The 121,896-nt window shown below is 45.2% G+C and overlaps 1 protein-coding gene across 2 annotated transcripts; it reads right to left on the bottom strand.

The window, feature by feature from the left end:
• Positions 1–6,191: 6,191 nt before the first annotated feature.
• Kiaa0232 (KIAA0232 ortholog) lies at positions 6,192–71,745 on the bottom strand. Of its 2 annotated transcripts, XM_038324299.2 has the most exons (9): positions 71,594–71,745; positions 46,410–46,906; positions 35,769–35,903; positions 25,406–25,472; positions 24,422–24,503; positions 19,120–22,408; positions 13,869–13,977; positions 10,253–10,350; positions 6,192–8,513 (listed from the first exon to the last, which is right to left on the bottom strand). In XM_038324299.2, exons 2-9 carry the CDS (start codon positions 46,638–46,640, stop codon positions 8,334–8,336), a joined length of 4,191 nt encoding a protein of 1,396 aa, XP_038180227.1. In that variant the 5' UTR covers positions 46,641–46,906; positions 71,594–71,745; the 3' UTR covers positions 6,192–8,333. The 2 variants fall into 2 exon arrangements, with proteins under 2 accessions (XP_038180227.1, XP_038180234.1); XM_038324306.1 differs by lacking the exon at positions 10,253–10,350 and having other exon boundaries at positions 8,347–8,513.
• Between the last annotated feature and the right edge of the window lie 50,151 nt (positions 71,746–121,896).

Raw genomic sequence — 121,896 nt, 5'->3', positions numbered from 1 at the left:
TAAAAATACTTTATTATTTTTAACTATGTGTATATGTGTGGATTTGCGCATGTGAGTGCAGGTGCCCCCAGGAAGCCAGAGGGCCAGATATCCGAGAGCTGAAGTTTCAGATGATTGTGAGCCACCTGATACGGGAGTTGGGAACTGAACTTGGGTCCTCTGGAAGAAATAGCAAGGACTCTTGATCACTGAGATCTTTCTCTGGCCCTAGTAATTTTTTTTTTATTTTTAATACTCTGTTTTGCTAAGTTGTCCAAGCAGGTTTGCTCATGGGATCCTCTTGCTATTCTGCTTTCAGCTGCCTCCCTCCCTCCCTCTCTTCCTCTCCTTCTCTCTCTGGAGACAGGGTAGCATCAGTTACTTTTCTGTTGCTCTTATAAACACCAGGACCAGAAGTAATGTAAGGACAAGTTCAGCTTATGGTTCTAGGAATCCATAATAGCAGGGGGTTGGGGTAGGAGTGGGGAGACACAGCAGTAGGCAGCTGGAACAAAAAGCTGAGAGACTGCATCTCAACCACTCAAGAAGCAAACAGAGCAGAGTGGAGGTATAGAGAGGCTATAAACTCTTAAAACTAATCCCTCAGGACCTGTGAAACCAGCAGCTGCCCAGGACACAGCATACAGGACACTTGCCTGGTGGACTGGGTGGCTAAGTCCTGTGGGCTTGAATGTGGGGTATATATTCTCTCCATGAATCCCTTCATATCCCCCATGAATGAGGATACAACAGTTACCCCCCCCCCCCCACACACACACCACTGCTGCCTTCACAGGTCCTGAGGAATTGGCTAGTGCACAACAGAGAATCTGCTAGAACTTTTGTAGGCATTTCCTTCCTCCCCCACCTGAGCTAAGATTCCCTACTCAACACTGAAGGACTGTGAGGGAATGCAAAAGCACTTCATGAGCTGGTCACTCCTACTCGTTTCTTGTTTCTTTCCCTCACTGCAACCAGAAACATCCAGGACTCCAAGACTGAATTCTGAGAAATTCCAGACCTCAGGGAACCACATCAATAAGGCAGTGATGAGTGCTGCCAGCAGGTAAAAGCTGCAGGAGTGAGGTGGGAGTCACGGAGATCAACTCCAGAGTGTGCCCACTGCACCATCCCCATCTCATTGGCACCCCTGCTCTTCCCAGCGGTTGGCACTCTACTCGCTATCCTGCTGAGGAAAACTTGGGGAGAGTGAACATGACCAGACCTGACATATCAGGGTGCCATGAGGTCTGAGTGCATAGCAGCTGGTGGCTATCATTGATTTACAGCTTGTTGTAGAATCTCATGGTGGTTTGGCATCAGTAACCACAGGGAACAAGATCCCAAGCCCAGTCACAGAGTGTCATGAGACCCTTACCAAGAGGGCCTGCCTACTCACTCCACAGTCGTGTCTCCTCTACTAGCCTTTCAGACTGGGGTTGTGGCAGGATCCAGATTCTCTCAACATCATCTCAGAGGGAGGATGCTCATTTACCATGCAGCCAGTCAGCACTGTCCTTTTTGCATTTTCTTAGCAAACAGGAATAATCCTGGGTTGCTGTCCTTGAGTTCACAGCCTGTGTTCATTGCACAAGACAAGGCTCTCTGAGCCCTTAAGGGCGACCTACACCCCAGTTCCTTGCCAGCAACGGTGGAATGCTTTCCAGCTTGGAGTTTTCTGGTGTGGGGATATAGCCCCGTGCTTGAGACTCTAGTAAGCCACCTCAGATCCCCAGTCTCAGAACTTGGGGAACAATGGAAGGCTCCAAGTTGTATATGCTTTGTGTAGCTGGCTAAGTGGGGCACTGGTGAGAACATGGGGTACAGGAAAGGGACATTGCTGGCCCCTGGGATGAAGGAGTGTAAGAAGGGCAAGGAGTGCTTGGGATCCTGTAGACCCTGCCAAGGTAAGGGGAAGCTTCTGTTGCAAGTGGAGGGGGTGGGGGCTAATAGGGCAGGGCTTTCCCATCACGCCATTCCTGGTGACATCACAGCAGAAGAATGGCTGGAGCACCCCTATGACATTGGCTCCTGGTCTTTGGCTTGTCCTGAAGATCAATAGCCTTGGTGGCTTTGGTAAGTGCCTCTCAACTAACCTTCAAGACACTCTGGAAGGGGACATTGTCTCCATGTGTCAAAGGGTCTGTGGGGATATAAGGCCTTTTCCATCCCTGGGGCTCAAAGTGGTACCTGGACCATGGTACAGGTACCAGGCTGTGCCATTCACTCTCCACAGTGGCATGGTGTTCTGAGCTCCACATCCTGGCTCTGCTGTGCATACTTGCTTCCTGTTACCTCGACCCCCCCACCCAGTCACCACTCAGGGACAACCAGAGGAGCCACTATGTATGGCCTGTCATCATTGCTACATGACTTCTGTAGGGCCTGACCCCTCAGCTTTGTGGGCTCTGTAGAGACTGAGGGCATAGCTCTTCAGGTGGTTTGAAGTTATAGACCTCGAAGTACCCTGGAAAGATTGTTACCAGATTGTTACAAGGCAGTGCAGGTGTCTGTGAGTCCCTTCTGCTGCCCACTCATGTGACAATTTGCCCTCCACAGTTCTGTTATGAGCAGTTTCCCCTCAAAGAACCAGCAGCCCATAGGAAGTTGGTACAGCTCTCTGATGCAGCACTATCTTGGTAATCTTTGTGATTTGCTGTGCAGTGTGAATGGACTGGTTTAAGCCTGATGAGACTACTAGACCTGTAGATACAACACTGGGCTCACACAAACATGCAGCTTGGGGTGACTGAACCAGACTCTTGGGGACAACATCCCTGCAAATAGGCAGGTACACTTATGGGAATCAGAAAAGGAATGCCTGCAGAAACTGGCCAATCCCCTCACACACTGATAAACTGGAATGAAGCAGCTTTGGCTTGTCAAATGTACAGGCACTATAGAGTCCAGCTTTGAACTGACCAGGTACGAGACCTTGAGTAAGCACCTAGTAGCCTCATCATGCCTTAGTCTTCTTGGCTACATGATGTGCTTATGCCTGGAACACTGATTCCCACACTAGCTGGTGCAAATGGTGCCACTTGAAGCAGTTGGTGACCATCAGCCTGACCACGAGGCAACTACTCTGAAACTGCTCAAGTGCATGAAGTGCCAGGCAGTGCTGAGCCAGCAGGGCTTTCTGGTCTTGGTGCTTTCAGCAGTGCCAACCTGGGCAGGCATATGATGAGCAACTTTCAAGGGCTGGGCCTTACTTTCTGTTCCCAGACTCCTGAACAGAAGCAGGTTGCAGGGAGCTGTAACTGGCAACTTACCACGTGGCTAGAACCCACCAGGTAATGCTTAGTGTCAGAGACAACAGCATTGGTGGCCACATGCTCTCTGAACACTGGGCCAGAATGGCCACACCCCCGAGGACAGGTGCAGGTGAAGGCTGGTTAACTGCTGCTCAGCACTGTCCCTGCTCTTGCAGGTGGTGCCATTTGTGAAGTACTTTGCCTGCCAGCCTATAAAGAACCCACAAAAAAGCAGAGAAGGTGGTCAGCACAGTCAGTGGACACATCTATGCTGAGGGCAAGTCAACAGGGAAAGGGGCTTAGCCATGTCGCAGAGTGTGCCTGCTGGACACCCAGAAGGATATCATGCCTAGTCACCGTCCCCACCACCACCACCACACACACCTGAGGCATGCTGAGGAAGACACAGTTGCCATGACTCAGGACAGTTTAGTAGAGACCCTTCCCATCCAAGCCCAGGAAGAGCTGCATGGTTCAGTGCCCGAAGTCTGCCACAAAGGGCTCACTATAAAGCCAGGGGCTTTATAAAATCGTGGCAAGGTGGCTGAGGAGGAGTTGGGAAACCATGAAGCCTCTACTCAGAGGTAAAGGCAGGTCTAAGAAGTTCAAGATCAGTGTAGGCTACAGGAGACTCTGTCAAAGATCAAAGAAACAAAAAGGAACCTTCTATATCAGTCAGTCAGGAGCCTGTTCAATCTTCAGTGGGTCACGCTGCGAAGTTTCAGTTCTGACTACAGATACACAGGGATTCCCAAGTTGCAGGGCAGGCTAGGCAGTCTGTAGCATTACTGTTCTCACATGGGCACACAGACCTGTAGATAGGTGTCTACAGGCACATGCATAACCTGTGAGGTTTCCTTCATACTTCGTCAAACAGACAATGACTTTTTGTTTACTGTTATTGTATATACATGTATTTGTATATTTGCCAATGGCCATGTCAGAGGAGCAGTGGGTGGTAACTGACTTCAGGGAGGTCAGCCTACCAGGAAGCAAAGCTCTGATAGATGAATTTCAGATAGGCAAGGTCCCAAGGGCTTCGGCCCCAGGATGTCCCTTGCTGTTCCAGTGCCTTTACGTGTTTGCCACTGCCATTTTTCTCTGGTATCTGGCATAGTTGAATGGGCACGGGGAGATCCCTACTGCCTTTAATGTAGTGTGATTATCTCAATGGAAAGATCCCATTCTACTGGGCATTTTTATCTGTGCATTATCATAAAGATGATTTCCTCCTAAGCTATATTGTTTAACTGATGCAATGATTTTTTATAATAGTAGTTTTAGTTTAAGTAGGATTTTGATGGTTAGAGGTCTTTAACAAATATAGTAAGGGATTATGATAGAGGTTAGCTTAGTGGGAAAACTAATAGGTAAAAGCAAGATGTAGTGTTGCCCCCACCCCTGATGAAGTAGGGGCCACAGGGGATAGAAAATTAGAACAAAGAAATGTCACACAGCTAGTTTCTCTTGAGAAACCATATAGTCTGTGGCTTAAGATAATGATTAAGGAAAACAACTGAGTGCCAGAAGCCCAGCTAGTTCAAATTCTTTTAATCTTAATGTTGGGAGATGTGTTCACGGGTTTTGGTGTGCATCATAACTAAAACAAAGCTTTAAATAATGACTTAAGGTTAGGTTAAGATGTTTTTGTTAATAGTTTTGAGGTGAAAACCCTTGAGGAACAAACTGAAGTTTAGAAAGTCACATAGTTTTGAGATTTGTTGAGTTCATGGAAAAAGAACAATGACAGCCTGGCTACTGCTTGCTGACATACCTTTCTTGCTAGGATGGGTTGATGATCAAGGGTGATGAATTATTTGTACCCATTTCTTCCCTCAGCTTCCTGATATAAAAAACTGCTGATAAATGGGTATGCACTCTGAGGATTTAAAGTAGAGCTGTGTTTCACATATAAAAGTTTAGGTTTGTGATTCTTTTAAGATTCCTTATAAGATTACCTTTGGAGATAAGTAATAAAGTAACTGATCCTTCCTTTGTAACTGCAAAATGAACCCTGCCAGTAAAAGAACTGGCTGAGGAAAATTATTTGCTTGCTCACACTCTGTTAATCTATAACAAGTTGCTTTGATATAAATATATGTGGGTTCTTGGGATAATTTTTCATCTATAGTATGTAGAATTTTCAAATATGTAAGGGAAATTTTTTTTACCTGTATTCATAATAATCATTCACTTGAAAAGTAGAATGCAACCATATAACCATATTGTAATTTTTATATTGCTTGAATGATTTTGTTGGGATATATAAGCTGTAAAGGAAAAATAAAGGAGAACAGAGACAAAAGATGATAGAAAGGTCCTAAGAGTATGTGTGTTTTGCCCTTTTTTGCCAGTCTCAGAGAGTTAAGTTTCACTCCATCAGAGAGAAAGGTCAAATTGAGTAATTACTCTGCCAGCTCCATGGCTCTCCTTCAATCCCTGAGTTGCTAGAGGCTGGTCGTCACGGTAGTGGTATGTATTATTGTGTATATATACATACATACATACATATATATATACATACATGGATGACCGCAGTGCACAGCACACATTCAGAAGAGAGAAGACAACTTTGTAGGGCTGTCCTTTCTTTCCACCTTTCTGTGGATTCTGACATTGTACAGTAAGCACCTTTTCCTACTGAGCCATCCTGCTGACTTCTGTGTACGATGAACACCATTCACATTAACATGTGAAGACAATTTTTTCCTCCCAGAATAAAACACAATGGAGAATATTTGCCTAACAGGGAGGGACAGGGTCACCCCCAATTGTTGGGGATGTGGGTCAGCTGGGTGCCCAGCAGGCCCCAACACTTTCTTCCCCAGCTCTGGGGAGTTGCTCTGAGAGAATAACTGCCCTCAGGAGGATGGGTTCTGGCTTTCTCTTGTTCTTCTCAGTTAAGAAGAGGCTACTTCTTCACTTAAAAAACTGACTATGATAAATAAAAACAACAAACATTTTTGAAATTTTTATTTGGTGTTAACTCCACAAGAAAACAAAACAAAACAAAACAAAAAATCAGTTACTCTGGTGTACGTGAAATCAGAACAATACAACCACGGAAAAAAATCTCAGCCCAGGAATGGAGCTGATACTTCAGTGCTACGAATATGCAACGCGCTTCATACCACAGTGCGTTTCAGCGTTTGCCAACTTTTTTTAATGCTTTTTTGTGATCATCCATTCACGAAACTAAAACCACACTTCAATTCTGTGCCAAAGCCTCTGAGCTTCAGCCACTTAACTACAAAAAGAAACCAAATACAGAATCTATTCATCCCTTTGCCTTTGATGACCCACGGCACCCCCTGTGGCGGCGGGGGGGGGGGGCCTCTCCTCACAGCTGAGGAGCTAGGCATCTTTGCCACCTGGAGCCCTTTCCAGATGAACACTAGCAGTCCAGGTCATTCAAGATCATGGTTGAGTATGAAATCCATTTGGTCATAGCAACAATTTCTAGGGTAATTGTGACTGCATTGATTTTAGGAATTTACAACTTTCAATCCTTTTTGCTTTTGATGATAGGTTATATTTCAGTGCAGATGTTAAATCAAATTTTAGGAAGCTCCAGAAGAAAAAAAATACATAAAACTTATCTGATGTCTGTAAATAAATAAGAGCAACATGAAACCTTCCACATGCACACACGCGCACACACAAGCCACTGTAAAGTGTCAGAAGATGTGCTGTATGAAAACAAATCCTAAAGTGGTAAGATGCCCCCTCCAGCAAGCCAGGCTTCCCATGGTGAGGACGCACAGAACTGCGGTAACTGCACAGCCTCCATGATATTTTCTGTGTTCCTGAGAAACAGGCAACAAACTCAAGTACTTCCAAAAAGGCCTCAGAGGCAGCCACCCATGTACCCAGTGCTGCCCACCACTTACTGGTGAGGGCAGCTTGGCTACTTCAGACCTCTTGGCTACTTCATGTCACAGACACGGTGTTTTTAAAAACAAGTTGGTTAAAAGAGAAAAATAATTTTAGATGTTCAGGTTTTGCACAACTGGCCCTCCTGGTGCGTGTGGCAGTGCTGCAAGAGAGAGCTCGAAGAGGTGATGAGCACACTTAGATGCATCTGTGTGAGGCATGCCTCCTGCCTGCTTCATCGAGTCATATGAGGCAATGATCAGAACAGCAATCACACAGGAATGTGGGAAATTCCTCTACCCACCCCAGCCCACCGCAAGCAGAACTTGCCCAGAACATTCTCTCAAACACAAAATGAGATACAAGCTATACTACATCACAGCCACAAGAGCAGCTAGCTGTAGCAGCCAAAGATTTCTTAGGGGTGATAAGGTGGCCTCACTGTCTGTCAAATGTTTTTAAGTTCATTTGGAGACTTCAGTTCAATGTCGTCACCAGAACATAATTTGCAGGTAAGGTCCTAACTAAGTGCTGGAGAGGCAGCTCAGATAACCCCGCTGCATCCACTATGGATGCACGACAGTAGCAGAACTTACCCTATCCACCCCATGCCTCAAATCCTTGGCTTCTTCAGCTAGCAAGAAAGTCACAAGCCACAGTATCTTCCATGGTACTTTAGGGGAATCCTAAGAGAGAGCACAGTATTCTGTAAGTCTCTAAAGCACACCCTTGTTTTCCTACAGCAATGTCCATGAGATCTTCCGAATGAGCCTGCAGATGAGTCACCATGCTTCCCTCCTCCTTCAGCAAGGCCCTGACCCACTGCAGGGGAGGACTGATCTCCTGGCTCAGAGGACAGAGCTGGAGTCTCTGGACGGTGGCAGTTGTTGCCACAGTGCTGACAAGGTGATGGCGACACTGCCGCCAGAGGGAGGCCTGCAGCTGCGATGCAGAAGCGGGACGCGCTAGGACAAGCACATGCACACCCATTCCTCACTGGACAGCACAGTCTAGTCTACTTCAGAGAGCAAGAACTTAACAGCTTGGAAACAAATCTTCAACAGGACAGCCGTCCCCAACGCTAAAATAAGCAAGAAGAGAAAGGTAATCACTGATGCAGATCAGTTGATCGAAGAAGAAACCTAAGTTGCTGCTTTAGACTAACAGGCCTCACAGAAGGCAATTTCCCATCACAGCGTTTTCAATGACTGGTACTACTCTGCAGGGTCAGAGATGTGTTCGGGAGAAGAGCTCCTCTGTGCTGGGGCCCACCCATTCTCCACCGGCTTCGGAGCCTGTGTCACCCGTGTCAGAGCTGGTGCTGGAACACATCTTCCTGTGGAGGCCATTTGGTTTTGCCTCAGAATCTCTCTCTCCTGTGCATCTTGCTTCATAAACAGAAGACACCTACAATTCAAAAACAATTTTCAATACACCAAAAATTAGACACACACACACACACACACACACACACACACACCCCTTCTGCCCCAAGGGCTGATTCTATTCACAGACAGATAAATTAGCAATCACTGATGTGTCCTATGGAGAGCAAAAAGATGTGAAGTCACAGTGTTTTAGAGGAAACCTCTTCTCCCTTGTCCCTGAAGGGTCCAACTCTAATTCTGCATGTCTAGTTACATTAGTGTAGGGCATAGGGACTCCTTAACAAGTCTTTTGAGTACCTGGTTCAGAATAGCCCATGAAGTTTCACATAGGCTGATATAGTCATGCCCATGGGGCTCACAGTTCCAGTAGACAAGCAAACCAAAGGACACAACTTCAGATTGTAGACATGAGGATAAGTGGTAAGGGGCACTCTGGACAGGAACAGAGTGCTCCAGAAGGTGGCACTCCTGAGCAGAGGCTGGCGCTCTGCACTGAAGTTTTAGCACTACCTAGCATGATGTAGAGGATCTTTGTTGTGTTCACAGGAAGGCTGGCATCTGGGGACCCTAGGATACTAGATGGCAATGGTAGTCCTTTCACCAGTTACAGCAACTAGCAATACCTCCCAGCCCATCACAACATTCACCACCAGCACCACCCCATCCCAGTCCCTGCATTTGAGCCAGAGGCAGAAGCACAGAAAAGCCACGTGAGAGCAAAGCACACAAGGCTTCCAGGCATGGAGGAGTCTGGATTTCTTCCAACTGCATAGGTTAGGAGCATGGGTCCTACAGCCAGACTGCTGAGGCAGGTAGCCCATGTCTGTGTCACATCTCCAGATGCCTCCATTTTCTACTCTGCAAACGGCTATGTCAGTAATACTTAGTGCACAGGGGAGGTGTGAGGTCACTGTCCTGCTCAACGAAGATGATTATCAAGGACAAGCAGAAGTAAGAACAAGAAAGGCTGTGGCTGCCTTGAGGAATGGCAACGGTCTGGACCATGTGGAAAGGATGATGGGAAGGAGGGAGGTAGGTGGAAGGTGGAGGTAAGGTGCATTAACAGGCTGGGAGAAACTGCGTGTGGAGGTGAGAGGGAGAGACAGGTGGTGGGTAACCATTTCGAGGGTGGAAGGCTATGGAGAGGCCTTGCACGTGGGCTGGGAAACATTAACTACAACCTGATAGGTCAGCAGGATTAACACCACATAGTACTTTGGAGAATTCCTACAGAGCTTGAGCTAACACTGACAACTCTGAGGAGAAAATAAGTTTCCTTCAATTCATTGGTCAACCTGCTTTAACAGTGGAAGGCCTGAGACTGAGCTAAAAGTAGGTCAAGATCTTGAATGTGTCTTCATGGTGCTCACAGGCTTGTGAGGAGACAGAAGGGTCTAGGATGGTGGGGCTCCACCAGAGAGTGCAGAAGAACACAGGGAGGGCAGAGTCTGTCCTACACAGGTTGGAAAAGCACACTGGAAGGAGGAACATGCTGCCCCAGATTGAACAAGGAGCAACAGGCTTAACAGCATTAAAGCCCCCCTGTACTAGTGGCATAGGCAGAGCTGAAGGGACATCAGGGGCTCTTCATGAAGGTCTGGCAAATGGTCAGGGGTGGGGAGTGGCATTAAGCAGACCCAAAGGAAGGGCCAAGAGGACAAAGGCAACACCCATGGTTCTGGGGAATGTGGGCCACGGTGGGTCACAGGGCTCCCAAGTTTGTGACTAGAGTGGTAGGGAAGAGGACAGTCCACTTACCCTATTAAAATCTAACAGACGCTCTTCATGACTGGGTGTCTCTTTAGCATCTGGATACTCTTCTATACCATTCTCTCCCTTGGCATTTGTATAACATTCTTAATCATTGTGAATGGAGAAGGGAAAAGAGGGAAAGGGGGAAATTCAATTAAGACAGTTTTGAAACACATGCCCCTGTCTCATCTCACAGAAAAGCTCAGCCTCCCGCCCTCTGGAGGATTAGGCTGTCGCTGAAAGCACAGCCAGCCAGGAGTACACAAGAAAACACGATGCCAACTGAAAACTTCTAGTCACATGTGTGTACTGAATAATAATAAAAACCATACAGCATAAGCATATTCTATTGTAAAACGTTCTCCCAACAATTCAACAAATATATACACAGACCTATGGTCCTGGGAGCACGGGAAAAGACTAGTGAGGCCTGCACTCACAAGAGTGAGTGTCAAGAGGAGGGAGATGGACGATGGACCACAGAAATGTGATGGAACAAGAGTAGAGGTTCCAGACAGGGGTAGCCCAATGAGAAAGCAAAGCAGGTAAACAGCTGGCCTGTTATAACTCAACACCATGCCCACCACAGTCGGTAACACTTGTGCCCTGGGGAAAGGAGCCTCATGGTCCAGTTGGCCAAGGCCCACAGGATGCAAAGGCAATAAAGAATAAGTTAGAGGAACCCAATCCACCAGCAGATCCAACTGTGCTTCACCCATGCTGCATACAGCTACCTGGGGAACCTGGAGAAACCTAGGTCCTTCTGAGAAGCTCCAGGTGATTCCTGAGCACAGTCCCTGCACTGAACCTAGTTTTAGTCTAACTTAGCCTCTTGCCCACCAACCCCATCAAGAAGTAACTGTGATGGAGTCACAGCGAAGGATGAAGACTCCAACCAGGCTGGTTTGAACCTGGCTCTGACAAGAGCTAGGGAATGCTGATCCCTTAGTATCCCTGCTTGCTAGGGTTACACCACAGGTATCAATGGGATGTTATGGCTACTGTGTGCCCAGTGCCACAGAGTACAAGCCCAGCCTTAATGAGGGTTACACTTCTGGGCACCAAGTATAAACTTCACTTGCCATGTGGGTATTCTCTATAACCTACCAGTTCTGGGCATTACTTGAATCACCCTGGCTTTGAGTGACAAAAGTCATAGTTGGATGCCACGTTCTGTTCTTTATTTGTGACATGACTCTCAAAGTCCCATACCCCACCTTTATAAAACAGAAGAAACACCATCCTCTTAAAGGAGGTGCTAGAGGAGAAGTGGACAGGTACACCAGCATCTCTGATAGTCCCTAACTCATTACCCGGGTTCTGGGAAGCCGAGAGGCCGCTGCATTTTGATGGGGGGGGGGTTCTCATTTCATCCCATTCATTCTACATATATACACACTCCAGGACCAGAAGAAAGACTGTGGCAAGAAAGGTGGCTCTTTTCCAGATCAGGAATGCTACTGGATAGAAGGATGTCCATCTCCATACCTTCAGGCAGAAGGTTGGCAAAGAACCATACTGAACTCATTCCACGTTTCTTGTAATGCTTATAGTGACAGCTACTCTTTGTTGTGTAATCATTGTGTGTGGCTTACAGTTATAGGCCCTCTGCCTGCTAAAGAGGCATCTTTATTCCTCACAACCATCCCAATAGGGATGGCTTCCTTTTACAAATACAGACAAGAGAGCACAAAAAGGGCCAGCAGCTTGTACAGAGGCATTAGGCTTCATCTCAGCCTTGCTTCCCCAACCTGGGCCCTCATCACAGTATGTGCTGCTCCCCAAAGGGCTCATTCCACACAACCTGGATAATACATACCAATACCAACTGAGTCTCCAAAGCACAGATTAGCTGCGGTGTGAGTACTGGAGAATGCTACCGATCCCTGTGAAGTCTCTGCGCCTGAGTGGCCTTCCTGTATCACCCCATCTTCTGCCAGGCCAGCAGACAGTGCTACTGCCCCTCCAGCCCCAGCTGCTATGCTGTGTACCCTGCCTCCAGCCCCACTCAGAAGACACTTGCCCAGGACAAGCAGTGTTTCTACACACCCCAGAGACGCACTCTGCTCAGAGAGACACAAATACACAGAAGTACCTAGCACACAGGATCTCAGCAGAACATACTCTGTCTCCTCATCAGTCTCAACAAGGGGGTAGTCTTTCTCCCCTGGGATGCTCAGAGTTCTAGTTAGCCAGTGTCCAGAACAGAACATGTTGATTACTATCATGTTTCTGGCCTAGAACCTTCAGGAATGCCTGGTCCTTTGAAGGGGTGAGTAGCCAGTTGTCTTCTTGCATAACCTCCATGTTGGGCTACAGACCCTTGGCATTTGAACAGAAAGAATGCTTCATACTGTCACTGCAAGGGAGCATCACAGGAACCAAAACTCACAGCTGTCATTCAGAAGATTGGCCACCATTCTTTCTCTACAGAGCTTCTTTATGTACCATTTTACATGCACGTACAAAAGCATTACCTACAGCCATTCACTGGCACCAGCCAACAGACTGATTCAGAGCTGAGCTGGAACTGGGTTCCTACTAATGAACAGAATGAACCAAGTGAGGAAGTATGAACTCAGTGTGTTTAAAATCATGCCTAAAGGAAGTAGCTTCTTTGCTACATTGTGATATTCCTCTTCCTCTCCTAGCTCCTTGCTGGGAGGGGCTTCTGAAGCACAGTTCTGGGGATTTCTGACCTGTACTGTGAGCAGCACCTGCATCTTAAAGTTGCCTAGCTTGCAGACTGGTCACTCAGACTGGATGTATACTCCTGGGACCCTCGCATGTTCCTTGGTAAACTAGAACTGTCCTCACCACCCTTCTCTCTGGAGCATTGGTTCTCAACCTTCCTAATGATGTGACCTTTAGTAGAGTTCCTCATGTTGTGGTGATCTGAACCATAAAATTATTTATTCTGTGCTACTTCTTAACTGTAATTTTGCTACTGTTATGAACTGTACTGTAAATAACCTATTCAACCCCAATGGGCTCACAACCGACAGGTTGAGAACCACTGCTCTAGAGTCTCCCCTAACTCCTTCTTGCTGTTCATGCCTCAGTCTCAGGGCAGGTGCAACCACTAAAAATCTCTCCATCCTATTCCCATTACCTAACTCCCCAGCTACAATTTTATCTGTGTTGATGCTACAAGTCTTCCAGCACACATCCGCCCTCAATACCCTGCCAACTGAAGTTCTTTCCATGGCCACCCCTCAATGCACAGCAAGCTTGAGGCAGCAGCCAGGCTCCCACACCTGTAAGTTCCTTCCAAACTAGTTGAGCCCAATGGGACCCTGTTCTTTCAACCTGACTGACACTCTGAAGACTTCTTTGCACAAAGATTGCCTGAGAACTTCCTTCTCTATGGTCATGATGGTCATGGTGGCCACATGAAGCTCATCAAAGGTCTGAACCATTTATGCTTCTAATGAACTTCCAAACCCCTTTTTCACCAGACTGGGGCTAGGTATAAGAGCAGGGTCCAATTTGCATTCATCTCTGTGTCCTTAGGGTGTAACAAAGTGCTGGCCACAGGAACTTTTTTGGTGTTTCCTAGAAAAATCTGCTGCTCTTGGTAAATTAGAAATTTGAACACACTAATGACACACAGTCTCCTTACCTTCACACTCTGACGAGGGAAAAAGGGGAGAGTACAAGGCTTTTTCCCACCAGCTCTGCTTTTCTTGATTTCTTGTTACTTCTTGCACATCAGTGTTCAGTACAGGAAACTGTTTAGATGAAGCCAAACACAGAGCATGTTTACAAATCTCCAGGACAGACAGAAAAAAACCTTAAGCATTACTGTAGGACTACCTAGCAATTTTAGGTTGGTGAGTTAAAAAAAATTCTTTTTTAAGTTTGTTGTTGTTTAAGACAAAGGGAAAAGCCCAATATATTGCTCAATATAAATAAAAGAAGCATTCTTTTAAAAAAAGTACTTCAAATCCAAGCAGAACAAAAATCTTGACAACTCTTACAAGACTACTGAAGTTTAGCAGGTGACAGTGGCCTGAGCCTGAGGTGCTGTGGAGAGAAGGGTCTATCCTTCCCAAGTGGAATGTTTGAGGCCTCTCAGACCCTGCCCTCCCTGGAAAGTGAGAACTGGCTACCAGCAGCTGTCACTGGTGACCAGCAAATCCTTGGAGTGGTCATAAACTTCAGAGGCCACTTTTGTATATACATGTATCCTGGAATGGTCCCTTCTTCATTAGGCCTGAGAGGCCTGTCACCAGCTCCCCAGAGAAAAGCCTGGGCTCTCCATCTTTGTACATTCCCAAGTACCTATGCTGTGCTCTCATCAGAATGCCTGTGAACTGTGTACAATTTCTTGATAGCATGTGTTCAAGTTCAGGTGTTTCGTTGTGCTACGAACTGTATATTATTTATGGGTCTAAAATTGCTTTATCCAGTAAGTTTCTTAAAATTACACAATGAAATGGGAAATACATTTTATCATCTTATTTTCATTTAATATAACTTTTCAGAAATAGTTCTAAATTAGGAACTGAGGAAAACTGTACCATCTGCCCAGAGTAGTCAATTAACCCTCCTTATTCCCCTGGTAGTCTATTCTAACAATACAATTGAGTACTGCTGAAAGGCATGACAAGGCTGAGCTAAATGCAAATAAAGCCAGCAGTGTATAAGAGCTGCAGTAAAAGTGATGCCAGCACCTGATACCAATTTGCAGCATATGAAGGCATTCTATATTCTGGGAGATTACTTGATGCTGTTTAGGGCAGCAAAAGAGAGTAGCCAGAATTATCTCCATCATCCCATGGCACTACTGAAGGGAGAAGAGGCAACAGGTTGCTATCTGAGTTCCTATCTGCGAGGTTAATTATCTTCTAATCCTCTTGTAAAAATGGAAGAGACACAGGGTTAGTCAAGGACAAGCATGGTGAGGCAAACAGGTTTCACAGGTCAAGGTACCACCCAGGAACTGGGGTTCACACCAAGATGTGGTCAGACGTGAGAGCATCAGAAGCCTAAGGACAAGACTGTTTTCTTGGTCATCTCTGCACCTCTAGGCAGAGCACTCTGTCTACAGACTACAAAACCTAGCTCCCATGCTTAATCTGATTTCAGAGCACATCAAGTCCTCTCTTCACACCCAGCTGTGGCTCTTGCCAGTGTCTGTCATTATTTGAGGAATCTTTTCTGAATCCTCTATTTGGGTGCCAATTCCTATGGCCAAGACTCACTGTCTTCTCTTTTATGCTGCAGCAGCCATCCACATTCAACAAGCATGCATCATTTCATGACACCTTGCCACTCAGTTATTCCCAACTTTTGGGGAGCACAGAAACTTGTGGGGAGCACTACCACAATTTGCTCATATGAGGCCTGTTTAATGTTTTAATTCAATGAATGCAAAAGAATACAGAGAGGGAGAGGCAGGAGGAGGATCACAAACTCAAGGTATCTCTTAATTACACTGAAAAAGTTCAAGACCAGCCTTGGCTGGGAAGCAACTGAAGAACAGAAGAAAGTGGAAAAGGGCAGAACGGAGCAGTTCCAACCACAGGAGCTGCACCTGCCTGGCTTCTTAACACAGCAAGCTACTTCTAGCACTCCCAATCCATCCAGTGCTCCATCTTCCTTCAAATGGTGCTTATATCCTCACACGGCATTAACCTAGCATGCTTGATGTTAGCACCCAAGCCTGCAGGAAAACTCCACACAGGCTCTGGCTAATGATTCCAGCATCTGCAACAATGCTGGGCAGAGGGCACTCCATACATGCTCCATGAATGAACGGGACACTGAAAAGGAAGGGAAGGCACAACCTTCATTCAGAAAAGACTGATCACAGATGTTCTTAGCAACTCTCTCAGAAGCTGACAATCAAGAGAAGGGATAAAGACCCCATAGTTCACATTCCCATTAAATAGTCTATTTCTGGTGAAGAGAAAGGTGCTGGGGTTTCCTTTCTTTGGGATCCAGTACCCTTTTCCCACTGGTCATTTTTCATTGCTGGGTCACAAACGGCAAAGAAAGCTTTCTGTGGATCACTCTTTTAAAGAAACACAATGTAAACAAGAGAACATCCACTGGAGGCTGCAAAGGCCTGTGTTTACTCTCTGCTTCTGGAGGCATAGAGTGCTGTCTGATCCCACTGTGGGATAGGTGGGCCTCTTTTTGAATTCTAGCTACCAGGTGGGGGAATAAGTCTCTGTGGATGTCTAGTAGGATAATACTAACAAAGCTGGTACAGGAAGGATGTGTGCCACAAGCCAGGATGACTCCTGCTGCCTCTCCAACCTCCAGACTCACTGACCTTCACAATGTAATACTGCTGGGACCAAATGACTTCATCTCTTGAAGGACTGGGAAGTCCTTGAAGATAGGGACTAACAATCTGGCTTCTTTCCTATTTTCAAAGTTCTTGGCATTAAGCTGGCATCAGAGCCCAGGAAAAGAGGACGCCCATGCCATATTTCTGTATAAGTGACACATGGGGTACGCTTTCCCTATGTGCTAGTTTTTGTCTTCCACTACAACTGGATGAGCTGTGTTCAGTACTCAATCAACACATCTCAGCAGCCGAGTTTCTTTATCGGACCTTCTGCTCACATGGCCGGCCTGCCTCCCACCTTCTGCAACTACATATCCAGGTGTGTTCAAAACACCTGCAGTGTCCATACCCTGGGAGGATTCTGATGAAGTCCCCACAGACGTCAGGCCTTATCACATCACCCACAACTGCACTGGCCCTGATGTCCCAAAAGATAAAGAACTGGTCAAGTACACCGTGGTAAAACCACACAGTGGAACAGTATATAGGACATAAGAAGGAAGGGTGGTTACAATAAAGGTCATTTCAGTTAAAAGGGAAACATACCATGTGGAAAATACTCTGATGGGGTTCATCACAACTAGCACTAATGAGGGCTAGTGGGAGGAGCCCCTTTTACTGTGTGTATGTTCTCCTTTAACTTTATATGAACTGCCCATTTCAGTTAAGATATGTGATTTATAAACTGGGTTTCTTGCCTAGACTGAATTTTGCTCAGACAAGGATTGTACCTCATTCATTGAGGCTCTTCCCTTAGTGAGAGGCACACACAGACATCCAAATCATGTATGCCCAGTTTGACTTAACTTTTAATTAAACCCTATTCTTTCTATGGTCCTTAATGTTAACTCTTAAGGAAACTCTATATTTTCATCCTCTTACACTGAAAGAAGGAATCTTAGCAACCTTAAAGTGTTGTCTATGCCCTCCAGAGACTGGCTCCACTTAGGCAAAGGCATCTCTTAGAAACTCCTCAAAACTGACCTGGTGATTATGATGGGGTAGATAGACCTAGTCTCAGCTTGGTCCCAAACTGTCCCTTCAAGTACTCTCTACTCTGTTCCTCAAGTCAGCCTATGAAGTGAGGTCCAATCTGCAGTGATGCTGACAGCACGACAGCATCCACTCTCAAGATGTCCCCATACAGCTGCTGCAAGATACCTCTCAAAAAAAAAAAAAAACCCAGAATTCTGAGAACACGGAAATACATCCACATACTAGAAAGCGAAGGGATATGGTAGTAGTAGGTAGGATCTTGCTTCTTTCCTCATTTTCTTTCTCATTTTCTTCCCAATCTGGAACCAGGTGAAATACAAAGTACATAAAGGAACATTTAAGGAGGAAAAATGGGGGCAACACAACAACATATAAAGGCTAACAACATTGCCGGTTTTTCCTTAGCAATTCAGATTTCAAGGATTCAAGGGAATTAAACTTGGACTTCTATGGACCAAGAAGCATGCTGACTAGAGCAGCAACTCTCAGGTTCCCCCTGAGGCTTTTGCAACCACCCAAAGGCAAGCAGCTGCACACCTAGGCGCTCTGACTCTAACGAGTTAATGCAGTGCTCAGCCATAGAAGCCAATAATCAAGTACTGGGGAAAAAAAAAGAAAATAAAGATGAGGAACTCACAAGACATAGAAAACACAATAAAAAAAAGAGACAGAGGGTACATGTAAATTAAGAAAAGGGAGAAATTAATTCTGATATGAGGTGGGATTGAGGACTGAAGAGGATTCAGGAAGGTATCAGGGGAGAAGGTAGATGTGAAGGCCTCACAGGATGGGTGGGGGCCAGTGAGCAGGACAAATGAAAGGACAACACATATTCATCTGGATCAGGAGGGTATGACTTGTGACTATCTTCAACTCCTCTTAACAATCTGATTCTGGAAAAAAGCCAGGCACTGCTATGCCAACTAATCATCAAATAAAGCAGGCAGATAGCTCTGCTTTTCCATGGAACAGCTCATTGCTGTCAGTCTGGTGTAGTCAATTTAACTTAAAAAGTACTTCCTAGAAATATACTCAAGGGGTATGATGACTCCATTAACGAAATTGCTGACACTAACCTCACCCAACAGTTCCACATGAAACTCCCTGCTCCAAAAACCCTGCTCCAGAGCACTGGAGAAGACATGTCACTTCATTTGGACCATGGGCTCACTCATACATGAACCACAACCCACTTTAGAGAACAGTGTCCAGATGTAAGGTATTTTACATGGAATACAGAGCTATAATAAAGCCAACCAACACTCTTTACTTGGAGCTGCATCCTGGCTCCCCAACTCTGAAAGCTACAACACTTACACACAGGTCTTATGCTTTACCCATAATGCACACATATTACATAAGAACTTTGCATCCTGTGAATTATTATGCCATATCTATGCAAGAGTCAGTTATGCACTTCAGATCTGTAAATAGCAAATTCATTTAAGTCCTTAAGCATAAATTAAGAATTGTAAATTCTAAAATATTTCATTTTCCAGTAATTCAGTCTCACTTTTCTTGGCTGATAAGGCTACTCTTTATCTGATCAAATCCATTATTCAATACTGACACATACCTCTTCCAGTTGTCCTGAAGAAACTGGATTATCTTCACAAGCAGGGAACTGACAACCTGCTTTGCAACTGCAAAAATCATTGATTTCCTCTTCACATTGTGCCATTATTTTACAGTTTACTGCTGAGCTTTCTAAATTTATTTCCAGAGATTCATTAAAGTTACATTCCAAACACTGATTCTGTTTTCCTACTGGAAGAATCCCTGTTGCCTCCTCCTGGGAATCCAGTGATGTCTGCGCACTCTTTTCCATTCCAGACTTTTTTAACCTGGGCAGGAACTTCCCAGACTCGAGCTCTGATTTCCCGTAGTAGTGGCCTTCCTTCTCTGCATCTTCTTCTAGAGGTTTGAGATCTGCTTGTGGGTCTTCAAATACATCAACTTGAGAAGGAATGGGAATATTTGTTTCATCTCTCTCAGATTCAAATTCTGACTCACTTCCTCCTCCAGGGGATAGTTCAGATGCAGAAATTGGGCGAAAGTGAGTTCGAGGAGAGATTCTTATAGCCCTGTACTGTGTCCTGTCAACGCCACATATTCTGGGGTGAAAAACTTCACTGTCTGAATCAGAGCAAAGAATTGATTTCGGCTTAAAACTGGGGCTGAAAGATGCAATCCCTTCTGGTTCAAACGAACACTCTACGTGGAGAACTTGTGAGAATGGATTGCTTAGGTCAAAGGAAGAGAATGAATATTCAAGTCCAGGATCTTCAACTTGAAAGTTACTGCAGGCTCCTAGCAAGTCTTCATGGAAGATAAAAGAAAATCCCTTGTTTAATCCATTTTCCCCACTCTTCGACGTATCATTCTGTTCAAATGACACAAAGGGCTTCCAGAGCTGCCTGTGACCAGGAGCAAAGCTGTTTCCAGGGGTCATAAAGACATCTGTACCAGCTATTGTCACTACATCAGAGGCTGCACATTGTAATAAACTCCCTTTTGTGTGACCAGGTGGTACAACTGCCCACTCCCCATCACTGTTGAACGTTTTGAGTTCTCCATAAACTCCTCCAAGAATGAATGTGTTCTCTTTGTCCTGGGCCACATCCCAAGGCTTAGAGGGTGTGGTGTAATCACCGCCATCCACCTTGGACAGCTCAGTAGAGACAAATGCTCTTTTCTCCAGGTTCTCCTTCTGCCCCTCCCAGAGATGATACTCTGATCTCTGCACAGCCCTACTAGGCTCCTGAAAGGCTTCCATCTTAGCATCAGTGTCCAGACAGCAGCAGTAGTTATTTACATCTGTGGAAAACAACTCCTCCCCAGGTCTCTCTGTCTCTACTGCAGCCACAGAATTCCGATCTGCCATCTTTGTCCAAATGTCTTTAATAACCCCTGAGCTGTAGCCATCTCCATGTGGACTGCTTTCACTACATGCCTGTGTAGTTTCAAAGTTCTTATTTTCTGCCTTTTGTTCTAGCTGAATACCACACACAGATTCTAGCTTAGATCTTTTTTTGAAAACTAATGTAGGAATTTCTCCTAAAGTTCTACTGTTTTGCTGACAAGTTTCATCCTGCAAAAAATCTAGAAGTTCTTCATCTACATAATCTGACGAGACTCTGGGAACTACATAATTAATATCTTCCGCAGTAAACTGTGTTGATTCTTCAAACTGAATGTTTAGTGTCTCGTTGTCTGAGCGTGCTTCTTCTGAATGAGACCATGGACTACAAGTTCTTGTTGAAAGATTAGAACAGTGTTCATTTTCTTCAAAGGCACTATTTTTGGTCCATATTAGCAATCTAGACTGTGTTTTCCCCAGCATATTAGCACTAGAATCTGTAGGTTCACTTCCCAAGTTGAGTGTTTCAAAAGAAAATGGTAAAACAGAATTACTGCATTGCACTTCAAATACTGAAAAACAAGAGTTTATACCAGATCCTTCATTAATATTGGAAAAGGGCTCTTGATTGCCAGCAAGCACGTGTGAACTGAGTATCGTGCTATCCAAGATAGGAGAGAGTCTAACTGGAGAGTCTCCTCCGAAACTCTCTCCATCAGCATCACCAGAACTAGATGAACAACACTCCCAAAACTGAGCCAGATTGCCAAGGTCTTGCAGGAAGAAGCCCTCAGCACCCACTGAGCTAGTAGAATCTGTCCATATTGCACGTTCCCCTTGCAAATCCATACCATCTAACACTATGCAACATTCTGCCTCAAAATCTGTATTTTCCTTGCTTTTTTGTCGAATCATATTCAAAATCCGACTTTCTCCTTGCATTGTTTCTGAGGCACCAGGATCCAACATGGATTGATCAATATCCACTTCATAGAAGTGTGTTAGTTCTGATAGATGAATATCATCCAGGTATTTATTGTCCTCTGGTAGAGAACATAATGAGGTCCCAGCGAAGTCAATATCCTCATTTATAACTGCAGGCATTTCTACAAAATGACCATCAATGAAAGTACCTGCTGCGAGGTATGTTCTATGGATATTACTGTTGCTGATACACAGACCATGCACGGATTCAGACAAGTCTTCCACTGCCTCTGCTGTCAGAGCACTTGTATCTTCCCTGTTTCGGTATGTGGTTTCTAGTTTGCTTTTTCTACTCAAAGGAACAAAATATTCAGCAATGGGTTCGGTGTACCACAGTGGCTCTTCCTTGTACTCTTTGTTGTTTCTGCTCTCCACATATAGATCTTTCACTGCAGTGTTCCCAGGGTCACTCCTTCCTGTCTCCTTTGCTGGTCTTTTACCCCGCTTGCACAGCTGCCTGATGGATCCACTGCTGCTGCTGCTGCTGCTACCACCTGCATGGACACTTCTCTCTGCCTTCTCACAATGTTTTAGCGACAGCCTGCTTTGCCCATTCCGCCCTTTTTTGTTTCGAATTTCTCGTGCCTTGTGTCTAACTTTAACATACTTCATGGATCCTTTTAATTCTCCCTGATTACCACTTGAACTTGAACCTGCTTCACTAGAGCCGGATGACCACGAGCGAGGGCGAATCTTCCCTTCAGGTTTGTGTCGGATCTGCTTTTTGTACAAGGCAGGCTTTTCTTCGATGGTGCCATTGCTTAACTTGTTCTCCTTCTCATGTCTGCTCCTGCTCTGGGCTTTCTCATGCATGGAGATGGAGGCAGCAGTGCTTCTTTCTCTGATGGCTTCACTCTCACTATTACAGTCCTTTGGAGAAGATGTATCGGTGCTTGCTGGTGGGGCTGTGGATGATGAAGAGGAGCTAGAATAAGAACAGGGTTTGGATTTGTTCCACACAGTCATGATTTCTTGCAGGCAAACTGGTTTCTCAGAAAGTGGTGGAAATGCTTCATAGTACCTGCAAAACAAAGAAAAGCTCAAAGCAAGCCACTTTTTACAGTTATCTTCTACACAAAGAAAGCAATGGCAACCTGAGAGGCAGCACTTCAGCTCACTAGTGTTAGCATTAAACCATCAACAAACCATTAATTTAAAAAGAATTACCAAACAGTAAACTGTGCTATGCATTAATGTCAGTCCCACAAATCAATCACTTTAGCACTGCTCAGACTGTGAGAGGCACTATGCAAATATTATAAAATATGTAAGACAGCACACTTGTCAAAGCTTCAATTTCAACTAGGAAGAAATGTAATAGGAAGAATGTACTGTGCTGATAGGAAATGTCTAAACTTGAACCTCATCCTGGTCACTTACAATGCTTGTGACGTTAAACTCACTCACTATTTGATATTTTAGTCTATTTCCTCCCTCTAAAATAGTGAACACATAACTAACCTCACAATAGTGGAAACAAGTAGTGTTGAAAGTGGCTTAGCAAATGACTTAAGAATACAAGCTCTGTAGCCATATCCCCTGAGACCGAACCCGGCTCTACTACTTACTTTCTATGCACCTTTTGGCTTATTACATAATCTCTCAGTGGCTCAAAACAGGAGTAAGAACAGTGTCCATCCATCTCATGAGCAGGAAGGATTAGTACAAGAAATGAGTCAGAACACCACCTATTCCATGTTCTCACTCCTGCTATATTACTCGTGCAACAGCATGGAGCTTCGAATTTAAGAAGGCTCTCAGGAATGTAGGGATGAGGATACTGGTACAATCAGAGATAGTGATCACAGCTGGGTTTAGTGAGCATTGTGAGGTGTGAGACTTGACAATATACACACACTATGTTCTAGGATGAAAGCCTGACTGAATCATAACCCCTGGATGTGCTTAGAAACTCATGGAAAAGGAGGGAATACTTTTGACTTGCTATAAAAACTGGCAGTTGTTGAAGACTGAGACTTGAGAGCAGAATGGATCCCCAAAGGTAGTCTAAAGCTATGCTGGTTCCTGAGTACTGCTGTTTCAAAGACAACATTAAGTAACAAAGGCCATGTTCACAAAGATGCTGAATGTGAACTGTATTAAAGCTGTATAGTACAAATTATTAAAAGCTTTATACATAATTTTATTTTTTAAAATTACTTTTTATTTATATGTATGTGTGTATGTGATTGTATGTCATAAGTATGTGGGATTGCCCAAGGAGATGACAAGAATCCACTGGATCCCCCTGGAGCTGAAGTGACAAGAGGTTGTGAGCCACCTGACACGGGTGCTAGGAACTGAACTCAGGTCCTATGGAAGAGCAGCAAGTAATCTTAACTGCTGAATCATTTCTCTAACCCCATACATAATTTTCAACATTCTAGCAGTCACATTAGAAGTTTATGCAGAAACTTGTGAATTAATTCTAATAACTTATTAATAAATTATTTCTAGTAACAATTGATAATGAATCTGATAAATTCATTATATGAAACTGATTAATGTACTGTTTTATACCTTTTTATACTGTTTCTGATCTCTATTGAGAATGTTATACTTATAATACAATCAAACAAATGCAATTTTTTTATTAGATTCAGGAGATGAAAATAATACATAGCAAGAAAGTCTGTTTATAATACAGACTATTTTATACAGAAGAACAAAAGAGACAGGAAACAAGTCTGGTGAGATCCTATGCAGGAGATAGTGGAAACCCAGTTTTCTTGTCTGTGTACAGGAATAATGACTTCTTATAGCTGTCTCAAAGACCACGTCAGTTTCAAAGGCGCTGCTACAAGTGGCTTCAGTAAACAGCAGCAGTCCCTGTTTCCTCCACTCCATAAATACTGACTGGATGCACAGTATAAAACTAGACCACCTCCCTTTTCACTCAGAGTATCAAGCAACTAAGTGCTCAATGTGTTTTCTAAATGAAGAAATAATACAGATGTCAGGCATAGAAGCCATGTAGCAGTAATGAGTCTCTTTTTAACAATGTGAAGTTCATATTGAGTACAGTCTTACATACATTTCCACTTGATCCTTGGCTGTAGGGGATAATTCTGCCTCTGGAGAGGGAGACCCCTCTAACTTTTTGTGAATCTTCTCTTCTGTTATAAAACAAAAATTCATAAAAAAAAATTATCATATATCCAGTTAATAAACACTATGCTTTAAAACATTTCTCAAGAAATTTTAATTAGATATGATACAAGTCTTTGTGGCATAGAGAGAGAAGCCTACACCAGCGTATAACCCAATCTACTGAGTGTACAGAAGGCACACTCTGGCTAGGCCTCATAAGCACCAGGCTGCAGGCTGAGTGAGAGTCCTTTATCTCATCACAAAGTCATACTGGAGGCTCTTAACTGAGAGCCTGGCATTCCCTGTGGACTTATTAATTAGATCAGAAGCAGTGAACATCTGTTCATATTCCAAAAATATTTTCTCACAAAATTCTGAGTCATGGCCTTTGTACTGGCTCCTTTTGATTAATGCTAATCTGTAAAGAAAACACAACACTACAGTTAGATCTGTGACTTAACGTAAGTAAGCATGGGCTGTGCTTCAGTGCCAACAGAAACAAAGGCTATCCACTTAGCTTGGTCCAAGTTATTGCCTTAAATTGAAAATAAGCTTTTCTTAGCAGAACAGCAGAAGGCGCCAAACTGTATGCTGCACAGTGACCTTAACAAGGACAGGAACAAGGTTCCTTAAGCTAAATGCAGCCTCTTCCTGAGGTCCTGCAGAGCACTTAGGAACCCAAGTGATTGAATGAGCCTGGCAAGTTGGCCTACCTAAACCACTCAATGAAGACAGAGGTTCCTTCATGTTTGAGGGGGCACCCGTGGACTACAGCGCACCTTTGGGAGCAGGGATTTCCCATGTGGCCACTAATGACCTCACTGAAGCCTCTTGCAGAGCTGAGGGTGATGAGAAATGCCAGCCTAGAGACACACACTGCACTGAGAAGTACCCTGCAGGGCTGCACTGGCTGCCCCAGCACACTCACCTTGCTCACTCTGTAGGTCTTTCAGTCTGCAGCAGAGTTCCTCCACTAAAGTTTCTATTCCAGAGCTCTGTATGAGACAGAAGACAGTCAGCTGACCAACAGGTGCAGAGAAAACAGGCATTTTACATTAATACCAAGAATCACAAGTCTTCCGTGTTCCAAAAGGAATACATTATCAATTCTTAAATATACCCCAGAGTTCAAAAACAGTCCACTTGTAAAACCAACCTAGTGTAAGCATCTTACTAATGAAGGACAGTAAGTAGGACTTACTAATAAAATGTGACAATATGCCGGGCAGTGGTGGCGCACGCCTTTAATCCCAGCACTCGGGAGGCAGAGGCAGGCGGATCTCTGTGAGTTCGAGACCAGCCTGGTCTACAAGAGCTAGCTCCAGGACAGGCTCTAAAAGCTGCAGAGAAACCTTGTCTCGAAAAACAAAAAACAAAAACAAAAAAAAACAAACAAAAAAAATGTGACAATATGAGTGTAGCTCCCAGAATGGTATCTCTCTTGCTCAGTAAGGCAGATCTAAGTGTCCATCATCTGACCAAAGTCAGTTGCCCACAGAACAGCACCAAGACTCTTTGTTCTTTGTAATCATGGTTTTGTACAAACTCAACACAAGGATTACAAAACCTCCTTAGTCCTCTAGGAGACTATAGCCTACAAGAAAACACAGTAGGAGCTCCTCTGTCCTTCCTTTCCTATCTTCTCCTTCTCTTTTCTTTTATAAAGTGAACTTGCACGACTCCAGCAGAAAGCACACTTGGAAGCTCTAGGTTATTTTAAGAGACAGGCATAGCTATACTTCTACAAAGACATGCAAAAGCCAATGAGATGGTTCAGCTGATGGTAAAGGCGCTTGCGACCGAGACTGACAATCTGAATTCAATAGCCAGGACTGACACGGTGCAAGGAGAGAACAGACACCCACAAGCTCCACAGGTATGCGTATACATAGGGCACAAGAGGATCTGGAACTGAGGATAAAATGAGTCAAGCTTCAGAGAAATGTGCACTGGAAACACGCAGGGCACATGATTTTTCACTCATTTCAAATTATATCTTTTTTTTTTCAAGAAAAAAGAAAAATCTGTACAATGGACAGAAAAGTGAGAGTGTTTCTTAAAATCTTTGTATTTACTCAGGGACAAGCTAAATCTGGGTTGGAATCTTGTGTCTTTGAAAGAACACAGCTGGACAGATGCACACAGAAGAGCCGCCAGAGCCTCTGTGCCTCTGCTCTGCGCCTCCAGGGGCTAAAAATAAATTTCACCCATTCGCTGAACTCAAAATGACTCAGCAAAGTGTGGCAGATGTTGTAAAGAAAAAAGCCCCCTCACACAGTTTTAGCAACAAGAAACAGATTACAATTAGGAAGGTAAACTATAAATATTCACATTTACTTTCTATCTACAGAATGTCCCAGACTTTAAGAGGAAAAGGGGAAAGGGGGAAAACAGGCCAAAGGACAGCTGCCTCTTACTTACAGCTTTGAAAAGCACGCAGACAATACGGTCAACAGTGAAAGGCTGCACAACCTCACCTTTGAGGTCTGCTTACCATAATAGTCAAGGTGTGATGAGGCCGGCAATTATAATCCATTCTCCAGGATCTTGAAACTAACACGGGTGTCAGCTGACACGCTGCATACTGTCTTGTACAACAAGCCTATGTCACTGCTTGCAAACCTGGAGCTATTGCCAGCGCAGAACATGGAGTCTCTAGGGACTGCTTACCAAATTCCTTTCAACCTCTAAAATAGGCTAGCATTTCCTACCCCTGCAGAATGCCCATGGCAAACTGTGAACAAGGTATACATGCTATCTTGTAGTTAGCATAAACTACACAGATACACAACTAGTTACACATGAAAGCAATACACATGTAACTATCATCAAATCATAGAGTGTATGTATATATAGTCTTGTATATATGTATACACTCATATGTAAAATATCTATGTTTTCAAATACTACAAGCAACATAAGAAACAGTGCCTCACTTCTTTCTCGATGTGCTCATCAAGCTTTACTAACCAAGTTTTTGTTTTCTTTCCTTAGCTACAGTGCTATCCTATATGTGTCCATGGATACGCACAGAGAAACACACAAACCACCACCACATATTCATACATTTTTTTTTATAATACTAGAGATTAAACTCACTCTAGTTATTATTTTTTAAAAACCTTTAGGCCATTGTGGTATCCTAATGGTAAAATGGGAAACATAAAGGTATCCAAATCTACAATAGAACCATTGTATGCTGGCAAGTATTCTATAAAGTTCATTTAGAACTGTTACTGAAAAATTTCATCTCCATTTCTACCTTTTAATATATACTATTAAAATTTTTGAATAATTATATTTTAGTAGTCTATCATATCCATAGACATTTTGGAAAGACTTAGTTTAAAGCATCTTAAGAAGGCACAAAGGTTAAGGTGTACCTGTGTTCTAGAACTCCCACAGGAACACCTATGGAGAGAAGATGCTGTGGCTCTGCTGTGGCGCTCTGCCTGGCCTCTTCACTGCGACCATACTCATCCACCAAATGTCCAAACGTGTGAAAGTGCTCTGCAGATCAAGTGCTCTCTAGAAAGCACAGTGGAGAGCCATGTGCAGGATGGTCATGTTTCCAGAGCTGCTTAGAAGGCAGCCCCTGGGAACACGGCTGGACACTCACAGGACAATCATGAACTCTCACCCAGTAAGCAAGTGGTTCAGGCAGTCCACATGCCAGGCAGGTCACATGGAGAACAGGGACCTGTCCTCCTAGAAGTCACATGGTAGTATCTCTTACCTTTCTGGGAACATAGTTAAGTGGGATAGATTTGGGCTTGGGTCTCCACACCTGGCTCTGAATTCCTGGCCTGCCTCACATACTGGAATCAAGGGATGTGCTTATTGCTCTAGCTCTCTAAACCCAAGAATACTTCCAGTTCTCTCAACACTCACATAGGTGATGCTACCTGTCAGAGCCCATATCACCCAGGCTACTTAAGTATCAATGTCATTTCTAAATTTTGTATGCTGCCCTTCAAAACTGCCTCAGTGTCTGATGATGTGGACTGGAAGGCAGGCCTAAGAGGCTGAGCTGGGGCACGGGCAGTGTCAGTCCAGTTGACAGCAAGGCTGCCTCTAGCAGACTAACAAAGTACCCTGTAGGCTGTTGCCCAGTTTCTTTGGTTTGGTCTGTGCCTCTGGCCTCCTCTGCTGGTAGCTGCATGACAAGGTCAGGTCTGTTACTCTGATGTATAAGGCTTATCATAGAATACAGTTACTGTACTGCTGCTTCTGGGAGGTTTCCTTTGTGTCTTGCTTCTCAGGCCCACAGCATTCTCAGACATCTCCCATTCTTTCCCATGTTTCCTGTGTTTCTCAATTTGAAGCCATATCAGTCAGGAAGAGGTGACTGGCCTGGTCTCCTCATTGTCTACCTTTTCTCCATACCAAAAGACTTCATAGCTGTGTTAAACATCTTAAGCTTCTCTTTCATGGAGAACTTACTGGACTGGATAGTCCCTAAGTATGAGATGGGTAACTCCAAGCCCAACTCGTGAAGACCCAAGATGAAAGCATATCCTTAACTTCCATTTGAACATGGCACAATGAACTAACTCAAAGAGATCTGGGTCTAAAGCTACAGTAAACCATGTGACTCCACATAAGCCACTGACCTACCCCAGCCTCAGTTTCCACACCGGAAGACCACCTGCAGTAGCTGATTATTGGATTTCCTATACTGGTGGGTCCCTCAACTTCTTCATTCCTCTGCTCTTCACAGTGCCACAGCTGCATACTCTAAGCCTTCCATTAAGATTGTCTCATATTTATTGCCATGGTTAAAATGTAAGAAAGTAGCTTGTCCGGCTGGAGAGATGGCTCAGAGGTTAAGAGCATTGCCTGCTCTTCCAAAGGTCCTGAGTTCAACAACCAGCAACCACATGGTGGCTCACAACCATCTGCAATGGGGTCTGGTGCCCTCTTCTGGCCTGCAGAAATACACACAGACAGAATATTGTATACATAGTAAATAAATAAATATTTAAAAAAAAAAGAAAGTAAGCCGGGCGGTGGTGGCACACGCCTTTAATCCCAGCACTCGGGAGGCAGAGGCAGGCGGATCTCTGTGAGTTCGAGACCAGCCTGGTCTACAAGAGCTAGTTCCAGGACAGGCTCTAAAGCTGCAGAGAAACCCTGTCTCGAAAAACCAAAAAAAAAAAAAAAGAAAGAAAGAAAATAGCTTGTCTCTTATTTGCTGTTTTTTTGCTATTGGATCATCCTCCTGCACGATTTCTCAATGGAGCCCAATACCTCACAGCCCAGACTGTTTTCAGTCTCTCCAGAACATCAGTGCTAGACTCAGTCCCTTACTCTGATACCCATGAGTAAAGCAAGTTGTTCAGCACTCGCTCATTAGCATGCCCTCCCAAAATAAAAACACATTAATAATGTGGATATATGCTTCCAGAATGACAGCTCCAGGCTCCACAGACCATGCCTTCTAAAGCACCAGTCCTGTGAAGACAGAAATCACTGCTACCCCATTACAGCTGCATGGAACCACAAACAAGATCAGCAGAATTTCCCAGAAAATTCTGCTAACCTACAGAGTTGAAATCAAGTATAGGAGTATCAGTCCCATACTGTACAGTTCTCTTATAGTTTTATGGATTAGAATCTGTAATTTCTACAGCAGAGCTGGAAAGGAAATGGAAAGAAACTCAGGTAAGGTATCAAAAGAATGGCTACTAATAACAGTATATTAAAGAATCAAGGATCAGCTTCACACTTTAATGTCTGAAGGTTTAAAAAACCTTTATAAAATTTAGAACTGTCAGTTGGGCGGTAATGATGCATGGTTTTAATGCCAGCACTTAGGAGGCAGAGGCAGGCAGATAATCTGTCAGTCTGAGGCCAGTCTGTTCTACAGAGAGCATTCCAGGACAGCCAGGGCTGTTACACAAGAAACCCTGTCTCAAAAAACAAAACAAACCAACACCAAAACAAACAAACAAAAACAAAAAACCCTGAGAAGTGTCAGTGGTAAGCTAGGAAGCAGACGACCACCAACTGAGAAGACTGAGCACACAGCAGGTGCTCACAAACTCTTGCCTTTAGGGCCAAGAAGTAGAACAAGATTTTAAACTCTCCAAACCAAAATGCTGTTTGCTCTAAGGCTCCAGTGAGGATGACAGTTCCCATCTTTGAACACAAGAGGACTTCCAGAGTACCTACAGCTTTTATATCATCTGCTCTTTAGAAATGGCATAGATCAGGAGGCGAATCACCCACTAGATGAACACGTGCCATATGCAGGGAGGACAGAGGTCTAGGGCACAGACTGTATACTGCTGGGGTGGTGCAGAGAAGACAGCGAGGAAGAAAGATTCAATCTGAGGTAGCAGACAGCTCAGGGTTTCAATGCCTGCCTAGTACATGTGGGCCCTAGGTTCCAATCCAGCACTACCTTCTCCACCCCTCAAAACATCTGCTATATGTGATGATAAAATAATACCAGTAGCCAAGCATGGTAACACAAGCTCGTTAACACTAGCCACCAAGAGGGTGGTATAGGAAGATGCCCAGTCTGAGGGGAGCCTGCTCTACACAATGAAATTCTTTCTAAAAAAATAAAACAAACATAAACACCAACAAAAAAGCAATACAAACAAAAACCACAATCAAAGCTTACAAAAAGGCAACTCTGTTTTGCTTCACTCTTCAGTATGGAAATGATGTGAACCATTTACCACTGCCACAAGACAACCATCTACAAAATTCACCCTTGAGAACTGAGAGTTCTGAGTAACAACTACACAAAATCAAAGTAATCTATGATTGTGCTGGGCTGCAGGATGGACTTGCCTAAAGGCACAAGAATTCACTAAACATGTTTCAAGGTATGATGACAGATGAGCTATTAATTCTTTCTGCCATCAACAGACAGAAGAAAAGATTTTAACCTGAATTAAGTTCTCTAATGTTCCTATTGCCTTATGTTAGCTTCTAAACATAAGCAGATTTTGTTTTCAACACATAGGAAAATATCCCATTGTTACTGAACCATTTCTTTTTCTCTTCAGATATTTGTGAGTCTTCAGTAAAAACTAAACTCTGATGATTCAGGTCAGAAGCTTGGAGGGCTCTGGGTTGAGCTTCTTGAATACTTTTCATTAATATCACACTGTCCCTTTAATAAGAAAGGTCAAGGTTTCAAAGCAGGGCTTGGAGTAGATACTTTGCAAAATGGTATTTTGCTTGCTTATTTATTTATTATTATTTTGAGGATAGTCTTACTCTATAGCACAGCTGACCTGAGACTCACCAGCTTCCTGCCTCAGCTTCCCAAATGCTGTGATTATAGACATGGTGCACTATGCCTGGCTGAAGCAGACATTTTCATCTATGAAGGATGACTGGGGAATGTCATTAATCTGCATAAAAATTACTGTACAGAAAATGCTTATATTTCCTCCTGGCCAGGTCCATAGCTTTTGTCAAATACCAGAGTCTAAGACTTCAATCTAGTGACCCAATGCCTCATCATGCAGGCTGGAAAAGGTACCACAAAGAATAGATAAGAGCCTCTAGAACACACCTTTAATTCCAGCACTTGGGAGGCAGAAGAGGTGGATCTCTGAGAGTTCAAGGACAGTCAGAACTACTAAGTACGTAGTGAGATACTAACTGAAAAAAAAACAAAACAAAACATAACACACAAACAGAGAGAAAGAGAGAATATACAAGAGGTGGAGAGCACAATGGAAAGGTTGGAAGATGTATTATTAAGAAAATATCCCAAAGCTAACAATTACTAATAACTAAGAATGAAAGAAGAGAATGGCTATAAGCACAAAATTTTAAACATTTAAAAGAAAGTTGTAAAACAAATACAGAAAAGAACATGTGAATTAATCCTAAGCAGCAATAAACGCAAGTCTGGGGAAGGGAGAAGAGGGTAAAAGGTTCGAGCTCTGGGAATGCAGAATGACTGCCCCTCGTCCTGCTCCCCATACTGTAACCCCACACAGGCTTATTTTTATGTTCCCTGCTCACTGAACTTGTAGGTTTTTAGAACAGCCTCTTCCACTTGTTTCCTTTCTCAGGTCCTCACTTTTCAACAATTGAAAGATCAGGAATTTTTGCAGAAAGCCTCTTCCACCTTTTCTGGAAAGAGAAGCTCCAGGCTACATAAACAGCATGAAAGCATTCTACTATTTAAGGCTTTGGAGGCCCACAAGCAACTCAGCTAACCAAACCTGGTCATGTAATCACCTGCACCTCACACCCTCAGGGAGGTGTCCCTCACTCCAGGAGTTCTTCATCCCCAGCCACTCAGATGGATGCCTTCCTGGGATTCCTTTCCCTGGAAATAGGAAAATACTCTCGAAGGTGCTCAGACCACAGACCTTTGTCATACCTTGGACTGTTTGCCTTTTCTCTACCCTACATGCAATCTGGTCAGCTCTGCCTTCAATACAGAGTCCAACTAGCTCTTATAATCTGCCACAGGGTCACTGTGACAGCTGTTGCTTCATGTTGCTTTCTCAGACAGTCTCACTGTAGTACAGGATGCTCTCCAACCCATGCTCCCCAGCCTCCACACAGGTTCTTATTTCACTAGTTTGCACTCTACCCCAGCTAGCCAGCATCACCATCGTCCAGTCTCTAGGCAGCAGTCATAAGCTATAATCATCATTTAAGTCATTCTGTTATCATCCTCTTCTCCAAACCCTCCAATCCTTCAGAGTTTCTCAGAAGAAAGCCAAAGACTCTCAGAAAGCCCATTCATATATCGCCCGGGCACCTAGGAAGAGAAGGCCACGCTCCAGGTATAGCTGGCTGACACAGCACAGCAGCTCTCAGTGTTCTCAGGTCCTGGACTTAGTGGTAGTGGTCTCAATTCCCACCATGTGAAGAAAGCATACAGACAGGCACTTGACACTTTTGAAATGCTCACCAATTCCTTTACAAGCTCCAATCACTTTATCAATCCACTTCTGTGACTGTCTAATCACACCATCTTTCTCTGTTCTCTGTCTATCACTATACTTCATCACAGTACAAGCGGACACCTTCACAGCCTATAAGATTCTTTTTCTAAGTGACCAGCATTGGATACTGCAGCAATCATGCTGAGCTGGAGCTGGAATGGCCATTCTTTAACACATTTATGCTAAAGCTGGAATTCACAAAGAAAGGAAAGATCCCCAAGTGGGGGGAATGGCAATGGGAGACTTTAGGTCACTGGTGACAATAGCTTTATTTGATGTTCACAGTTCCTAGTTCAGGACCCTCTTCGGACCTTTAAACTTTCAGCACAGTTTCAGTGAGACATTCCTATATCTAATTCCTATATGTACTCTATTTTTCTTAAACTAGATGGTGTTCTTGCTTTGAGTAATGCAATGGTACCTATGATAGAGAACCATATATTATGGACTGCCTCTGGAAAGTGCCTCAGGGGCTCAAATGTGTGAATAAATTTCCCAGGTTAGCAACACTATTTTACAAAGTTATGGATGGAGCTTTTAGTACTTAGGAGCAGGCCTTTGAAAGCTTCTAGCCTGGCCAAACCTCTGCTCTAGATCTCTGCATCCTGATCCTCCAAAAGCTAACAAACCAAGCCTCAAGTTCTCATGACCCCACACAATCTCCTCCACACCATACCTTTGCCTCCATGATCAACTGTAATCTCCAAAACCCTAAACCCAAACAAATACTTCCTTCCTAAAGCTGCTTCTGCCAGTACCTGATTACAGGAGGGATGTCACTAGACTACCCACAGAAGCTGCAGTTTTTAAATTCCTGTGCCCAGTGGATGTGGAGTATGAGCAACAACTTTGGACAATTTGGAATTAAAAAGTCAAAAGGAAGGAGGAGAGAAAAAGAGCTAGAAAGAGGATTTCCATGACAGGAGAGGTTTTTATGAATGAATATTCTATTTAGTTCTAGAGAAATTCAATAGCATCTATATTCAGAACTCAGCCTGATAGGCACTCCAAGGTAAAAAAAAAAAAAAATGAAAGGAAGGAAGGAAGGAAGGAAGGAAGGAAGGAAGGAAGGAAGGAAGGAAGGAAGGAAGAATGCAGGCAGGCAGGCAGGCAGGCAGGCATATCATCCTTGGCTCCAAAGGGCACAGTCAAATTAACAATCAAAATCTAGGGTTAGAGGTTGTGACATAGGGTGATGCACAAGTATGGAGGATACTCAGCCAGGAAAGCAGGTTTCACAGACAACTGGGAGTTGGCTAAGATCACAGTGGGGGGTGGAATGAGAAGACAGTGTGGACTAAGTAAGTATTAAAGGCCCCTGCAACAGATGCAGTCGGATGAGTAAACTCCACAGGTAACAGATGAAGCAAACTCTAGCACAGTATTAGAGCACAGGACCCTTTGGCTCAGGAAGGAAGTTTGAAGGTTGGAACCCTCTCAAGTCAACCTTCCATTATAATAGTGTTTAAAAACTGTACCATCTCACTGCACAACCATTTCAAGTAGTTATCATTTCAGAGCTTTCATTGTAAGAGCAGCGACAAAGTAGGAATTGATAGTATTTAAACAGATGATCACTTTCTAAAGCAAATTTAGTGTAGACTATATGTGACATTAAACGCTTAAAAATAAGCTAATTTTCTAGAAAAAACTAAAAACAAAAAAAGATCTGACTCTTAAATATTGTACTCAAGGCATAAGAAATATTAGCCTACTTCTAGGAATATATCCAAAATAAGCATGCATATAACAAAGTACCATATACACAGTATTCCAATCAGCACAGCAGAAAATCAAGAGTAAGTGAACTATCTAGCAGTGACCACTATGCTGTTGGAATATTATTTGATGAAATGCATTTAAAAAGAACAACAGGATTTTTTTCTTTTTTAAAGACACAGGGTTGGGATATAGCTCAGTAGCAGAGCTCTCACTGAGCACAGTCAAGGACCTGAGTTTAAAACAATGTGTGCATTCATTAATTAGAGTGCTACATGCAAAATATATTTTTATAAAACAAAATGTAAGGCCAAGCGTGGTGGTTATGCCTTTAATCCCAGCATTCATAAAGCAGAGAAAGGCAGATCTCTGTGACTTTAAGATAAGCCTAGACTACATACTGAGTTCTATATCAACCAGGGCTACACAGTAGGACCCTATCTCAAAGCAAACAAACAAAACAACAAAAACAAAACGAACAAAATAAAATCTCAAGACATGAAAAAGTTTATAAAGTAAAAATGTCTACCTCTCAATAGCGAGATAAGTAGTTTATTTCTAAGTTGTTTTTGTTATTGCTGTTGTATAAACTTCTAAGAGTAACCCGCTCCCCCTAAGCATTAGAAAACATAAACTTACTTCATCAGAAGCAGAGCGCAGACACTGGACAGCAGCCTGCTTTTTCATCTCCTCTAGCGTTAGATCTGAGCACTTCTTCTTACTCCTTCCCCATTTCTTATAAGCTCCTTTCTCCCAGCCCAAGATGTCATTCTCCTGCAAAGAGATTGCACCAGGTTAGATGACTAAGACTGGAGAATCAGTTTAAGGAGCCCTGCACACAACTGGCTACACATACATTTCCTACCAATACTCAAAATGAGCATTAGGAACCAGCACTCACTGGAGTCTGCTTAGATTATTCATCCTCTCCAGAACCTACTTGCCGTGGTAAGATATGCCAACTGGCAAATCAACTCATACTTGAGCGTAAACAGAAATGTAACCGAAACCCAATATAAACTCTATACTATACACTAAATGTCTCCCATAGTTTCTGCTATAGTTTCAGTGAGTATTCAGGCTATGGTAAGGTTTTATGGTTATCAGTTAAATGGTTAAATCTTCATTTTTCTACCTTACTGTCTAAAGAACACCCAACATATATAAAGCAGTTTACAGGGATTGCCAGCTTATCTTCCCTGGCTTATATACACCAGCATAAAAATCTAAACACAATTTCAAAAGCAAGAAGGTGGGAAGGGTCACCAGCTACTATATTGTTACTCAGTAAAAACAAGAAAAATTGAGTGTGCTTCAGTTAGTCTTCCCATGTGCTTTTAAAGAGCACTTATGAAGTCACAGTAGGATCTGCATAATTTTGTATCTGACCATTACCCACTTTACAAATTCTTTGGCTATATCATAACCCAATATAAGTTTACTTCTTTCCCTAAAGCAGAAACTTACAGAATTATTTTCTATCACCTTGCTAGTCTGTTTTGCTTGCAAAGCCTTTCATTTGATAAAGTGATTAAAACAGTAGAAAGACAAGATGTGAAAAGACTTGGCAGGCAGATAACGACTGAATAAAGGCAGTTACTATTCAGAAGGGCACTGGTCTTGGGAAATAGAGAAAAGCAAATGAAGGACATGGGATATTGAAGGAAAAGAACCACAACTATAAATTCCAACCATTTTTTTAAAGAGCAAAACACAAATCATCAACTGTCAACCCAATTTTCACTTTGATCCAAAACACAAAAATAACTCTTTTGCTACCAAATATGAGTGGAAGCAGATGACCCCTTTGTGCCTCTCACACTCAGAACCTGTAATAGTCATCTGCTGGACAGATTTTTAGAACTCATTTTTGGGGGGGGGGGGTAAATGATGTTATTTCCATTTTCCAAGGAAACAATGCTGTTGGTCAAATGAGAATGATCAGTGTTCCCATTTATTGACTGTGTTTAACTAGATTACATCTGAGACCCAGCACTTCTTATCTATGATATATATTCTACAGATTCTGTTCTGTAACAAGAACAAAGGTCAGAGCCTTAACAGTGTTGACTCAACATTTCTTCAAGAAAGAGAAAATACTCTAAGCTTCTGTGGTTCACAGTATATGTTAAAAAAAAAATGTGAGGCTGGAAAGATGACTCAGTGGTTTACAGCACCGGTTGCTCTTCGGAGGACCTGGGTACAATTCCCAGAACCCACATGGCAGCTTGCAACTCTCTGTAACTCCCAGTTCCAAGGGATCCATTACCTTCCTCTGGCCTCTGCAAACACCAGGCATACACTGATACACAGACATACATGAAGGAAAACATCCATTCACATAAATTTAAAAGTTAGAACAAAAGAAGCATGCAGGAGGGTCACTTGCAAATTACTGGAAATGATGGAGCTTAGTTTTACCCAGGCTAAGGTGAGCTCTTAATGAGCATCCAGACCCTGAAATCTATTACAGCTCAGCTGAGGTGACATGCACTCAGCAGTCTGTACAAACTGCAAACTCACAAGGACATGTGGTCTTTATGAAGTACAATTTGACAGCAAATGTTAAACATCTTAAGCATGTACTTTTGATCTCATAAGTCTACTGGGAATTCCTGAGGAAATGATCACTAATGTAAAAGATTTAGCAAATCTATGTTGACTATATTGTTGTCAATAATGGCAAACAAGGAGATGATGTGGGATTCCCCTCTGTATGCTGTGAATATGTTTTATTACCATTGGTTAATAAAGAAGCTGTTTTGGCCTATGGCAGGGCAGAATATAGCAAGGCAGGAAATTCAAGCACAGACAGAGAAGGAAAGAAGGCAGAATTAGAGAGATGCCAAGTAGCTGTTGAAGGAGAAAGAGGTAACAAATCAAGATCCTCATGGTAAAATATAGAAAAAAATAGAAATGGGTTAATTTAAGATGTAAGAGCTAGCTACAATACATCTGAGCCATTGGCTAAGCAGTTTTGTAATTAATATAGTTTTGTGTGATTATTTGCATCAAGGTACAGTCTCCATTTACAAGGAGAGACAACCTAAATGTCAAATAGGAGAACATAGGAGAACATGGATAAATAAGTCATGGTCATGCAGACATAGGACAAGACAGCTACTAAAGGAATCTTAAGTGGACTGGCATGGAATGCTATGGTAATATAGTAGTTAACGACAGTATGATATTATTTTAGTGTCTCTCTCTCTCTCTCTCTCTCTCTCTCTCTCTCTCTCTCTCTCTCTCTCTCTCTCACACACACACACACACATCTGAGAAGAAATGCAATGAATACGATCCCAAGAAACAAAGTAAGATTTTTATCATTTATACTGTCTTAAGAGTAATACTCAAAGATCAAAAGAAGCATTACACTCAAAGCTTGAAAGCTGACAGAATTATGAGGCAGCCTGTGTATCTCCACCTGAATCTGGTACCTGGCAACAGCTTCAGGTTTCCTGTTTGGCAGGGCTTTGTGTGTACCTAGAGAAAGAGTCACCCTCTTACCAGCAGGTTTTCCCTTTGGCATTAGGCTATAACAAAGAATACAACATAAACTCCAATTGTTGGGAAATTTGCAGTCTAGCAGGAAGAAGTGAGCCAACCATTCTGAGATGGCAATCACTAAGGAAATAACTGAAGATGGATGTTCTCTTCTTGGTCTGGGAGATAAACAAAGGTTTCCAAGAAGGAATGGTCACTAAGGCACTTACACACTAACTAGAAATCTGGCCAGTTGAGGGGGCAAATTATGCAGAAGACATAGTGGGCTTCACAAGGCATAGAAAATATGTTCTGTAGAGAGTCTGAATGAAAATAGTTGAAGGTCAAAAGAATACATAATTTAAGGAAATAGTATAGAAAAAAATTTCTAAGATTTTTACTGATAAAAATTTAAATCTAATTAAGTAACGAGTCTGTGTAATATATCTATACTAGTGAGAATGGGCTTTGTAGTCTGGGCCATAGCTGCAGGGCTCTAGCACAGAGGTCCTAGATTCCATCTCTCCACCAAATATGACTAATTCTTTGGGAGGAGGGTAATATTTGACTGATTAGGGTTCAAAGTTAACATTTCTTACTCAAGAAAACCAATAAGTCAAGCCAGACATGGTCCTGAAGGGCTTTGGTCCCAGATACTCAAAGGCTGAGGCAGGAGGATGACTTGAACCCAGAAGTTCTAAGCCAGTCTAAGTAAAATAATAAGACCACTACAAAAAAAAAGCAACTTATTCACAAATATTCAGTTGTTAAAGTGAGTTTTTTTTCCTTTACAGAAAAACCCAAATCTGGCAAGAAACACATAAGATATGCCATCTTAGATGCCAGGTTTCATGGCACGTAACTGTAATCTTGGTACGTAGGAAGCTGAGGCAGAAGCATCATGAACTTCAGGCCAGCTTGGACTCCAGTGAGATGTCTCAGAAACAAAGGAGCACCAGTGAGATGGTTCATCGGGTAAAGAAATTTGCTGCTAAACCTGACAGCCTGCGCTAAATACCCGGGACCACATGTGGAAGGAGAACCAACTTCTGTAAGTTGTTCTGGTTTCCACACATGTATTGTGCCAGGCTTGTCTCCAAACACACACACACACACACACATAAATAAATAAACAAACAAAGTACATGCCCACCTACACACATAAACAAACAAACAAAGATCTAAGTACATACCCACACACACCACCTTTTAAGATCAGGTGTTAACACTGATATAATTCACATTGTAAAACTTTTGTTTAATTTTGGTGCTAGGAATAGAACCCAGGCCCTGCACATACTACCCTTTATGGGCGCCACCACTGCCCAGCCAATATTTTATTAAAATCACTGAACTAATCATCAGATTTTTTAAACAGTATAACATAAAAAGACCTAAAATACTTTTATTTTATACCGAATATAAATGTCCCCCACTGTTTAGTTAATGCTGAGCTGGCCTGAGGGGAAGTCACCCAGCTGCACGTCCAGAAGTAGGGCTGGCCCTTGCTTGGTTTGATTCCAAGCTTTGATGGCACTGGGGCTTTTCCTCTGCTTCTCCGGCTGCCTCCTCCTTTCAGCTCGGTTTTGACCTAGCTCCTCATAGGGGTAGAGGTTGATGACACTGGGCACCATGTTCTCACACACCGTGCAGAACCGCGCAGTGCTCATTTCTGGCTGTTCACATGCTTCTCTCGAGCAGATCCTTGAAGGTGAGCCCTGTAACTTTGCTTTCAGCCACCTAGGGCCTGAGGTGGAGCAAAGGTGTGAAGAAGCAGAACCTATTCCAAGAATGGAGGTCAATGGGGTGTGCTTTTCAAGGGTGTATCTTGTTCGTGCTGCTTCCTCATTGCCCTTACTCTTCTTTCTACCCTGCTTACCAGATGCTAGTAAGATGCTTCCTATTGCTATACTCTTATCGTATTCTCTACCTTGCCACGTGAAAACAATGAAACCTGCTACATGGTGGTGGCGCATGCCTTTAATCCCAGCACTCAGGCAGATCTGAGTTTGAGGCCAGCCTGGTTTTCAGAGCGAGTTCCAGGACAGCTAGGGCCACACAGAGGAAACCCTGTCTCTAAAAACAACAAACAAAACCCGATGAAACCAGCCCACTATGAACTGAAATGTCTCAAACTATGAGCCAAAATAATCTTTCCCTCTTTCAGGATTTTTCTCAGGGGTGTGTGTGTGTATGTGTTTACTTGTCACTGCAACAGAAAGCTCATGGATGCATACTTATTATCTTTTTATCAACCGTGCTCGATTAAAAGTCAACTGGTTAACACTGAATAAGATCAGGTATATTTCTTCAAAGCCCTAATCTGGAAGGCAGAACACAGTTATCAAGTTCCAAAAGCAGCTGAGACAGAAGAACTCCTCAGGTAACCATCTTATTTTTTTAGCAGCTGCTTTTCTAGATACACTGGTGAGGTTACATAAGGTTAGGGCTTTGATTGACTTCTTCCTGCTGTCTTCTATCAAAATGAGATTGGGACCTGAAGGAAGAAAAAGAACATGGTATTCTAAAATACAGCTGGTGTCACTGCTGTCTGCTGCTAAGCATCCACCCCTGCCTCCCACATCTTGTTAACAACCTCGTAAAGAACAGAAGCCCAGTGAGTCTGAATGAGACTGTGTTCCCTTTCTCCCCCAGCACACACACTACTACCCACCTCAGGCCCTAGGTGGCTGAAAGCAAAGTTACAGGGCTCACCTTCAAGGATCTGCTCGAGAGAAGCATGTGAACAGCCAGAAATGAGCACTGCGCGGTTCTGCACGGTGTGTGAGAACATGGTGCCCAGTGTCATCAACCTCTACCCCTATGAGGAGCTAGGTCAAAACCGAGCTGAAAGGAGGAGGCAGCCGGAGAAGCAGAGGAAAAGCCCCAGTGCCATCAAAGCTTGGAATCAAACCAAGCAAGGGCCAGCCCTACTTCTGGACGTGCAGCTGGGTGACTTCCCCTCCAGCTAATTCAGGTTGGACTTCTAAGCACTTATGAATGGAAATTATGGCAGAAGCTAAGATGTCTAATAATTCACTAACTTCTCATCCCATTGTTTAGAAGAACTAATACCTGCTGCTAGAAGAAACAGGAAACTCCAAACAAATGAATTTTCAGCTAGACCCACTACTGTCTACATCTTTCCCCAGCAGTGGCTGTCTCCTCAGTGGCCCCTTAACTTCAGTAGCCCAAAGTTTGCATCCCCACTACCATGTAGCTCTGCACTGTTGGCTGACGGAATGCTGGCTTCTTGTCTCTAAGATTACACTGCAAATCCACAGCACAGCTGGTTCTTCCACATCTTCTGCTTGCTCTCAGTTCCCAGCTCCATCATTTACTCACAACATTCCCCAGCTCACACATGGGTCCCTGGTGTCCCTGTCCCAAAATTCTGCCCAACGAGTGTTGTGTTGCTCTGCAAACTGTTAGATGTCTTTTAGGGACTCAGCCTTGGTTGCTTCTGTGCCCAATACTGTGTTAGGCATGTATTATGCTATAACATTTAAGTAAAAAGTAAAAACTGAATCTTCAAAATGCAATATTTATCATCAAGACTTCTTTGTTCCACAAAAATATTTTTAAATACATGCAAAAAATGTAAACAGGTTGGAGAAATGTTCAGTGAGATTAAAAGTCATTACTGCTCTTCTAGGGACATGAGTTCTATTCCTAGCACCCACATCAAGTGACTCACAACCACATGTAATTCCAAAGGACGTCTCTAACCTCTTCAGGCATCCATACTCACGATGCAAGCACACACATACACAATTAATCAAAAACATTTTTTTAAAAATATAAACAAAGGAGCTACAAAAGTGGTTCAGTTGGTTGAGTGCTTGCCTAGCATGTAGGACATCCTGGGTTCATTTACTAGCATAACACAAACTAGGCATGGTGGTACCTAGCACTTGTAGAGACAGGAGAACCAGAAGTTCAAGGTCATCCTTGGTTACAAAGTGAGTTCAAGGTCAGTCTAGGTTACATAAGCACGTGTCTTAAAAAGAAAAATAAGTCCTTCTGGTGTCCTGGGCAGAATATGGATCCAAGCTCATGCTATCTATCAGCATTAGTACTGAAGCTGCTCTGACTTGCACATTCCTCACATACATGTCTTAGTTGTAAACATTTTCCATTAACACTACATGCTCCTGAAAAGTAATTCTACACCTAATGGGTAGTTTTGATTTTTTTAATAATTTATTTAAATTTATTTATGTGCATTGATGTGAAGGTATCTGATCCCTGGAACTGTAGTTACAGACAGTTGTCAGCTGCCATGTAGGTGCTAGGAATTGAACCCGGGTCCTCTGAAAGAGCAGCAAGTGCTCTTAACTGCTGAGCTATCTCTCCAGTTCCAGAAGTAGTTTTAATTTGAAACAAACATTTGTTTCTGCCACCTTCACAGGGGGTTGACAACTGAAGGATAGGGGTTAAGAGCACTGAATGCTCTTAAAGAAGATCCCAGTTTGGATCCCATCATCTACATTGAGTGGCTCACAAACTGCCTGTATTTCTTTCTCCAAGGGCACCTGCCCAAACATGCCCATAAATATATACACATAAATAAAGCATAATGAAAATAAATCTAACAAAAATAATTTTTTTATTTGACCTTCCTCCCTACAAGTAAAGGTATCCCCTGCCTTACCAGGGCTAAGTAGAGAAGTATTTTTGGTGACCAGGAAGATGCTTAGTGGATAAAGCAGTTGCTGTACAAGTGTGAGGACCAGAGCTTAGACTCCTACAACCTATGTAAAAAGTTGGCCAGGCATGGCAGCCAGCTATAATCTTAGCACTTGGGAGGCAGAAACAGAGAATCACAGAGGTAAGCTCACGAGATGAACTGGAATTGGCATAACCCAGGTCCGATAACCCTGTCACAATAAATGAAGTGGGAAGTAGTTGAGGAAGGGAATCTGCTGTCACAGACCTCTGTCTAAACTCACACACATTTGAATATGCATACACACACAATGCCCCCCCCAAATAGTGTTTTAGGGCTTCCTATTTGCATGTAGATCCTCCTAATAACTCTAGATATAGTGTGCTTTCCCCAGCTTTCATCTGTTGTGTAGCAATAAACCAGAACCTGGGAAGAGGATCAATTGGTGGTGACTCACTGTTTCTCTGATCTGACTCCAACTTGTTGAAATGAATAAGAACCCAAAGAATACTTGACCACATCTGTCAGAATCTTGTATATGTACACTCTCCTTTGACTCCATCTGCATGTTACCCTGTACATCCCATAGCACTTGTTACATAAATACCTTGCCTTAGGAAATGTAAGCTGTATAACAACTAAGAAATGAGAAGTTAAAGTCTTACCAAAAACAACCCATTCCCTATGAACTGAAGTAGCTATGAGAAACTTCTTCATTTCTGGAATGACCATTCCATGTTTGCAGAGAGAACATCTTACTTGCCTCTCAAGAATCTATTTTACGTTTTCTAGAAATTAAAAGGCTGATCCTAAAGTAACACATCAGATAATTATAAGCTTTTCTTTTTTGCTACTGTTGTTAGTTGGTTGGATTGTTTGTTTGTTGAGACAAGGTTTATCTGTGTAACAGTTCTGGCTGTTCTGTAACTTGCTTTGTAGACCAGGCTGGACTTGAACTCACAAAAATCTGCCTGTCTTTGCCTCCCCAGTGCTGGGACTGAAGGTGTACACTGCAGCCACCACCACCCAGTGATAAGGTTTTCAATCCCTTCAAAACCTTACTAGAGCTGGATATGTTGGCATATATGTATTCCCAATACCTAGAAGACTGAGGCAAGATTATCAGTTCAGATTCAAGGATAGTCTGGGATATCAAAGTAAAACAAAAGATAAACAAACAAAAACACAAGACAAAACTTTATTTGACCTAGTTCCTAGCCAGGGCAGCAAGTAACCTAAAAGCCAGAAAAGTACAGATGTATTCCAGCCCAAGGATGCCAACAGCAGCTACAAGAAAACAGGCTCTGGGCAAGTGACATATGAAAATATTAGGAACCTCACAGAAAGTCTCTGTATTATTTACTGGTCTCTAGGGCTTTGGGAGTGGGGGTGGAGTTGGAAGGGCAAAGCCAGCTTCTTGTCAATAAAAGTTTGTTTCTGCTATCAATGTTAGTTACAATGATTTAAAACAAAATTACTCACAAAATATCACTTTCTTTGAACTAATAATTTTTAAAAACTACAAGATTGTAAAATTTGCACACAGGGTTAGCTAGAGCTCACTTTTGTGCTTGGGAAGAATGTCTCTCTAGAGGAGACTGGCAGCAGTTCTTGAAGAGTAAGTTAGTTATTTTTTAGAATCAACATTTGACTGGTTTCTGACTTTAAACTCAACACATGCATCAAAAAAAATGTTTGATGACAGACTTAAAAGTGACACACAGTGATGGCTGGTAAAGTTATGGCTTAACAGAATTTTTAAGGTACTGATTTGTTTTGTGCACTGTGATTAGTATCATTTTTAATGTTTTCTTTAAAAATATTGTATTGATTTCATTGCACTACACATTTTTCTCCACTCCTCTCTTTTCCTCCCCTCATCCCTTCTACCCTCTCCTGTGACCCTCACATTCCCAATTTACTCAGGAGATCTTGTCTTTTTCACCTTCCTATGCAGATCCATGTATGTCTCTCTTAGGGTCCTCTTTCAGATAAATACAGTATTTACCTTGGAACAGAAGGAAATAGAATAGACATGTGACTAACTTTCCTAACAGCAGAAACCAAAATTTAGGAAAGTGGTGTGCAAAGGTGGCAGGTCATCAGTGTATTCCCAGTACAGATGAGTCACAAGTCCATGTCAGAATGTAAGCAGCAAGGAGAAAGTCTATGAGGTTAACAACTGGACCAGACAGTGATATTCTACAACAATCTTGTTATTGACAGGAATTTTGAATTGAAAATTCCTCATACTACACAATGATTACTTCTGACTTGGAAAACTGGAAATCTTAAGAATGTACACCTGTGGGGCTAGAGAGATGGCTCAGTGGTCAAGAGCACTCTCTTGACTCTTGCCAAGAATCTAGGTTTGGTTCCCAGTATCCACATGGTGGCTTACAACTGAGGATCAAAGTTTTTGATCCCCATAGGCACCAGGCATGCGCATGGTGCACATATATCCACACAAGTAAAACACTCACACACATAAAATAAAAAATTTTTAAATCGTTAAGAATGCACAAACACAAGGTTGGCAAGATGATTCAGCAGGTAAAGGTGCCTGATGTTAAACCTGATAACCTGAGTTCGATGCCTGGAACCTACAAGGTAGAAAGAGAATCAACTCCTATAAGATATCATCTGATCTCCAAACAAATGCTTTGGCAATGTGCCCTTCTACTTCAAAAATAAATAAAGAATATACAAATACCAAGTTAGTCCTGATTCCCAAGAGGCAGGCCTAAAGGCACACCTGTGAGGGATTAAGGCACCTCTGAGAATGTGAGAGGGATTCTCAGGTGGATTTGGGAAGACCCATCTTCATTATGAGTGGCACATTCCCTGAGCAGAGTACCCTGGACCATACAGAATGGAGAGGGCAAGCTGACCACTAGCATGCATGCATTCACTGTTACTCTGTTCCTAACAGGATATAATGAGACCAGTTCTCTCTTGCTCCTGCAACTGTGACTGCCTTGCTATTATGAACCATAATCTGAATTTCTGAGCCAAATAAACTTTCTCCCTTAAGTTTAACTTCTGTTGGGGTATTTAATCACAAAAATAAAATATAACTAGACACAGCCATCAAATGTCATAAAGCACTTAACACACATCAATACCTGTTCCTGAAGGTCGTAGTCATAGCTGTCATGCAGCAGAAGACTGAGGATATACCGCGAATAAATCATGGCATCAATGCCACATTTCTCGAGCTCTTGTCCCAGCCAGGTTTGCACTGGGCCCAATGCATGAAGCAGAGACATGTCAGAAACAGACACGGGGCCTGGATAAGAATGTGAGGTGCTTTCAGATGGCAAACCATCCACAACAACTGTACAGACAGGGCGCATGAACTTAGGTTGCTGACATCCTTAAAACAAAAGGCATTTTCTACAGCGGATGTTCTGTTGGTATCCGGAGAGAATTTCACTCCAGCAGAAAGGAGAGGAGCTGGACATGGAGGACAGGCAGTGACCGCGCAGCAGTCAGCTCTCTACAACACAATTTCCCTCTTCAGGCACGACCAGTGAGTCAATACCATAATAGCGACACACATGGAGATGCAAGTTTCAACTTTCATTTCACATTGAGACCAAATGTCAGTCTCTGGCGGAACCTACAGAAACAAACAAACAAAAAATGAGTCACATGTAGATACAAAGTCGTGAGACAACTTTTATCTTGATGTATTAATTAATTATTTATTTAGGTTTTTCTTGACAGGGTTTTTCTGTGTAGCCCTGGCTGTAGTGAAACTCACTCTGTAGACCAGGCTGGTCTCCAACTCAGAGACTCACTTGCCTCTGCCTCCTGAGTGCTGGTATTAAAGGTGTGCACCACCAATGCTCAGTGAGGATGATTTTTAAAAGAAGGTGTTCCTCCTTTTAAAAATGTAACTGGCAACTTGTAACATTTTTCCTGTGGAGTAATTTCAAACTAAGTGTAGTTTAAACTAATTTTAAACTATGTGTAGCATTTTAAACTAAGTAAATTTAAAAATCTGGAATGAGAATAAGGGTGACTGATCTCTGCTTGTGCGCAATGACACTAATGATCATTTCCTATCTCAAGAGGCTGGACTGGTAAAATGTTTATAGAAAAATCTTTAAATTTAAATTCACAAGTCATTGTTATGTATTTAGTATGGCTAAAAACTAGGGATGATAATCAGGAATTCATAAAACTGGAGATGAAGCAGACCTGTCTTACAATCACAGGCGACACTGTCAGATCTGCTGTGGCCTCTCCTAACTGGACTTCTGATTCACTCTTCCTTTAACACCATCCCCCAAACACACTTTCAATATGTCTAGTAATGAGTTTATTTGTTCATCTTTTAGGTTTGGGTTTTTTTAATGCTTAGCTACGTAGCCCGCTAAGAAATAAAAATGAGGGAAGCAACATCGATCAGCTTGTGAACTTCAGCCCCCAAGCATGACTCAGAGCAGCATCTTCAGTGAAAGGTAGACAGACATTCCTTACAAAGACGTACTCCTGAGTTTCCCAGGTGTCAATAAAATTTACACAATTCAATATACAGAAAACAATTTTAAATCCACTGTACAATTAAGTCATTCGACTAATATGTGTTAGTAAGTGTTTTGCTACTTTCAAAAATCCTCACAAAAAAGGACTCCAAAAATCCTTTATTAAACTATGAAAGGTAATTTAAGTTAAAGCAAAGATTTTTCTGCATTTTTCAATCAGCTGATGTTTTCCAGCTGTCTCTCAAAATTACAACAGTTTCCATAGTTTGGTTCCCAGGCAAGATTTCTGACAGATACCCATAAAAACATCCAGTCCTAGCACACTTGAAACAAACTGACAAGTTACTGAAAAAACAGCCAAGACTTGAAGGGACTTGAACAGCTGAAGGAGAGTAAGGGAATCCAGGCAGCAGAACTCACAGGGCATTAGAGAAAGGTCTGCACAACAAAGAAACATCAGAGCTGGGTGTGCATAAGTAAGGAACTATCCAAGGCCAGGACTGGAGCACAAAGGTCCTTGTGCTCACAGATAAGCATTAGGGAAACCACTAGTGCTAAACACACAGGGTTGTCTTTTCTTTTTTTTTTTTTTTTTTTTTTTTTTTTGGTTTTTCGAGACAGGGTTTCCCTGTAGTTTCTAGAGCCTGTCCTGGAGCTAGCTCTTGTAGACCAGGCTGGCCTCGAACTCAGAGATCCTCCTGCCTCTGCCTCCCGAGTGCTGGGATTAAAGGCGTGCGCCACCACCGCCCGGCTAGGGTTGTCTTTTCAAAGGGAAAAATGCACAACTTGTTTGCCCCAGAAGATAGATGGAAATGAAGGTGGCTAATAACCTAGGTCAGTGGTTCTCAACTTCCCTAAAGCTGCAACCCCCCCACCATAAAATTATTTCATTGCTACATCATAACTGTAATTTTGCTACCATTATGAATTGTAATATCTGATATGTGACCCCTGTGAAAGGGTCCTTTGATATCACCCACCTCTCCTGGTCTCGGTAACCCCTGTGCTATCTGTAGGGCCAGGACATACCTGACTCCCCCAAGCTCCCAGAACCAGGACCAAAGATGGCTAATGAGCTAAATGATCTCTATGCTATCTGTATGATTGAAACCACACCAGATCCTCCGCTAGGCCCTTAAGATAACACATGTAGCATATATCTCTAGAACCATCTTCATGGAATAAGCAATAGTACTTGGAGAAGAATTTTGATGTAATTATGTTTCCTTGTGCACATGGGATTGTGTTACACCAGGAAATATTTTACCAAATTGTGCGGTACTTAACTATACCTACAATAAACTGTCGGGGTCAGACTCTAGCTGTCTGAACCAAGCTACTGAGTCATGCTGAATGGTATTTCCTTCTTGCCTCACATAGATAGTTACTCTGTCAGCTCTGGTGGTAACAGAGGCCCCCACAGCACAGGATGAATCCATACCTGATCCCCCAACAGCAGCAAGCAGTACCTCCAGCCAAGTCAGGAAACTCACAACTCAGCAAGTCTGGTCTTTGTATTTGGGAAGAATTAGCCATTGTCTAAATACTGGTCTGGTCCTGCCTAACAAATCTTCTGTTGGTTCTTTTTGGGGGGTGGTGATGGTGGTGATAGTGATGTCTTGAAACAGGATCTCGTGTACATCAGGATAGCCTGGTCTTGAGCTAATCCTCCAGCCTCCATCTCCTAACCAGGCACCAGCAACCATGACTAGCCCAAACAAATCTTACAAGACCCCAAAGAACCAAACTGTTTTCAGTTAACTTTACTGTGCTGTCAGAACAAAGCCCAAGAATATTTATAGGAATTCAAAAACACCAGGCCTAAGGAGATAAAATTTACAATGTCTGACAACTATTCAAAACAGGAGACAAAAATAAGAAAAATAGGTTCACTTAAATAGGCTAAAACTTACATGCATGTGCGCACACACACACCCTATGTTTTTAAATAATTAAATTTCAAAATTGATATAAATTAAGTGAGCAAGACATTCAAGCAACTCCAAGTGCATGAAACATGAAGAAAATGGTTCAGCACAATAAAATAATTCCAACCTGTAACCAACAGAAAAATCCTAAAGCGGCCAGAGTAAAGCAGAAACATTGTGTTCAAATGTTAAGGACAGCATCCTGTTTTGGTTGGAAACCGTGTAAGTAATGGGGCAAGACTTAGAACACCAAAGCACCCATCACCCTAGTACTCCACACTTACAAAGCTACCTTTCAAAGCCAAGGTGAAATAGACTTTTTCAAACATGTGAAAATTGAAGGAACTTATTCCTGACAAAACTGCCCTACAGGAAATATGCAAAGTTCTCTAGTCTGAAGTAAATTTATTCCAGAACAAAATGTGGATCCATTTAAAGAAACAAAACACAAATGCCAGTTACATCTGTTTCATTAAATATCTTTAGGGGCTAGCGAGATGGTTAAGCAGATAAAGGCACTTGCATCCAAGCCAGGAAGACCTAAATTCCATCCCTGAAACTCACATAGTAAATGAAGAGAATTGACTCATCCAAGTTGTCTCTGACTTCCACGTGCATGCTGTGGCACACATGCATATGCATACACTCATGCACACACAAACTTGTATTAAAAGTTTTTTGATTTAAATGTCTTGGGGGCTGCAGAGATGGCTCAGTGGTTAAGATCATTTGACTACTCTTCCAGAGGTCCTGAGTTCAATTCCCAGAAACCACGTGGTGGCTCACAACCACCTATAATGAGGTCATATTCCTTCTTCTGGTGTGCATGAAGACAGAATACTCATATATATATATATATATATATATATATATATATATATCATGAATAAATAAATCTTTTAAAAATTAAATATCTTGCTGAGCATGGTGGTACACGCTTTTAATCCCAGCACTTGGGAGGCAGAGGCAGGTGGATCTCTGTGAGTTCATGGCCAGCCTGGTCTACAAAGAAAGTTCCAGGACAGCTAGAGTACTATTACACAGAGAAACCCTGTCTTGAAAAAGTCCTCCTGTTTGCATTGCATGGTAAACACTCTATTAACTAAGTCACCTTCCTAATCCACAGTATCTTTATGGCATGATAATACAGATAACTTCTGTACTGTTCCTAGACTCTTCTGTTCCAGTGCAGCCATTCACAGAGTGGCAAGGAGGGACAGCTATAAGAACCTGGCTACTGTGGCAGTCAGTACACTTACTTTGGGGGAATCCTACTAGCACTAGAATATTTCTTTCAGTTCTTCTACTGTATATGCTTTCTATAAGTTTTACAAAAGAGCTTTTTAAATAGGAGTACACAATTTGAGCACCTGAAAGCTTAGCATCTCTTTACATCATGTGCTAAACACAGCATGAAAATGTTTCGCCTCCTTCCCAGCAGCACTGTCAAGCCACACCACTCTAGAGCACCACTGCACAATCCAGGTTAAAGTCAGTTTCTTGAGCTGAGTAGGGCAGAATATGTTAGAACTGTAGTGTCCTGGAAGCTGGGCAGGAGAATCTAGAGTTTGAGGCCAAACTGGGCTAAAACAGTCAAAAATAACAAAAAGGCGGTCTTTCTGTCACACTAGCCACACTTCAAGTGCCCAAATACTACATACATCTGATGATTACTATGAGAATATGGGACATTCACGCTGACCAGAAGTTCTACTGGACACTGTCTTTGACTCACTCCTGCAAATGACCATTGCTAAGCTAAAGACTTGTTAACCTTTGAAACAGTTACAAATCCCTCTCCCATGAAGACAGGGTAGAAATCATGCTTTATCAGACTTAATTCCAACAGTCAAATTAAACTACAGCTCAATGTACTTGTGGATGGTTCAATGACAAGGTCAGACTCTATGGGACAGTGAGAACAAATGAAGCTTATTTACAATGTAGAAAAAGTCAGATGACCAGGGTAACCAGGAAAAAGGGTTCAGTTAAAAATAGGTACACAATGCTGTAGAGGGACAACCCCCTAAATTTTAACATCTTAACTCAAAAGGGCTGCAACTCCCTCATGCCACATGTTTCATCTAGCTATGGCAGGGATGGTCAAGGCCGTCACCACCAAGTGTGATCCACCTGGGACACAGGTAACAAAATAGTTACCATCTGGAACCCAACTAATATAGGGACTGAAGAAATCAAGTATGTTCCAAAATATGCTTTCACGCTCTGAAAGTTGCTTCTTGGATGAGAACTGCTCATAGTTAGTCAGCTAAAGCAAACCCTCTGGCCTCACTTTAACAGGAACAAGCGACACCAGTCACAATGACTTCAAGTGGCAAAATAAGAGGATATTTGATGGAGGAGGGTCATCTGTCTATGTGTTACTTTCATTGGTTAATAAACTGCCTTGGCCCTTTAATAGGACAGAAAATTAGGTAGGTGGAGTAGACAGAACAGAATTGTGGAAGAAAGAAAGCAGAGTCAGGCAGATGCCTCAGGCAGACTCTCCTGAGATGGACGCAGGCTTAAGAATCTTCCTGGTAAGATACCACCTCATGGTGCTACACAGATTACTAAATATGGGTTAAAGCAAGATGTGAGAATTAGCCAATAAGAGGCTAATATGGGCCAGGCAGTGTTTAAATGAATACAGTTTCTGTGTAATTATTTTGGGTGTAAAGCTAGCCAGGTGGTGGGACGCAGCCCGTTCGTTCCATCTACAGAGTGGTGCCCAATGTGGTAAAGAACTCCACGTAAAAACCTGAGAGAGCTTAAAAAGGAGAGAGAGTTTAACACAGCTTTTTGCTGTTTGCTAGGGCATGCTGTAGAGAAATTTCCTGATTCAGCAAAAGTGGCAAAAAAAAGTCGCGCCAGCCATTTTAAAATGTGGCTTCCTGGGCCCTGCCGCTGGTGCAAACTCCGGCTGTGGAGCATTTCTGGGCCCACTCAGAGTTGGGAACAAAGTAGCTGAGACCATGCCTGTGGCTCAGTTCCTTCTGCCTGGATAGGCCATGGGATCAGGTCTACTAAAAATTGGCAGTTTTGAAATACCAGTTTGTGGGCTGTGCTGCCATTGTGATCTCTGTCTGGCTCCTGCGGGAGACAGAGCTTTTGAATGGAGCATTTGGAGTAAAGTGCTACGATTTGTTTGATGGCAACTAGACTCACTGTGTGCCTGAAAGGGGAGCACTACTCACAGCTCAGAGGCACAAACAGCTCCATGTTAGCTGTGCCTTGCGCATGGCTCAGAGGCACAAGCAGAGAGGCTCTGCCATGCTGAACTGTGCTGAACTCAGGCAGGATCTATTGTAATTACCATAATAACAGCACAGTTAAGGTTTAGACTGGGCAGGAAACAGGTGGTACCATATTACCTCTACATGGTGCAACTTAAGTTTTTAAGAAGTGCTTAGCATTTTAAGAAGTGCTCCTGGATAGTAAAAAAATTACAGATTCACAATAGGACAGATTCAGACATAAAAGACCTTTAAATGGGTCACAATGTTGGATGAGTGTAGGTAGGCTTGGGAGAGAGAAGAAAAAAAATAGAGAATAAAGTTAATGCCTAAAAAAAAAGGTAAAGTCTTTAAAAAGACAGAGTACAGATAGTTAAATAAGCCACGTAAAAATGGAAAATTCACGGAGAGTCTGGATTCTTTGTATTATTGTGTTTTCTTTGAATTTTTTGACTGTGAAGGAGCTAAGTACAAAAAAGCATTTCATTAAATGGGCTGCCAAGCCGAACCTGCATATATGTTCTAAAGGTATCTTGACTTCAGAATTTGGATCTAAGGATATCATGCTTTGGAAAAGAGTTTCTTCTTTTGTTTTCACAGAGGATGAGACCCTGTGGATTGCTTCTATCCCAATATGGTATGATAGACCACGCCTTCCTGAAAGGTTGCTGTGAACACCCTCAAAAAATTACTTCACTCAACTGCCGACCGAGATGTACCTAGCACACAGGTTATATACCATGAAAGACCTGAATAACAGCACCCCATTCAGCACGAAGCAGTCTGGAGAGAATTGCGCCCATATTCCCAAATATTGCTTATAAATGTTCTTTTACATTTAAAAGGGGATATGATATAGATATGAATAATTTGCATTGATATGGATTTTGCTTTAGTGATTTAAATTTAAGGTCAATTTTATTATATGTATATGTATTTCTGCTCTTGATTAAGGTATTGTGATTGTGTAGTTCATTTGTAAAATGTAATGTATAATTAGGAAATATAGGTTAATGGATAATCATCAATAATAGTCGTTTGTAGTCATGTTAGTTAGACTTTTTAGATATGCATAGATATATTTCAGATAGTCATTCTTCATATCTTTCAAAGACTACAGAATATGCCATTTAATGTTTTAATAACTTAGGGCTTTTCATGACAATGAGACACATCTGCTCCTGGCAGCACCGATCTACTTCAAGAAGATGGGCATCGAAGAGGCTCCTTATGGAGTTTGATAGTCATTTGGGCAAGAAACTGCTCTTGCCTGGACTACTGTATAAACTGGACACAAAGAACCCACAGAGAGAGGACTGCTGAACTTGCCTAAAGGTGAGATGGTCTTTCAGGGTTCCTGATTCATGAAAGAATCTGCAAGACATTCTGCAGGACACAGCAGATAGTGACTGAACTGTCTTTGAAATTTCCTGCTTCATGGAAAAGTCTGCTGGAAACTATGGGCCTGTAGGCCGAGGATGGATGCTCCAATGGTACAAAAGAACTTTGGGTGACTGTCCAGGCAGCGAGATGTCTCTGTTATTTCTAGAGTTTTAGAAGTTGCTTATTTCTTGTTTACTTAGGTAGTATTATATCCTTCTGGAGTCTTTGATGGAGTTGAAGAATGGTTAGTTATAGTTTTCCATTGTTATGATAAAAGATAAAGTAGATATAAATATTGTAACTGTAATTCTTGCTTGATAACTGTTTTGTTATATGTAATTTTACTATGTTAAGTGAAAGCCTTTCTTTTTTGTTTAAACAGAAAAAGGGGAAATGATGGAGGAGGGTCATCTGTCTATGTGTTACTTTCATTGGTTAATAAAGAAACTGCCTTGGCCCTTTGATAGGACAGAAAATTAGGTAGGCGGAATAGACAGAACAGAATTCTGGGAGAGAGAAAGCAGAGTCAGGCAGACGCCATAGCTCTCCTCTCCAAGATGGACGCATGCTAAGATCCTTCCTGGTAAGACACCACCTCGTGGTGCTACACAGATTACTAAATATGGGTTAAAGCAAGATATGAGAATTAGCCAATAAGAGGCTGAAAATAATGGGCCAGGCAGTGTTTAAATGAACACAGTTTCCGTGTAATTGTTTCGGGTAAAATTAGCTGGGTGGTGGGAAGCAGCCGGCCGCGCCTCATCACTACAGATATTAGTAGAAAATATTTAACGTTGTTAAAAATTATCACTCTAGGGGTTACAGAGATGGTTCAGAGGTTAAGAGCACTGATTGCTCTTCTAGAAGAACCAGGACTCAATTCCCAGCACAAACATGGCAGCTTACAACTGTCTGTAACTCCAGTTTCAGGAGATTCTACACCCTCACACAGGCATATACAAGTCAATGCTCATAAAAATTAAAGAAAATATTTTAAAAATCATCACTCTAGTTAGGGAAAGTTTTAGTAGCACAAATGAATTAAAACTGTAAAAGAAAAGTGATTCATATGAGAGAAAAAGTAATTATTCTTAGGAAGGTTTCAAACAGTATGAGTACTGTTGAAATGGTAGTGCCAACAGCAGTGGGAGTCTAGCCTCCTGTCTCCATTACTCCTCCAGGTCATCATCTCTGCCAGCACAGGCAGTCACCATCTTTAGCACACCGAGCCATGACATCCTTTTAGACTACTTCTGGCTTCTAGGGTAGGTTTCGTCATAAACGAGGCTGCAAGGCTTCCAGTAAAAACTGTGACACACTCCATGTCCTACTTATTAGCAGAATGCTTAGGCCTTAGCAAGTGATCAAAACTGCATTGCACTAATGATTTCCTAAGTTCAAACACAGGAGAATAAACTCCAGAAGAGAGGCTTGGAAAATAACAGTGTAGGAGCACTGTGAGGAAAACAACTGTGAGTTTACTGGTGTGGGTATAAGGCCTTCACCCAGGATTCTAACTCACCTTTTTCCACCTGACATGTATCACAGGCTACCTTCCACCAGGCCCTGTGCACAGTACTGCCAACACAAAGACAACAACCCAAAGGTTTTATCCCTCAGTATTTTCCAAACTCTTCTAGTAGGCTTTGGCTTCATTCCTCAGTATGCCAACTTCCACTTCCCCGTGAATCCTGCAGCCACTCTCTTCTATCTCATAGGATGTTTCTGCAGCACCTGCCCCAGTCTGTGTTTTAACTAATCCTTCCTCACTACAAACAGCATGCTTTTTGTTAACATACCTGGTGCTAAAAGGTCTTTATTACTTGCAGGTTTATTTCCATAATTATTTAACTTGGGTATCTATAGGACTTTTACACAGAGACTAGATGGATAGATGAATGGATGAATGGAGAGATGGCTCAGCAGGTAAAGGCACTTGCCACCAAGCCTTATGATGACTTGAGTTCAATTCCCAGGACCTACATAGTGGAAGGAAAGAGCTGACTTTCTCAAGCTGTCCTCTCACCTCCAAATGCATGCCTACACAAACATAAACACACATATAAATAAATGTTTGAAATATAAATAAATGGAGAATGAGAAGGAGAAGAAAAGGAAAAGAAACAGAAGAGAACAAAGGCAAGGATATCTGAAATCCTAAGATTCTGGCTTTGAGAAACTACTTTTTTTTGGGGGGGGGGTCTGGAAATTCTATGCAGTGCCTGCCCAGCAAGCATGAATTGCACAACATGAAGTAGTTATACACTTGTAAACAAGCCTTGCTAGCTATCTTCAACTCCAGCACACTCTGCCCAACAAACATGAAGTGTGCCCATATATGAAGCAGTTACATACTTTTAAATTACTTTTAAATAAGCCTTGCTTGCTATTCCTGACCTTGGCACATGATTTGAAGTAGACACTTCTCATTCTCTTTAGGAAGGGCCCAGCCTCCAAAGCCTATGTATAACCAAAAGAAGAACCATGAAGTATCTACAGCCCAAACTAAAACTAGCACTGAAAACAGTAAAGAAGGGCTAAAAGCTGATTCAGTCAACTTGCTTCCTGTATGTATCTAAAAAAACTAAATACAAATGGACAGTTCTCTATACCTAGTTTTCTGCTCTATTCTATGTGTTAAGTCTTAGGAAATGAAAAAAAAGCTTATTTTTAAGAAATACAATAAAAAAACTAGTATGGGACCTCATTCTTTTTTATGACAACAGGAAAAGCTGAATAAAGATTAAGCAACTGCATTTTTACTAGTCAGTAGCAGAAACAAAATGATAATCTATACTAGGAAGCATAGCCTCCCCACTAGCAATTAAAATTCTTTTCATACCACAGGACTATTCTTAGATTACTACCTGATACTAACTTAGTAAATATTTTTATAAAATAGAAATGCTCAGCCCTAGATGGAAAACTATTATCAATTTTCTCTTCCCTCAGGCTCTGAGACTGTCACGGTCAGAACCTAAGACTGGATGAGATGCGCTATGGTAGGGCACAGACATTGCACCCGTGAACTACTGTAGCTGTAGTTTCCTACATAAGAACAAGACATCACAATCAGCGAGCATTCCAACAAGTAGCACGAATTGGATTCAGTGGGGATACAAAAATAAATAAAAGGAGAAGTGCCAGAGACCATGGGAGTACACACAGGTGACACCCCACCAGATGGTAACTCTGATGGGGAGCCCCACGTGGTAAAGACAATGGGATAACTGTAATGACTGGTGGTGTGGCTGCATTAGAGAAGAAGGGAGGGGATGGACTGTCTTAGGAGGTGTCTGGGAAGAGTAGAAAGGGAGTTGAAGTGGATATAATCAAAACGTATTGTATATATGTATAAAATTGTCAAAGAACAAATAAAAGGATTGGTTTTGTTTTGTTTTGAGAAAGAGTTCACTATGAGGCATAGCTGGCCTGGAACTCACCATGTAGACCAGGCTGACCTCAAACTCACAGACAGATCTGCCTGACTCTGCAAGCACTGAGATTAAAGGCAAGTATGACCATGCCCAGCAGAAAGCTGTGCATTAAAAAGAAGAGGAAAAAAGACAGTAGTTTAGGAGCAGGGCATGTGCTGGTAGGTATGAGTCTGGGGCAGACCAACAACAGAAAAAAAAGAGGAAGAAAAGAAAGAAAGAACAAAGATAAAGACAAAAGGAAGAACCAAGATTTAATGAGTCTAGTGTAGGTGAAAGCAGTAAGTTCTATAGAGCGCTGACTAGATTTCCATCAAAGCAGAACAATCGTGAGCTAGATTATATGTATGATAAGTCAATAAAGGGAAGAGTTTCCCATCCAATCTGGACCAATTCTCTATCGCCCCCGCAACTGTCAAACATGCCCAGATGTGAAAGCTTTGATGGGTGTCTACTAATGTCTCTGGTTTGAAAAGTTATGTACTGAAGAAAACTTGTGCATCTTCTCACTTTACAATAACCAGGGCAGATGCTCAATTCACTTAGATGTATTAGATGTTGAGTACTTCAGTAGGGTTACAAAAGTAGTTTATTTGCCTTTAAAAAAAAATTCTCCTTTTCCCTAGCAGGGGCAAACTTCATATTCAACAGTTTACAAAATTAAAAAACTTAAGAGATGTGAACCAAAGGGAACGGGAATTATATACACAAATGAAATAGACAAACTGAACCTGTGCAAAAATACACAGCCAGAAAACAAAAGCCCAAGGCAAAAACAAATGGAATGGAATCCTAAAGGATTTCTCAGAAAAACAATTAAAGAAAATGAAATTAGGGCAGGTAAGATAGCTCAGCAAGTAAAGGTGTTTGCTGAAGCCTGGCTATCTAAGTTCAATACTGGAAACCATATAAAGGTAGAAGGAGAGAATCAACTCCACAAAACTGTCCTCTGACCCTCATACACACACACACACACCCAAAGGCAAGGCACATGCACCCACACATATATACATTACACACAAAAAATGATAATAAAATTCTTTAATTTTAAAAACCATGAAATGGATGAAAAATAAACTAAATTTATAAAATTAAAACTTGAAATAGGAACAATTAAAACTTCACTCTAAAATACGCATTTAAAATTTCTAATCTGGGAATAGAAGCACAGCTATTTAATCCTAGCACTCATTTTGAGACAGACAGGTGGATCTTTGTGAGTTCAAGGCCAGCCTGGTCTATACGGTGAGTTTCAAATCAGTCAGAGCTACATAGTGAGACATCGTCTCAAAGACATTTTTTTTCCTAAGCAAGTTTACCTAGAAAACAAACAAAAGAAGGTTTTCAAAAAATCTGTTACTGCAAAACACGATGAAACCTGTGGAGAGAACTGGCATGTAGGTGAAAGAGTTCCCCCTTCAGATCAGACCTGAGCAGAAAGGGACAGCTGTTCCGTACACTGGCAGTGCAGGTGCCAGAGCAGGAACAGAACACCTACCTACCAGACAGACTTATCACCAGTCAGCTGCCTGGAGGTGAGGGACCACAGAGCTATCTTCTTGCAGCTGGGGTAACCAGCCAAGCAGTTCTTGCCAGGCAAATGAAATCAAAAGGCTGGTCAATGTTACAAACCAGGGCTGCAGCCAACTGAAAGTTATCAATCGAATTAATTCATTCGGTTGTATGAAGTGCTACAATTTTCCTTCCAGGACACTTTCTGGGCCAGTCTTGTACTGTGGAAATTGCTCCACAGGGACCTATCATCTTTCTGTTTTCTCAGACATAGGTATTTCTCCACAAAACTTACTCTGTCAAAGTTGAAAAACATTTTATTATGTAAAATATTAGCTCACAGCACGCATATAATTTTTCAATGTAAAACTGTAGCTCGTCAAAGTGCTTAGGTATAAAAACTTCTACAGCTGCAAACTGTAAAACGTATTAAACCTACATACATGCAGGCAAAACACTCATCACATAAATAAAATGAAGAATAAGCTTTATGGACTGGAGAGATAGATGACTTAGCAGTTATGAGAGCTTGCTGGTCTTCCAGGAGACTCCAGTCCAGTTCTCAGGCAACATCAGGCAGCTCACAGACACCTGTAATTCCAGCTCATAGAATGGGCACTCACACAAATGTGACAGACACACATATGCACACACTCAAATAAAATAGCAAATCTTTTATTATTTTTTAAAAAGAATAAGCTTTCTAACAGCTACTAATAACCAAAACTATATTATTCAAACTACACTGCAGTGGAAACCTCAGAAAGATGCTGCCACCAGCCCTCTCCATCGTTAAGGAAACGTACCCATCATCCTCATCAATGGGACTACCTACCTTAATCCTGAACCTCCAAAAACTGTGAGCCAAATCTCTTTTCTTTGCAAACAAGCCACCTCAGATACTTCATTAAAGCAATGAAAAAAACTTGCTAATACACACACACTATCCTTTAACAAAATGAACTTTAACTTTAGGATTATAACATTCTTTCAGAGTCCCAGCAAAAGTCTGCAACAAAAACATAAAGACAGGTGTAGTGGCATATCTGTAACTGCAGCACCTTGGGAGGATGAAGCAGGAAAAGCCCAAATCTGGGGTTATAAATGAAGAACATCCTTATTACCTCCCCTGCCCAAAGAAAAGCTGTAGTCAGACTCAATTTTGAAATAGTGATGCATTGGCTATTACTTCAAACATGCTTTGGAAAATACAGTTGAGTTAGAAACAGACTCCAGGGTGAAAGAAAAACAAATCCCCTCCTACTCATTTAAATGTCTCTGTCCCAATTACATAGTACTAACATGCATGCACATCCATGCGCACGCACACACACATTGTACCTGAAAGTATGCTGTGGCATAGTTTTATTTTTACTCATTTACCCTCATGTGTTTTACATTCCACAGAACCAACTGACTCATGTTAAATATTTACTTGGCCACACCCCCATAAACTCCCACACACTACATTCTTATAACTCATTCATTCACTGCTCAGGCTAGAAACATGCACACACACAGAAGACTCAAATATTCTGTATTCGCTGCCCCAATGTCTGTATTTGTAACACAGACACTAGCAATATAGCAAATTCATCTGTTGAGACAATACTATCATTTCCAAATCTCTGGAGCAGATTTTAAGAGATTGGCAATACACAAGTTCCAATGACTAAGAAAAGAGATAAATGTAAAATAGCCAATATAATAAACTACCACTAATATGCTACTCCAGGGAAGGCGCTCCATGTAATATTGGAACCAACAGATGCCACTTTTGAAGACTTAATCAGTAAAGCACACACACTTAAATAGCATCATCATCATTTAAAGTGTCAACACTCAAACATAATTTGTCACCTATCTCCCAATACAAAAGGGGTGGGATGCTGATAAGACAAAAAAGACAGAATGGTATGGACAAAGCCTAGCAATGGGAAAAATTTGGAGTTTTCAACAGTTACCCCAAATACATTTTGAAAGATTAAAGTGAAAAACAGCAGATAATATCTAACAACTGATTCTCCACTAACCTAAGTCATATACAAAAACCTATTTACCTACAGACAAGCTTCCTCAAGATAGTTTAAGATTCCAAATTGAATCTATGCAAAAGCCCTCTCCAGTTCATTCCTAAGCCAAAAAAGAAATGTAGATATAGCTGATGATATGACATTTACTTTATATACATGTGTTAGAATTAAATCTGTGGGCACTGTCATAATAAAGTAGTGCAAACAAACCCAGGTGCTGGTGGCGCATACCTTTAATTACAGCACTCAGAAGGCAGAAGCAGGCAGATCTTTGTGAGTTCAAGGTCAGCCTGGTCTACATGTTGAGGACCAGAAGTACATAGAGAGACCCTGTCTCAAAAAAAAAGCGTAAATAATCAACCATGTCAATACTATGATTCGACTCCAGAATATCCCCGCAGGCTCTTGTTTAAATTGCTTGGTTCCCAGATGGGCATAATTTTGGCAAGTGGGACCTAGCTAGAAGACTAGGTCATGGGGAAAGATGACCTAGTTCCTTGGGAGTATATCATCTATGACCATCCTATCTCACCATGTGCTTCATCATCCACCATGATGTGAACAGCTTCTGCCACATGCTTCCGTTTAACTTCCCAGCCATGTCTTTCTGACCTGAAAAACTGAACCCATGAACCTAAATCACCTTTTTCTCCTGTAATTTGTTTCTGTTGGGCATTTGGTTACAACCAATGAAAAGTGGATAAGAAAAATGATACCAAAAGAAGGGTCTCCTGAGACTATGTCAAAGTAGCCTCTGGAAATAACGTGTGGGAAAAATTTAATGAGTTTACAGAAATGGGATAGAATGCTAAAAGACCATCATATATAATGCTGGTGGGGCCCAGAAAACTTCTGTGGAAAGCTGAGTTTAAAGCTAATTGACTAGAAGTTGAAGAAACAGATCAGTGGTTAAGAGCACTGGTTGATCTCCCAGAGGACCTTAGTTCAATTCCCAGAACCCACAGGGTAGCTCACAACTGCCTGGAATCCCAGTCTCAGATGACCAAGCACTCGCTTCGGGCTTCCTTGGGTACTGCTCACACCTGATAAACACACATGCAAGCAAAACAACTATACACATAACATAAAAATAAAGGTTACAAAATCAAAAAGCTAATGGGCTAATTACTGTGGCAGAAGAGCATCTGAGCTATGGCACTGTTGTTACTGAAGGCTTCTAGCCAGATTTATAGTGAGAACTGACAGCAAACAGAACAGAGGATTTGACAAATGTAAAATCTGCACAGAATAGGATTGAGCTGGAAGCTGTAGACAAAAAGTGTGTGATTATTAGATACTGGAAGCCAAGAGGTCTATCAGTGGACAATAGGAAATTGGCCAAACTCACCTACGGCAGGTTGCAGGGGAATACAATTAAAAATTCCTGTGAAAGGCCTTTCTTTGATGGGAGCTGCCTAGGGGAATGTTTCCCCAGGTCCAGCTAGCTATCCAAGCACTCAAAAACCTGCTATAGTTGTGCTCCAAAGAAGCCTGGTTACTGACTGAATTGGAGTTAAGCCACATGATGGATACAGGTTTTGCAGGTATGCAGAATGCTACCGTTATATAGAGGCTTCTACCCAGATTTGTTAAGAAGGTCAGGCAATGTGTAACAAGGTCAGATTCCTTGAGAGATCATGCCTAAAAGCTGTGATGGTGGGGAAAAAAGCCTAAGTAATGACAGACACCAAGATATTGGAGATGTCAGGAGCATAGAACATCTCCTGAAGAAAGATACCAAATGGAACCAGTACAGTGGAGAGATCATGTGCAGTGGGGTAGCAAGAGCTACCCAGGTCACTGAAGCTTGAATCACATCACTACCTGCCCCAGGAGCTACAAAACTTATTGTTTGCCAACCTGGGTTTCAACTTTGCTTTTGCCCATCCTTTCTTGCTATTCCTCCATTCTATCTCCTCCCTTTTAGGTGGTAATGTTTAGTATGTCATTGTACACAAAAGCATGTGATTTAGTTTTGACTTTACAAAGTGTTAAGTACTTTTCTCACTGTTGTGACAAAGTATCTGACCAAAGCATCTTAAAGGAGGATTTGCAGTCCATCATGGCAGGGAAAGCATGGCTGCAGTATATGGCGACTAGTCATATACTGTCTGCAGACAGGAAACTGAGAGATGAATGGTGGTGCTCCGCTGGCTTCCATTTTATCCTAGACCTCAATCTGTGGGATGGTGCCACCTACATTCAGAATGGATCTTTCCTCCTCAGTTAAACTTCTGTGAAAACACTCTCATAGATATGTCCTGACATTTCTTTCCTAATACTCGAGTTGACAATGAAAATTAACCATCACAAACAGACAGGCCAACAGCTAAGAGGCTACTTTGAATCTTATAGAGACATTGGACTATTTTTTGCAAGTTTCTTATTTTTTGAAATTACAGTATAATTATACCATTTCTCCCCTTCCCTTTCCTCCCTCCAAACCTTCCCAGGCACTCTGTTGTTGTCTCTCAAATTCATAGCCTTTTATTTTCTTTAATTGCTTAGATATAAAAATACATGTATATTATTCCCTCAATATATAAATACAACCTATTCAATCAATATAAAGTTATCTGTGTGTATATGGTCTCAGGGCTGACCACTCGGCACCAGACTTTTGAACAATGTCAAACTGTTAAGAAGTTGAATTTGAATTAAATGCATTGTGCATATGAGATGACCATGAGCCCTGGGACATGAAAGGCCAAAATTAAGAATCTGAATATGCAATATCCCCTACCGGCTCATGTTCTGAATGTCTGGTCCCTCATTAACAGTGCTACTTGAGGACTGGATGCTTCAGAGGTGGAAGTAGCTGAAGGAAGGAGGTCATCTGGAAAGGAGTGACTCTGGGTTTATGTTATCCCTGCCCATTTCCTGTCTTACTTTCTGCTTGCTGGTTTGCTGTGATATGAACAGCCTCCACCATATGCTTCTGCCACCATGAAGTGAAGTGTTCCCACATGCTGTCCCCAGATGAACTAAAATCCTATGAAACCATGAGCCCAAAATTACTGAAGTTGTTTTCATAAGGTACTATGGTAACACCAACACCAAAGTAGCTAAAGTACCAAGCTCTAGTGTTTTCTACATCTGTTCAAATGAGCTAAAAGCTGTCACTTACTGATACCTGCTATATATTGGGCCCTGCACTAAGTCACAAAATTCTCCCAAAAAGCTACTTTGACCCAAGGCCTTTCCTTCTGAAATCACAATGCAAAGTGATTCTGAGTTAATTCAGTCAAACATCTAATGAATGAGTACTGTGCAAAAAGATTATACTGCACATTAGAAAGAATCATCAGCCACAGAGAAACTCTGTCTCGAAAAACCAAAAAAAAAAAAAAAAAAGAAAGAATCATCAAATAAGAGTCTCCTTTTTTCCCTCAAGAAATTAAAATCCAGGCGATGCCTCCATGCAAAACAAAAACAAAGAAACACACAAAACCCTAAAATGTCATAAGCAAGCATCAACAACAAAACAACTTGAGGGCCGGGCGGCGGTGGCGCACGCCTTTAATCCCAGCACTCGGGAGACAGAGGCAGGCGGATCTCTGTGAGTTTGAGACCAGCCTGGTCTACAAGAGCTAGTTCCAGGACAGGCTCCAAAGCCACAGAGAAACCCTGTCTCGAAAAACCAAAAAAAAAAAAAAAAAAAACAAAAAAACAAAACAACTTGAGGGACTAGACTAGACTTAACTGCTTGAGGTTCAGCGGTTAAGAGCGCTTATTGCTCTTGTAGATGACCCAGGTTTAGTTCCCAGCATACACACTGAGCAGCTTGCAACTGTCTATATCTCCAGTTCCAGGAGATTTGGCCTCCATAGGCACCTGCACACGTGTGATTCATGCACATCCAAACATGCTCATAAAATAAATTATAATAATAATTAAATTGGGGGGGAAAGCTTGAGGCATCAGGTAAACACTATGTGGGAGATTAAGTTCATTCTTTCTGAAAATCAGGTTACAGAAGTACAAAGAATATGTCAGCCAAGTCTTCAAGATTTCAGTGGCATGAAGGGTGGAAAGGACAAAAACAGGAATGGGACAATCATGCAATAGCCAGCAATTTCATATAGGATACAAGGTGCTGTGGCTTGAATCTGAAATATCCCCCACAGGCACACATGCTGAACACTTGGCCTTCTACAGATGAGTGGTACTGTACTGGGAAATGCTGGAAATCTTAAGGGTCAAGGTTTAGCTGGAGGAAGTAGGGCACTTTGATAGATCTTAGGGATATCTTATTTGTCCATCTCTCATTGCCCATGTCCTCTCCCCTTCTCTTTCTCTCTCTTCCTGGCTGTCAGGAGGTAAGAGACTTTGCTCTACCATATGTCCTTCCACCATGAGGGTACTGAAACTACAAACCAACACAAACCTTTCTCCCATTTAGTTGTGGTTGTCAGATATTTTGTCATGATGATTAGAGTCTAACACAGAAAACTGGTCCCAGAAAGGTGAGGTCATTGCTGACGACTGTTGATGTGGCCTTTGACCTGGCCTTACAGCAGGAATATGAAAGACTTCAGAAAAACAAAGTCAAGAATGCTAGCAGCAGAGCTTAATGGACAATTTTGGTGGCAGCTCAGAAGACCAGAAGCCACTAGGAATGTGGACAATAAAGACAGGTTTCAGATGGAAGCAAAGACTGCTGGAATCTGGACCAGAGACTGAACATGTTACATTATAACAAAATCAAGTCTAAATTTTATCCATTTCCCAAAACTCCAAACTCTGTGACAGGCTGAATTTACAAGTGACCCATTAAAAATGCCACGGTAGCTGAGCGTTCCGGCCATGAATGAGTTTAGCTAACAGCTCCTAAAATTTACAAGAAAAGAGCAAAAAATGCTGAAAAGTTTGCAACGTGGTCAGAAAAGCAGCAAAGGTAAAGTTGAAGCCAAAGAAAATGTAACTACTAAAATAGAGCCAATATAAAAAAGCCAAGAATTGGCATCAAGAAAAAAGGTGTCTTCTGGGCATCTCAGAAACTGGCCAGACCCCACACATCACAGGTTAAAGGGTAGTAAAACATAAACTAATTTAGAATACTTCCCCCTTGAGAAGAGAGCTTTAAGAACACCACGACCAGACAAGGCCAAGACTACCTAGGAAGCTGTTTCCCCAGGATTTGTTTTACTATGAGACTGCTGTAGTTATGGGAGCCTGGCTACTCCTATAGCAGGTACTACTGGGTGATGTTGGGTTAGTAGGCAAGAAAAATACAATTAAGGGCCATAGGGGCTTCCATCCAGATTTCAAAGAAATGCCTGAGAGGTCAGGAAATGTGTGATAAAATTAGGGTCCCTGAACTATGACAGCCGCAAGATGGCACTGAGTGGGAGCAACACAAGAGAGGCCATATGGGTTGCATGCAAACAGCAAAGCCAAATGGGCAGAGCTGTCCAAATCTATTGAAAGTCACAACACACTTCAGATAACAGACTTGGAGCAACAAGATTTAAAGTTTGCCCTGTTAGGTTATGATCTTGCTTTGTTCAGTCCTCAATGGTTAATCTGCTATGCTTTTTAGAATGGAAATGTTTATTCTGTGCCCTTTCGTATGCAATTTAATTTTTTTTTTATTTTACTGGGACTTGTAGCTGAGCGACTGCCTCAAGTCTCAGAAGAGACTTTAGACTTGGGACTTTTGAGCAATATTAAAATATAATACATTAGGACTCATGAAATAGAGTAAATACATTTTGCATTATGAGGTGCCCATGAACCTTTGGGAACTGGGGTGGAATGGATCAGTCTCATTTGAACATTTGGTCTCCAGATGAGGGCACTATTTTTGAAGGTGCTGAAAACATTAGAAGGTGAAACTCAGAAGAAAGAAGTAGGTCACTGGAGGAGGGTCCTTGGGTTATCGGTCTTTGGCCCCTATCTGTCTGTCTTTCACTTCTCCCTGGCTTCCAGTAGGTTGAGATCTTTCAGCCACCATGCCTTTCATGATAGGAACATGAAAGCTCAGAAAACACTGAGCCAAAATAGAGCTTCCCTCCCAGAGGTTTTTATATCAGGTGTTCTGGGAACTGCCTAACCTATGAGGTAACAAGAAAGCATAAAATTTCAGATGTAATTAAAAGAATAAGCACAGGTGGCAATGCTTTTAGAGTGCATTATTAACCTTTCAACACTGTCTCTTAGCCAAGGGAAAAGAGTGTGCATTCTTCCTTCCCTAAGGACTGGTGATAGCTTCAGATGGTGGGGCAGGGGACTAGGGAGAAAAGAGATCAAGTAAGATTGATTTAAAAAAAAATACATAGACCCCCCCACGCACACACACACACACACACACACACACAAAATGGGTGGTGGTGGTGGTGCATGTCTTGGAGGCAGAGGCAGGTGGATCTCTGGCCTACAAATCAAGTTCCAGGACAGGTAGGGCTGTTACACAGAGAAACCCTGTCTCAGAAAAAAACAAACCAAACCAAACCAAACCAAATAATGCATAGAGGGCAAAGAATGTAACTTAGTTGGCAGAGTGTTTGTCTAAAATGAAAAAAAGGAGGTAAACAGGAACAACAGAAGTATAAATGCAGAGCTGGTAAAAATCTGGTACCTGGGGCTGAAGATATGGCTCAGCAGTAAAGAATATTTACTGCTCTTTAAGAGGGCTAGAGCTCAGTTTCCAGCTCCCAAGTCAGGTAGATCACAACTGCCTGTAACTATGGCTCCAAAGAAATCCAACACTGTCTTCTGGCCTCCAAGGGAATCATACACACACACACATATATAAATAAAAATAAATCTTTCCTTTAAAAAGCTGATCATCAAAAAAGAAGCCCCCAGGGCCAGAAAGATGGCTCAGGGATAAAAGCATTTGTCAAGCAAACCTAGAAACCTGAGTTCAATCCTGAGAACTGAGATCACAACGAAGCAAAAGACAAGATGAGACTTCTTGATTTGCAGAAAGACTGAAACTCGAGTCTCTCCAATCCAGTACTAATGGATTAATGAGTAAATTTTCTCGAAAGTAGTAATGTTTTATATCAAATTTCTCTCTCCCCAAAATTAAGAAAAAGCATGTCATCTATCAAGAAAGGATTATCCTTCATACATTTTCAGCTTGGACTCTGGTTCCCCTACTCATAACATGGGGCAGAATACAATCACTTTGCAGAGTGACAGTTCAGAAACAGATGGCAGAGTGACAGCTTCGCTCAGGACATATTATGTGAAAAGCCAAAAACAACTGCACAGAAACCTTTTAAATAGTAACTACCTTTGACGTGGTAAAACTGCATTCCAAACACTTTTAATTGGTGTTAATGCTTTATTAAAATTACTTATAATACGTTTAAAACTGGCAGACTTTTATCTAGCAAACATTGGCACATTCCCATATGTTTAAAGCCCCCAACAAGATGTTAGGAGTAAAACAATAACAAGAGCACCATAGTCAGAGTTTAATGTCTTCTGGCCTCCAAGGGAAGTATATACACACAAGTATAATAATGGAAAGGAAAACTAGAAGACAAGATCTACAACAAGGAGGAATTAATTCTGAAGGCCTTCCAAAGGCTCCAGAGAAGATATGGTATCTTATAAGTACTTTTTTTTTTTTTTTTTGGTTTTTCAAGACAGGGTTTCCCTGTAGTTTCTAGAGCCTGTCCTGGATCTAGCTCTTGTAGACCAGGCTGGCCTCGAACTCAGAGATCCGTCTGCCTCTGCCTCCCGAGTGCGGGATTAAAGGCGTGCGCCACCACCGCCCGGCTCTTATAAGTACTTTTAAAAACTAGAGAAAGTGTAAGTTAAGGGGCACTCAGGTCAGAAGAAAGAGTATATGCATCAAGAAAATCTGAAACTGTTTGGCATGTTCAGAGCAGTAATGTGGTGGGGGGGGGGGGGATGGCCAGTACAGGATGACAGAGGCTGAACTGCAAGGGATCTCCAACACTCTGTTGGTACATATAACTGCATTCTAAGCCCCAAATCACAGGTACTTAGAAGCTTGCAGGGCCAGAGGCTGACATGTGTTTGGGAAGAGAATCCTGGAAGTCAGGAAAAGTAGAGGGAAAGCAGTAGTGGCCTAAAGACAAGTGACTGCTTTCAGCCAGTAGGGGAATCTGAGGACTCAGAAATATCAGCACTAAACCAGCATTTTAGGAGCTTGAGTATGGACAGAATTACTTCACATCATCCTCTCTGTTTATCCACCCTGCAAGACAGGGACCACTATTCTTCCCATTTCACAGATGACAGAACTGGCTCAGAGGCCACTAACTGCTCTAAGTTAAATGATACAAAAACAGGGGCAAAGCTCAGGCTCAGTACATTTCCACACAAATGAGGAATAACAAGTTCACCGCCTTTAAAGAGCCCTAGGATATAATCAGGCACAGAGGAAAGATACATGCCCACTGGGGACAAGCTAAAACACCTTTTATGTTTCTTAAATGTTCATAATTTGTATATCAAATAAACTGGTCATGCTTTAAAAAGATTTGCCTTATGTTGCCATGTTAAAAATCTGCACCCTTATGTTCAAAGAACAATACTTGCATCTCCATAACACTTAATAAGAGCAAAACTCTTCTCTTGATATTTCACTGGCTAAGGTGGCACTTTCTTAAGTAAAAATAGGCTCATGGAAAACCTGTTACACTCAAATTAAAGCCCTATTTTATTTTAGGTTCTGAGAATCTAATCCTGAGCTTCACCTGGGCGACATCCCCAGCTCTAACTACTTTTTAAAGGATTAAACATTTGTGAGTGGCTCAGTCAGGAAAATGTTTGCCACACAATCTCAAGGCCCCAAGTTCAGATTCCCAGGTACTACAGTGCATGCTTTGTAATCCCAGCACTGGGGAGGCCCAGATGGGAGGATCCTTGAAGCATACTAGCCACCTGATCCAGTCCAACTGGTGAACTCAGGGTTCAGTGAGAGAACCTGTCTGTGGAGCTGAAGGTTGGTGGCACATGACTTTAATCCCAGCATTTCCGAGGCAGAGGCAGGCACATCTCTAGAATTCTTGGCCAGCCTGGTCTACCTAGTGAGACCCTGTCTCAAAATATAAGGTGTAGAGCAACTAAAGACACCTAATGTTGATCACTGGCCTTCACACGTACACTCACGCGCACGCACACACACATACACACATACACACACACACACACATATAGATGCACCCAAACCCATGACCATATACACAGGAATACATACATAATCACAATTAATTAGTTGGATAAGAGAAGATAATAGGGATACGTGATAAAAGTACATTATATATAAATATGCATGAATTTGTGAAAGAATAAAATTTAAAAATTTTTTAAGTACATTATTTGGCAAGAACAGCAATCGAATCCAAGATAATAAGTATTCATTACAAGGAGCCTCCATGGGCATTTCAAAGGCACAGTTCCAGAATGTTTTTTGTCATAAAGATCCTGAGACCTAGTTAGGAATGGTTCAGCCCGAAATATCTGCGGGCGAATATTTGACCTTCAGCAGGCAGAGTGACAGGCATGTTTTTCCTCCCTTTAAATCTGAAGTCTCTAAAACCGACAGTGTTGTGCCATGGCTCCTATACTGTTAGCAGAAATTCTGAGTGGGGTTTTCGTTTCATAGTCTTTTCCACGGCATCACCTGTTAGCCAAACTGCTCGTCCCCAGCTCCTCAGTAATCCTCTCCCACCGTTCCTTTAGCAAGCCAAGACTCAGAAATGGAAAATGCATTGTCAGTTACTTGGGCAACGAGGCAAAGTCTGCGATGCAGGTGATGAGAATCAAGAACCCCGTTTAGTAAAAGACTTCAGAGTCGCATGTCCCCCTCCCCAGCTTATCTCCATTCCATTTTCTCTTGGTTAAACCTTTAAGGTTTGTCTACAGAAGGACAAACACTGAAGGGAGGGGCTGCCAGGTTCGGGGGTCGGCTCCCTAGAGCTCAGCCAGCCTGATTCTGGGCCGACGGGAGACGCCGGGAGCTCCCGGGACGCCGGCCGGAAGCCGGGCCGCGAGGGTACGGGCGGCGGCGCGCTCAGGCCGGCAACTCCCGGGGACTGTCATTTCTGCCCTCGGCCGTCACCTTCGCCGACCCCGCTCCATAGGCCCGCGCGCCCGCCACTCACCGCGCCGCGCCCGCCCCCGACCGCCGAAGGACAAAGCTGAGGGCGCGGGGCGAGGCTCGGCCGCTGTCCCTCAGGCCGGGCCGCCTCAACCCGTCGCGGCCCATTGTGCGCACTCATCGCACGCCGCCCGCGGGGTCCTCGGGCCCGGCGTTTCTCGAGCTAGCCACCCGCTATGGTCCCGCTCCCGGCCCCCGCCTACCTGCCAAGGTTGCCGGGCGGGAGCCTCTCCTTGTGCTCCGAGGGCTGCAGGCAGCTGCCGAGCGCCGGGCGGCCCAGGCCTGCGCCTTACGTAAAGCGGCGGCGGCGGCAGCGGCAGCGGCGGCGGCGGCAGCCCCAGCGCCTGGCGGCGGAGGGCGGGAGGCGGTGCGCGGCAGCGGCTCCGCTGCGTTACCTGGCAACGGCCTCAGCGCCCCGCCAGCCAGCGCCGCGTTCCATATCCTTCCGCCCAGGCGCCGGGATTACATCAGCGCTCCGGGGCGCCGCCCTCGTGCCGTGGGTGGGGGAGCAGGAGGCGCAAAGGTCTGGAGGCCGACCTGGGGATCTGAGACTGTGAAGCTTTACCAGGTCCTGAGAGCCGGCGCCTGGGTCGATGACTCCCACCAAAGCAGAGAACTCCACGTACACGCACCCCCCCTTACACCCTCGCTTTCCCTCACAGGCTTCACCTGTCCGCGCCCCCTCCTCACCGCGTCCTGGAATGGCTGGAGTGGGCGGCTTAACATAAAGACTTCAATTTTTTAAAAAAGTGACATGGCTTTTTTATGTGATTATTAAGTAGGCAAAAAATAAAAGACATTTTGGAAGATTCGGAAGTGGGAGCCAAAAATGAGCACTAACCTTTTAGTCAAAGTCTCTTTCCTCCTACTCACCTTCCCTAAATGTGACTCCTAGGCTCTTCTAGAAAAGCAGATATAGATGTCAGAGGTACCAGGAAGGAAAGCCTGGGATGTATCTACTGTACAAAGGCAAGAACAGGTCCAGAAATGACCTGTGACCACTTGACTGTGTGTTCATTGGATTCTCTGAGCACCCTTAGGCACCAGGCCCTGCTCTTAGCTTCAGAACCTGAGACCCGAAGTTCCCATACTCAGCTCACGGCTTGTGGGAGGAGCAGAGAACTGGAAGTTCTTTTCTGCTAAGGTAGGCTGGACTCTAGCCAGGGTCAGGAACCTAAAAGAGCTGTTCTTTCATTGAATCCATGCTGTGTCTGTAAACACCTTTTTAACTCTTCCCAAGAACCCCAAGATAAAGCCTTACTGGCCCATTTCACTGGTTATAAGTGAGACCCAGAACAGACTGGCAATGAGTGGATGGGGTCTCTGGATGGAGGCAGGATTTGAGCTCAGGCCCTTGGCTCTGAAATTGGGGAGAGGAGAGGAACTATCTTTTCTTTTGCCCAATTCTTCCCCTTCATCTGCTTGCTCCCACTTTTGTTGCCTCGGAGGTTCATCTCAGGTAAGCCACAAACCACAGTCTGTTTATTTAGTACACATCTTTTGGTTACCTGTTCTAGGCCTGACTCGTGGCTGGGAAACCAGTGGAACTCCCATGACATGGCCATCTTGGGAAATCCAGGGCCATCTTGGAGCAAAGGGGGGTGGAGGATAAATAATGTTAGGATCTTCAGGACTCCAGGGGCCAGGGTGCTGCAGTCCAGGGAAACATTTTCCAAAGTATGGAGAATTTTGCACACATTTTTGGTGCATTCATAACATTAAGGTCACCTAATCTGACCTTAGGTAAAGGCATGTTGGTAGTACAGAAGTTTCAAAATTGTAACATGTCTCAAGTATCTGAAAGGAAAGAAAGCATAGCCACTTTGTAGCTACACCATTTCTTGACTATTTTCTCTCTCTCTCTCTCTCTCTCTGTGTGTGTGTGTGTGTGTGTGTGTGTGTGTGTGCATGTGTGTGTGTGTGTTCCTGGGGTGTTTGTGGGCAAGCACACGTGGAGGCCAGAGGGTAACATCAGTTATTTTTAATCACCCTCCACCTTATATTTTTAGATTTATTTATTGGCGTGTGTGCATGTGCTCAGCTGGAGTGTGGGGTCAGAGGACAGCCCACGAGAGTCAGTTTCTGTCCTTCAACTATCTGAATTCCAAGGGTCAAACTTAGGTCCTTGGCTTGGCAGAAAGCTCTTTTACCCTCTGAGCCATCTCTTATGGGTCCACTATCTCTTTTACCTTTTTATTTGTACTTTGAGACATAGCCTCTCATTGAACCTAGAGCTTATTAATTCAGTTGGACAGGCTGGCTCAGCTCCAGGGGTCCTCCTTTGCTCATTCTCCATTGCTGTGTTTAAAGGTGTGCACTCCTTAGGCCAGGTGTGGTGGCACGTGTCTTCAATCCTAGCACTCAGGAGGCAAAGGCAGGCAGATCTCTGAGTTCAAGGCCAGTACTACATAGTGGGTTCCAGAACACCTAGAGGTACATAGTGAGATCCTACCTCAAAACAAAAAGAAAAAGAAAAAGAAAAAGAAAAAGGTGTGCTTCCTGTTCCCACTTACTTTTTAAGTGTGGGTGCTGGGGACCCGAACTTAGCTTCTCATACTTACATGCAGATGGTCTCACTAATTGTGTTGTCTCCCCAAACCCCCAACTTTATTTTTGTTACTGAATCACATGCTGGTTTTTCATAAACCATGGACTACTAGAACTTTCTAAAGTTTTAGGAAGAATTTCCTAAAAGAAAAATTCATAGTGAGTAGGACTTAGGATGAGGAGGATTTGGTGGCACAACCCTGGAAGTGGTTTTCTTAACGAAATCCCCCCTGTGATTCAGACTGCATTGGTCAAAAGTTCAGGAAGGCATGCGAACTCCAGCCTCAGGACCTGTGCACTTGCTGATGCTTTGCACAGCCTCCCCACATCTTTGCCTCGCTGGCTCCTTCTTGTTCCAAGGTTAGGTGTGTCGACTATCCAGATATACTTTCCCGATGGATGCCCAGTTTATAGCAGTCTACCTTCCCAGTCTTGTGTAGTTTCTTAGCTCCCAGTTTTTATCAGTACTTGAGAGTATCTCATTTGTGTGTTGGTTTTCCTATCAAGACCCTTTTTCCGGGAGAGCAGGGTTCATTTCCATGGGGTTCATTTCTGCAATCTGGACTTCTGTGCCCTTTTATTTGCCACTCTGCACACTGTCTTCCTTAAAGTTTCTGGGTACCGATCAGCAGAGGTAAACTCAGGATAACTGCAGCTCTGGTGCCATGCTGTGGTCCCCAGGGAACACAAAGGAGGCCAGAGGCCTCTAGCTGAAACAAAGTGACAGAGGAAGAGGCAGTGGCAGAGCCTCCTTGTTCACAGTGTTTTGAAATTAAAAAAAAACTATCAAAGTTGTCTGTGTGTGTGTGTGTGTGTGTGTGTGTGTGTGTGAAAAAGAGAGAGAGAGAGAGAGAGAGAGAGAGAGAGAGAGAGAGAGAGAGAGAGAGAGAGAGAGAGAGAGAAATCATTTCACTTCTCCAGGTTCAAGAGCACCTACCACTGTATCTGACCCCTGCATAAGGACACATCAGTGATAGGTGAAGATGACAGCTCCCGCCACACCATTTAACTCAGATATTCTCAGCCCTAGTGGGGATCCTAGAGGGCACCTTCTGAGGCAGAGTTTGTCACATATATGCCGGGAGAACAACAGGCTGGAGTTGCAGGGTGATTTGTAACATTCAGTAGCACTCTGGTGGGTTGAAGGCAGGGCCAAGCCTCCTAAAGTCTAGGATCTTCCATATGTCATCTCACTGGCTGAGCCTCAGCTTCACCATCTATACAGCAAGGCACTTAGGGGGGAAGATTTTGAAAGCCCACCCTGCCCTTTCTTTTCTTTGTCTGTAAAACTTTAGAAATGAGTTTTTAAGTGAAGCAACACTGATTAAGGGGATTGTATTCAACATTCCCCATAACCAATACTAAGGACGCCCACATTGTTATACATACCACCCTGTACTCTACCTCCACCACCAAAGAGGTTCTCCATCCTTTGCAGCTACAGGTTGAGGCTCCAGAGAGGTTGGTAACTTTTGTTGGGTCACACAGTGAGTAAGCAGCCATTGGGTAACATCCCAGCCCTGTCCCCTGTTGCACACAGCTCATGCCATTTCACAAAAAGCTGCCCTAAACAATGATGCCCACATGTGTTTCCATGGTCTGCTCAGGCTAAGCACCCTCACGTAGGGCACCCCTAGCTATTCAGCTCAGCTCAGAAAACTTAAGTCCAAGTGTCCAATAGTACTCAGATCTCTTCCCCTTTCCCTCCCTATTTATTTGTTGACAGGTACTGGGCACTGACCTTAATCCCTCACGTATGCTAGGCAAATGCTCTACAACTGACATATATCTTGATCTGTCTTTCTACCTTTTATTTTGAGTCATACAAAATTGCCCAGACTGGCCTTGTACTCAGTCTGAAGCCTAGGCAGACGTTGAATTTGGAATCCACCTGCATTAGCCTTCTAAGTAGCCGGAATTGCATGACTATATCACCATAACTGATTAGAGACTTCTCTTTCAACCTCCCAAGTCTACTCTCTTCCTGACATCTCCCTTCGCAGCGGTCCTGCTGTCCTCTGAGTGGTACAAACCCCATTCTAGGGCTTCACTCAAGGCCTAGCCTCTGATGTGTCCTCTTGATTATAACTACTTAGTTTCCCGAGCCTTTGATTACCTAGTACATTGTGATGGTTTGAACAGGTATGACCCCCCCATAGACTTATGTGTTTGAATGCTTGGCCTGTAAGGAGTGGCACTATTAGGAGGGGTATTGGAGTATGTGTATCACTGGGGAGGTGGGCTTTGAGGTCTCATATATGCTCAAGCTACACCCAGTGTGGTACACGGTTTTTCCTCCTGTTGCCTACAGATCAAGATGTAGGACCCTCAGCACCATGTCTGCCTGCACACTGCCATGTCCTGCCATGATGATAATGAAGTAAACCTCTGAAACTGTAAGCCACCCCAATTAAATGTCTTCCTTTATAAGAGTTGTCATGGTCATGGTGTCTCTTCAAGCAATAGAAACCCTAACTAAGACATACATGAAGGGACAGAGGAGTCATAGTCCTATCCTGCACCTGCACTGGAGCCAAAGCAAGCCAGAGGTGTGCCATGCTCTGAAGACACTAAGTTGTCAGTAAGTACCAAGTCCCCTCATTGTCCTCCCAAACTTCTTCCAAGGCCTAACTAGTTCCTACCCCTCCAACCCACTCAACAGACAGATAAACAGTGAGGTCAACAACTGTCCGTTGCAGAGGTAGGCTAGCATGGAGGTGAAGCTTGGAACTGGGTTACAGGGTAGAAGCCAGGCCCCACCTGAGAAGACAGGCTCACTGCCACAAAGAAGCTCCTACCACCCTCATCTTTAACATGTTCACAATGATAGTATCAGACATCAAGGTTTACTGTCAAAGGAAAGGATCCCCCATACAGGGTCCAAAACAGTACCCTGTTCACAGTGAGTCAAACTCCAGCATCAGCCCCCAGGCTCCTAGAGCTCTGATTCTACCGTTGCCTTTGATGCTTCCTTTTCCCCTGTCCTTTCTTACTTCACTGCTTCACTCCACCCCTGCATGACCCCAGGGCTGATACAAGTAGCTTCAGAACCTGCTGCCTGCAACAGAAGCCAGACCTCTATAGAGGAAGCTGCTCCTGCAGGGCCACTGAGTGGCCTCATTGGAAAAGTAGCCATTGCCTCTTGGCAGAACCACTTCTACTGTTCTCAAGCTCACCAAGGCAGGGAGAAGACTATGTAGAGAAGCAGGTAGCTTCTCTACCTGGACCCATCTTCCTGACCTCCAAGCCTGGAGCCAGATAAGTTAGTGGCTCCTTCTTTCCAGACTACTGGGTGGGGTAGTGTTATATGAGTGTAGATGTCACCATTGCAACTTGTTTCTTTCTTCCAACCACAAGATACCAATATATGACTCCCTTACCTCAACTCCCCTTCCAGCCCCACTACAGACCCAGCACCCAGTGGCCCGGAGGCAAACCCTTTGAGAACTGTTCTCATCCTCACTGATGGGATCTGCAAAGACCAACTTTCTAAATGGGGATTCACGCAGAGGTCCTCTGTGGGAGGCTTCTATGTATCCATCTGAAGAGACAGTTCTACCCATGACACCCATGATGATCCTGGCACTTCACATTGCTCACTTCCATCTCATTCAATTCTCCTAGGAAAGGAGGGACTACGACCATCTTTGTTTTTCAGGGTAAGAAACAGGCTTAGAGAATTGACAGTTTCCCCACCGAGTCACAGCTCAGCTGGTATGTGCCAGGACTAGGAAACAAAGTACCAATCATAACATTCCTTTATTCAACAGTGTGGGAACTCAGCGCTAGACTTTTAGGAGGTAGCTGATAAAACACAGCAACACTGTGTCCATGGGATTCTAACTCTTAGCTACAGAGGACTGGTCAAAGTTAAGTTACAATGTTACCAACTGTGGGAAATACTATAGGAAAAGAAACAAATGGGGAAATCTAGCTAACCGCAGAGTCAGCAAAAACCTTCCTCAGGTCAGGCCCTTTGATTCAGGGTAGAAGGAGAAAGATCACTTTTTCCTGGGGCTGAGGAGACAGACAGAAGGGTGCTTGTCATGCAGGGGAACCTGAGTTTGATCCCCCGCTGTGAACCCCATGACTCCTGAGGAGGTACATCCTTCAGTTACCTTAGCCTTACCCACACATGCATATATGTGCACATACAGATACACAAAAAGGAAAAAGGGAGGAAGGGAGGGAGGAAGAGAGCCAACTCTTTCCAATCAAGAAAGACAGGCTGTGGGGAACAAATATATCAGACTGCAGGAAAAGCAAGGACAAAGTCCTGAGTTAGGACAGGACATAGTGCACTGAGAAACTGAAAGCAACGGGGCCCAGCTGGAGGAGTCCAGGTGACTTTGATGAGGTGTAATATCTATCCATGTACAGCGTACAGATAAGCCAGGCCTTCGGCGCCTGGGTGCAGAGTTTGGAGTTTGCTAGGAATGCTGAGGCAAGGGTGCTGCTGTGTGTGAGTTCACTGGGGTCACTCCTCTTTCTAGTCGCCAGTTTCGATGGCACTTTCGCTGAGTTCCAATTACACTGAGGATGTACTTGAGCCTAGGCCACAACTTAGTGTGAAGATGTCCTGTAGAAAATGTCCTGTAGACAAGGCAAGGACTCATGAATGAGGCCCCAGCTATCTAAAGAGCTGGGCCACAGGAAAAGGGACTAGCTTCTGGATGTGCCACAGGAAATAAACCACAACTTTAAAGAGGTGGGAAGCCAGGTACAGTGAGTGGCTCATACCTGTAATCTTGGCACCTGGGAGGCAGGAGGACTAATGTAAGTTGGAAGCCAACCCAGGCTATACAGTGTGTTCCAGGCTAGCTTTAGCTATAGAGTGAGACCCTTTTCCAAAGAAAAGAAAACAAGATTGTCAGTAGATGGGTAGAGAGCTTGTGTGGCATGACCAAAGCCATTGGTCTGTTCCCTAGCACCAAACAAGCAGGGTATGGTGGCACACAGAAGGTAAAAGCAGGAGGATAAGAAGTTTAAGGGCATCCTTGGCTTACATTCTTGAGGCCAGTTGAAAGATATAAGACTCTGTCTCAAAGCATATTTAACAAATGGTGCTGGCATAACTGGATATCAACATGTAGAAGAATGAAAATAGATCCATATCTTTCACCATACACAAAACTCAAGTCCAAATGGATCAAAGACCTCAACATAGAACCAACCACACTGAACTTTATAGAAGAGAAAGTGGGAAGTACACTTGAATGTATTGGCACAGGAGACCACTTCCTAAATATAACCCCAGTAGCACAGACACTGAGAGAAAGAGTTAATAAATGGGACCTCCTGAAACTGAAAAGCTTCTGTAAAGTAAAGGACATGGTCAACAAGACATGACAGCCTACAGATTGGGAAAAGATCTTCACTCACCCCACCTCAGACAGAGGTCTGATCTCCAAAATATACAAAGAACTCAAGAAATTAGTCATCAAAAGAACAACTAATTAAATTTAAAAAATGGAGTACAGGGGGCTGGAGAAATGGCTCAGTGGTTAAGAGCATTGCCTGCTCTTCCAAGGTCCTGAGTTCAATTCCCAGCAACCACATGGTGTCTCACAACCATCTGTAAAGAGGTCTGGCGTCCTCTTCTGGCCTGCAGGCATACACACAGATAGAATATTGTAAACTAACTAAATAAATAAATATTTTTTAAAAAATGGAGTACAGACCTAAACAGAGAACTCTCAACAGAGGATTTTAAAATGGCTGAAAGACACTTAAGGAAATGTTCAACATCCTTAGTTATCAGAGAAATGCAAATCAAAACAACTCTGAGATTCCATCTTACACCTGTAAGAATGGCCAAAATCAAAAACACTGATGACAACTTATGCTGGAGAGGTTGTGGGGTAAAGGGAACACTTCTGCATTGCTGGTGGGAATGCAAGCTGGTACAGCCCCTTTGGATGTCAGTATGGTGATTGCTCAGAAAGTTAGAAAACAACCTTCCTCAAGACCCAATAATACCACTTTTGGGTATACATCCAAAGGATGCTCAATTGTGCCACAAGGATATGTGCTCAACTATGTTCATAGCAGCATTATTTGTCATAGCCAGAACCTGGAAACAGCATAAATACCCTTCCACTAAAGAATGAATAAGAAAAATGTGGTACATTTACACAATGGAGTACTACACAGCAGAAAAAAAATAACAACATCTTGAATTTTTCAGGCAAATGGATGGAGCTAGAAAACATCATTTTGAGTGAGGTAACCCAGACCCAAAAAGGCAATTATCACATGTACTCACTCATAAGTGTTTTTTAAACATAAAGTAAAGAAAACCAGCCCACAAAGCACAATCCCAGAGAACCTAGACCACAGTGAGGACCCTAAAAGAGACGTACATGGATCTAATCTACATGGGAAGTAGAAAAAGACAAGATCTCCTGAGTAAATAGGGAGCATGGGAACCTTGGGAGAGGGTCGAAGGGAAGGGGAGCAGAAAAATATGTAGAGCTCAATAAAAATCAATGAAAAGAAAAAACAAACAAACAAAAAGACTGTCTCAAAAACAAAAGCCAGAGTTGTGACTGTAGCCTGCACACCTAGCATCTGCCAAGTTCTGAGTCCCGGTCATGCTCTCTCTTCCAGTGATCTTTCCAATTCAAATATCCATAGATGTCCAGAGAACACCAAGAGTACCCTCAAGAGTGGTGAGAGACTATGAATGATATTATAGGGGAGACCTACAGTCTGTGATAGACACTGTGGCACCATATACGGTCTGGATAAGAGTTTATCTGAAGATTCCTACCACTGTGCTATCTTTTCCCTACAGGCTTGAAGGATGACTTGGACACATTCATGGTGCCAGGTCCTGGGGGAGGCACGGAGGGTAGTGGTTAGTCAGGGAGTGCCACAGGTTTACAGCCCTGCTTGGGCCGTAAAGAATTGACACTAACAGCTGATGATGCTCTGGGATTTATAGGGGAAGTACGCGTAATTGATGTTTATTAAAATGGACATAATATTTATGTTGACCCACCATAATTACTCCAGACCGAGGACAGTTCGGGAAGTAGTCTCTTCCTGGAAGAAGTGAAGTGAGGTAAGAAAACAAGAGTCCCCCTCCCCAGCCCCTCTGCAGGTAGACCATGTGGCACAAGCCAGCCCAGTGCAAGCCCTTAGTCAAAAGCAGTTGATTACACTTCTCAGGGGGGTTAGACAGGGTGACTGAGCCTTCACAGTCCCTCAGCAAACACTGGAAGATGTCAATGATGAGGACACCCACTACCCTGCCTCCCCTGACTGGCCAGATGCACCTTTTCCACAAACTCACAAAAGCTTCCACAGCCTCATGGTCCCTAGCCTTGAACTGGAACTCTGTACAAACCAGACCACTGATATGGTTTGAATATGGCTAACTCTGGTGTTTTCCATGTTCTAGTGTGGAGGTGTGGAACTAATAGAACTCTGAGGAGGTGGGGTCTGCAGGGAGGTGGATAGGTCATTGCAGCGCTGCTCCAGGAAGGGATTCTCGGAGCTCTCACTGACTCCCACAAGACACCCATTCTATATTTGCTCAGTGGCCATCCCCCCCCCTCACTCCCAGGTTGGGCTGGGAGTGTTTCCCTCCTGCACCTGTGCTCAGGATGGGCCTGGGGATGCAGCTCTGGGATTCCTGGTCCAGTGCCTTCTCACCTGCTGGGAGCTTGTTCCCACCTGCTTCCACCACATTGCCTGGCTCTTCCTTCATCCAATCTGTTCCTGCCCATTCTGCGGCCTGCCTCTTATCCTCCCACATAGGATGTTGCCCCAAGGCAGGGGCTGAGTATATGGTAGACCCGTGGCAAACATTTGCTGAATTCATTTTTGTTTGCAACTTATTTCTCCTCTTGGCCTGTGGGTCCAGGAGATGATAGTCCCAGCAGCCAGCAGAGGATGGGCAGGGATCGTCTCTTTGGAAGGGCTTACTTCACACAGCCTGCTATCCTTGCAGTTCATCCGTGTAAGTGTTCCAGATTCTCCCTCCTTTTTCCAAGCGGACTTAATATCCCGACGGCATTAGCCTGTCATTTACATTTCATTTATATTCACTCAGCTGTTTGTGGGCTCTTGGTAGGTTTCCACCTTGGGCTATTTGGGACTAAAGATGCAGTGATTCTTCTCCCCTTGGCCTCATTCCTTACCTGCAGAGCAGCTTTTACGTCTCCTGCACTTAAAGAATTACTTTGCCTGCTGTCTGCTTCACCAGGCACAGGGGCCTCAAGACACAACACCATCGGCATGTGCTGAGCAGTCAGCCTGCACCAGGCCAGCTGCGGCACACTACAAGGGGTTACGGTACAGTACCTAGAGTGCCACCGTGGTCCTTGCTTTTAGTAGAAAGAGTGACCTTGGTTGTACAACCAGGCAGGGGTAGACCAGGGCAAAGGGCTCAAAGTCCAGCTGTTCAACACTGTTTAGTCTGCATGACGGGGCTTTTCCTCAGAGTTCCCTCTGCGGAGCTTCTCTCAGCAGGAACCCTCCCATCCAGAGAGCTTCTTCTTTTTTAGCACCTCCCTCCTCTACGAGGCCTCTCCACACACAGGGCCTGTCCCCAAACAGGGCCTCTGCCCACACAGGGCCTCTCTCCTACACAGGCCCTCTCCCCTCCACAGGCCCTCTCCCTCCCACAGGGCTGCTTCCTTTCACAGAGCTTCTCCCCTCCACAAAGCCTCTTTCTCCCTCTACATACATCTTTCCCTTCTACAGGGCCTCTCCCCTCCACAGGGGTTTATTTTCCACAGGATTTATCTCATTCAGAGAATATTTTTCCCTTTCCACAGCACCTCTCCCTACATAGAACCTTTCTCCTCGGGAGCGCCTCTCCCTTTCACAAGGCATTTGTATCTTCACAGGACTTGTATCTTGTTTGGGATTCCTCCCATCCCTAGAGCATCTCTCTCCAAAGGTTTCTCCCCCTTCGACAAAGCCTTTCTTCCCCAGAGAGCCTCTTTCCTCGCTAGGCCCCTCTCCACAGGGCTTCACCACAGGGCCTCTCCCTTACTAGGGCCTTTCTCCTCCACAGGGCTTCTCCCATCCAGAATGCAATGTACTCATGAAATCACAGAGACCATTCTCAAGGCCTTCGCCATGGAGCCTGTGCCACGGGCTTGTCCCAAGTGTTCCCACTGGTGAGAGATGGACCACAGCACGGACGCATCCTACATTCCCAGGGGAGAAGATAAAGAAGGGGCCGAGTTGCTGCTGTCCCCCTTAGTGACTACACAGTCCCCAGGCTCTGCGGAGTAGATGTTCTGTTCCTTAGCTGCTCTATTGGAAAGCAAAAGTAAACCATGCAGGAATTATACAAAGGCTCTACTTCACATCTCTTTTGAAGACATGATTTAAAAAAAAAGAATACGCCCTGGAGCCCTTGGCATGGCTCAGAATGTAAAGGTACCCACTGCCAAGCCTGACAGCCTGAGTTTGACCCTTGGACTCCCATGATGGGAAGACAGAGCTGACTCCTGTGGGTCTTCCTCTGACATCCACTCTGCCACTGTGCTATGTGCCCTCAACACACACATAAACTGTAATAAAAAGTATTTTTTAAATGCATGCCCAAGAAGAGGTCCAAACGTTATTCACAGAAAATCTACTCAATTAAGACCAAACCCACCAGCATCTATTATATTATCTCATTCATTTCCAAAGTCAAATGGAACAAAAAACTGGTAGTGACACACGGTGGCCTCACCTTCAGAAACAAACTGCATATAGTTGCCATGGCCACTCCTAATGATAGCTGAATTCTCAGCATCCCCACTTCCAATGATGGCTGAATTCACAGCATCCCAGAGACCACCGAATTCTGCCTAGAAACCTTCTGCTTACTGCCCCATGGGCTGGCACAAGACCTGTGCTTTTCCCTCATTTTGAGATGCTCAGAAAAGCCCTCTCCCAAATTTTAGTCTCCTAGACAGCACCAGTGTTACTAGGAGTGAGCTTACCTGGGGGAAAATCAGGCTTGGAGAAAGCAATCCACTGGTATTTTGCATCCAGGAAACAAAACAAGCTTCTTTTGCCCCTAGGAGGACTGACAGCTCAGGGGACAGCAAAGCCTGGGGCTTTCTGCACTGAAGAAGGCAGAAGAACCAGGGCTTCAGTCAGCTCACTGTGCGTTGTGACACTCTTGTTTCCTGAGTACCTACTGTGTGTAAAGGAATTTCTATCCAACAACTCTCTGGCCTGCTTAGGGATCCCTAGGGCCCTCACCTCTTGTAAGATGAGGAACCAGGCTCTGAGAGAGAGACCAGCAAGTTGCCTAAAGGCATAAAGCAAGAAAGCGACAGAGATGGGATTGGAACTTAGCCCCATCTGTGAAGACTGGTTGCTTCTTCTGTTTGCATTAAATACTGGCTAGTTCTCAAAAGCACAGCAATTAGCATTCCAGAATTCAAGTCTAGATTCTTGCCATACCCTCCCTACAGACTCTTGCTGACGGTGGGCCATAGGAGATCTCACCTGACAGTCCTTCCCTCACTAATCACCATTCTTTGTTCACTTGGAGCAAAGGCCGATCTCCAGCCAAAAGAGAAGCTTTTCAGCTTCCTTCCATTTGGTGGTCTGTACAGGGGGTGGGTGTGTAGGCTCTCCAGCAGGGGTCCTCTGCTGCTTTTCCCCTCACCCCTCATTTGGTGGTCTGTACAGGGGGTGGGTGTGTAGGCTCTCCAGCAGGGGTCCTCTGCTGCTTTTCCCCTCACCCCTCATTTGGTGGTCTGTACAGGGGGTGGGTGTGTAGGCTCTCCAGCAGGGGTCCTCTGCTGCTTTTCCCCTCACCCCTCATTTCCCCCTCTGATTCCCTGAGGGACTCAACAGAGGCAATCTCTCTATTGCAATCCATGCATCCCCCACCAATTGTTCTGACCTTGTGTGAGTTTTGAGATTTCCTTTCCTACGTGGAAACTCTTTCTATCTCAAATCTGCCAGGGAGACTGCTCAAGACCCCAGTACTGGGTGAGAGCTTTTCCTAGATGGAACTGTAGTCTTCCTCGAGGGGTCCATAGAGACATTGCTGTCCTCCAGAAGGTATCCACTAGTTAGGGGACACCTCTTCCTTTAGGCCTGTTTTCTGCCTGGAAGAATTTCCTTTCTCACCCCTCCTTACAGCCAAAGGTTAGCAATCCTCTAACAGCCTAGAGGCTTTTTGGCATTTCCCCTCAAAACCTTTCCATTGCAGTTGGCCTGGCAACAGTACCCATCATGGCTACCACTGACCAGAATGCAACATGTCTGACTTCCAGAGTTAAAAGGATCTTGCATTAACACGATGGAATATGGTCCGAACATTCCTGCATCCCAGCCTTTACCTGAGCCTGCTTCCATCCTTCTGCTCAGCTGCTCTGCCTCTCAGGCCCTCTTTCTCCACCAGTCTCCCACACCCGGTCCTCCTAATTTGCCCTGCTGCTCGTCTTCCTTCTCTCACCTCACAGCTGCTTTCTCTTTCAGCTGTATGTTGCTTTCCAAAGCCTGCCATGGAAGATCTGTGCTTCCAGAAAAGACGCTTTCCTGAGGCCAGCTGTGTAATAGCAGCTGCCCTGAGTAGCTTTCCTCCCTAGCAAAACCTGCTTCATAACCCGCCTCCCTGCCCTGATCAGTCCCGGCTTCTTCAGGGGACACCCAGGTTCTCTTTCTTTGGCAAACTTCTATGTTTTTCCCCCTGCAGAGCGTAGCAAAGTTACTTACTGTCTATGTGTGGTGCCAGGTCTGTACCCACCTTCAGGACTGTCAGTCTAGGAAACAGTCATGACTGTCCTCACTGGAAAAACCTCACCGTGCCTAACCCAAATTCCCTTCTCTAATCAGATAAGGAGTCTCAGGTTCTTTGTGTGCTCTGACTTATTCTCCACTCTGGTATATGTGATGGCTAGTATCCTTGTGTCCACCACCCACCTCTCCTCTGAAAGCATCTTTGCCAAATCTCCTCATTTCTTTGCTTCCCATTCCCCCAAACTCACTCACCACCACCATCACCAAGCCCACCCAGCTCCGCAGCACTCATTCCCTTCCACAGTGGGCTCCTGGACCAGACCTGCCTTTGGAGGGGGAGGAACTCATCCCATCCTGCTGTAGTTCCCCCAGACTTTTAGATCAAGGCAAGTCCAGAATCCTCAGCCTCTCTAAAGTGGTAAGTCCATCTTCACCCATCCTGCTGTCTTGCTGAGAGCACGGGGGACTCCCTTCATTGCTGACTCCGAGTTATGTTTCTTATTGCTACTAATAAATTGTGACTCCCTCCAAACTAAAGAAAAAGAACTGTACTTTATACTTTGCAAATCCTATGTTTTCAAGATACTTAACTTTTTCCAGGTTGTTCTTCTGTGGCAATAATTACTAATCTTGATTCTGATAAGACCACCATAAGGACAAATTTAGATCTTTCTGGAATAAATAAATTTTTGTTTACCCAGACACCCTTCCTTAATTAAACCATTTTGGGGCATCTATATTTAAATTCTTCTAAGTTAGCACACCTGTTTCCTTCATCTCTGTCTTTGCTTCTTTAAAACACAACAATTTTATTATGTTCATAGCAAATATACCATTTCTAGGCTACAGTTATGTAAAACCATCAACAAGCTACATCAAAACTTCAATGATGAATGTAGAGAGTTAAAATGTTACAGATTCAAAGAAAATTGCCCTGGACTATCTTAATATGTTTAACAGCCAATCTGTTACCCTTTCTTGTTCATGACAACATTTTGTGACCAACAACATTTTTGTGACCAAAGCTCAAAAACTATTAAAGGGAATTTAACTTTAAAACAAAATCTACTATAGCTGGGTGATGGTGGTGGCACACGCCTTTAATACCAGTAGTCAGGGAGGCCAGCCTGATCTACAGAGTGAGTTCCAGGACAGCCACCAAAGCTACACAGAGAAACCCTGTCTCAAAAATCCAAATAAATACATAAATAAATAGAAAAGAAAGAAAGAAAGAAAGACATCTAAAATAGCCCTCTTAAGTTCTATATTTATTCTCTGATGCCTTTCCTATGGCCTCTTCTAAAGGAAAAAAATTAAGCATTATAGACACACCCTCCCCTGGTACCTATTCTGTCATTAACTCTTCTACCTATCCTTTATGCCCTCAGAATTCCTGCCCATCTACTTACAGCTGTGCATCTCCCCACCCTCATGGTCCCTTTTTGCCCTTACTAACCTCATATACTATTGAGGTTCTGGGGGCCCCTCCAAGTTTCGTCCTGCTGTGGGGATTCTAGTAGCCTCTCTGAGCTTTAGCCCTCCTGCTGAGGCTCTGACAGCATCTTCTCTTCCTGGGCTCCTTGCCTTATTTCTGGGGTTCTGGCCCCTCCTTTTTGGGTTTCTGACCTTATCAAAACCTCTACTCTTCCTTCCCTTCACCTTGAGAAGCTTCTGGGTTCTTCTGGACCACTATTCACTGCTCACTATGCTTATCTATGAGTTCACACATTTCCAAATGTAAACTAAGGCTCTCAGAGATGTTTTTCTGCCTTCTCGCCTATTCCTGGACCCACTTGATTTACCAAACAAACACTTTCTCCCCAATGGGGACTACTCAATCATGCTGATCTAAGCCCCCATCCCCAACACAGCTGCCTTGTTCTACATTTATGTGAAATGTCCTGGATGTTTCTATTGTCATGTAATGAGGTCCATTTATTTCCCATATCAGATTAAGGAGGGGACACCAGACCCCATGATTTGTGTGGGGTAAGACTTTGTTCTACAATGGCTAGATGCTTTTCCAGAATGGAAAAGGAAGCTGAAACACCTAAGCAATCATGAAAGCTTTTCTAAGGTCAAAGTTCAATCAAGACTCTATCTAATAGAGTTAATTAATTAATTAACTAATTAATAGTTCTCTTAAGTTATTGATCTGTTCTTAGAAACACAAGCACTGACTCTGAAAAACAAAATGTAGCCGGGCAGTGGTGGTGCACACCTTTAATCCCAGCACTGGGAGGCAGAGGCAGGCAGATCTCTGTAAATTCGAGGCCGGCCTGGTCTACAGAGTGAATTCCAAGGCAGCCAGGGCTCCACAGAGAAACCCTGTCTTGAAAACAAACAAGCAAGCAAACAAACAAACCAAAAAACCAAAATGTATTCAACTCAAAATTTATTTAAAATTGTTCACTGTTAACACTCAAATCCATGGGTCCCCACAAAAGCCAACAAAGGAGACCAAATCCCGTATGTGAAAGCAAAAAGCCTTTATTTTAATCAAGTTTGCAAACTCGGTCTCTCCGCATGTCCAATGTATTGGAATATCTGGAGAGCCCCGAGCTCAATAAGAATTGGGTTTTTATAGTAGTAAGGGTAGGGGTGAGGGGTCTCTGATGTTCAGGACCCCTGATTGCTGGACATTTGTCTAGGGGTGTCCTGGTGAAGCACTGGCAGGTGTTTCTGTCTACAGTGCTTGGAATGCCAGGAATTTCCTTTGAATGGTCTGCTCTTGGGTGGGGGTTGGGTAATCTCGGCCTGCCAGGCATCTTCTCAGGGTAAATTTATTGAGACTCCAGACTCCATTTAAATTTTCGAAGGCCGGAGTCCCAGGTGATAATGGTTGGAAGTAAAGAACTTCCTTTGGGGGGGGGGGGCACATGCCTTTAATCCCAGCACTTGGGAGGCAGAGACAGGAGGATCTCTGTGAGTTCAAGGCCAGCCTGGTCTACAGAGTAAGTTTCAGACAGAGAAACCCTGTCTCGAAAATCAAACCAACAAAAAAGAACTTCCTTTGGATGACCTGCTCAGACTTAGCTTTCATGGCTGGCCCCCATTCACAATCTCAGCTTTATCTCAACATCCCACAGTAGTTAAAAGTACCAGATGAGCGTAACTGACTTTCTGGGTTTTCAACAACTACATTCAGAGGCCTGTACTAAAGGACAGAGGGATTAAAAGGGACAATATTTTGCCCCTTACCTCCCAAGATCTATTAGGTTCCAGGTTAGCCCTGATGGGTTAGATGTTACCTGTCATCTTGTTCAGAAAGAACATGGAGACCCCCCACCACGTGAACTCTACCAGTATCCACTCTACAAAGAGGTAGGCCAGCGCAGAGGGGAAGTTTTCCTTGGTGTTTCCCACCGAAGCCTTGGCCAAGCAGGGCCACGACTAGCCCTTATACAGGCAGAACACTGGTAACAGAAATGCTCGAGGGGCCAGAGGCTCTGCCCAAGCCCCCGTGGCCCTGAGGACCAGACCCTCAAGGGGCCCTGGCAGGAGAGGGTAGGTGACAGGAAAGTACAAGCAAAGTTTAAACAGCTGATAAAAATATAAAGCGAATGAACAATGGGAGAGGCTTTACCGGCCTCCATACGGGCTGCTGACATGCCCGGTGGAGTAGTCACAGCCACCACCCAAGCTATAATCAAGTTAAAGGAGCCTCATATTTTTCCTGACACACCACTGTTCATACATTTCCGGTAAGTCTGCTCTTACTTCCCTTGCTTCGCAAGGCTAACAACTCCACTAAACACCATCGTCCCATTGGTAAACAACTATAAATCTGGGTCATCATAGTAAAAATATGATGTAACTAACATCATATTACAAGGTTGATCTCTTGTAACCTAGTAGCGATCTATTGATCTCCGGATCTCGTGCACACAACTAACGTCTTCATTTCATCTGCTCACGCTTACAGTCCTTGGCACTCAGGTAGGCCAGCGACAATCTAACGTCATCTGTCGGGTCCCATTGATCACCTTCTAACCCTGAAGATCAGCAGGAGTGGAGACCCTAAAGCCCTCTACTCCTGCGGTGACAGGCAGGAGCAGTCAGCTATGCTGACTGGACATCTATCTCCTTAACGATTTCAGAGCATCAACTCTCCAGAGGAGAATGTTAGGCAACTAGACAGACATTAGGAGGCTTGGAGGCCACTGAGTAAGGCCACCTCCCTCTCACAGCTTCCCCCTTCAGACTTCCGTGTGTAAACTGCCCCAAGAGCCTCCTGAGGAGGTTGCTGACCTCATCCTACAGGAAGGCCCTGCATGGACATCTCCTGCCCTCCTTCTCTGCCTCTCTGTGGAAAATGAGACTCAGAAAGGCTTGCCATTCGAAAGGCTCTTCCATTTTGGTTACATAGTGACAAAATTTCTCAGAAACACAGGAATTAGCGTTCCAGAACTAAAGCCTAGATTCCTGTCCCACACACCCCCGGCGCACTCTTGGTGATTAGAATCCATAGGAGACATTTACTCATCACCTGACATTCTCTCATTTAGTACTCACAATTGTGTTCATTCCGTAGCAAAAAAACAAAAAACAAAACAAAACAACAAAAAAAAAAAACCCAAAGGCCAATCTCAAGGCCAAAAAAAGAGAGCTTTTCAATCTTTTCTCCTTCCCAGTATCCCCATCTGCCCTGCCCTACCTCATTTGTAAGAGGACTCTGGTTCTTATTGTTACAGAGACCACACTCTGCACTGTCATAAGTAGCACATTCCATTGTCTGTCTTGCTGAGCCCTTCATTGACCTAGAGAGACCTTCTGAGCCCAAGATAAGGTATCTTAGCTTGAGGCCCTCAGAAGCTGACTACTGAACAAAGTATGTGTTGTCAAAAAATAGTGCCACCTATCCCCCTAACCCCGATTCCCAGGAACTCAGGTGGCAAAAGGGAGTTATTGTGTGGAGGTTAAGATAACTGGATCTTGGCAATGCCACTTTTGGGTATATACCCAAAGTAAGCTCATTCATACCACAAGGACATGCGCTCTGCTATGTTCATAGCAGCATTATTTGTCATAGCCAGAACCTGGAAACAACCTAGATGCCCCTCAACCAAAGAATGGATAAAGAGAATGGTCCATTTACACAATGGCGTACTACTCAGCAGTAAAAAATAATGACATCTTGAAATTTGCAGGCAAATGGATGGATCTAGAAGAAAGCATATTGAGTGAGGTAACCCAGACCCAGAAAGACAAATATAATATGTACTCACTCATAAGTGGCTTTTAGACATCAAGCAAAGAAAAACCAGCCTACAATCCACAACCCCAGAGACCCTAGCCAACAAGAGGACCTATGAGAGACATACATGGATCCAAATAGGAAAGAGAAAAAGACAAGATCTCCTGTAAATTGGGAGCTTGGGGGTAAAGAGAGAGGGAAGAAAAGGAGAGGGGAGGAAGGGAAGGGAGCAGAGAAAAATGTATAGCACAATAAAAACAATTTTAAAAAGTTGTAAAACAAAAAAATGTATATAACTGGCTGTTGGGATGATGTGATCATGTCACACCCGCTGAACCTTAGCCTCTCTTGGCTCCCCACTGCTCCATAGTCCTGAAGCTCTTAGCTCCCAGCTAGGACGGTGCAGCCTGCCCACTGGCCCCATATGCCCCTGGCTGCTTGCTTTCCTTTCTAGGACCACGTTTGTCACTCTGTTCAGCCTTTGTCACTTCCTGGAAGGCCCGGCACCTCTACTTAACTACCGTTTTCTACAACGTGACTCTTCTGGAAGCTTTCACGTTGGGAGGAGGGAGCGGGTGAGAGGTCTCACACAAATCTCTCTGAGGTTCAGGAGATTTTGCCTCTCCCTGTAGGCGGGGCCCTGCCTGCTGGGCTTTGCCTCCTGGGGCCCAGCCTAGGGCCTGGCACCCAGGACCTCTCAGGGCTGGCCAAAGAGAGTCATGCGAAAGGCATGCGCCCTGTCCACAGTCCAGCCGCTGGCCTCTCCCTGGCTATTTTTATTTCTTCCCCCCTGCAGAGCTGAGGCCCGTGGGGGCAGGTTCTCTTGCCAGCAGATCCAGGACACCACGTCACGCCTCCCTGAGGCCAGTGGGCATGGCCCTGAGGCTCCTCCTCTCCAGCATGGCTCTCCACTTAGGTCTGAGAGCTTTTGGCAGTGTAGTCACCAAGGACAGAGTCATCAAGTCCCAGTTTGGCCTCCCTTCTTTGTCACCCCATACAAGTCATGTCACCTTCCTCTGTCAAACGCATGGAGATCAAGCTCCCTGGCAGGTCATGTTAAAGGTCAAATGATAAATCACGAAGGCTAATATTTATTTATTTGTCTATTTGTGTGTGAGACTATATATGCAGTATGTGTGTGTGTGGTATATGTACGGGGGGGGGGTGTGCACAGGGAGGCCACAGGAGGATGTCAGGTGTCCTGTTCTACCACTCTCTGCTTTATTCCCTTGAAAAATTGTCACCAAACCTGGAGCTAGGCTAGTGGACTTGCAATTGGGAGCCTCCTATCTCTACCTCCCACAGTCCTGGAGTTGCAAGCATGCCAGATAGTGTCAGGCTTTTTACATGGAAACTGAGGACCTGAGGTCAGGGCTTCGTGTTTACCCAGCAAAGGTTTTTACCGACCATCTCTCCAGCACCCACTAAAGCTAGTTTTAATGTAACTGTTAGATCTAGAACAGAGTCACAGAGTCATCCGATGCAAAATTCAAACTACAGCGAAAGGTCTCAGTTCAGCACTAACCCAGCCTTAACCCCCTAGGTCCTAGGTGGTTATCCTTTCTGGGTTTGGTTTGTTGTTGTTGTTTTGTTTTGATTTGATTTTTCAAGACAGGATTTCTCTGTGTAACAGTCCTGGCTGTCCTGGAACTTGCTCTGTAGACCACTCTCAAACTCACAGTGATCGGCCTGCCTCTGTCTCCCAAGTGCTGGGATTAAATGTATGTGCCACCACTGCCCAGTGGTTATCTTTTCTGAAGTCGGTCAACGTTCCTTCTAGTGAGGCGTGGATGCAGACACAGATTCATGAAACAACTGGGCTGTACTACATAGCAGGTGCTCACACACCTTCTGCACATAGCAGGTGTTCACATGCCTTCTGCACATAGTAGGTGCTCACATGTCTTCTGCACATAGCAGGTGCTCACATGCCTTCTATACATAGAAAATGCTCACACACCTTCTGCACATAGCAGGTGTTCACATGCCTCCTGCACATAGCAGGTGCTCACATGCCTTCTACACATAGTAGATGCTCACATACCTTCTGCACATAGTAGGTGTTCATATGCCTTCTGCACATAGCAGGTGCTCACATATCTTCTGCACATAGTAGGTGTTCAGAGATGGTTGTGTCTATGTGACACCCTATCATAATTCATAACTAGGGGATTCAAGGCATTTTTTAAGAATCAGCAGCCAAACGAAACTGTCCTCGATGTCCTCAAATTCACCCCCATTTTATTGATAAGAAAAACAAGCCCAGAGAGGCTGGGTAACTTGGCTCAACTCACACAGCTGGTTGGTGGTGGAATTAGAAGTCCTCCCTTGTGTTGGAATCCAAAGCCTGTGCTTGGAGCCACTTGACTCCATTCCTGCAGCCCCTAGGAGGCCCTCACCCCAGGAAGTGTGTGGTTGCAGGCCTCCACAGTCACTGCTGAGTACATTTGCCCTAGGCCATCCTGGTGATAGGCCCCTCATCCTTTGAACAAGCACAGGGAGGAATGTGCAAGCCCAGCCCCCATAGCTTACACATGAACCTGGCTTCCTCCTGGAGCCATGAGGCCCTGAAGAGAAGGAACCTCTGCTAGACAGAGGCAGGCCACCTCTCACAGTGCCCCATGTCCAGAGGGATAGGGACCCTGTCCTGTGACACACTGTGAGGAATACAGCCTGTCCTGCCCTTCCCTGTCCCAGGAAAGGGTGGCACTGGGGAGCATTGCCAGGGTCCTGTTTCTGGGACTGGCAGCTGAGTGTGCTCGTGAGAGATGTTGTAACTCACCCAGGAACTGGGAAGGGAGGCACCCTTATCATCCATTCAGAGATGAAGAAACAGAGGCCTAGGAATGTGGAGGTAGCCTGCCTTAGAGCCAGAATCCCAGGGTTCACAGCCCAGCTCTGTGTGTCACCAGCTCTGTAACCTAAGATGCATTACCTAAGCTCTTGGTCCTCGGTTTGCTCATCATAAAAGGGCAGTGGTTAGGAGCTTCCCCTGGGGGTTGTTTGAAAAAATAATGAACTTCCAAGAAAAAGTTCTTTCATGGCGAGGACAGCAGTGTGAAGTAGTAGCTCCCAAGAGTGTCTGTCGACCGCCAGCTGGCCGACTCTACTTTTTGCCCATCACCCTGGACAAGCTGCAGCAGAGGCAATTAAACAGTGCTGCCTATGGAGAGCCAGCCTGGCTGGGGGTGTCTAAAACAGCGCTCTGTCCTAAGAGAGACCAGCTCAGGGACACTGTCATTAACACCACTTTTTTTGGCTTCTGGAAAGGAATGTACTCACTTGAACACTGACTGGGCTGGACTGATACACAACTCCGTCTGCCCAGGCTGGGTGCAAGCTAGAGAGGCCAGAGGGGAGGAGAGCACACAGACTGCAGATGCCTCGGACAGTGACCTCCTGCCCAGCCACCCTTAGGCATGACCACATCCTGTGAGAAGGGAGAGGTCCCAGAGGTCACCTCTACCTACTGTGAAGGGTTAATGCCCTTGCCCAGGACCCAGCGGCTATTCTGGGTGGTTGGTTTGCAAGGAGCCAGGGTTTGCTTAGCAGAGGATGTCATTCTTGGTCAATTCCCCAGGGCCGATTCACATTCTAGCTATGAGCTTATGGTAGGTGCCTGTCTCCCCAGGAATTAAGATCTCTGTGAAGGGGTTTGGATATGTTTCTACAAAGAGACTGGGGCATGGCTCACAGGAGAGGGGGCTGTGGTGCCACATAGACCTGTCTCTGTCACTTAATCATCTGTGGCAGTCTCCTCATCTGCAAATTTGTATAGGTACAGAGAGTGAGGCAGTAGGAGAAAGGGGTGGCAGGGCTGGACGGTGGCTCAGTGGGACACATTCGTAAGGTGCTATGTTCAATCTTCAATACCACAGGAAAAGAAAGAAAAAAAAAGGAAGACAAGCTAGGCTTGGTGGTTCGTGCTTGTAATCCTAGCACTCGGGAAGCTGAGACTGGACGACTATCTTGAGTTCCGGACCAGCTTGAACTACATAATGAGTGAGCTCCAGGATAGCCACATTTACAGAGTAAGACACTGTCTTTTAAAGGGGGCTGGGTGAGGGGTGCATCAGATCAGAAGCCATGAATACAAACATTTCTGCTCAGAGGTGGTCTTGTAATGTCTTCCTTCGAGGCACAGCTAGCTACTTATTTCTACTACAGTGATGGTGACTTCCTAGGACACCGGAGCATCACCAGCCCTTCAAATACTCTGCCACCACTTAGGGTGGGCAGGTTCTTCACCTTGTGGCAATATGCAGGGGCGGCAAAAAGCCTCCTTGGTAGCTTACACAGTCTGTTGCTCAAGTGGGAGGCCTGGGGTGATCTTGAAGATAAGTTTTTCTGGTGGATGTTAGTGTCCCTCATCCCACTCTGTCCCAATCTTGACAAGAATGTGGGATAGCTTTGGGAAGTCACAGGGCACAGTGGTCAGAGTTCATGATAGTTGGGTCATCATGTCCATCTGCCTTGAGCTGCAGAACAAGTTCAAGTTCCCAGGGTGGGTCTTCAGAAAGTTCTCATTGGAAAGAAAGGGGCTTCACCAGGTTTAGTGCCAATGAGTTAAAGTCATGGAGTTGAGAAGAAGCTCATCTTTGTGGGTCTAATATATTTGCCAGCTGTGGCTCCCTGGACAGGTGCTGGCCCTTCCAGCTGTGGCTCCCTGGACAGGTGCTGTTCCTCCAGCTGTGGCTCCCTGGACAGGTGCTGGTCCTCCAGCTGTGTCTCCCTGGACAGGTGCTGACCCTCCCAGCTGTGGCTCCCTGGACAGGTACCAGTGCTGTGCTCCTCAAAATACCCTATGTGCTAAGTTCTCCACCCCACCAATCATGTTCACTAGTAAGTTTCACATCTGGTTTAAAACACAACACAACACAACAAAACAAAAGCTCGACTCTGGATAAAGAGTAGAGCTTTGATATAGACCTGGGACCTCCCAGACTGGGACTCTGGGTGACCTCTCAGTGAGTCTGGGTACACTGGCTCTATGGCATTGAGTCCAAGCAATGGCCATCTAAGCCACTGTGGATCAAGTCTAGGAGAAGTGACAGGTACTTAGTAGGTGGCCTGAGAGACTGAGCTAAACCCTAACTCACTGTGCCTGTGGGTGTGTGCAGGCTCTCTCCCAAAGCATTTTTTTGCGGGGGCGGGGGGAGGGGGAAGGAGTGACTTCACTCATCACCAGGAAGTGACATCTAAGCCGCACAATAGAGGCTTGGTGTCTTCTCTGGTCTCTTTCATAAGACTCTTTTTTTTTGCCCAGATATGGGGGGTCTTGAACCCCAGAAACAGCTAAGACAGAAGTTCCATAGTTGAGGAAGAGTTCCTAGAGGCAAGCTAAACATCTGGAAGATGGGGTTGGCTTGGCCAGGGTGCCTTTAAAATATGAACAGAGAGCCTTGTGGGACCCATGACCTGAGTCTGCAGTCCTCAACCATTTAAGGAAGGCTGGCTTCTACAAGGACAGAAGCACAAGGAAAAGCCTAAAGCCTGCAATGAGCCCATGATCATGTAGGAGCGTGGACCATGACTGGGACAGCCTGAATCTGTGTTCACATTTGTCCCCGATGACTGTGCTTGCATTCTTTCAGAATGAGCAGAGCCAGTGTCCTGGGGGTAGGGATGGGATGATAGCTACAGGCCAGCAGGAATAGGGACTCCGGGGGAAGAGTAGGTGAGGGTGGGAGAGAGGAAGTGGTGCAGTTGCCTGTGGGAGGAAAGAGAGATCACATGCCTGCAGGGCTGAGATAGAGCTAGCTCTGAACAGCTGTGGGGTTCCTGTGGGTGCCCATGGCCTCCCATTGGGCCTCTAGCTCTGGGGCTATAAAATAAAGCCCTCTGGACCCTTCAGGGAAGGGGGTCCCAGATGGGCTCTGTGCCCAGGCTGGAATTATAGAGCCTGGATAAGTTACTCCGTCCAACTAGACGAGGAGAGAATGGGCTCTTAATTCTTGTGCCCTGAAAGATTCCTGGACTGGCAGAAGCATTTAGGCAGCCTAGACAGCCTCCAAGAAGGCAGTGGAAATGGTGTCCTGGGGGAAACTCTGGGCCTCTAGCTCTGGGGCTATAAAATAAAGCCCTCTGGACCCTTCAGAGAAGGGGGTCCCAGATGGGCTCTGTGCCCAGGCTGGAATTATAGAGCCTGGATAAGTTACTCCGTCCAACTAGACGAGGAGAGAATGGGCTCTTAATTCTTGTGCCCTGAAAGATTCCTGGACTGGCAGAAGCATTTAGGCAGCCTAGACAGCCTCCAAGAAGGCAGTGGAAATGGTGTCTTGGGGGAAACTCTTCCTGCAGGGACATCAAAGACAGTGGGAATGATCCCTTCTGAGAAGGGGCAGGCTGGTCTATACGTCAACCTTGTCAGGCTACAGTCCTATTTACTCAGCCACTACTATAGGCATTGCTTGATGGTATTCTGCAGCTGAAGTGTGTAACCACTACCCATAAATAAGTGAAGAAGGGTGCCCTTGTAGGCCTCACCCAAGCAGTTGAAGGCCTGAGCAAAACACATACTTCCTCAAGGATACTTACCTAAGGAAAAAAGAATCTTGCTTTGGAGTCTGCAGCTTGCTGACCTGCCCTGAAGATACCAGAATGATCCACCTAGTCATGGTCCTGCAAGCCTATTTTTTTTTTTACATACACTTCCCTCTGCCTAAAAGGAGCCTGACTGACATCAGGAGAAAGCCTTGTGGTGACTCCACACCCCTCTGCTCAGATACTACTTTCTAGAACTGTGCATGGATTCAGAGATTATAAATGACATTTAAAAGATGTTTCTCTGCATTCTTATACAAGGCCCTGCTCCCATACATGGAAGCAGTCAGGGAGGACCCTGAGGGATGCTGGAGCAACCCTGAGCCAGTCTGACTGGGGTAAAAGAGCTGGGCAAGTGAGAGAAGCAGACATAATTCTACACACCGGTCTAGAATGCAGTGCTCATTTTAGACGGCATACACTAGTGTGATTTGAAAAATGATCAGAGGCCTGGGGAGATGGCTCAGTCAGGGAAACAAGTGCTGTGCAAGTGTGAAGACCAGCATGGAAAACCCAGGAGCATCAGTATGTGCCTGTTGAAGGAACAGCGGACTGCGTCCCGCTGCCCAGCTCCTGGCCGCTGGCTAGCTTTACCCAAAATAATTACATGAAAACTGTATTTGTTAAAACACTGCCTGGCCCATTAGTTTCAGCCTCTTATTGGCTAATTCTCACATCTTGCTTTAACCCATATTTAGTAATCTGTGTAGCACCACAAGGTGGTGGCTTACCGGGAAAGATCTTAACCTGCGCCTGTCTCAGAGAGGAGAGTCATGGCGACTGCCTTAGGCGTCTGCCTCACTGCCTTTTTCCCAGCATTCTGTTCTGTCTACTCCACCCACCTGTTCTGACCTATCAGGCCAAGCAGTTTCTTTATTAACCAATGAAACAAGAGATAGATATAAGACCCTCCTACATCATGTGCCTATGATCCTAGCCCCAGGGACGGGGAAACAAGAGGATCAGTGGACTTGCTAGCCAGACAGTCTAATGGAAGCAAGGAGTGCTGGGTTTAGTAAGAGACCCTGTCTCAAGCAAAAGTAAGGTGGAGAGCAATTGAAAAGAATATCCACTGGCCTACACATACATAAATACACAAATGTATACCAGACACACGTGTATACCTGCCTACCTGCATACACATGCGCGCACGCACACACAGGGTTGGGTGGGACCAGGCAGAAGTTCCCTACAAGTTCCCAACAAGGGCAGCCTGGCTACCCCTAACCCTTCATTCCATTCCACAGGCAAAGATGACGTCAGAGAACAGTCAAGGGAAGAGACAAATGACCAAGTGCCCCATCCTCCAGGCACAGGGTACAGACTTCCACAAGACCAAGTGATTGTTCTGTTTTTTTTCTTTTTTCTTTTTTTGGTTTTTCGAGACAGGGTTTCTCTGCAGCTGTTTTAGAGCCTGTCCTGGAACTAGCTCTTGTAGACCAGGCTGGCCTCGAACTCACAGAGATCCGCATGATTGTTCTGTTTTAAGAATAGAGAAGCTCAAGTTCAAAGATGGGACCTGTGGAGGTCCCAGGTCAGTGCGGTTCATACTGTCAACATTGCCTTTCTTTCCCCTTCTCTCTTCCCCTTCTTTCCTCCCTCTCTCCACCCATCTCATCCTCCCCCTGTTCTTCTTTCCCCTTTTCTCTTCTTCTTTCTCTCAGTCTTTCTTTTGGGGAATAGTTAGACTAGATAAAAAGCAAACAAAACAATTAACGTGGGGCTGGAGAGACGGTTCACCTGTTTGGGGGCATTACTGCTTTTCCTGAGGACCCTAGTTCAGTTCCTAACACCTAAGTCAGAAGGTTCACAACTGCCTGTATCTCTAGCTCCCAGGAGATCCAACACCTCTGATCTCTTTAGGTATCTTCACTCATAGATGTGCACACACACACACACACACACACACACACACACACACACGTTTATGTAATTAAAGACAAAACTAAATTAAAAAAAGTTTATGTGCTTATGACTTTATAACAACACCTCCAACCAAGACACAGGACAGTCTTATCACTTGAAATACTCCTTGAAATCCCTTCCCCTCAACCTTTCCAAAGCAAGAGCCATTCTGGTCCTGTTTCCATAGATTCTGTTTGCTTTTGTCTATTTTGAACGTCACATACGCAGATGCACACTGGCCTTTTTATTTTCTTATTCTTCATTCATCTCTCCATCCATCCATTCATTTATTCATCCACTCATTCATTTGCTTTGCTGTCATGGTGTGAGAACAGAAGTACCTGTGAAGAGCACTTCTGGTCAGACTCTGCTGGCTGTGGGCGCAGCTTTTCTATACCACGTGTCCCTCCATGTGCCCGTCTCCAGTTGTCCTCATTCGGCCCAGCCTCCCACAGCACATGGACCTGCTTCCCCTCGCGGAGCTGGCTGCCATGTGTTCCCCTGGCCTGGAATTTCATTTCACAGCCCTTGGCATACTCAGGGAACGCAAAATCACTAACATGTTGTGCTCCCTTCAACACTCATGCCCCTTGGGCACACAGTTTGAGGCAAGGCTGGTGAGCAGGGTGCATGCTATGTGTTCCCAGGAGAGCTTGCTCATCCCTTGCCCATGCTTGGCACATGTGTTAAATTAGGGGCTGTGGGAGAAAGCGTGTAGAGTCTGAAGAAGGGCTGTACACGTGGAAGGAGAAAGAAGGGACTGTGCGCGTGGTGGGAGCATGCAAGCCGGAAAGAAAGGAGGGAGGTGGAGCTGGCAGCTGCTGGAGACCAGGTCCCAAGGATGGGTTGGTGCAGATTGGCTGACTCAGACCTTCTCTGTGTGAGCAGTTGAGTCTTCACAGGATGCCCGAGGAAGGCATCTGCCAAAGCTTGCTTTACAGGGTCTGGAGCTCTGGCCTGGTCAACCATCCACTCCTCACAAAAATGACCACTAGAAGTTCAAGACCAAGGTGTGGGCAACCCTGTCTTCTGCAATGTCCTGCTTCCTGGTGCAGAGGGTCCCTTCTCCTTGTGTCCTTATGCGGTTGGAAGGAGACTGCGGCTCTCTGGGATCTTATTTATTTATTTGAAGACAAGATCTCATATATCCCAGGCTGGTTTCAAATTCTCTATTTAGTAGAGGATGACCTTGAACACCTAACCCTCCTGCCTCCACTTCCTTAGTTCTGAACCGGGAAACTATGTAGTTAGTCCAGGGCTCACAGGTCAGGTCCCCTCTGTCTTCTGATATTGCCCTTGTAAGTCACCACCACCAATGCCAGGGATTCCACACTCAACTCGATGCAAGATGCATCAAGGACATCGGGGACATGATTTTTAGAACCACCACAGGTTCGTCAGTAGAGTGCTGACCTACCATGCAGGAGGCTCTAGGTTCATTCCCTAGTGGCCCAAAAATATAATGACCACAGGTCACAGCTAATCTGTGAAGTGAGTATCTGTAGTTCAGTGAGGGCTGCCTTGGAGCCAGACACTGCTGGGTCCACATGGACAATTTGATATAAAAAAATATTACACTGTCATAGAAATGTAAAAGAGAACCCACACAAGCAAAAGTCCCAGGGTTGGGCTGGTGGCTGGGGGGCTTTTGTGTCCACAGGCCTTCCAAAATGCCACCCTCCAAATGCTGAACCTTGCCTCGTCCTGACGGCATGCTCCCTCACCCAGCCTCTGCACCATTCTGGACCTGCTGTTCTACCTCTGCCTGAGCCTGGGCATTGCTGGGGCTGCTCCTGCATTCCTCCTCACTGATGCCAGGCTTCACGTCCGGACAGCAACACATTTCTGTGAGAAAAGGCGGTCCCCGTGAGCCTCTTGTGCCCCTGCTCCTCTCCCAGGTGTGACGGGGCAGCCACCAGGCATGAGGACAGAGTTGCTTTTGTCCCCAGCCTGCCAGGAGTCACCTCCCCTCAGAAGCTAGCAACAGTGTCCCTTTAGAGCTGCATGCCGAAAATGACCAGGCTCTCCGTTCTGGGGTTTGTTCAGGGTGGTGAAAACAGGAGAAGGAGCAGCTTTGTGGGGTACATAGCCCATCCATGGACTGCCGGATAGTGACACTCACATCCATTAGGAGTTATGCCGCTGCAAACCTGGCCTGATCTACTCCCAGGACCCTGCCTTGTGATCAGCTGTCTTTCCATTGAGCAGCCTCAGCTCACGATGGTCCAGAGCAGGAGCTGAAAGGGTGGGTACTATGGTTGCTGGCAGGAGGGTGGGACTAAACACTGACCATGCACAGGATGCCTCCCCTGGGCCAGCGTTCTAAATCTCATTTAATTCCAACAGCCCCTGAGGATGGGCAGGTGCAGAGTGGGTGCTTGGGGTCCCTTACCCACAGAACATGAACCTGCCAGGGTGTGTGTGGTAAGAGGTAGGAGTGGAACTGGGAGGAAACAAGACTGGATGCCCAGACAGGGCCAGATAACACCAGGTCCTGGCTCCAAACTTCTCACCTGGGGGATGACTTGAGTCTCTGTGGCTTTCCTGGCGATAGGAAGCCGAGAAACTTGAGGTCAGGCTTTGGAGGGAGAGGAGACAGAGGAAGAAATGGGAGGAGCAGGCAGAAAGCTGGTATAGTGGTCTGGGAGAGATGTGCTGAGTGAGGGTCTCCCCCAGACAGATATAAACTATGAAGATTCTCCACTCCTTCAAAGCTTGGGGAGCTTGTGTGAGCCAAAGTTGTTAGGGCATCAGGACACTAAGGAGTCCCTTTCCAAAGAAAATCAAGAGCCTTTCTCCCCAAGTCCTTTCATGTTAGGAGGAAAAGTTGAGCTTACTGGTTTTAGGACATGGGTGAGGTTTGCTGCTGGCAGAATGTTTGTAGAAAACAGCCAGCTAAGTGCAGCTGGGAGGCTGAGGTCAGCCTGCTACAGACAGGCCAGGTTTCTGTGGTTCTGAGTGACCATCATCAGCTGGCCTCAGACCTTCCAGCAGACAAGTGACAGTCCAGCAGGGCTGCCGGCTACAGACTGGGTGTCACCTCTGAGGTCAACAGGATTCACAAAGGCCATGCTCCAACTCAAGTAAGATTGGAGCCTCTTCCCAATTCTTGATGCCTAGTTTGTGTGTCTGGAGGTGTACTGAAGGCTCCAGAGAGGAGAAGGCATTGTGTTAGTAAGGCTATCAAGGAGGGACACCCTATTCATCTCTGGGAGAGCATTATCAGCCACAGATGTCGTGATTTGGAGTGTCTGTTGGTGCAGGGCACAGACTTGAAGCATTTCTTCTTTTTCATTTATTTATTTTTTGGGGGGGGGTGTTCAAGACAGGGTTTCTCTGTGTAGCTTTGGAGCCTGTCCTGGAACTTACTCTGTAGAACAAGCTGGCCTTGAACTCACACAGAACTCCCTTGCCTATGCCTCCCAAGTGCTGGGGTTAAGGGTGTGCGCTACTACCACCCAGCTGGCTTGAAGTATTTTTGTACATTTAGGTACTTTGTCCTCACGAGGCCCTGGAGCCATTGTAGAGCCAGGCTGGCAGACTCAAAGCCATGTCAGTGTGCACACAGACTTCAGGCTTCAGAGGGCTGACTTGAGACCCTGCTCTGATGCTGATAGTCCTGAGATCTAAGGTAAGGTGTTCCCTCCCTCTAACCCTCCGTTTTCTCATCTGCGGGCTCAGTTTGTAGAACTGCCTCACAGGGCCTCTGGGACAGTGACATTTTTGCCTGGAGGACCCAGCTACCAGCACCAGGAGAATTTTTATCTGGGTTTTGGAGACTGAGATCTTAGTTTTGAACTGCCAGATAAGAAGACACGAGAGGGCAAACCACATGTCTTTTGTGGTTTTTCCAGTTGGCTCTGCTTAGGGTGCTGCCTAGAATTTTACAGACCCAGCTGGTGTTTCCAGCAGCCACTCGGGACCAGAATGACCTTTCCTCCCCATTCCTAAATGACACAGCATCTGTATGAAATGACTGAAGGTCATCTGGGCAGTGTCCAGGTAGGCCTTTGGGAGACTCTTTTGGAGAGTGGGAGGGTGGTGTTAAAGAAGTTCAGGGTGTGGTGTGATTAGAGCCCAGAGATTAGCCAAACCGCCTGCTCTGATCTCAGGCAAGCCAGCTAGCTGAACCTCTGTGAGCCTCATTCCTTCAATCAGTGGAGCGCTGGGATGACTCAGACAGGCCTTCCCTGTAGCTCTCCTAGTTCTGAGTTTTATGAGAGAAGTGGACAGGGAGGCAGTGTGAGCCACGCATGCGCCTGGGTGGGGGGTGGCTCTCGGAAGAGGGGAGACTCAGAGCCACAGTCCTCTCCATTCCACTGGGAGCTCGGAAGAACTCAGGTTTTTGTTTTAGAGATTCACTGACTTTAAATTAAGACTTTGTTATAAGAACAGTACAAGGTAGAAATGTTCCAGAAAGCGGAGCAGTTTCCAGGGAAAATCCTTTCCCTGCCATTCCCAGGAAGGCTTGGTTGTTGTTCACAGCCTCTCAGTGTGAGCTTCTGGAAGTGTCTGAGAGTATGGGAGCACATCTGGACAATCCAGAGTTGAAGAGTCAGTTGTGGTGGCCCAAGCTGAAGGAGACAGAGGCAGGAGGATCTGAGTTTGAGGGCAGCCTTTGCTACACTTTAGCCAGGCAGTGGTGTTGCACGCCTTTAATCCCACCACTGAGGAGGCAGAGGCAGGTGGATCTCTGTGAGTTCAAGGCCAGCCTGGTCTACAGAGAGTCAGGGCTACATAGAGAAGTTCTGTCTCAAAAAACCAAGCAATAAATAAAAATAAAAAAGAGAGTTGGAATGAGTGGCAAAAATGGCTGCCTGCTGAGTGGCCACACACTGTGCCCATTCCCTGAGCTGTGGCCTCAGACATATATCTAACCCAGATGACCCCTGATGGCATCTGGGAGCTGCCAAGGATGACAGGTGACAGCAATAGTTCCCGGTACCTTTTCCCAATATGCCCACCTCCACGCCACACAATTTGAGTTCCTTGTCCTTCGAAACCTTCCTGTGGTTGTTATGTTTTTGGCTATGGAAACTGAGGTTCAGAGGAGCAAAGCTGGCTTTGGATGCTATGTGGCCCTCCAAGGCCATTCTGTGTTGCAATGGCCCCACAGGACTCTAGAGCCTGCTGGACTGCTGAGTCCTGGTTTCTGGAGGTATGCAGGAAGGACTGACCATACAGAACTCAGGCAAGCAGGAGGCGGATGTGAAAACCACGGGCCAAAGAACCACCCGGCCTCTGCCCTTTGGACCCTGAACTGTAATGTCAGGCCCTGCCCATGCAGGTGGTGATGTGAATGGCCATGGAGGTACCTTTGACCTGGTGATCTTTAACTTGATGACTCAGCCTGGGAGCTGGGGCACCATGATGAACCACATACACTCTGACAGACGGGAGTCTGTGCCTGTAGCAAGTCACCTGATCTTTCTTTTCTCTTTTTTGTAGATTGAAATTAGTCAGGGGTGTGGTGGGGCATGTGTGTAATCCCAGCATTTAAGAGGTAGAGGCAGGAGGACCACTGTGAGTTCAGAACTAGCCTGGGCTATGTAGTGAGACCCATTTGTTGTGGTGGTTTAAATTGAGGTAGAATTCACACCACAGATATTTAGCTATTCAAACTGTCAGTTCAGTGGCATTTATTCACCCACAGCATTGTGTAATTGTTACCTCTGTGGAGTCCTAAAACATGTTCCTCTCTCCAAAGGAGACCTCACACCTATTTATTGATTTTAATTTTTCAAGTGCTGGGGATGGAACCCAGGTACGCCTGGCAAGCACTCTGCAGCTAAGCCCCCGCCCTAGCTAGAACTCCATGCCTACCGCATGGCCATCCCTGACCCTCTCTCTGTCCCATCCCTGGTGACTGCTGAGCTGAGCCATCCTCACTGGCTTCCTGCTGGAGTCACCCAGTACAGTGTTCAGCCTCTGGTGGCTGGCATTGCTCATTGAACCTGTTTCGAAGGCCAACAGGTTTTGTAGCAGATCTGTACATTGCTCCTCTCCATGGCTGCCTGAGATCCCACTCAGTGGGTGGGTGTCTTCTTCCTTTCTCATCCACTGTTGTTGTGAGGACAGTATGCTGACCTCATGACCTTTCTCACTGCCCTGCGGTAGAAGTCTCTCCATATCAGCCACCCAAGGCTTACAACAGGAAGTCCTTATCTAATGTGTAGTTCTCATCCTTGCTTCCACGAGGTGTTTGTTGACTGCACAATGTGGCATTTATTGAGCATTTATTGCATACTGTTCTTAATGTTTTATCTGTCTTCACCCACAGTTCCTTTTGTCCATTCTTTGTCCCTCCAGTAGCCGGCATGGGTCTCACGTGATCAGTTCCAGAGACAGGAAACGGAGTCAGCTGAGGAGTTATGTAGAGGAGGGACTTTAAGCCAGGCCCCTGCTCTACACCCCTGTCTGGATGTGTGCAGACTTCACCCTGGGCTGGGTACAGTGGGGACTTTCACTTTCCCTTCCCCTTCGGCTTTCTCTGCTTCCCCTTACAGGCAATGAATGGTTTTTGCAATGACCAATCGAAAACAGAAACCATAACTCTAGAGTCCGAGGGCAAATAAAAAATGCTGACAGCCAATTCCGCGGAAGGCTAGATTTTAACCAGTTCATGTGGCAAAGCTGCCCAGGGCCGCCCACCACCAGGACAGCAGGGCTCCTTTTGACTGACGAGAAGACTCCAGGATAAATTTGGTACAGTCTTAACTTTTCCACTTTTTTTAAATATTCATTTATTTATTATGCATACAATATTCTGTCTGTGTGTATGTCTGCAGGTACCAGACCTCATTACAGATGGTTGTGAGCTACCATGTGGTTGCCAGGAATTGAACTCAGGACCTTTGGAAGAGCAGGCAATGCTCTTAACCACTGAGCCATCTCTCCAGCCCCCAACTTTTCCACTTTTATTTTTCTTTGGTTGCTCTTTTTGTTTTTTTTGGGACAGGGTCTCACTGTGTAGTCCCAGCTGACTGGCAACTCTATGTAGACCAAGTTGGCCTCAGATTTGCTGCAATCCTCCTGCCTCTGCCCCTCCAGCGCTGGGTTTAGAGGCATGCACCACCATACCTCCCTTCCACTTTCATTCCTAAGGAGAACAAGAGCCTTTTGTGCTTTCCTGCAGAAGTCTAACTTCCTAGCTCATACCCTTTACCTTGGGCCCAACTGGCAGGTGACCCTGAACCCTATGCAAATCAGGAATCCAGGAACTCACACTGAAACTGTCTACTGAGATAATCTTTTACCTTAGGACCTTTCTGACACAGCCACAGGTCACCCCACCCCACCCCACTCCACCCCATCCCAGCAACCTTCTGAGCCACGAAGAGAAAGTAATCCGTACCTGATCTAGAGTCAGTACAGAGTCTACAGATGAAATCAAATCAGGGCGCCCAGCCTCAGACCTCCAGCATTCAGGGGCGTCTCAGCATAGACACTACAGCTCTCCTGCTCCTCTCCACCTGCTCCCCCAACTCTTAGCTTGTGCTCTGCCCTTCTACCCAGAGTTCTGTCACCCCCAGCTCCTCACCATCCTTCAGCTGTGCCCAGGGGAACAGTTGCAGGAGACAGTAGCAGGCACAGGGTGCTGGCCCTGGATACAGCATGGGAGGGGCTTCTGTGCCCTTGTTTGGGGTAGCCCTCACCTCCTCCCTTTTGAGGCAGGAATTGTCAGCCTTCCCTCATTTTGCCTCTTTCCTTGGTTAAAAGGGGCCGGGCATACAGCATTAGAGAATACTCTGGAATTGTTACTACTGCTGTCCCTGTGCTAAAATGGGGACTTCTGAGGCTCAGAGGGGTTAAGTGACTTATCTAAGGACATGCATCCCCTGGGAGGCCTGACCTGTGAGGTCATGCCCATGCTAGCCCTTCCATATTCTGCTTCTGCTCCCCAGCGGGAGCGAATCCTGAAGGACACGCAGAGGGCTCCTTGTGACGGAGCCATCTGTGCACAGGGAGTCGACTATGGCACCAGATGGCCAGTGTTCTAACCTGGGTCTGCCATGTACTCTCAGTGGGATCCTGACCCGTGCCCATTTCCTCCTTCTTGGCCTGACTAGCAAGAGGAGAAAGTGAGCCATACCCCTCCACAGCCCACCTCACACCTGCTGGCAAAATAAAACTGGGGCTTCTTGGGTCTCTGCTGAGCTGCTGAGAGAGCCAGATGCCAATAGCTTATTTTGGCAGGGGCTGTGGCTTCCGGAGTGGCTGATGGCAGTTGGTTATCCTCAGTTAAAGAGTAGCTGTGGGACACCCTGATTGAACCCATTCCCTCTACCATCCAAACATTCTGAGTTACAGGGCCCATGGTACCACCTGCCTTTACTGAAAGTGATTCCCCCTTTGTTCAAATTTCTTCCCGGGGCGGGGGAAGCATAAAGCCACATCTACCCCTCCTTCTGAGGTCCCAACTGAGGCACAATTCTGCCAAAGTTCACCCTAGGGAACTAATGAGTGTATTGGGCTTCCTTACAGAGCCTAGGTGGGGTTTCTTACAGGGGCGTGGGCACTCCTCCCCCAGCCTGCTGCTTCTAAAAAGTGTTATTCAAATCAGAGGAGGGCTTCAGCATAGCCATGTACATGAAGTCCTCTTTCTAGGCATCCCCCTGCCCACTCCATCTTTATATACTTCTCCTCTCACCCCCCAAGGCCACAATGCCCGGTAATAGGAAGCAAGCAGCTGGATACTCAGGTGAGAACCTCAGTCTTACTCGGCCCCTCTATGTGGGGGTGGACATGTCCAAAAGTCAAGATGATCTTTTGTGGTGTAGGGGTGCAGCTGAACTCCCCCAAATGGTCACTGCTTGGCTCAGAGGAAAGTCACTCATGATGCCGCCTTACTGGGCAAAAGGTGGAAGTTGAACTCCTGGACAGGACTGAGGCTCTCTGGGTAGCTGGATTGTTAGAGAGGGGGAAACAGGACGATTAAACCTTTCACAGAAACACAAGTAGCACAGTGGGGGACTGCCCCGCTGGGGAGCTGCAGGGCTTGTTGTGAAGGTGTCACTCAGCAGTGAGTGACAGGTGGACGAGAGAAAGTCTCATAGTGGAGCACCAGTAGGAGCAAAAGCAGGCTAGAGGAGGCCACATCTGACCCACAGCTACCTCGGCTTTTGGCAGGACACCCAGCACTGAAACTGAATTGACCCACCCTGAGCCATAGCTGCCAGGAAAACAGGTCAGAGAGGGCGGGCCCCGGCAGGATGACACTAGAGACCTCTTTGGTGGCTCCAGCAGGGTGGTGGGAGCCGGCTGGCTCGACTGTGCCCTGTCCTTCCTGGAGCTGCCTCTCTACCCTGAGGACCAGCCCACCCAACATGTTTGTAGGCCAGTCCCAGAAGCAGGCCTGGCTTCATTCTCCCGGTGTGAGGTGGCCGGCTCGGGAGCTCAGCCTCCCACTTGATAGGAGCTCCCGCCTCGCTGAGTCCCTGGAAGCTGAGTGGAGAATATGCGCCTGTTGATGGCTCGGGCTGGGAAGCTCTGCTGCCATCCCTATTACTAATCAATTATCAGGGTGGATGAAGGGTGACTGCTAGATTCAGGAGGAGGAGCCAGAGATTGGAATTCTCAGTTCTGCTTCTAGTAACTGGGAATCTGCAAAAAAAAAGAAAAAAAAAACCTTTTGTTGAGGGGCTGGAGAGATAGCTCAGTGGATAAGAGCGTTGGCCACTCTTCCAGAAGACCTGGATTCAATTCCCAGTATCCACGTGGTGACTCACAACCATCCGTCATATACAGGCAAAACACATACACAAAATCAAGGGGAAAAATTATAATCAAAATCTTTGTTGAGTCTCAGTTTCCCCACCTGTAAAGTTTTTTAGCTGGGGAGTCTTTGGGACTTAAAATGGCCCAAAGGAGGTTAGAACCACATGCGATTTTCTTGTTTGCCATAAGAAGTTTTCCTCAGAGACCAAGACCAGGCCACTTGCTGGTCTCCTGAGGCCACCTTGCCTCGGCTGCTGATCTCCCTAGAAGCCACTGGCCCTTCTTACAGACCTACCCCAGTGAATGAGCCCCACTACTTCTGAGGTATCTTGCTATTCATGCTGGATGTTGTGGCCTCAGGAGACACATGCCAGGGGAGGTTGGTGACAAACACATTGAATGAGGGCCACCAAGATGGGCAGAAAGGCAACCATGAGGGTCAGGGCTCAGGACCAGGAGTTCAGACAGAGCAATGCTAAGGAAGCGGGTTTGGGCTGGGTCTTGGAGGAGTCTCTGGCTTGCTTCTGCCCCTCACACTGCTTCCCACATTCTCTTTCCTCTCTGCCCCCACCCCAGGCTCCAGCATAGCAAGTGTCATAGTGCCCATGAGCGCTATCTATGACTGAGGTGAAGGAGTGAATATAGGAAACACTATGGAGACCCCACGTTATCCTGCCAGACTCCAGATTGTTCTTGGTGAAAAAACTTGACTGGGACAAATGACAAACTCCAGATGTTTAGGGGTAAGAAGGTGAATGGCGAAGTTTGATGCCCCACTGGTGACCAATGCAACCCCCCTTGACTTCTGGGCCTGGTGGCTCAAGTTACCTGCCTCTCCCAGTCTGAACAGCCTGAGGGCAGGGCCATCTCACAAAGACTTGTTCTCTCTCTCTCTCTCTCTCTCTCTCTCTCTCTCTCTCTCTCTCTCTCTCTCTCTGTGTGTGTGTGTGTGTGTGTGTGTGTGTGTGTGTGTGTGTATGTGTGACCTTGGCTCCCAGGAGACTGAGAGTGGCAGCCTTAGCCAACATTAAGACTGCATCTGCTCAGGCATTGCCCTGGGTCCCAGAAGTGACACACAGCTCAGGGCTGATGACCGGGCTCCTCTTTCATTTGTGCCTGAGCACCATGGTGCCAGCCATGCTGGCTACTGGCACCCTCTCTAATTATTGTGTCTGTCCCCACACCCTGCCGCAGCTCCATCTGCCTGAATGGACTCATTAAAGCCCTATAAAAGGAAGTGGCAGGGTGTTCACCAACAAGGGAGAAGCTTCTCAGAGGCCTCCCTCCTCCGGCAGGGGTGAGGACAGAGAGGCTGTGTCTGCCAGGAAGGCCTGACAGGGCTGCAGCCAGCATTTCCAGAAAGGGAAGTGAATGGGAGACAGAGATGGGGAAGAGATGGAGGTGGTGAGGGACACGGAAGCAGGGAGAGGGACAGAAAGAGATGAGAAGCTTAGGAGGTACTAGGAAACAGGTTATGGGGGAAAAGGTGAACCTGGATGAAGAGCCTTTACAAAGCAGTAGGCCTGAACACCAGAGGTGGGCCCAGGCAGCTCTGCCAAAGCCAGATAGATGCCTGGGTGAGTGGTGGGAGGTAGAGAGAAGGCAGGCAGCTGGAAAAAGCTCTTGGTGCCCGCCTCACTATTCCCGGTGGAAGCCACCTGTACCTCACAAGTAAATACACACAGCTGTGCCCCACAGCACCCCACTAGTGTGCACCTGGTGAATACACAGTACTGCAGACACGGTACTGAGCACCCTGCACACACCACAGGCTACACTGATGTGGGGAACTGAGCTCCTGGGCTCAGCTGTCCCTACATAGGCTAGCATGACAAGGACGTGATGGGCTGGGGAAGCAAGCACACAGGCAGCTGTGCCTGGTAACTCTGGTCCCTCCGGGTGTTATTATTCCAGGTCTAAAGTGCAAGTGTGGCACGTAATAGTAAAAATAAAATGCTGCAGGTTCCCTGAGGTGTGCAGCGGGCAGCGTGCAGCGGGCCATGAGACCATGCTGCAGGTCCCCGAGAGGGGGTAGGCAGCGGGCAGTGGGTCTCCAGAGCAGCCAGTCCCGGGCAGGGATGGCACAGTTCCCCCAAGTGGCTACAGTGGGCCACAAGGGGCAGCGAGTCTCAGGAGGAGAGATGGGCACACCTTGAGACCACGCTGCAGGTCTCCGAAGGTGACTGGTCCCAGGCAGGGAACAACGCAGCGGGCGAGAGACAGACGGGGGGGGGGGGGGGGGGGGAGAGAAACAGAAGGGGGAATGGGGAGAAGGGAGAGATAGTAGCTGCATCTTTGAGAGGAAGACAGAAAACAAAGGCTGGAAGCTGAAGATCAGCTTGCCTCAGCGGACAGGGAAGAGACTGGGCATGGCTTGTCTCTTAAAGGGACAGAGCAGACCATTACATGACACCTAGATCTTCAGCATGGCAGATTCTCCCTGAAGGAATGCCAGAGCTGATCCCTCCCACCCTCCACTCATCCCATCACCCAGACATCAGTAGGTAGCTGCCCCTTCACAGTCACCATGTCCCTTTTCTGAGGAAGCCCAGCTCTCCCAGAGGGGCTTTCTCTTCAGGCTTCTGGGTCCATGGGTGCCTCAGCTCCTCTCCTGTGTTATGCCATGGGTCCCCATTGTCCCTGATGGGTTGCTCAGTTTTAGCTTATGTTGTAGACTGAGCATTGATTCCCTGCCAACCTGGGGAGTCTGGCAGAGAGTAGGGTGCCAGGAGACATGCCAAGATGCCTGCCATTCTCTCTGGAGAGGATCTTCATGACTTACAGAACTGAACCCCTCCTCAGTTCTCACAGTGCCTAGGGGCTTCCTCCGAGTTCTGGAAAGGACTGGAAAGGCCAGGGCTCTGCATAAAAAGTGACAGTTCGGACAGGATATTCTGCCCCAGGTAGAAGCCTGAGCCCCCTTCCTTCAGTATTGTCATGAGGCTAATGACTTGCGCCCTGGCTTAGCTGTGGTGGGGTGATGGGCTGAGGCTGGTGCCTTCAAGCCGCACTGGCATTTCCAGCCAGGAGTTTTCAGGAGCCCGGCCAGCACTCTTCAGTACTTCCCCTTCAGTTCCTCATCCCCTGTGGCTCTGTGCAGGGAAAGATAAGCAGGGGAGGCAGCAGCCAGAGGGACTGAGCTCCTGGGAATGACGCCCACAGCACCACCGAGGTGGCTCACTAATATCGGCTGCATCTGGAAATGGCGCCTGCTACTGGGGCTGTGGGAAGGTGGCAAAGGAAGTGCTCGACTTAGTGTGTTGTCTGTTACAGGCAGGAGAGAGAGGCTCTGGGGTGTGTGTCTGTTACAGGCAGGAGAGAGCGGCTCTAGGGTGTTCCTGTGCAGTGCAGTGGTTACAGATACAATCACGCACTGTGTATTTGAAAACTCTGGAAGTAGAGAAAATCATTGACCTTTGAGGAGATGGAGAGGCCCCATCTGATTCGGACATTGCACAGTATATATGTATCAAAACGCTCCATGACCATCCTTAATGGTACAGTGTTCCTGTGCTTTCTAAGAACAAATGGTACTTCAAATTTTCAAGCACACAGACTTTATTCAACACAAACCAAAATTTAAAAAACATAGAAAGCCAGGTGTGATTGCTCACACCTTTAATCCCAGCACTCTGGAGCAGAGGCAGGTGGATCTATATGAATTTCAGGCTAGCTTTATCTATGTAGCACGTTCTAGTATAGTCAGGGCTACATAGACAGATGGTCTAGAAAAAGAAAGGAAGGAAGAAAAAGAAAAGGCAAGCAGCCCTGTTTTTATATGTAGCTACATTTTGACAAGCTTTCATTTTGCTTATGTCAAGAAACTACTCTTCCCTTTCACAAGCTACACCAAAAACACCAAGGCTCAGAGGGCATCATGGAAGAGGGGGTAAAAAGAAGCTAAGAGCTGGAAGATGGAGAGGAGTATTGTGAAGTGCTGTCATCCAGATGTGGCATGGCCTCTGTGCTCACGAACTCACAGCATCTCTGGTCACCTGTACAAGACCTATGCAAGATCAAGCCAACGTCAGTAAACTTTCCAGCAGAAGCACTCATTGGACTCAGTGAACCACCAAAATTTAAAAAAAAAAAAAAGCAGAGAGAGGGAGGTGGGCCACATGAAGTTGGAAAGGGATGTGTTGGGAGGTATTAAAGAGGAGTTGGGGATGAATTGACAAAATATATTGCATACATATATGAAATTAACAAAGAAAAAATAAAAGTTTTTTAATAAAAAAGTTGCACAACCTCATTGCAGCAAAGATGTAAAGGAAAATAAATAAATAAAGGGGAGAAAAGGAAAATGATTTATTGTCACACAGCTGAAAGAGCCTCTGTCAGCGCTGGTGTGTGTCCGCCCAGCCTTTGTTTATGATTATGTCCTCCACAGCGTTAGGGCGATTACAGACCCACATTCATAGCATCTTTCCTCTAAGAACCCGGGAGGATTTTTCCCTGCTCACATCATTTGGAGACACTTTGCTGTGCTGCTTTAACAGGGACTGAACTAGCATGCGAATCATTCTGCATCCTGCGGTTTTCACCTTCATCCTTCACATCCCTTGCATCGCTCTGGGACCACTCCTGCTAACTGACTTGTGATGGAGCATTCTGAAGGGAGCAGGTTGGAGTCCTGCGGATGAGTGGGCTCTTGCTGTGTTCCCGACGCTGTGAAATGCCTTTTGACAGGTGACATTTGTCTTGTGAAAGGTGTCTACAAATATGTTTCCTCAGTACATGAGTGAATAAAGACTGGAGAGATGGTTCAGCGGATAAAACATCTGTTCTTAGAAGGACCTGGGTTCAATTCCCAGAAGTATCAGGGCAGGTCAGACTGTCACTCCAGTCCCAGGGAATATGATGCCCTCTTCTGGCCTCCTCAGGTGCCAGGCATGTACATGGTGCACAAATATACATCTAGGCAAAATTCTAATACGTATTAAATAGATAATAAGTAAATAAACAAATAAATAAATAGAAATTTGTTGGGCAGTGGTGGCATGTGCAGTAGACAGAGGCAGGTGGATCTCCATGAGTTTGAGGCAGCATGGTCTACAGAGTGAGTTCAAGGATAGTCAGGGCTATACAGAAATCCTGTCTGGAAAAGCCAAAAAAAGAAAAGAAAAGAAAAGAAAAGAAAAGAAAAGAAAAGAAAAGAAAAGAAAAGAAAAGAAACCACTACTACCACCACCAATAACAAAAACACCCAACAACACAGAAATCTGATGTACGGCATGAGGACCAGAGCATACATGTATATGCTATATTCATGTGGATGCCCAAGGAGGTTAGAAGGGGATATCAGATCCCCTGAAGCTGTGAGCTTCTGCAAGACCAGCCAGTGCCCATAACTGCCAAGCCACCTCTCTAATCCTACTTTAAACGATTTAAAATATATCTATTTCTCATCTATTATCTATCTGTCTATCTTCCTAGTTGTTTATTTTAGTGTGTTTATGTTTGTATGTATAAAATTGTGAAAGAGTAAATAAAAATGTTTTTAAAAGAAGACAATTTTTTTTTATTTAGTGCTCTTACTAAACACAGGCCCTTCTCTGAGCAGCCTGCTCTTATTCTCTCAATGCTCACTCTCTGCCTGTCCTTTCTCTTTTTACCATCTTGAGCTCTTCTCTCATACCAACTCGTCCTGAAAGTCTTTTTTGTGTTGAAGACAGGAACCCCGGGTTTGCCTCAGTTCCTGAAAGATTCTGGGAACTCCTCAGGCTGCTGAGGATGACAGTGAGGAGCTGTCATCTGCCACTGACAAGAAGATGTGAAAGGAAAGATGTATAATTAGTGTTGGAAGCAGGTTCTGGGCTAGAACCAGGCCTTGGGTTAGGATCAGGCACAAGACTGTTACATAGGACAGTGATTTGGAAGTTCCTGTCCCCTGCTTTTTCTCCATCTGCCAGGACTGGAAACAGGTGGGCTGTTCTGGGATGCTCTGAAGCCTGTGCTCACCACTGTTTCTATCTTTTCATCCATAAACACATCCACCCACCCATCCATGTATCCATCCATCCACATATCCACCCATCAATGGAACCATCCATCCATCCATCCATCCATCCATCCATCCACCCACCCACACATCCATCCATCCATCCATCCATCCATCCATCCATCCATCCACCTAACCATCCATCCACCTAACCATCCATCCATACATCTAGATACAACCCACTGAGATTTATAGATTTATGCTGTCACTGGAGATCCTGGGGTACCCTTCTCCTTCCTCCAGCAAATACCCTGCCTGCCCCATACTAAATCTTAGTGTCTGCAAAATCCTGTACCCTTCTCACTGAACGGGTAGGAATGATAGAGTCTGGGGAAGCAGGATCAGAGTAGTATTATCTGTAGTAGTCACTTAGAGACCCCTACATAGCACTGTTCTCCACCGAGTGGTGGAGACCTTGGTGCCCGCCCACCCCAGGTGGGCTCTAATTTCCATTGTGAGTCGTGCCAAGGGACAACCCACTTGACCTTGAACACCTCCTGTAGTAACCAGGAAGCCCTCTCCTGCTGTGGGAGATGAATGGTCATGATGGCAGGTAGCTTTGATACCAGCCTGGCCTGGAGGCTCAGGCCCCCACGCTTGTCCAAAAGAACCGGAAAACACCAGTTCACAGCCTTGAGCAATTTCAAATAGGTTGTTCGGTCAGTCCCCTCCCCCAGCATAGAGAGGGATTGCTTGTTTGGGAAGTCAAACTCAAGGGTGATTCTTCCCACAAGAGAATCCGCTATCTGTAGCAGCAGAAAGAAGTGGAGCTTGGGAAGGGCACCGTGGGGACAGCTGGGGAGCCCAGATAAGGGTGGAGCCTGTGTTCTGAGCTAACTGTGGAAGCCGTCTTAGAGGGCAAGCTGGTGGCATCAGGCTGGCCCTGGAGGGAATGATTCTCTTTCTCCACCAAGCTGGGTTGCTGTGGTTCAGTCATAGCCAGATGCCGAAAGATTGCTGCTGCAGATGCTGCTGCAGATGCTGCTGCAGATGATGCTGCTGCAGATGATGCTGCTGCAGATGCTCCAGTGGGTTGCCCTGGTGCCGCTTTGCTTCTTCAGCCACTGTCACTCTCGGAGCTGGCAAATGAGGGTTTTTGTTTTTGTGTTTTTGTTTTTGTTTTTTGGGTTTTGTTGTTGTTGTTTGTTTGTTTGTTTTTCAAGACAGGGTTTCCTCTGTGGCTTTGGAGCCTCTCCTGGAACTAGCTCTTGTAGACAGGCTGGCCTTGAATTTACAGAGATCCACCTGCCTCTGCTCCCCCCCCCCCCAGTGCTGGGATTAAAGATGTGCACTACCACCGCCCGTAGGGGTTTTATTTTTGATCACCTTAGTGTTCATTTGTTCTTAAAGCTTCTCATATTGAAAATGCTATGTGTTTATTGCAGACAGGATGGAAAACAGAAAATGAGAGAGGTCCTGACAAAAGTTAGCTTTAATTCCTTCAGCCAGAAACATGTTTTGTGCATCTTTTAAAGTCTATTGGGGAAGAGACCACACCTGTGTAATGAACATTCAGGTAGTTTCTGATCTTCCTCTGTTACTAACATGGAAGTGCTGGCAGCTGGGTGCAGGGTGTTGACCAATAGGATACCTTTCTGGAAGTGTGATTTCTGAGGGTTTTCCCTGCTACAGTCACCACTGCACATATTCAAGTGATTTTAAGCCAAGCCAATCTCACCAGCTAAACACCCTCTGGGCCTGCGTGAGGCTGTCTTCAGTCACAGACCTCTGTAGAGTCTCTGGGTCAGAATGGATTTGGCAGGCTTCTTCTCCTGGCAAGCCTCTCATCTCTCTCAACCTCTAAGCTTCCATACCCCCAGGGATGGGAATCTCCTTCTTGGCCCTGAATTTCCCTGCTCTCATGGCCCTGCCTCTGGGGAATACGCCTCTGGTCTTCACTGCTGACATTGGGTATTGACTTAGCAGAACAGACCCAGGCCCCCGGATGTCTGCAGCCAGCTCCTCATGGCCTGTGCCTCCAGTCTGTCCCATGCGCTGCCTGGTCAATGTCCCTACTTACAGAGTCACCGTTCCTTGCCTGGGGCTCCAGTGTGGCTTCCTCCCTAGGGAACCTGGCCAGGCCACTCTGCTAGGGGTCAGGCACTCCCATGTTCCTCCCCTGCCCCAGTGAATCACTCAGTACTCACTTGTAGCTCTATCCCTCCCCACCACCACTTGCAGTAACTGGTGGCAGCCTTGAGGCTTCAGGTCATCTCTGTACCCAGAAGTTCCTTGGGTACAGTTCAGCAGAGGAGCACTTTCCTGACATGCAGAAGACTTGAGTTTGATCACCAACACTAAACTAAACAACAAAACCACAATACCAATCTTACTGGCTAAACATTTGGTGCATAGGGTTCTGACCCACCCAGTAGTAGGTTCATTGTTTACTCCACAAGAGATAGACACTAATGGGTTCTATGAGCTACTTTCACTGAATACCAGGGACAGGGGATAGGCAAGTCAGAACAGGCCTGGTCTAGCCCAAGTCCTTTGTATTGGGAATAGGTAGAGTTTACTACCTCTGTGGAGAAAGGCAGGCCAGGACCGGGTCAGAGAAGAGAGAGAGTAGTGGAGAAGGTAAGTGAGGCTGTCCACCCTAGAAGGGGATGTAGTGATATTTTGCTTGTAATTTAACAAATAAAGTTTGCCTGAAGATCAGAGAAGCAGAGCCATCAGACACTAGAGAGTTCTGACCTCTATCAATGCCCAGACCAAAGAGGCATCCTGTCTCTACAGACGATTCCTCAGACTGACTGCTGTCTCTATGAAACCTCAGACTGCATGCTCAGACTAAATCCTCAGACTGCATCTGAGCTCCTGTCTCCTCCTGCCTTATATTCCTCTCTCTGCCCAGCTATATTGCTCCTGTCTCCACCTCCCTAGTGCTGGGATTAAAGGCCTGTGATCCCAACTGCTGGGATCACCTTCGTGTGAACTCGGTTTCTCTTTTATATAAATTCAATCTCATGTAGCCCAGGGTGGCCTTGAACTCACAGAGATCTGTCTACCTCTGACTTCCAAGTGCTGGGATTGAAGGTGTGTGACCTTCATGGCTAACTAGTGGATTAGCTCTGCACTCTGATCTTCAGGCAAGCTTTATTTGTTAGATTACAAAGGATCACTATAGTGGGATGCTTCTGTTGAGCCAGGTTGGGGTGGGGGAGTTGGCAGCGTTCCAGGCCCAGGAAGCAGCAGGTGCAGACATTCTGAGGTCCTGTGCACCACCTTGAGGTGGTCACTCAGACCACACCCATAGTGCAGTGTTGTGTGCCAGGCTAGGACTGGTGTCAGCTCCGGAATCTGTCCTGCCTCTGACCTGATTAGATGGTTGAAAATCCACAGCAGGCAAGACTTCCTGCTGGGCGGTGACTCAGTCCCTCTATTGCCTGTGTCTCTGGTCTCATCAGTTAAGCAGGTGGCCACTGAATTGTTGCTCAGTTGGCTTCTAAACTTCTGATCAGGTGGCTAGTTTGTTCCTCTAACTAGCAGTCTTGACCAGGACTTTCTCTGAGCCTGGCACTGTGCTGGACCCCAGGGAGTAGGTATGATCTAGGTAGGTCCTTCTTCTTTTCCTGAGGCTTACTCTTTGCAGGGGTGTCCAAACCTTTAGACACTGTGACTTGATGTTGTGATTTACAAATCTATTGGGCTGTGTCGGTGGCTCTCCTGGAATGCAAACAGCCCTTGGACCTCAGGTTGGGCACACTTGAGAGTCTAGAGATAAGACAGAAAATATGCAGAGGGAAAACCAACAGGGTAAGATGACAGAGATCAGCCTTTAGCTATGTATGCCCATCAAGGAGGAAACAGGGCAACTTTAGCTTAGTCTTGAAGAAGGATGAGGTTGTCCCATAAGGCCCAGATGGTCTGCGCAAAGGCCCTATAGCTTTGGTGTGTGGGACAGCGGAAAGACTGCTTTCTCTGCTTACTGAAAATGCCCGTAACAGATTGACCCTAATTTGAAGGGATTGCCAAGGGAGAGAGGTGTCTCCATCTTTGGCCACACACAGCGCTTCTGTCATCCTGGAAACCAGCTCAGTGCAGCTGGCACAGTCTCCTCCCCAGGCAGGCTCCGGGCAGTGGGTCGCTGGGTGGTGAGGAGAACAAGGCTACATTATGAGAGTTTCACAGCCTGGCTGTGGGCAAACAGAAGGCCCGAGTGTGCCCAGGGACAGCAGACTGCTTAGAATAGATCATCGAGCTTGGCTCTGGGAGCCAGGAGAGCAGCCAGCAAGAACCAGGTCTTTATGAAGGGGAGGCCCAGCTTGGCACGAAAGGAGAGCATGCAGACCTGCCCCCTATCTGCTGCCCCTGGCAGGCCTCTGGCTCTGGGTGACGCCACAGGCGCACACACTAGCAGCAAACAGAGTTTACAGGTAGACTGTCTGCTAGGGGATGGAGTTCCCCGCTCCTTTCCCTCTGCCTCCCGCCCCAGGACACAGACAAATGAAACCAGTGGCCAATGGAAACAGCCTATGAGGTTCTGTGCACTGGACGTGAAGTGGACACTCCTCTATAAGCCTAGGAGGTGGGCTGCGGAAGCCCTTCCTACAGAAACTGGAGGTCAGAGAACAGCAGTCACGTGGCCAGTTTCATAACTGGTAAAAGACACATCTGGCCATGGAGCTTAGAACTGCCCGAGCCCGGGCCTGGTTCACACTGCAATGTACGTGATGTGGGTGTGTATGGCAGAACTCTTATCACATTGGCTATGGAGAACATCACTCAACATTGCATGGCCAGACAACTGTCTATGAAGATTCTGGGGCTCAGGCACCGGGTGGGACTGCACTGCTGGGCCTGGAGAAGCTGATCCTTCATCAGTCCTCATTGCAGGACCAGGCTGTCCAACAGGGTCCTCAGCTCCTCTTCCAGCCTCTCCCCACAGCCCTTCCTGGTTGCTGGTTGGGGCTTCTTCACAGTGTATATCCCTTTAGCTGAGTATCTCCAGGGAAGGGGGTGGGGACAGGACTGCTGTAGCTGGTCATGGACACTGACCCAATTTCAGCCATACAGGAAGACAAGATTGGCATAAACAACCTATGAGCCCAGCACAAGTGGGGATCGGCAGGTCCTCAGGAGACTTTCATAGGTCTATTGAACTCATCCGTTCTCCATCACTGTTTCCAAAGGAGGAAACTGAGGCCCAGGGAGCTGAATAATTGATTGACCAAAGACACAGCTTTGCAGGGCAATGCTACACCACACTGCCCCCTCGTGGCCACAGGCAGTATGTCCTGAGCACAAGGCTAGGTCTTCTAAGGTGTTAGTCAGGGACCCGGCCCTCCTGGGTCTAGGGCAGGGTCTTGGGTAACGGCTGCCATTGGTGTTAGTGAGGGATGGGGGCTCTGCAGACTAGATAAGCTCCATGACTCCTCACCTGGATCTCCCGGCTAAAACTCCCACACGACAGACTTTACAGACAGGAGAGGCTGAGGAACTGATCACAGTCGCTTCACACCCACCCCCACTGGACTGCTGCTCCTTTCCTCTCTTCCTTCCTAGAAAACCCAGCGCCCTCCTCTTGACCCCATGGAGCTCTCTGGGTTCGTGCTCCGGAATGTGTCTCTACACAAGGGGGTGCATATTTGTCTCTTATTGGAATAGGAAGACTTTCTGACCTCTCCCTCTCCCACCATCCCTCTCCCCTCCCTCCCCTTCTCTGCCCTTGACCCATCTCTGGCTTTTGAGACAATATCTCACTCCGTAGACCACGCTGGCCTCCGACTGACAATCCTCCCGCCTCTGCCTCCTGAGTCCTGGATTACAGCCGCGTACCATCGCAATGGCCCCGATCTTTCTCCTGGAGGTCACCTATGAGTTTTACTGTCCCTCCAGATTTACCCAGTGCCAGTCAGGATAAATGACTGGGCTGTTACACCACACCGCCCCCTCGCGGCCACAGGCAGTATGTCCTGAGCACAAGGCTAGGTCTTCTAAGGTGTTAGGATCCCGGCCCTCCTGGGGCTAGGGCAGGGTCCTGGGTAATGGCTGCCATTGGTGTTAGTGAGGGATGGATGTTGAGTCCCCCATGTAGAAACCACTTCAGCCCCAGTGTCTGAGTCCTTCTGTCTTTACTTTAAAAACCTTATAGAAAACAAACAAACAAGCCAGGTGGCGATGGCACCCACCTTTAATCCCAGCGTTATGGAGGCAGAGGCAGAGGCAGGCACATCTGTGAGTTTAAGAATAGCCTGGTCTACAGAGTGAGTCCCAGGACAGCCAGGGCTACGCAGAGAAACCCTGTCTCGAAACAAAAACCAAAACAACACCTGATAGACGCTAACATGGTGGTCCATGCCTGTAACTCCAGCACTCACCAAGGATGCAGAGGATCTGGCCATTCTTGGTTGCAGAGAAAGGTTTTGAGGTCAACCTGGGTTACATGAGACCCTGTCTCAAAAAAAGGGGGGGAGGAAGAAGAGGAGGAGGAAGAGGAGAAGGAAGAGGAGGAGAAAAGGAAATAATGTGGTGGAGAGGCTGCATATTACCCTTGTGGCCACCCCAGAGTCTTTTAATGTGCTGCTTCTTGAGTTCCGCTCTGCCTCCTGTTGTATTCTGGAATCTTCTGGCTCCGGTTTTGGGCACAGCATAGGCAACAACCACATGTCAATGACCCTGTCCATCCTGGAATACCCTAGAACAACACTGGGCATTCTGCTCCTGCCAGATAAGATGTCTCCTTTCTTAGCCAGGTGGTGGTGGTGCACACCTTTAATCTTAGCACTTGGGAGGCAGATGCAGGTGGATCTCTGTGAGTTTGAGGCCAGCCTGGTCTACCAAGCGAGTTCCAGGACAGGTAGGACTGTTACACAGAGAAACTTTGTCTCAAACAAAACAAAACAAAACAAAAAACAAAACAAAAGCTGCCCCTTCCCTAC

This window comes from Arvicola amphibius, chromosome 1, assembly GCF_903992535.2.
Source record: "Arvicola amphibius chromosome 1, mArvAmp1.2, whole genome shotgun sequence".
NCBI classification, from domain to species: domain Eukaryota; kingdom Metazoa; phylum Chordata; class Mammalia; order Rodentia; family Cricetidae; genus Arvicola; species Arvicola amphibius.
The sequence above is the reverse complement of the archived record's forward strand: the minus strand, read 5'-3'. Positions and strand labels throughout refer to the sequence as shown.

Coding starts and splice junctions, on each gene's coding strand:
- Kiaa0232 (XM_038324299.2), bottom strand. CDS start 46,640: ATGCGCCCTGTCTGTACAGTTGTTGTGGATGGTTTGCCATCTGAAAGC. Junction 25,473..35,768: donor TGCGCTCTGCTTCTGATGAA/GTAAGTTTATGT, acceptor TGTCTCATACAG/AGCTCTGGAATAGAAACTTT. Junction 24,504..25,405: donor AGACCTACAGAGTGAGCAAG/GTGAGTGTGCTG, acceptor GTTTTATAACAG/AAGAGAAGATTCACAAAAAG.